Genomic DNA, 123,048 nt, shown 5'->3' with positions numbered 1-123,048 from the left:
AGCCCCAGCTGGGTGAAAGGTAATTCTGGCTGGGGCAGGTCATGACCAATGAGTCACAGACCACTGACCCAAGAAACCACCAACCCAAAAGAAGATAAATATTGGGCTAATTAAAATAAGAAATGAGAGAATCATTAATCAGTAGAAGATAGACCGCTAAATAAGAGAACGATGTAACTTGCAGCCAATGAACATCAATACCTTTATTTGCTAAAACGTATAAATAGTGAAAAGTCATGATCGTTGTGCTGGCTTTGTGGATTTGCCACCCAGCCTCCTTTCTGTGCAGAAATGTAAATTAATCAAATACCTTGACTCAGTGTTGGATCAGCATCTTACACTGGGTGAAAGAATCTATTCTGGGACAACACTGGGATTTAATGTATGCCCCAGTCAAGCTCTGTCCCTCTGTCCTCTCAGGCATCACTTCACACCAGCCCCTCAGCTCAGAGCAATAATGCCACTGTAAAAAGAGCTGAGAGGTAGAGGGGGAAACATAGTTTCTAATGTTACAACGTGTATGTGTTGCTGTAAAATGTTATTTAAGGGACAGAGAAGATTCTTATCTATACGTTATATTCTTATTTATATCTCTGTAATCTCCCCTTTATGTCTCTTGGCCTTTAAAAGTCAGTCCCTGGGCAGAATGGCTACACCTCTTTCCCTGGTCTGGAACAGGTGTACACAATCTTAGGAATTGATTTACCTGTACAGAAAGGTCCTTCACTAAAAGCAACCTTTACTGCTGCTTTTATATAACCTTTGTTGTTAGAGCTGTTGTGGTGGATCACTACAGCTCTTCTGGCATTTATTGTATAATGTTACAACCCCCCCAAACTAGTGATAATACTCTGTCATTTGCTTGTAAACAGCATGTTCTGGGAGTTTATAAAAATGGTGTAAATGATGCCTTGGAGGGCTAGCTGCTCTGTTGAATTTTTATTAACCAGAATGAAACCAAAGATCACTCTAAGTTGTACTTTGTGTTTATAGTTTACAGGTCTGATCTACTTGCCCTTTAATAATCCAAGTGCTGTAGTTGTGATAAAACAGCCCTATTTCAAATCCAAATAAACACAGAAGAAAGCAGTGCTTGGGAAAAGAGAGCTCATAGAAAGAAAAAAAAAAAAAAAGAAGAGAGTTCCACATTGTTATGGAAAAGTTCAAGTAATATTTAAGGTTGTAGGACTTATTCTTGTCTTTTTTTTCCCTTTTTCCTTCAGGATGGATGGAGTTTGGTAGTGAGAAGAAGAAATGCATTTCAGTGTGTACAGCAGAGAAATTTTAAGTCTTGCAACTTGTGCAATGACCAAGTGCAAAGGCCTGAGCTGAAATCCAGTTCCCAAACCAATGGGGAAACACAAGTGGCTGGTACAGGCCCCAGTAATGCTTCTGGCTGTTTTCCTCTCCCAGTGTTGCTGTTTTCACTGCAATCAGAGCCAAGGCTGTGCAGCTCTGCAACATCTGAGCTGATCTTGCACATGGGAGGGGAGCAGGTTGCAGAGCCTGTCTGCACTTCACCTTGGCAAAATGTTATGGATGGTCCAGTTTGTTCCTGCAGATTTGTGTGGTTCCCCAAGGGCTTGTGCAGGTTTCTGTCAGCCCTGCTGTTCTAAAGCTGTGCAGGGGCTGCCAGGCACTTTGTGCTTCCCTGGAAAGCAGCTGTGGGCTGTGGAACCACAGGACAAGGCGGCAGCTGTAGGGGGATAGAATATAAGAAAATAAAGATAGTGTAGAAAGTAATCTTACCCCTAAGGAGTTGCAGCTGGGCCAATTATCAAAGATTAGGAGCAGGCCTGGCTTTAACAGGCCACAGCTGTAAGCAATGAGAAGAAGATGCTATAAAAGAGTGGGGTGGCTGGGTGAGAAGGGAACTGGAGTCAGCTGGCTGCTTTGTGAAGAGGAAAGTGTCAGTGCTCTGGGAAGCTGCCTGTGAGAAACACCAAGAAGGTATGAAACCCTTGTGATAGGAGACAGCAGTATGGAACCCCTGCCATAAGGTGACTAACAGGCAGCTTTCTTTAGCCCTAGGGCTGCCAAAAGAAAAGAGATCTCACTGTTCCAGACCCCTCTGATTACTGCTCTTTTGACCACGCATTAGAGGATAATGGTCAGAAAATACACCCAGCACCAAGCTCTGGGAAAGGATCCTAAGACAGGAATAGCAAATCCTTAGAAACTCCAGTACTAGAATGACACATGTTAATGGATGTGAATGTTGTGCTTTTTCTTCTGAACCCCTCAGAAAGTGCCATAGTAGAAAAAAAAAGATTCCTGTTTCTTTCTGAGCTGGAGCAACACAAATATGTCAAGTCTCCTACAGCCCCCTGGGATCATCAGCTGGTTCAGGAAGTGCTCAATGATAAAAACAAGTGTTTTATTTATAGGAGCCTCTGCTTAATTTTTATTCCAGTATATCTGTGCTGCAAGGTACTCCAGAAGAAGCACCTTGATTTGCTCTAACCTTATTCACACAGAACAAAGATTCCTGGAAAATGCTTTTTTTGACAGCTGCACCCAGAGAGACTGGCAAAGGTGAGTGCGGTAATGTCCCAGGAGGAGTAAAGTATTTCTTTGGGAACCACCTCTGAGGAACATGGAAGGTCTTATCAGTTGTATTGGCAATGTGAATGGAGATTTGTGGTAAAGCCCATGGCCACAGTGCTGAGAGGGGCAGGAACTCTGAAAATTTACTGGTTCTTGTCATCAGCTGGTCTAAATTTCAGGCCTGAATTACACGTTGCTGCTGAAATGACAGCCTGGAGGGCCAGCTAAATCCAACAACTGTTTTCTGGTTTCCCTTGTACAGCTATGGCCTTCCCCCCCCCCCCCCCCCCCCCCCCTTAAAAATTATCTGGTGTAAAAAGAGCTGTTGAACCTTTGTAATCTTTGTCTGACCCCTTCATGTGTGGTAAAAGCCAATACTGGTAAACATTTGATGACAAAATAGTTTTCAAAGTCTCCTTTGGTTATCACACCCTTAGGAGTTATCCTCTGATAACTTTACATTTCTTTTCTGCACTGTCTCCAAAACTCTGCCTCCCAGAGCCTCAGTGAGCTGGAGTTTGGTGCCTCAGGGCTGGCACAGCTGGAGCAAGTGTGATAACTACAGCCACACAGTGAGGCACACTGTGGCCATGGAATATCCTCCTATTGAAGAGTTTGAATTTCTGCTGAAAAGCCTCAGCTTCTGTCAGCCATGAAGGTTATTTCAGCTTGGTGTGATACAGACATATTTAAAAACCTTTTTGTCCTAACTCGATACCCTTTGAGGAGTTGTTTTTGTGGGTTTTTTTGTTTGTTTTCTGTAGTAAAAAAGTTTTTAAATGTCATGGAATCTTTGCTTCCTGTTTTGTCTTGTAAAGTAAGTCTGGGCACAGTTAACTGCATAGTTAACTTTGCCCCTGTTACTATGTTTAATAACTTAAAACCTACTATGCAGGTGGAGAACAGTTGTATACCCAACTCTGCATTGCCCCTTAGAAACAAACAGCTCATATTTCTTTAAAATGTGTGTGTGCAGGTGTGGAGAGCAGAGACACAGCCCTGTGAGCATGACAGCTGTTAGCATGGAATCCCAGACTGGTCTGGGTTGAAAAGGACCTTGGAGCTCATCTCACTCCATGTCCTGCCATGGCCAGGGCACCTTCCACTATCTCAGGTTGCTCCAACCTGGCCTTGAAGGATTTTTGTCTTTCTGAGGCTGTACTCTTCTCCTTGGTTTCTTGAAAGTCAGGATTACCCCTCTGAAACCCCACTGCATCAAGCCTGGTCTGTATTTATGTATATTTTAGCATCCAGCCCTGCAAACACAAAGCCATGGACAACTTTGCACACATAAAGCTAGTTGACAAATATGTTAGCAGTGTACAAATTCACAGCATTTCCCACTGAGTGGGTTTTCCAGTATTTATCTCATTCTGTGCCACACTGGGCATTTAAGATCTAAATTATCTTAAATAAAAATTGCCATTTCAAAGGTATAACCTCGATTTTTCCCTGCCAGAACAAAGTATGTTTGTTATTTTTAATATTACAAGCCTGCCTCGTGACTTTTGAGCTCTGATTTTTGCGTGGTTGCAAAGCAACACCTCGTGGCAAGCCGTGGTATTGCTTGTGCAGGGAGAGACCTTCCTTGTGGGATGATACACGACAAAGCAGGGATGCTGTGGAGTGAGAGTCACAGAATGGTTTGAGCTGGAAGGAACTTCAAAGCCCATCTCATTCCAGCCCCCTGCCATGGGCAGGGACACCTTCCACTATCCCGGGTTGCTCCATGCCCCATCCAACCTGACCTTGGACCTTTCCAGGGCAACCACAGAAAACAGAAGCCTGAAGGGAAATTCAGAGCAGTTTCAGAAAAATTCCTCAGTGCTCCAAGGATCCCATTCCCTTAGTGCTAAATCAACGTGGGTTTCCTTAGGAGCAACCAAGAATACTATAGAAGACTTGGGGACACCACAGGACAAAGAACAAGGTGACAGTGCCCTCACTCACAGCATTTCACGCGCTTCAAGGTGCTGTTCTGCTGCACTGGCATCCCATGGAATAATGCAACACCCTGGAACAACACGAGGAGTTGGACTGAGTGACAGTAGGTGATGGCTGCAGAAGGCTGAGATGAGAAATAAATGTTCATGTGCTCACAACAAAACCGACACCAGTGGCTGTGGAGGGATATTTCTGGAAGGAGACAACAAGATACACGTAATCAATATGTTTTTCTGTTCTCCTTTCCAGATTCGTTGATGTAGCACTAAAGAAACTCTTGTGTCCAGCAGTAAACAACAGTGTTAAAAGTAGTCAAAGCTTGGCATCCTAATATCCAGTTTGGCCAGGCAAGGCTGTAACCGGCTGTTGAGAGAACTGACAGGTAATATTAGAAAACTGGGGCTGCTATCACCAAGTACTCGAAAACAGGGTAAACCTCAGACACCGAGTGGTTCTTTGGCCGCCCTTATCGCGCTCAGTACGGTGCTCGTCTGTCCGTCCCAGCCCACGCAGGTGATGCTGTCCCAGTTCTCGGCAGCTGGGATTCCTGCACACATCCCGCCCGGCTCAGGGCTCTTCGGGAGCGCCTGAGGACGGTCCGAGGTGCACGTCTCGACCAGCCAGCCCCTCACGGGTCCGCCCGGAGGCGCTGCGGGTCCGGCCGGCCGCTCACGGGCACAGCCCAAGGTCGCCTCACGCCTTCCCGCCCAAAACCCTCCCGCGCGCCGCCGCAGGCCACGCCCACGCATCAGGCCGCACCCACACAGTATTAGACCACGCCCATGCAGTACTAGACCACACCCACGTCTCATTAGACCACGCCCACACGCACAGACACCACCGGCCCGCAGACCCCGCCCACTCCCCCTCAAACCCCTCCGCCCGTACCCAAGACCCCGCCCACACCCCGACGTGCTCGCGCTCCATCAGGCCCCGCCCCCATGCCTTAAATCACGCCCGCGCCCCCTCAGACACGCCTGTGCTCCTGCAGCTCTCGGCCACGCCCCGTCACCCCACCCACACCGCTCAGGCCCCGCCCCCGTCTTAAAAGCCTCCCGCAGCCGGCGCGCTGCCGGAGGTGACGTTGCGGGTACGGCGCGGGGCGGAGCCGGCCGGGGACGCGGAGCTGCGGGAGAGGGCTGCGCAGGTAACGGGGAGCGCCTGGGTGCGGGCTGCGCAGGGAACGGGGAGCGCGGGGGTACGGGGGCCACCGGGAACGGAGGGCGCAGTGAGCGCGATGCTCAGGGAACGCCGTGTCCGAGTGACGGAGTGCTGAGGGAATGATGTGCCCCAGGAACGCGGTGCTCGGGGAATGGGGGTGCTGAGGGACATAGGATGTTTGGGGAATGGGAGTGCTGAGGGACACGGGATGTTCGGGGAATGGCGGTCCTGAGGGACATGAAGTGCTCAGGAATGGAGGTGCTGAGGGACACGGGGTGCTCAGGGAATTAGGGGTACTGAGGGGCACGAGATGCTCGGGGAATGGGGGTGCTCAGGGAATGGGGTGCTCAGGACACTGCGGTCCTGTTTGCAGGCGCGGAGCCCTCACGCTTGTATATTTGATATAAAAAAAGGGACTTTTTCCAGTTTAAGAGAGCGGTCAGAGCCGCCGCCGAGGTGCTGGCGGCGGCTCTTGGAGGCAGGTGGCAGTCCCCAGTGTTATCGCTGCTCTCCGGGCAGCAGGAAGCGTTTCAGTCGGTCGCCAGACAGCCCGGAGCAAATCCCGCCGGGGCTAAGCCTCTGGTGTCTGTCCTGATCGTGTCTGGGGGCTGCTGACAACAACAAAGACCAACAGGCTCCAATGGTTTTGTGCCCTCTCCAGTAAAAAAAAAAAGAAGTGAAAGAAGTGTAGGAGTTTTGATGCTTCTCTCAGCTGGCAGAAGTTTGGGAGAGTGGCTGGGATGAGTTCAGTGGATGCTTCACTTGGGCTATGTGGCTTAGCCCAGGGAAGTGCAGCTCTTAAGTTAATGAGGGAAGGCAGGAACTGTAGTGCCAGGACAAGGGGAATGGCTTTCCACTGCCAAAGGGCAGGGTGAGATGGGATATTGGGAAGGAATTCCTCCCCGTGAGGGTGCTGAGGCCCTGGCACAGGCTGTCCAGGGAAGCTGTGGCTACTCCAGCCCTGGAAGTGTCCGAGGCCAGGTTGGACAGGGCGTAGAGCAACCTGAGATAGTGGAAGGTGTCCCTGCCTATGGCAGGGGATGGAATGAGCTGAGCTTTAAAAACCCTTTCAATCCAAACCATTCCTCTTTTCTCCTTGTAGGGAAGGGCACTGCCCTGGGCACAATCTTGTACTGTGTCTCATTTGTGCTAAATGGATGGCAATTGGGTGTAACACCTGCAGCTGTAGTGCAATGGAAATAAAACCTTTAGATAAGCCAGACAGGAACCTGCTTCCTCTCTTGTTTGAGCTCTGTGGATATTTTGCTGCTGAAAAGTGCTGAGACCTTGCTGTGGCTTCACTTGCAGTTGTTCTTTCAACCTGTAGTTTTACTGCTTCAGAGGTAGGTTGCTCTTAGTATATTGGTCACATTTTCAAAGCAGAGCAGAAAAATAAAGGTAAATACTTTCTGCATTCTCTCCGAAATGGAGTGGAGTCATGATCTGATTGCTCCAAGGAGGCATTTGAACTGTGAAAACTTGCATTTTTGTGGTAACTCTGTGGATCTGGAAGCATGGAATTTCAGGAACAGGTTTGATATTATATTACTGCTGGAAAGGGGAGCCCTGTGCACCTTTTTTCCATCCCTCTGCTTGTCTGTTTTCCTTGCTCCTCAAGTGCAGGTGTCAGTGGTGGTGTGGTGGGCTAGATTCAGGTGCCAAACCCACTGGCAATGAGCACCATATGGAAATTGGATCCATGGAGCTGTGTCTGTGCATCCAGCAGGGAGAGGCAGGCCACCCATTAGGCAGTGAGAGCGATCAGAACCAGTTAAGCTGCTCCTGAAAGTGTTCCCCGAGGCTACACTTTGGACAGTCCTGGTGTTTGTGACTTGGCTTTTTGGTGGTGTTTGTTGTTTTGTTTTGGATCTTTTTGGTATGAAAGCTGTGCTTTCAACTACTCCTTATTTCCAGATGTTCCTGATATCCTCAGCCTCTTCCTTTCACTCTCCCAGCAGAAATATTTTTGTTTGCTGACAGAGTTTCATTTTGGGTGCTGACCAGACTGGTGCCTGTGAAGGGTTAGAAATACAGACCTGGGGCATTTTTGGAATGGTGTCTGGGGTGATTTTCACCCATAACTGCACAGGAATCATTGCTACAACAGATGTTCTGGTTTAGAGAACAAAACCAGCTTTTGCTAAATGTAAAGGTGGGAGTGCTAACAACAAATAAAGAAATCACAATAGAACAGGTGGATAAAGAGTTGAAACAGATGTAGGAAAGAAGGAATTACTCTCAGTTGCTCACTTTTGGCCTGATTTGTATGTTAACAGCTGTTTCTCACAGCAGAAAGCTCTCCAAAAAGATAAAAGGTGAGACTATTGGCAAAAATTTATATCAGGTGCATGCAGAGAATTTTTTTTAATACAAGCAGTTTTCTTACCCTCACTAAGACTAGGAACAATTAGCCTGGAAAAATCACTTTTGTTTATTGTGTTATTTTAAAGCCTGTGTTAGGACAGCAGGTCATAGTTAGTGGTAATTAGTGGAGAATAAATGCTTGTCCTTGTAATGTGCAAGACATATGCAAGTCTCTGTGACATAGATTAATGGCTTAATTGCAATGTTAAAATGCTACTTTTGGGCCAAATGCTGAATTTCCAGCATTTGTGTGTGGTTTGTTTTTAAATGCTTTTTGCTGTGTGGCTCTTGCCCCTGCCTTGAACCTGCTCTGCAGTGTACACCTCCCATTGTTTAGATCTCCTTTCCTGGAAGCATTTTCCTTTAGTTCCCTTATTAAAATTACTTATGCTGACTCTAACTGCTGTTCCTGTAGAATTTTTCTTCACGAGTTCTCATGAAGAAGATAATTTGCCTGTTTTTTTTTTTTTTTTTTTTTGTTAGAAATGGCAGCATAATCTTTATTAAATTACCATATCCAGTATTCCAGGTGGGTCTCAGCAGGGCAGAGCTGAAGTTAAATATTGACTTGTGTAGAACTTTGGTCTTGAGCAATCCCCACTGAAACTGCCGCCAGGAGAAAGGTGTTGTGGCAAAGATAATCACTTCAAACCACCCCCTGCCAAACTGAAGCCAATCTGGCTGTGGGGAGTGGTCCCAGAGGAGGCTCAGAAACCCCCCATAGTGTCTCCATGGCCAGAGCTGGGGGTCTGCATGATGTGAGGGGGACAACCATGTTTGTACCTGGCGGTGGTGACAGCCCCAGTGTGTCTCTGTGTAGTGAAATGATCACAGTTTGGGGTCTCCTGGTGGTTCCACATGTGGTGGTCTGTTCCAGTCTTGCTCTTATTTGTATTTCACCATCCCTGGAGCTGGAGGGAATTGTGTGTGCCAGGAGCCCAGCTGGTAGGAGGTCTCTGCTCTGGGACCATGGCTCCTACTACAGAAGGCTCTTTGTGCTTTATAGACACGTGATCCCTAGAAAAAATAAACATTTCTCATTCTTGCAGAGATTTGCTCTCAGATATGAACTAAGCAATAACTGTTTCAGCACTTTCACTGCTCCATCCATCTTTCCTTGTCTTGTGGGCTTTTTCACAAAAGTCTAAAATCTGCTTGCTGAACTTCATTGGAAATAGAATTCCTCTGGGACTAACAAGATAAATTTTGTTCTTGTTGATGTGGCATGTATCGTTCTTGACTGCTTTGCTGTGGGGAGCTCAAAAAGCAACACAGAGCTGTCTATTAAAGAAAACTAATTTTTCTCTAGCTAAGACGCTTTAGAAGAGGTGGTAGCCATCTTAGATTTTATTTGCTTGTGGGGAATAGGGATTTCAAACTAATCAAAAGGTTTTAGCAAAAAAAGAACATCCAGTCATTTATGGTGCTTTAGGTGAAAGAATTTTGCCATCCTTTAATAGTAAAATATTTTGAGCTGTCTATTCCTGGGGGAATAAGTTATTTTATATCTGTGGTAAGTCTGTTTTCTGTCAGAATCTGCTTCTAGGAAGATGTTCCTCCTGTGTTATTGGAAGAAGGTTGGGTATGTTGTGTGTCAGCTTTGTTTACTATAAACTGAGGTTTCGATGGAGGAAACATTTTGTTTTAGATGCAGGATTGGATTGATGACTCTTGCTTTTTAACTTTATATGCTTGAAACTATTTCCTTAAGTATGATGGGTGTGAACTGAAGAACCTGTAGAGCAAAAAGTGGCTCAAGATTTTAGCATTCCTGTCAAGTTGGTGCACTTAGTGAATGCAGGGCAGCAGTGTGACTCACTGTCAGGTGTGTGTCACGGATGTGTGCCTGTCTGCTGGGACTGAGGTCAAGGTTTAGGCTGAGCTCCAGATGGTGGCCAGAGGATTACTTTGAGAGCTAATTACAAGGCTTCTTTGTGTAAGTCTGAATAGTTACATCACAAAGATATCTTTAATGATTCATCAGGCGGTTTAGTGGGGGAAATATCCCACAAGTTTTTAGCTTTCTGATGAGGTGTGCTGTGCCCTTAGCCTGCCTGGCTCGTGTTGAGCTGTACCCCAGCACTTGCAGGCTGTTTTAATGGGCATTCATTGCTGACTCTGCCAGTGGGATCTCTGGCATCTCTGAACTCTGCATGTCTCTTTCTCTCTGCATGTGTGGCCTACATTTCTCCTCTCATCCACCTCCAGAGCAGGGAGCTGCAGTGGTGTGGGCTGTGAACAAAGGCCCTGCCTCTGGGTTATTCAGGCATGGTCTCCCTTGAGTGAGCAGAGGCTATTTTTGGAGTTTCCTTGGGGAGAAGATGGTCAGGAATCCAACCTTGGAGCTGAGCAGAGGGGAGTGCAGCAGTGTCAGCTTTGGTCACTGTGCTGGGTCAGCTGCTGCTGGTGGTGCTGTCACAGAGGATCCTGTCTCCTGCAGAAGGGTGCTAGCGAGGTCACCCGACAGCAAAGTGCTGAGAAAACATTCATTTTACTTTCATTTTACTCCATGGCTTGTTGCTGTTGCCAGGAAACACCTTGTCCACATTTCAGACACTTGTGAGTTTTGGTTGCTTCTATCTTAGCTCAACAGATCTACCCTAAAACTCATGGATAGAGGGCATTGTCCCCAGCATCCTCTGGATCTGTGTGCCAGCCTGTCTTGTGAGGTTCCATTGTCACTCCTAGCTGGTGCCACTACAGTTGTGACCTCTGGCCTGTGGCAGGATGGCTCAGTGCTAAGGGGGATGAAATTTCCTTGCAATGTTATCCTTCCCTGTGTCTGGGCTACTCAGGTATCCCTCAAAGAGGAGTGAGAGGAGTTTCCCACTGATGCTGTGTACCCAGTGCTGCTGCTGACACCTCCATGATGATGGAGGAAACAATGCTGGGCTCTCATGCTGGTGTTGCCATGGACCTCAGCAGGTGGCAGATGGATGGCTGAGTTTTCATAGAATCATTTGTTTTCTACCTGTTTTCCTTACAGCCTGGACACTAAAGCTCACCAGTGGGTGAAACACACTTTGGGAGTAAGAATGTTTAGTGGCTGGTGGAATGACTCCTGCCCCTGGGCACAGGTCAGTGTGTCATATAGCTGGCACAGAGCACTGTGGCCTCCCTGGTTCCTTTACAAACAGAGCTCTTCTTTAATGGGTTATTTACATTCCCCAAGGCACAGTGTCTTGTACTTTCAGTGTGTTTGTCTGTCTGTCCTGGGAGGAAATACTGCTGCTGGTTAACTGATTTAGTGTGTTCTCATGGCTAAAGGTTCCTCCTGCAGCCTGGTGGGCAGAGCAAGGGTGCTGCCTGTACGCTACAAGTATGGTTTTGTGTTCTGTCATCCATTGCATGTTCCTGCAGGCAGGAGCTCTCTGGGCAGAGATAATCCAAACTGTTGATGTGCTCTGTGTAGTGCAGTCAAGTTGAGGAGCTCAGTGGACTGACCAAGTGGGCAGCTGACACAGCACATACCTGTGTAGAAGCCTCCTAGTGCTCAGAGCCTTAGGGAATGTTTGCACAGTCATTTCTCCCTGTGTCTAGGGCCAAAATGTACTACCTGCAACAGAGAGTCATCATGATCTCTCTTGAGAGATAAAAGGATTTGTGTGGGTTTTCCTTTGCTATGTCAGGGAATAGCTGACCTTGGGGCCAGCTGTGAGCTGGCTGCTTTTCTGTCTTTCTGAACACACTGAAGCAGCAAAGATCAGTCCCCAGAATCCATATGAGATTTAGTCAGGACCCTTTTCAGAACCCAGACTACCTTGAAGTCCCTCTTTGTCTTAATTTCCCAAATAATTAAGTTCTCCTTTAAAAAATCTAAACCTAAGCCCTGCTTCCTGGTTCATGGAGTGGGAGGCTATTGTGTGCCTGACCTCAAACTGGCTGCTGCTCAAGGTTCTGCAACATGTGATGCCTGGTGTTGCATCAGGTGATGGATGGGGGATTTTGTTGATCCCTCTTGGCCAAGACATCCTTGAACCTTCTATTTTGAGAGGCCCATATGGTTGCAGGGCTGAAGGAAACACAAACTTCAGTGTTGCATCCCATGTGCTGGTTCTGGGAAGTTGTTGACGATTATAAGAGCCCTCACTTCTCCAGGCTGTGACTGGAACCAGGAAAGGTGGTGGTAAAGAACCTGCTCAGCCTCTTTGAGCTCAGTGTTTTCTTTAGAGGTCACTTCATACTCCTTAATTTTTCTTCTTCCCCTATAAATCATGCTTTTCCCAAGGTTGTTCCCCAAGATTTCATTTCCTTCTTTTTGCAGAAACCTCACATCTCCAAGAAGGTGGTGCCAGACCACACTTATTTTTCCATAATTAGAGGATTAAATCTTCCAGACATTCTTTGAAGCCACTGAGAGAGCAAGGCTATTGCCAGTCACCTGGAGGTGCATTAGGGATTCTTAGGGGCTTGTTTATTCTCTGTGTGATGAGTGATACTTCTTGTCCTCCTTTCTCTCAGGCTAACTCAGATTATACTGATAGCATTAGTGAAGAACCATTCCAAGTCTGATGTCACTCTACAGCAAAACCTTGGAGGTTTGTTGACACACCAGGCACTGGGACTTTGCAGAGTAACCCAGGAATGAAACTGCATTTTGTGGAGCAAAATGTGCTGAGAGTGGTGTGAGGGACTGATGCTTGTGTGGGAGAGAGCTGAGCTGAGAAAGAAGGAGCTCCAGGCAGAGCTCTGCACACACCTGCATGTGTGGAGTCACCTGAAGTTCAGCAGAGCAGCTTTTTAAGCACTCCTCTTTAATCCCTGTTGTCTGTATGATTCTGCTCTTCCCTTTGTAGTTCTTCCAGCAGCAAGTTGACAAGGACTGTGAGTTTGGGATATGTGTCAAACCTCTGTACCTGTGAGCTTGCAAAGAGCTGTGGGACTTGTCCTGCTGATGTTCCCAAAAGGAGAAAAACCCTGGGGGATATTTTACATCTCCAGCAGTGATGTGTGAAAGTGGAAATGGACAGTAGATACTGAGCTGTAATTATTGGGAAGCAGAAATCCTTTCTAGGCTAGGGGGAACATTCAGAGGGTGACCTGAGTAATCTGAAAGAGCTGAAGGGTTTCAGTGTCCTGAGCAACTTTGTGACTCTGACAGATGCTTCCAAAAGGAACAACATTGATAACGGGAACTGCGGGATGCGCCACGCTGAAATTTTATCTGCCTAAGTAGCTGCTAGTCCTATTCCATTAATGTTTGCATATTTAATAAACTTCTAACGTGGGATTTTAATGAGTTGGCAGTTATCTCTGAACACCCAGCAGCAGCAGCAGTCTCAGAGTTTAGGTGGCTCTCAAATGGAGATTTCTCTCACTTAGAAGGCATGTGGCCTTTCCTTGGGCAGTCAGCACTTGGCAGGCTCTGGAGTACTTTGATTTGGTTTGTACTGATATACATCAACAGTGAATTTTTAATTTGGATGGAGCCCTAGGGTTAAGTTTTTGGGGGAGGCATCTTTTTAGAAAGCTGGATGTAAGAGAAGTGACCTTGGTTAATCTCATAACACACCATTTAGCTACTTGGGATGTTTCTTGCTAGTGATCTAATTATTTTGGCTGTGAAATGGGACTGCCAGGGAAACTGCTTCTAACGTGACATTTACTCATTTACACTCCCAGTGCTTTTGCTTTGCCTTTTCAGCCTAATTTTGCAAACATATGTCCAACTCCTTCTAGTCCCAAGCAGGGTAAGGAATGCACTGCTTGTGCTGCGCAGTTATTCCCAAATGTCTCTGGTGAGGAGAAGGAAGGTAATCTGTTATTGAGGGAATTGTAGCAAAATTCAGCAGAACAGTTCAGTGTTTATGCTTTGGAGAAAAACCTGAGTGTAGTAAATATATGTCAGTATGTCAAATGTAGCAGGCAAGCTGAAAAGGGACTTCTGATAACACAGTGTAATTCTCAGTTCTGGCACCAGCATGACTTTAAATAAGTCCCTTGTCTGTTCCCAGTCTTCAGGATGAATTCTCAGCATGCTACTGTGGATGGTAGATGTGTAAGCTGTGAGGGTGGCAAGGGTGAGGAAATAATTCCTTGCAGCCTCCTTTAAGATAAGACAGCAGTAATTCAGTGACTGGATCATCAGATGGGTTTCAGGTGTCCTTTCAGTGGGCTTGGTAAAAAGCAGGAAAAATTTAGTGTTTATCTGAGCTGTATTTTAAGTTGAAGTTCTTTTTATATCTCCAGAACACCATTTTGGGAGGAACAGCAAAGAGAGTTAAGGACAAAAACTGATGGACCATTACATCTTCCAAAATGAGCCTTTTCACACTTTGCTACTGGAAAATAACATGTCCTGAAGGTGAGTAGGTTTTGTATGTGACAGATGAGCTGCTTGATGTCTTGGGCCTTGACCAAAGGCAGATCCACCCTCATTCCAGCTTGGCCTGACACTGCCTCTCTGGGCTGGCACAACCCATGGAAACTTGCTTGTGAAAATGTGTATTTTATCGCCTGGAGAAACAGGGAGGAAGCAGGGAATATTTTCCACTAATGAATTACCATTGATTCAGAAGCCTTTGAAAAAGCTGGAGTGCTTAGTGAAAGAAGTGAGCCACTGGGAACACAGATATTTTCTGGTGAGTGGAGAAAATGTAGGTGTTTTATTTGCAGTTTTATTTGCAGCATGAGAAAGTTAAGCTTGTAAGACAAACTTTGGTTTAGTTTGGCAAGGATATTAAATTACATAAGGCATTTTCAAGTCTTGTTCCAGTTATACCTCAAATGATATTTTCAGTGTTCAGAAGAGCTGAAGGAGAGTGTTTGCTATCAAAGATGATAAAGTAATTTCCTCAAAGTAAAGAACATAATGCTTGAATGAAATTAAATCAGAATTGTGTTTTGTAGAGTTTGTGATATCTTTTATGTTATTTTTGTACTCACCCCCTTTGGGCTGTAGGCAGTGACCATACAGTTTTGTTTTAAAATCCTTTAGTAACAGAAATCAAAATGGGAAATGTTACATAAGTCCTGCACTCAACATTGAAATAAAACCAGCATTTCTGAGACAGTTAAGGTTTAAAATATCTTGGTTTAGACTGTAGTCTCATTTTAATAAATAATGTTTAAAAAGAAGCCATGAGTTATGTAGGTCTAAGTTTGCCCACTTAGCAGCATTAATTTTTATTTTTTTAAATTAAGCTAATAAATTTGCCTTTCTGATGGCTGCTTTGTTAATATTTTTTTTTGTTTTTTGTCATGAGCCAACCAGCAGCTCGGAACTCAAAGACAACAGTGGAGTGTAAAGGGTGAGAAATACGTGGTTGTCAGTTGTCATTCTGCCTGGTCAGAAATTGCTTGAAAATGTTCAGCACTGGTGTCACAGGCCTTTTGTACATAAATGCTTTTCCATGTGAGGTAAAAATCCCAGTAGAAGTTCAGCCTAGAGTGAATTCTTCATGTGCTTTTGTAGATTTGAAGCTCATTAGCCATGTGAGTTCCTTGAACATTTGTATACTTGGTAGGAGCAGGAGAGCCTCTCAGGAATGTAGGACTTGACAGGTACAAGAGGATGCAGTGTCAGGGATTTTACTTGTTGAGGAAGAAAAGTCTTGTAGCTGGAGAGAAAAATACTGTTCACATTCATTGGTGCTCTTTGGTGTCTGGAATGATCTGCACAGTTCTGCATAAAAGGATGGAAACCTGAAAGCCCCAAAGCAAAAGGTGTGACTGAGCTCTGAAAGCTCTCTTGTCTTTCCAAAGTGCCTGTGTTTTCCAAGTGTCCTCTTCAGATGTTTTGCCAAAAACCCTGTAAAGCTGGGGGGATCTCACTGGGAAATACTTTTCTGGTGTAGTCTGTGTTTTGCTGTTGTGTGGAGGAGCAGAAATCCTTCCTCTGCCTCTTGCTTTCTCCTTTCCCAATCTGTAAAAGGTGCAACTTTACTCTGTGGAGAAAGATTGTGCAACAGAGTGAAGAGTGAAAAGAGGATATTTTTTGCTGTTCTAAGGCTTCTTTGTTCTCAGAGGTCAGGAGGAGCTGAGCTCCAGTGATTTCATACACTCTCCTATTACCTGTTCTCATGCTGGCCAGAAGCCTAAAGGGACAGATCCTCTGGATGAGTCACTAAGCAAATACCAGGCTGTGCTGGTATTCCTGCTCTGAGTACTTGTTCTTACTTCTTGTGTATTGTTTACTGGCTGTTTTCTTCGCTGCTATCACAACCCCAGCAGATTTTGTCAGCACAGGGACTTCTCACGGTGTGCAGCTGGGGAGAGGCACCTGCACTGGAGCCAGGAGCTGTTCCAGCCTTCTTCATGGAGGGATTTTCAACAGTAGCTGGGAAATACTTGGAGATATTTCCAGTAAAACAGTTCTGGTTCCTGGCTCTTGATCAGAGGCACCTTGCCAGGTGGCCTGTGGGCTGGATGTGGTGCCTGCTCCGGCTCCATCCCTCCTGCAGGACAGGGCATGGGAAGGAAGTGCATCCCAGGGGGGCACTGGAGCACACAGTGTTCAGAGCTGTCACTGGAGCCTTCAGCAGTTTGTTCCTGCTGGGCTGCTGCAGGGAGGGCTGCAGCTCTGGCAGCTGTGCTTCTCCAGCAGCTGCTGCAGGATGATTGTAGGATCCTAGAACCATGAAATGGTTTGTGTTGGAAGGGACCTTAAAGCTCAGTCACTAGATCAGGTTGCTCAGGGCCCTATCCAGCCTGACCTTGAGCAATTCCAGGGGTGTGGAAGCCACAGCCTCTCTGGGTAACATATGATGACATGGTGCATCTCCTGGAGGAGCTTTGTGGCTTCTGTGGGGACAGGGACAGGGTGCTTCAAGCGTTTGTGCTCACTGGGAAGCTCTACTAGCAAGGGACAAGGGCCTGTTATCCACTGGCCCATGCACCATGAGAGTGATTTGCAGTGTGCACACTTTCTGATATTGGATAACCCCTGGGTTTTGTCTGGAGCCTGGATTTGTGTCTGTTTTTCATGTGGAGATTTGACTGTATCAGGCTTCTATCCTAACTCTAAAACCTTGAATAGGTGTAGAGGTCCCTGGGAGGATCTCTCCTTGCCTGTCTGCCCCAGTATGTCATCACTAATGGCCTTATGGGATTTGAAAATGCCTTGGTGTTTGTGGATGAAATTCTTGTTTCATTAGGACAAAAATATGCCATCAATTTAACCTGCATCTTGACAGAAGATGGACAGTTTGAACCTGGGGCAAGAACTGGATGATGCTGCCCAGCCATAATCAGTTACCATCCTCATTTTCTCTGAGAGAGAGGATGTTTCCAGTGCTGCATGGCTGAGACTGTTCTGGGGGAGCTGACCAGGCCATTGGAGGTCAGAGCTGTGAGACAGAGCTGCATCAACTTCTATTTACATCTTTATTTTACTGATGCTTCCTTCAGGGCTTTGCTTATTCCCTTCTGCCAAGGGAAGCCCTCCCAGCCACCTCCAAAGACTCCTAAATAAATCCAACTCATGGTGTGGTTCCCTCTCTTTCCTGGGGATCCCAAGGGTGCCATGTTACAAACTGCAAGCCCAGTAGGTGCTGCTGAGCTGTGGCACAAGCAGTGTGAGCAGCCTGAGACACACCCAGCTTCCCATAGGAAGACCTATAAGATTCATCCCCACACTGAGTTTAGAGCCAGTGTTACAGCAGTGGATTTGACAGCCTGGCTGCTGGATCTACGTGGCCTTTCTGGGATGTTTCAGCTGCTGTGCTGGGAACCATTTGTTTGGCTTTAACTGGATGTGAAATATCACCACTGTGGCCTGATGGTTTCCCTTAATGGCACAGTGTACAGTCAGCATCAGCCTGGGGTGAGCTGTTTGCCCACTGCACTGTAATTAACTTGCCCTGAACAGAACTTCAGGAATTCCTGGTCTGGGACCTTTCTGTGCCAGGAGATGTCTGCAGCCCAGTTTAGTTTGAAAGTGTCAAGACTAAAACCACTGCACATCTTTCTTTTATTAAGATCTGCTGTTAAGAAAATAATTTTTGCTAAGCAGAGAACTTTAGTCTGGCATTTAATGGAGGGAATAAACTGTAAAAACCTGTAATCACATTGGAGGGAAAAGGAGCCATTGTTTCAGCTTCCCATGGTGGTTTTTCTAGCTGCCTGAGTAAAACAATTCTCTTTTCAAGATATATTTTTCCTACATTTAAATATTGTGTGGATGCATTTAAAATGTTGGATTATGTTCTGGTCATGTGTAACTTTTGGATACTGATTAATAGTTACAGGTGCAGCAATAAAGAAACTGTAAATTTGCCAGGTAGCATTGTTTGTCTGCAGGTTCCTTTATCAAATAAGATTATATTGTTTCTCAAGCACATTGCACTTGCCATCTTGAAGCAGAATTACATTTCTGTTAAAATAATGTTTGCTCAGTGCTTCCAAGTAAAGGAGAATTCAGCATTACTGATAAGGACCACAATCCACTTTTATTTAATTCATTAACAGCTGGGCTTGGTCTCCATTCTCTGGTTGCATATCCTGCTGTTTTGGAGTAGCTGTGTTTAGAAAGCTGCTCAGTTTTTTGTATTCTGATGTCTGTTACCACACTTTTTTTGCACTGAAATTCTAACCACTGTCTTTGAAGTGATGCATCTTTTTTAATTTCTTTAATCTCTGATTATCTCTCTTTTGGTTTACACAACGATGATAAAAGCAACCAGTTTATGCTGGGGTCAATTTGATTATAATAAATTCCTTCTCTCCTTCCTTAAGCTCCAGTGCAAATGAAGGAAGCTGAATTTGCTGTCTGTTCTTCATGCCTTTTTGTCCAGTGCAGAAGAAAATTAAGCTATTTTGACCTTTCTTTGACACTTGCAGTCAGCCAAGATGAGGGCAAAGGCTTTGTAAAAGTAAATGAAGTCAGTATTGTTTTCTTCTAGAATTGTTACTAATGCACTCTAGTGTGCTCCAGTTAAGGTCCCAGCCTATGAAGGCAAGTGCAGGCAATCTCAGCTGCTGTTCCATCCACCTTCAAGGCTTTGTGAAGTGCCCTGTGGCAGAGGTTTGAGGTGCTGGCTGTCAGTGGGTACCATACACCTCTGTCCTGCCTTTCTCCTGGCATTGCTGGTGCTGCCAGAGCATCCCTGGGTGGGGCTGGGCAGGGCTGGCTGAAATCAGGGGCTCTGCCACTGGTACATGACATGGAGCAGAAAAAGGACTCATAATAACTGGATGGTTTCATAGAATTCCACAATGGTTTGGGTTGGAAGGGACTTAGAAAATCATCTCAGTCCACCCCCTGGCATGGACAGGGACTCCTTCCACTATCTCAGGTTGCTCCCAGCCTTGTCCATCCTGGCCTTGGACACTTCCAGGGATGGGGCAACCTGGGCCAGGGCCTCCTCACCCTCACAGGGAAGGATTTCTTCCTAACATCCAATCTAAATCTCTCATCTTTGAGTTTAAAACCATTCCCCCTTGTCTCCTGGCATTCTCCATTACAGCTGTAACTTAGGAGGGGAAAGAGTGTGCATAGTTTACCACCCAAAACCTGATTGTGTGCTGCTGCTTTGTATTTTTCTGCTGTACTTGAAAAATGGAGCTGTGTTCTCTTAAATTGTTGTGCTCTGTCCTGAGAGGGAAGGTAAGAAGGGGAAAACTTAATGTTTGCTTGGCAGAATGTTGAAACAGTAGCAGAGGATGTTGTATCTCAGCCCAGGTAATTTCAGGTCTAACAGAGCTCCTGCTTACACTTTGTATTCCTGCCTCTCTGCTGTGTATTTTGTGGACAGCTGTGCTTGCACTGGCTGCCTTATCTCAGAGGTGATTACACTGGTATCTTTATTTGCTCTGCCCTGTGCTGATACCAGCTCTCAGCCAGCCCTCTCTGTTTCCAGCCTCAGCATGGGCAGAGTGGAGGCTGCACAATGAACTGGTGCTTAATGCCTTGCTCATGGATGGGAGAGTGTTCACTGGGAAACTGGACAGAGAACTTGGTGGTGAACTCAAACTGTGCTTGCTTCTCTCAGGCACAGACAGCAGGAAATGGAAATCAGCCCTGATGTTCTCCTGATAGAAGAGTTTCCAAACAGGTTATGTGTCTCCAAGGCTTTTCTGGATGCATGTCTCTAGAAAGTCATCCTACATTTATGTAGTGTGCTGTCTCTTGCAGTTAAAATGATTGGCAGTTTTTGGGAAGTGCCATCTCAAAAATGAAATGATTTGCTTTCTCCTAGTACAGTACAGAAAATTTCCCTTTGCTGTTTCTCCCCCAGAAATGGCACAGCTCTGTAGTGGAGTAAGGTGTAGGTCACTGCAGTTTGCATTTTGCTTTACTCTGAAAAGAGCTCATCCCTTCAGAGGTGCACTTGGTGTTGTTCAAAAACTGCTGCTGCCATCAGCCAAAGCAAGTTTGTAATTACATTGCTGTGAAAAGTGGGGTTGTGCAGAAGTGAATTTGCTTCCCTTAAGGAAATTAATGGTGCCAGTATTGGACATCAGGTGATACAGAGTAAAGGTCAGAGTTTGAGATGAGTGCACCTAAAAATTTCTCTTCTTTGGCTTGAGTGGCTGAATGTGATAGTTTAGATTGAAACAGGCCAAGGGGAGCCATTGTGTAGCCAGCTTTTAAAAGCCAGGCCTTTTAGCTCCATGCCTAAGCTAGTGGGTGCAATTATACATTTCATTTATGTGTAATATTTACTGAAGTTTCTGTTCTTAAGTGTGATAAATGCTTGGGCAAAAAATCCATCTTGCATAAGGAGTAGCTCTGTTGTAAGGTTGGATTGAAATTTAACTTATTGTGAGACCTTGGAATGAATGCTGTTAAATGAGTTTTTCTGAATTATCTTAGCACTGAAGGATTTTTATACAACAAGTTCATATATATGAATTTTTACATATATATGTGTGTGTGTGTATATGGCTAGAGATGTGTCCAGTAAAAATGGGCAATTTGATAAAAGCAGGAGTTTAAGGAAGCATTAGAATGCTTGCCTGGGGCTTCAGTATGATTTTGCAGTTCTCTGGATGGTTAATAGAGAATAGACTAACTGCTAGGACAGAGAAGCCCAGAATAATTTTCCTTGTCCCAGTTAAGTCAAGAACTATTAGAGCAGTGGAAATAAGGTTTCAACAAGAGGGGAAGAGAGGGTGAGGGACATGTCAGCTCTCAGTCTTGGTGGTTTGAGAGGAGAGTAACAGAATTTGGAATGGAAGAAGGGTGAGTAGCAGTTACCAGTGAAAATAGACTAATGTTGCATGTAAGTGCATTAGGAATGATTTTCATTCTTTTTGGTGCTTTTTAAAAAAAAAAATTCAGGCTAGATGAATATTTGCAGTGAGACATAGAGGTCAAAGGAATATGGGATTTTCTTTGACCTGCCTGTTTGTCAGGAGAGGCTTTTTCTCTGCTTTCAGACCTGATGTTTGAGCCATTTGGAGTAATTTCTCTCCAACCAAGTCCCACCAAACAGTGCTTTGCTTCCCTGGTGCTGGAAGCAGGGAGGGCACAGTAAACCACCTTCACTGTCTAGCTCATACTTAAATGTTTGGAGGAATGGCATCAAGTACTTTTTAAATGTACCTTTCCCACCTTTTCCTAAGGTGTGTTTTTCTCCTGTCATGTCTTGAGGTGTTGTACTGTGACTCTGCAGTAGAAGTAACATTTCTGAGCAGCATATTGAAGGACCAGGACCTTGACAGGGATTGTGTGAGAGGAATCTTTAACTTTCTCTGTGCAGCACCCCATGCTGGTTCACTGGAACTACTCAGGAAACAGAATTTCTAGTCTCTTTTGAAAGTGCAAGGGTAACAAGACAACTGGGAGGAATGAGAAGGTGTTGTGGTGTTAGCTAACAGTCCCATGTGCAGCTGTGCAGGCTGTGTGCCCAGGAGCCACAACCAGGAACATTTATATTTTTCTGGCTGATAGTCTTCTAGTCCAAGGGGACCATCAATAAGGGACCTATGAGAAAAAAATAGCTCCTTGCTAAAGGAGAAGATGTTCTGCTCTGCTCTTGCAAGGAGCTAACTCAGCATTGTGCTTGAGGATTGATCTTCAGGACTAATTTCTGATAGTGCTTTATCTTTATTCTCCTATCGGCAGTCTGGCTTCAGAACCCTCCATACCTCATTCCATTGTTCCCTTGGCCAAGGGAGTGTTGAATGCAATACTCCTGAGCAGTTCATTTGATTGTTCTGTCTCTGGGGTGACCACAAGAGGATGGACCAGTGTGTTCAGGCTTCCAGGAGGTACTGCAGGGCCTAGAGAACATACTTCTGCCCATGCTGAACTCCTGATGTGTCTGCAGCAGGAGAAACTCTTCTCTCACTTGGGTAAAAATACAGTCCCTTCTCTTAGTCTCCCTGGTTGGTATTTTGCAACACCAGGGTTAGTTTCTGTGGTTTTCAGGTTAAAATACATATGCTCCTGTGTAGCTGAGATTCATTATCTGTACAACACATTTACTTTTAAATTACTGAGAGCAACAAGTCTGTGTGTGCAGTGCCTCCCTCCCATGGAGCACATGGGAAGGAAAAAGTTTGATCAAGCTGTTTGTTACAGAGGAAAGGCAAACCCAGAGGGGAGGCAGAAGGGACCATTAGGTGTTCTCTTCTTCTCTGCAAGCTCCTCTCATGTGCTAAAGGAAATTGCTCTTCTTGTCTTCTCAGATGATTATATTCACAAAATCCAACCCCGAAATATCATCCCTGTATTAGACACTGACCAGCTACAGTCAGAATCTTATTTTGTGCCTTTATTTTGATTACCTTTGTTACCTCAGGCACTTGGCAGGAGCAAAAAGCCTCATCATTCTGATTGCTTCAGTTTCCCAAGATGTCTTTAGAGAGAAAATGTTTCCTGAGCTTTGTTGCAGCCTCTTAAGTAGAATTTGGTCTTTCTGGGAATCATGTGAGATCAAGTGATTGCCTGGAGCAGGAGAAGGTACTGAAGCTGCAATAGCAAAGACCTTGATATCAAAGGCCACCTGCTACTGCTCTCCACCTCTTCAGCCTTAAATTACCAGGTTATAAATTCATCCTGTGTTCCTACAGAATGGCTGGCAGATACTCAGCAGGTGAGCTGGGCTGTTTCTCAGGGAATAGTTCACATTTGTATCCCAGACAGAAATTTCCTCCTGCATAAACTTTTGTCTAGTCTTCACAAGACATACTGAGTTGTCTTTTGGCCTTCTTCCTGTGTGTTCCTCTTACTATTTTCTTGGTTTTCCTGTTGCCAGTCAACAAATCCATGTCAGCATGTAGCTTTGACCTTCAGGTTTGCAACCCAGCTTACAGAGACACCTGGTAGGAGTAGAAAATACTGTCCCATAGTAAAATTCTAATAGTTGTCTGTCTTTTCCCAAACCTTGGTTTATTGATCAGCTTGTGTAAAGAATTCCTTATGAAAAACTTTAATGAACTCTTCAACATTTTCTGGTTGAGGAAAATGGAGAAAAATTTCTTACAGTCTATATTGATGTGGCTGGACTACACATACACAGAGAGCATTGATTAACTTGGGTCTTCTGCTCACAGTGTGTATTTTCTTTTCTGTGCTCAGTCAAAAAAGCATTTCTAGCAAGCTGAGGAATGTATTGTATTTATGGAATGAACTGTGTTTTAATACTCATGGAAAAATCTCTGCTAGGACTACTGTCCATGTCCAGGCCTGCAGGCCTGTGATCCATCTCTGATGGTCTCATCACATACCCCTGTGACCTTTCCTCACCTTAGATCTACAGCATAAAGGACACAGCATCTTTTCAGTCATTTTGCTTATAAGCAGCTTTTGTAGTTTAGTTTAGTGTAGCTGTTCTAAAATGTTTTCATTTCAGCCTGAACACAGATGTAGTGGCCCCATCAGTGCTGTGTAGGCTCATGTATTGCAGTGTATGCATGTGGCATTATTTTTTCCTTTGGTTTGTTTTGTCTGCTGTTTGGCACAAGAGAGACTCCCCATGTCCCCCTGCTGCCAGCAATTACAGACAGGTGCCAGTCCCCAGTGGGAATGCACATTTCCAGCCAATATTTACAGCTGGTTCTGTCCTGGAGGGATGGAGCTGCTGCTGTCAGTGGAGGTGAGAGAAATTTCCTTTTGTCTCTCCAGTGAGAAGCAAGATGTAAAATGCAGCTCTGGTGATGGCTGGAAGAAGGTTTTGATGGTTTTTTTATGGTTATTTGATGTGTCTGTGCTTTGCTCTGAGGCAGAGGTCCTGGTTAGGGGGGTAGCTGTGTCACCTTGGTCCTGGAGCCTCCCTGGCACAAAGCATGCCTGGCTGAGTCTGCTGAGCTGTTCTGTGAGTCTGTCCTAGAGCTGCTTCCCTGGGGTGTTCTCCCTTCTGCAGCCTTGGTACCAAACCAGGGTGAGGTCAGCAGTGTTTGGTAAGAGATGGAGCTGCTTCCCCTACTCTGCCATCTACCTTGTATATTCAGAGTGAGTTTCTCAGAAGGAAAAATGACATGGTTGTGTCACAGGAGATTGCAGTTACAGTGGAATCATATCATAATGTGTAAGTGTAAGTGTTCAGTGCTTTCTGTCATTTGAGTAGCAGTGCACACCAGCATTTTCCTTGTCATCTGTATCTTTTTAGTGTTGGACTTAGCTTCTTTCTCCAGAGGCCTGCAAAGGTCATTGTTTTGCAAGGAGAAATGCCATGACATCAGCTTTTGGGAAGCTGAAAATCCAGAGCAGCCTGCAGTGACAATTGAAGCCCTGCTTTATCAGAGGTGATAACCTTCCTGTGTCAGGTGTGTGTGGAAGAGTCCAGGGTGCTGTCCTGGCATTGCAAGGTTTTCCCCAGCAGCTAAATGCAGTGAAAAAGAGACTTCTAATGTGTCTGTACCTGCAGTGAGTAGTTGTGTCCTTGGAGGTTGATCAGGTCTGTGCTGTGGGTTTCTGTTTCCTCCTATTTTTTTTCACAAGCAGAAAACTACTTGTTGGAGTCATATCTCACTGTCACTTCCTCCCAGTCTTGAGGTGAATGCAAAATATAAGAATTATAGTGTATATGTTTTTAAATCTGTTTGTGCTTTTAAAAGAGGAAATCTGTACTCCTGGATAACCTTCACTTGTAGTGTGGAGGTTTTCCAGAGGCTGGACAGATTTCAGCAGCATTTGTTGTGCACTGTTCCCTACCTTACCAGTCAGTGTGTGCAGCTGGATGAGCCTCTCCTACTGGGAGTGAGGAAGACTGAGCCAAAGGGTTTCCTGCTCTCATTCTGAGCTTTCCAGGCAGTTCTTGGGCATAGCTGGCTTTGGGATAAGTGACATAATTCCAATAAAACAGTTATGCTGCTGGGGTAAAATCTGAGTCTAACTGAACCTTTGTGCTTGATTTTAGTGAAGCCACATTTCTCTCTAGGATTGCAGACTGGAAGGAAGATTAGATATGCTGGTGGAGGCAGCAGAGGAGTTGTCTGAATTTCAGCAAGTGGATATAGATGCAGGGAAAAAAATGAAGTTTGAGATGAGAGAGATTTAAGTAGGGAAAGGAAATAGGCTTCTCTCTGATGGTGAAGGGGAAAGAAGCAGATAATGGTGACCAGGTGGCAAGCTAAGTGAATCAAAGAGCAGGAAAGGGGAAGAAGAATGGAGCTGGAGATCTCACAGGGGTCATGGAATGCATTAATTTCTTTTTCAGACTCTTCTTGCATTTTAGGCAGGAAAAAAACACTTATTAGCAACTTTTCTTCAGTGTTTATCTAACCAATTTGAGCTTACTGTTTTGAGTGGGATGGGAATAACTCAAGAAAGTGATGGGGAAAGAATGATCCTTACTGATAAATTTGTTAGGAAAGAGCACAGGGAGAAAGCCAGTCCTTGTGGGGATACTTTTGCAAGAGGAACAGTTCCAGGAGGGTCCTTTTTCTGCTCCTAGGGCTCTGGGGATCCATTTTCTTCTGTTTCCACATGCATCTTCCTTCTGTAGTTCTCCAGTTTCACAGTGTTCTTAGCAGGCAGCATGGTGCCTTTTATCAGTGATCTGCAGCCCCTGGCTGCCTCCTCAGGTGTGGTGCAGCAGCTCTTGTTATCCCCTGCACTGTGCTGGGCTGGCAGAGCTGTGAAATTGAGGGTTGGGAGCACTCCAGAGCTCCCTCTCTGTGTGCTGCTCACCCTGGTGCTGCTGCCCCAAGCAGAGAGAAGGAAGGGAGCTGAGTGTTACTGGCTTGTGCAGCTCTGGCTGTAGTGTCAGGTATGAGAATCTCCCTGGTGCTTTTCTTCTATTTTATTTTATACTTACGTTCTCACTGTGTGTTATTCTGAAATCAAAGCAGGAGTGTGCAGTTCAGCAACAGCAGCAAAACTGTGCTTACTACTTATCTGCTGCTTTGCTCAAATTAAACATTTATGGGGCCAGAGACTCCTCACTGCTCCATCTCAAATCTTTCAGCCTCCTACACTATGATGATTTTTCTCTTTGCATTTTGTCACAGCTCCTCTTAGAAATACAGTGAAATCAAATTATTCTCCACTTGTCTCTCTCCCCATCTTTCCTTTGTGTCCCCAGTTTGCTTTTTGCCCTTGACCCTGACATATGGGGAGCAGCTGTTGGTAGAATCAATGCTTTTATTGAGGTTGAGTTGAGGTTTCCCCCCTGTCTGATGGGCAGAGATGTGCCTTTAGTTACTGGTACCTGTTTCTGTTCCCTGGTCTGTTCCAAGGTGGTGTGATTGTGTAGAGCTCCTCACTGCTGGAAGCAGGGAATAACCCAGTGCTGCAGCACACTGCCTGTTGATGCTCCAAGCTGTGGTGCTGGCTTGGTCTCCATGAGAGCAGTGGGATCTTCCCAAGGCCTGCATCTCATCTGCCCCTGCTTTGTGGCCTGCAGTCAAACCTGGGCATAGTTTTGTTCCTTGGGCATGCTGGAGTGCAGATATCTTTTGTAAAAAAAGGGTTGTTCCTGAGCCTTGCCATAGCCTTTTACAGGATCCAGTGCTCAATTTTCCCTTCCAGAGCATGGTCTGCTTCTTTGATTTGAGTTTGCTAGCTTGAAGCAGTGCTGCATGGATGCTGAAAGCCCACGCTCCTAAAATAGATTGAGCAGAACGAGCACTTTAGTGCTGACTCCTCTTCAGGAGAGGAGAGGGAAGGTAACAATGAGCAGATGGCAGGTATTAGTCATATCACCTGATATATCTGAGCACCTCAGACCCCATGGCACGAAGGTGCTGGGGGAACCTAGAGAGAAGGAATCCTCCCAGCAAACCAGGCTGGCTGTTGGAGTGGCAGAGGGACCTGAGAAAATGAGGGGACTTGCAGCCAGATGCCAACCTGAGGGAGGGATGTTCACAGAGAGCCCTGGCCAGAGCCTGGGCCTGCATTTATCTGCACAGTTTTCCAAGACATTCCCTCATGTATTTGACAAGCCCTCAGAGCATCACTCCTTGGGGCTCCCATGCTTTGTTCCCTCTGCACAAGGGGTAGAACAAAGGTCCAGGTACCTCAGAAATAACTGAATTTCCCCAATTTCAGGATCAGCTGGAATGACATTATCCTAGCTTCTACACTAATAAATGCAGTGCAGAAGCTGCTTGCTCTTTTCCCGTAGTATCCAAATTGCCAGTGTGCACCTTGCAGGCGAGCTGGGCTGGCCCAGCATCCTCTCCCTTCTCCAGGTCCTTGGTATCCATGTGTTGGCCCTGGCCCAGCTGGCAGTGGGCTCCCAGGAGAGCCTGGAGATGCTCCCTCCTGCTGATGTGCTGGGAACACAGCATGGAAATGAAATGTAGAATCTGTGCAGTCCCTTATACAGCAGTGGCTCCTGGCAAACTTGACACCATGGAGCAAGTAGGGCACGGAGGTGCCTGCAGTGGGAGTGCTGCGCTTCCAGTTGCTTGCTCTGGCTGCTCTATTTGTATAATCATTTACTTCCAACCCAGTCTGGCCAAAAGGCACAGTAGAGGGAAAGGAGGTCCAAATTTGGGCTCTTTTGACTCCCCTGTACAGAGATGGGGTCGTCAGGAGTCACAGCATTGATATGCTCTCCCTGAAGAATGGCTTTATTTTTAGTTTTTTACCCTATTTGTTTTGGGGTTTTATTGTTCTAAGTTTTCAACAGCAGAAGCTGAATGTGTGGTCTCCTCCTTTTTCTCATCTTTTGTTTCAACTTTTTGGCAATAATTCCTAAAGAGTTGCTCTGCTGGAGTTAGTCCCATCATTTTTCACACTTGTGCTCAGCCCTCTGCAGAAGCCAAGCACCCTGTGGGCCTCTGAATTACAAATTCCATTTTGGTGGCACCGTGCATCCTTGGGCTTCAGCTTTTGCCAAGCACCTAATGAATGTAGGAAGGGAGTAAAACTTCTGCTGTGATACATAAGGGGTTAAACCAAGCTCTGTTTATTAGTGTTGACGCTTTAAATTGTGCCAGAGCATTTGAAAATGCAGCAGTGGACAGGGCAGCAGGCAGTAAACACCGTTAAATGACAATACTGTTCAATATTTGCTGTTAATTGAGAGAGGCAGCAGCTGCTGGTATGCAGCTTCAGCCAGGATGAATTAGTAATGAGTCTGTAACTGGTGCTTTTTTTTTCTGGTTTAAGGTTGCATCAGCCCTTTATAGTTCAGTAACATGATTGGGATAGAAATAAAAATCATAGCATGCCCTAAATTGAAGATTTTGTTTTGTTTTTGTTTTCCAGTGAGTTGTCATGGAGCTTGGTGTCAGTGATAAATTTGGCAGCAGTAATAAAACTGCCTTGTATTTAAGGACCAAATTTAAAGATTTTGGTTAGCTTTTCCCACACGGCAGCCAGTGGGAATGCAGCAGGCAAAGCAAGCTCCTCCTTTGAAAGAAGGCACTTTTGTTGGGTTCTCAGATGTTTTCAGTGCAAGCAGGAGTTTTGGTTCAAGTTTCTTTGCTGGCACTGCTGCAGGATGTGGGGTATGAGAGAGTTCTGTCCCTTGCTGCAGGAGGAGAGGGAGCACTAATTCAACATTTCCCTTGTCCTTTCCTTGCACTTTTGCCATGGTGTGTGTTGAGCTTAACCTTTGAAAACTTGCTGATAAGCTGTTATCAGCTAACAGTTAAAATAACAAACCTTTCCACCTTACTGGGTTGGGATAGGGACTTCCCAAGGCTTCAAAGCCGTGGTGTGGAACAGGAACATCATTAATCCAGAGCAGCCAGGCTGGGGGCAAAGTTTTCTCTCTGAAGGAAGCAGCCACAGCTGCTGCTTTCATGCTGTTTACGTAACCTGCCCTGCGAGTATTTATTTTGCACAAAACGCTTTATTTTGAGCTGTAGATGTTGTTGTGAAAGGTCAAAACTCTGTTCTAGTGGTTTTTAGCAGATCTGAAGTGGGGTACAGGAAATGAAATTCCAGCTCAGTGGAAAACAATGCCAACAGTCCTATTGATTTCAGCACAGCTTGGCTTTCATCACAAGTAGAAGAATTTCAAAGCAAATAATGTTGTGTTTGTTCAGTTTGTTAAACAAAAATCCATCTGCAGGGGTTTGCACTTGAATCCAAATACTTGGAATTCTGCTGGTATTTTGGTAGGATGAGAAATACTAGATTGAAAAAATTCTTTGGGTCCACAAGGATTATGTTAAAGGAGAAAAAGAAAATTTGATGTGTCTGGAGGTGTGTTTGTACCCCTGTTCCCAGCAGGGGTGGTTTCTGTATTGCACACCTTTGGCTTTTGGGTCTCTCCTGTTCACTTACTCACAGTTTTTACACAGTAAGTGCTTTTATGCATCCTTAAGAGCTTGAGGCTGCCACACACCATACTGCTTCTGGACTGGATTGTGGAGGCATGAAATCTTTCAGGTTGGATGTGGGAAGCAAGTGCTAAAAGCCAGTCCAAGGCTATAAAAGATGGTGGTAAATGGGACTGCAGGAAGAGCTGAACTTGTCTGGTGCTCAGAGTCCTCCAGCCCCACAAGTCCCTTCCCATTTAGGCACTGACCATTCCCACCTTGGCTGCCAATGATAAATGGTGGTTTCAAACCTGTCCTTAAAACCTGTATTTTTTTTCCATGTGAAATGCAGTAATTTATTCCAGTGGCATCTGGTGTCTCGTGTTTTTTATGAACATCTCTCCAATTTTCTCTGCTGTCTCCTATACATGTATATGATTTGTGTTTACAAGGATAAGGTATCCCAATGTATTTTTTCCTATTTTGTGTGATTTTGATTCTTTCAATCTTATTATTGTTTCATCTGTAGTATTGCTTACAGTATTTGTTTTCTTAAGCAAGAAAATAAACCTTGTACTTACATGTACCATTTCCTGTCTTAAAATGGTGGGGAAAATTATAATTACTGGCTTTTGAGGCTTTTTGCATTGATTTAGTAGAACCACATAATTTTCTTATGAATAAAGGCAAATATTTACATTTTTAATTCATAAAGTATAAGCTCTAAAGTTTATCTAATAAAACTGTTAAGATACATGTGTGCTTACTGTAGGTTTTATTTTTAAATTGTTCTGTAATTAAAATAGTTAATGCAGGCCTGGTATGGGGCACAGAGGCTGCAAATTATACTTTTCTGTGCAAGAATAATGTTATATCATCATCCTCCTGTGAATGTAGCCTAACCCAGACCTCACAAGCTTTTCCTTATTGGGAATATGGAATTACCTGTCCTGTTTTTTGTGGCAAACCAGCAAAGATAAGGAGAGATATAAAATGAAATGACAGCAGTGACAAAACTTAGTATTTTTCTCAAATATAATTGGCCTTTGCTCTTCAGAAAAAAATTAGAAATGTGCTGAACTTTCCAAACATTGGGGATGGCCTTGAGCAGCTGAATTGTGGTGCAGAACATGAGGCAGGTGGTGCCACATGGATTTTTTTTTTTTTTTTGTCTAAAGTCTTTTAATTCTGGCGGGAGACTGTGCTGGTATTTCTAACCCTCTTCCTCAGCGTTGTAGTAGCTTGGTTGTGTCTGAAGGTTGCTGAAGCATGTGAGGAAAGCCATATGTGTGGGTAGAGAGAAACTCTTTTAAGACCAGGTAGTTTCTTGTTTTCATTAGAGTTCTGTAATTTCAAGGTGTTGATTTATCTTCAATTTTAAGTAGAGCTGGGGTAAGTCTTGCAGCCTGCTAAATTTGGGGAGAGGGGTGTGGGGGTGGAAAAAGTGCAGTGGGCTCAGGACTGGGAGTCTCAGTAGTTGTTGTCTCTCTCCTTGCATGGTTCTGGTAGTAACAGGAATAATGATATTTTGAGTTGTATGTACGTAGGAGGACTGAAGTAAGTTATGCTTTTCCTGAAATTTGCTTAAAATTAGGAAAACAAATAGCTTGGAGTTTGAGTATAAAATTAGTGTAAAATATCCTTAATAGATTACCTTGATGTATGTTATTTTACAGGCTAATCCAATCCTGATGTAATTTTGTAACGTGGAAAGCTCTGAGCTCTTTTACTGGAGCTACTTGCTTAATTTAGATTAAAATTGTACCATAAAAGGATTATAGAGTGTGTGCCTGTGCTAAGAAAGGATGTACTAAATATGCTGAGGTATTTTTCTACTCCCAGCTCCTTTTTGAAAGCGCATACTTAATTTTGGATGTTCTCTGCTGCCTTCAAATGTGCCACGTAACATCACGATGTGCTGCGGGGATGTGTTGGCTTGGTCTTGGGAGCATTTTTTCAGTGCACTTCAGCAGGATTCTGAGCTTCCCTGTTCTTTCCAGAGAGAAGAGTTCAGTGCTGGACTGTGCTAAACACTACCCATGGTGCAGCTTCTGAGGACAGCTTGATTTCTGTGACTTGAAGAGGAGGCACATGTGCAGTGAGCCAAGAGGACATGGGCTTCCAGTGCATCTGGAGCAATGATCAGGTACCAGCAGCTGTTGATATTCAAATCATAGTAACCAGTCAGAAACTCAGAGATATCAAATGATAATGTGCTCACTCCTAAAATTCTAAATATTCTTGCCTTTCTAAGATAGGGATGAGCTGAGTTCACTTTCTTGTTTTATGTTGTGTCCAAAGCCATTTCCCTGCTGAACCTGCAGAGACCTGATGGGATCCAGCTCCCATGGGACTAGCAGCAAGGGATAAGTGCCAAAGGGGTGGGTGCATAGGTGGAGGTGAAGTTAGTGTTTACGTTTTTCTAATATAACTTGGAGTCTGAAAGCATTTGAATCTATTAATTCAGGTGTATTGATTTTGTGAGGGGACAGCTTTAGCACATTATTTTCCATTCTTATGAGTACTTTTTCATAGTATTTCCCTGGTGATTGACTGGAGAATGCAGATTCTCAGAGGAATCCAAGCTGTTGTAGCTGGAATAGAGACACCAGCAAAGTTCCAGAAAAGCAGAAATTCATGGTTTATTTTGGATATTGCCATTCCTAGGAATATATCAAATCTTGATTCTGTGTCATATATGCAATTTTTTAGTTTAACTGCATCTATTTTATATATTAAAAATTAAGTGGTAAAACTTGTATGTTAGCAAACCACATATATCTGTCTGTATGAAGAACTGAAAAGGAGCTAATTTTATAAAAACTCTGTAAGCTTTGGAGAATTAAGTTTAGAAGAATATGTAAAAAATAGTTGCTTGTTTCTTTGTAGATGCTGCTTGAAAAATAATTTTTTCTTGTCTATAAAATTATCTAGAGTTTTCTTCAGTTAGTGGCTGGGTATCTGTGTAATGCAAGAAAAAAGTAGTTGTTTCACTCGAGGAGACTGAAAATGGTTTGTTCTACACATCTTTACGTTTGTGTGATCTTTGTTGTATGGAGATGCTTCATGCAGAGAAAGCTACAGATACATCATTTTAGGATGTGCCTGAGCCACCTCTGAGTGGGATTGCAGGAAGATGTGAGGTGGAGCTACATTTTGGGATTTGTTTCTTAATATAAAAGCTGTCAATTTTTACCCATTCTGTGAGGAGTGGTGGGTGCTGTAGAGGCAGAGCATCCATATATTTAGATTCTGGCTGTCTCTTGTTACGAGCTATAATTAAGGTGAAGTATTTTGCTGGAGAATTGAATTCTCCCTTGATTTGAACCTGGTTCCATCTCTGTGAAAGCAAATTAGTTGCTTGAACCACTCTGTCCTTGCTTCATCAGTGACAATTCATCAGTTGCTTCTAATTGATCTGATTCTTTGTGGTTAATAGGCAAGGCACTCCATATGGGAGTGCTCTGTGTGGTGGTGCTGAGTAGAGGAGGCTTGAGGATGGAAGGTCTGGCCCTGAGGGGGACTGTGACATTTATGGAGGACTCGAGGTTATAGAACACACTGTGAAGCTCTGGAGGGTCCCAGGGTTAATGCTTCAGCTGATGTGCTTTTGAACATGGCTCTCAGTCGGCCTCTCTTAGCCATGACTTGAATTTACTGATGTGGTGCTGCTTTTTCCCAGGATGGGTAAATACAAAGCTGGTGGTTTGGGCAGGAGTATTAGCACAGCGGCAAAGTTTGATGTGCCCCTTGGGTGAAGTCTGTTTAACTTTTGCTTGTCCCTTAAGATCAGTTCTGTGATTTAATTCAGAAAATACTCAGGGCACTTTGCAGTGACCCCTTTGGGGTGCTTTCTCCATCAATACTGCAGTGTCCAATGTTGTGGTTGAAAACAAGGACCAAACCCCACTGCTGACAAGTTCAGAATTCTAATCTCCCATATTTGGCTATTTGAAGTGATGTCACAGCTCATGAACTGAGTAATTCTACATTGTGATACCTCACACAGATCAAGAGGACTCTTCTGGTCTGCAGTGAGCACTGGGGAGCAGAAGCCTCTTGGGAGGGAGATAAAAAAAGGCAAAACCTACTGAAAGCTTCGTGAGTGACATGGGTCTGGGAGGAAGATGCTGAGCAGGTTTTGTTTGCCTTGGGAATATTTACATAGAGCTGATCCACTCTTCTTGAAGAAACTTTATCACAGTACTACAGAGAAAACTTTTGGTACTAAATATAGAGCCTTATTGTGGCAGTCTCATGACTTGAGTTCTGCTTTCTTAATGGGCTTTCTGCAGTTTTTGTCGGTTTTTGGTAGAAAATCTGAATATTACTCCTCGAAGGGGTTGTGTAACAGTAGCAAGGACAAGAAAGATTAAATTTGGTGAGACCTTGCACTGCAAAAGATCAGAGGAATTTTTCAGCTTCTGCTGTTTCTGTAAAGCTTTCAGTGCCTGAGTATCTTCAGAGAAGATCCCTCAGAGGTTCCAATAGTTCATCTTGATCTTTTGCATCAAAGCAATATCACTATTGCTGGACAGCTTTTGTGAAATGATTTTTGTTTCCTTCCTAATAGAGGAAACAAGTTCCTTAGGCTGGGGCTGTTTACCATTTAGAAAAGTTCTTCTTACAACCTAAGTATTTTTTTCTTCCTGCACTTTGAGTCCATTGCTTTTCCTGGTCACTGTAGGTGTGGAGCAGGACTTCCCTGTTTCTTTGAAGAAACTATTTGTGCAGTTAGTAGAAACATATCATATCTCATTCTTATCTTCTCATTTCACCCTATCCAGACTGAGCCACCTCACTGAGTTACCTTCCCATCCCTCAGAGCTCACCTGGTGACCTGGCTGCCTTTGATTGTCATTCTCTTGGGGTGGTTTCTCACATTCCCAGCAAGCCTTTCCCAAAAGTGGACTTTCCCCAAGGCTTCATCAAATCTGAGAGGATCAGGAATTTGTATTCCTGTCAATGGATAGAAGTTGCCTTGTTTGTGACAACTGGATATTTATAATTTGTGCTCAGTCTGATCCTCTCCATCCCCAATCCTTATCTACAGTGCAGCTGCTCAGCAGTTGTTTCTATATTTATGCAGGTGATTTTTTTTCTCTGAACAACACTTGACCTTGGGGAATTGGACTGCATTTTTTAATCACTTCTTCAGTTTCATTAATTCCTCCCTGCAATAGCTTCCCATTTATGCATGTCTTTTTGTGGCAACAACATAAATTATAGGACTTTTCTTTCCACGTGACACTAATACTGAGGCTTCATTGTCAGCTCTCATTGCTCTTTGCAGGTTCCTCACCTGCCAGAGGAAAAGTGACAGAGGCTCAGCTGGCTTTACAAGTGTCCCTTATAACTGCTATTGATGAATACTTATTTTTAAAATTCTTTTCTTCAGTGTTTCTCACTGCTGGGAACCCTATTAGAGTTAATTATTATTATGGAAGACTTGATTTCAGCCTGTTCTGTGCGAGGGATGTTATTTTGTGCTTGTTTCCCTGAATAAAGAGATCTGGTTTTCTCTCATGGCCTCTGCTCAGCTGGCCACCACCACTGTCAATCTGGGGAGGCTGTTGCTCACTTGCTGCATTAGGGGCCCTTTCAGCAGCTGTAATGTCTCTTATGTAGCACCATTTTCCTTCCTGATAGAATTCCAGAGCTTCTCTTTATGTCCCAGGAGCTGGGCTGCCATCCTTCAAAAGAAGGTAGTTTGCAAATGTAGTGTTTTGAACTTTCCCAGCCTCAACAGTGCATGTTCTGAGCATTACAGTCTTGTGTCTCCTCCTAAAACTGCACAGGCAGGGAACTGGAGCTGCAAAGGCAGGGCTCACCTGGGAAGAGGAGAGAAAGCCACTCAGAAACTCCTTAAAAAAGGAATCCTTACTAACCCCATTCCTAAACACATAGTGCTTTTTGCCTTGTCATTTAGTACCTTTAGTGTCTTTATTTTACTTTACTCTTGGTATCTGGAGTGTTGCTGAAGGCAATACAAGGTCAGAGGAAGTCCTTGTAGTTGTTGTGTGCTCCTACCCATCCTGAGCTCACTCAAAACACACCAGGCAACAGTGTGGAAGGTGCTTTGTGTAAGTAACCTCACTCTTCAGTAACAGCAGTTGTAGTGCTTTGATCTGGAGACTGTGCAGTGGTGGTACGGGTGTCTCTGAGTTTTCTTGAGTAGCTTTTAGGGACACACTTATGAGAAGGGGTGCTTTCCCTGGGGGTATTGCACATCTGTGAGTCTGTGCCTGTTTCCAGCTCCCTGCCTTCGTGTTTAAGCAGACCCAGAGATTTCTTGGTGGTTCACTGAAGCTGCTCTTCATAGAGTTTCTGATCTCAGGTTTCTGATCTGAGAGGCTCTGAGCCATGTTCTGGGCACAGCCCTTTTGCCTGTGGAGGAGCAATTAGGCACCAAAACCTATCCCCAGCTTTGTTTCACCCCTTAATTTTGGACTCCTTTCCCAGCTATGGGCTCTGGACTGTAGTGACTCAGGAACAGGGTCTGAAATCACCAGGGCTGTCCTGTTGTAAACAGATTCCCTTTCCAAACAGGGCTCCTGGCTGGAAGTGCTGCTCACCTTTCTCTGGATGTTGCACATGTCCCATTGTGGAGCTTTTTCTCTTTTCCTCTGGTCAAGCTTCTCAGGTCTCAGTGCTGGTCTTGTCAAATTACAGTTTTGCTCACCTGCCTCTGCAGGGAGGACTTCTCAAGTCCCAGGTCTGGGCACATTCTGGATAAAATCCTAAGTGATAAATACATAAATTTCATTTCTGGTCTTAGTAAAGTGCCATTGATACAATTGTATTGTATTTGCCCTATTGAGTGTGTAAGAGAGATACAAAATTATAAAAAAAGGAAAAATAATAAAATAAACTGGCCTGTAGTACTGTGTGTTGCATGTTCAATTTTTCAATTTTTTCACAATATTCCAGTTTCATGTACTGATAGTTCTGGAATGCATGGGGCATCAGATAGGGTCCAGTCATAAATCTCTGTAAACAGCAAGTTTGGAAGGATGTGAAATAGAAGCTTTGCTCCTTACAAAATAGGAAGGTGAATTGCACCAGATCAGGTCTGGACATAATGAGAGCACAAACAAGAATCTGATTCTGTGATTCTGATTCCTTCCTTCCTGGACACTCAGAGAAGGGATGTGTGTCTAGGGCTGGGAAGAGTGGATTCAAGGTTTCACAGGTGTTTTGGACTTGACAATAAAATGCCACCTGATCTATGCAAATGTTCAACCCAATGTTTATCTCATAGAACATCATTTGCTGTCTCCATTCACTTCTTTATTCATCCAGGTATGAACTTTTCACAGAGCAGTCCCTCCTGTACCTCCAAGTGTGTGCTGAATAGGTTTATTAACAGCCTAAGTGCTGCATAATTGTGAAATTAACCTTTGAGTCACTCCCATCTCTTTTCTAATTTTCTGCTGCTGTCAGAGGAATATGCCACAGGAAGCACTGAGTGTTTGCTTTGGGTTTGCAGGATCCTGGGATAACTCAGCCCTTGGTCCAGGGCAGCAGAACCATCCTTCCTTGTCAAAGGCTGGCTTAGGATTTCTTCCCAACTTGCCAAGGCCTACAAATAACAACGTATGCTATTTTTGAGTATTGGCATAATATTGGTATTTCAGTCTTCTGCAATTTTAGTTGTTCACCAATTTATTAAAATTGAAGGTCACGGGATTGGAGAACTTGTTAAATGATTATTTTAGGACTGAGCTCAAATCAATAGGATGTGCCAACTAGAAATGTTATGCCTAGCAGATGCTGTATAACATTCCTATTAGTTATTAATTGGCTTGGAAATACTTAATTATCTTGTATTTTTCAAATATAGTGAACTAGTTAGTTTTTAGAAATACTTTTAGCTTTCTTTTTGCACCCATTGCCATCAGTTTAGCCTGTTATTTCTCCTCCTGGTCTAGTTACTTGGTTGCCCATAATTCCTTTCAGAAATCTTGTTGTCTGTCAGCTTTTCACTGGCACTCTTGTGGTCCCTTAAGAACTTTGGATTTTTAGTATCTTATACCCTTGTTGTATATAGTACATTTTTTTCCTCTTTTGACATCAATACTGAGCCAAATTATATTTGGCACCTGATACTTGAGTTCCCTGCATTTACCAATGATTTTGTCTGAGTGAGAGGAAGGAGAAGAATTTCTCTTTCTTAATATTGATCAACTAAGTTACTGATCAAAGGAGCTGTGTAATGTGTACTATGAAAATACTTACCTGGTTGCAACACAACATAATTGTGTAGCAGCCATCAATTTTAGGACAATGTGGGTTGGTTTTCTGTTTTACAATGATTTAAGGTATTACTTTGTATTAAGTTCAGGATCTTGTGTTTAAAAATTTTAACCTGAGCCCTTGAGGCATAAATGAAATCATGTGTTGGGATACTGAACCAAGCCACCATGGGCAAAAAAATATGAAATGCTATGCACAAGCTCTTTTCTTCTCCTGGAGTCCTCCTGGGGTTTTGTTCCCACTTATTTTCTCTGCTGCATTTTTTTTTTTTTTTTTGTAAATGTCACTGCAATTAACCCTTGGAAACCTCTGAAAATTATTTCCTTTTATTTTTATTCTGACTTTTCTTATTCTGTAGCAATATTTCTCTTTTTCTTCCACTTCTTGCATGTGCTACTCTACTCCCCCTTCTAGTTCCTGAATTGATCCCTTTAGGGTAAGAAAGTAAATGAATGTTTTTGTCTGTTTTGAAAATGCCAGGGAGATCTGGAAGCTGTCTCCATCTCTTGGTGGTGGAAAGCTGAGTGCTGGGCTCTGGAGGGCAAGGCAGGGAGGCACAGCAGGTGCAGTTGGGATTTGAAATGGAGCACAAAGTGATCCCTTTGGAGAAGAGATATCTCTCTCTCTGTCCCTCCACTCCTGCTTCCCCTTGGGCACACGAGTGCAGCAGTGATGTTGTCTGGGCAGAAATCTTGTGCTTTGGTGACTTTTAGCTCTTAAAGAAGAGATATTTCTAAAGCAAAACTGAATTTGTGATTTCTTTGATCTTGAAAGTAGGTAATAAGAAATTTGCATTCCTTTTCATTTTCCCTAGCCAGATTCATAAATCTTAATTTATAAGATCTATAAATCTTAATTCAGAAACCACAGTCCAAAATCCAAGCCCTCCTCCTCCCTCTGCAGAAGCGGATACCAGTATTGCTGTTCACATGAGATCAAGTAGGCACAAAATCCTTGGTTTTTCATCCCAGATCTGTGGTGTTGTTACATCCAGTCCTGATTAATTTTGGGATGTTACCCATTTTCCATAAGGAAAGGTAGGATTGTCTCAGACATTCTTGTCAGATGTGCTCCACCAGAGTAAGTTTTGGGACACCCTGTTTTGGCATAATGGCTTCCTACTGGCTAGGAAAAGGTGTGGTGAAAATATGGAAATTCTGTCTCTTAATAATTTTGAGGCTGCAAATTGTTCAGAAGGAGTTTGAGGCCAAATTGATGAATTCTGGTCAACCCTGAGATGGTATAATTGCAGAGCTTGCAGCCCAGGTTATCCTTCAAACTTTGATCTTCACTCCTTGTCATGCTCATTCCTCCATTCCTTCCCTCATGCTCCAAAGGTACAAAAAGAAGGCAGAACTTGTGCTCCATCCCTGTCCACATCCAGGTGAAGCACAGCTACTCTTGCAGGTGGTTACCAGGACTCTGCCAAAGATTTGGATGTTCTGCACAGTGAAGTGTATCCCCCTGGCTTGGGATTGGCAGAACTTGTGCTCCTTCCCTGTCCATATCCAGGTGAAGCACAGCTGCTCTTCCAGGTGGTTAGCAGGACTCTGCCAAAGATTTGGGTGTTCTCTGCTGATCTGGTCTGCACAGTGAATTGTATTCCACTGGCTTGGGATTGGCACTGGGATTGGCAGAATTTGTGCTCCTTCCCTGTCCACATCCAGGTGAAGCACAGCTGTTCTGGCAGGTGGTTAGCAGGACTCTGCCAAAGATTTGGGTGTTCTGCATCCATTGAAGTGTATCCCACTGGTTTGGGACTGGCACAGGGGTGGAAATGGTTGGGTGATGTGCCCACCGTGCCTTACATAGCCCGAGTGAAACTCTGCCTGCTCGGATCTTTGTTCCCGTACCTTACGGGGTTATGAGCTTGTCCTCCCGCTGCCGCCAATGTTTGGCTGGAGCCGAACGTGGGATTTTGTTAATACTCCTATTTTTATTTTACCGGTGCATTTGCATCGCTAATCAAACACAAGCCTCCTATTGTTCTCCCCGCTCCTTCCTCCCGGTCCGCGTTTATATTTAGTTGTTTTAACAATAATACGCGCGGTTTGTAATCCCGTAAGAAGCCGGGGCGGCGATGCGCTCCTTCCCCGCTGGCCGGGCGCGCTGTTCCCGCGGCAGCTGGCTGTTGCCGGAGCCGGCGCTGCTCCCGGGAGCGGCGGGCGCGGGCCCGGCGGCGCCGCTCGGGGGCTCTGGCGGCGGAGCCCGGGGCGGGCGGGGACTGGCGGCCGCGCAGCCCCGCCGGGCTCCATCCAGCCCCATTTCCATCCATTCATGAATCCGTGACGTCAGCACGCTCGGTGCTTCTTTGCAGCAGGCTGCAGGATTGTGTGGGTGGAATTTCCTTTTATTTTGCAACACTTCCTTTTTTTTTTTTTTTTTTCTTTTTTTTTTGCCTTTTTTTTTTTTTTTTTGCCTTCCATCTTTTTAAAACAAGAAAATGGAGCATCACGTAGGAAATCTTCATCCTTGTGAGTATTTAGGGGGAAGTGTGTTTCTGTGAGGGGTGTGTGTTTGTGTGTGGTGTTTCATGGTCAGCGTTCCCCTCTCGCCATTTATTTCGGAAGGACAGATGGATGTTGCATTTGTGATGGGAAAGGGATTAAAAAATGATGCTGAGAAAGGGAAGAGGAAACGTGAAACCTTAATTTATCCATCACTGCATATGAATCTGAGAGCTGGCCTGGCCTTTGCCTGTCGGTGTGCTGGACATTTTTCACTTGCAATTTTGCACGTTATCTTCTTGTGCCCCCCTTTTAAAGGGGAAGGGAATGGCAATGAAGAATGCCTGTATATTCCATTTATATCCAATGACTTAAGAATTACTAGATAGTGTAAAGAGGCAGAATTGTAATTTTTGCCTTTTTGGGAATTGTAATTTTTTTTTCCTTGTGGGCTAATCAGATAATTCCTCTTGTGTTTTACAGTGTTAAATAATTTAATTTTATTTCTGAGACGAAGGAGGTGTGTTTTTCTTTCAATCAGCTGGGTAGGAATTTGCTCCTGTATTATTGAAAATAGCAGTTTGAGCTGTCTCTGATGTGCTGAACACAATTTTCACCCCTCATTTTCCTAATAAATGAGGGAGCTGGGAGTACCTTTGCAGTTAACGATACTGTTCACTGGGGCAAGATTTGTCATATTCCTGCTCACCTGAATGGGCATGATGTCATGTTTTCTCCCAATGAAAAGAAGAGCTCCTCTTTATTTTTGTTTTGGGGGGTGGTTTAGGTGCTGCAGTAGCTTAATCATATCAAACCACATGTCTCCCTTAAGTAAATGAAAAATGGGATATTTTAAGTAGATCTGGAGAAAGATGACATCAGGCCCATGTGTTTGGATATACTGATTTTAGCAGTAGGCAATCTGTTCAGTAGAAGAAGATGAAGGAATGTATTTAGATCAATAATTTTGAGGGAGAAAACATGAAAATGTTTGAAAGGAGAGAGATGCAGTCAGTCTGGCTGGAAATGTGGGCACTTTCCACAGGACCTGCTGTGTGGGTAGCCACAGACACCTTGGGATACCCTAGAATGGGGAGGGTAGAGTTGTCATGGGTTTAAAAGTTTTTGTCACTACCCTTTTTGTTGTGCTCCTGAATGAATGTGTACGGTTTTGTTTCTAGAGAGAGGCAGCCCTTTGAACTTTCTGTCTGTGACAGCCTTCTGCTGAGAAACACAAATAAATCCAGATTTTGATGTAGTGGAGGTTTTGTTTGTTTGTTTGTTTTGCTCTAACACCAGTTTTGTTTTCTGTCTTTGGGGCCTCCTGTCTGAGTCTTTGATCTGGAATGGTCCTGTCATTCAGATTTGTCTTTGTCCCCTGCTGCCTGATAGTTAAATTTATAGCTGGCATTCATTTTGACCCTTGTGCCCGGAATTAGCAAGTAACTTCTAGCACAGAATAAATGGTAGAGACTCCCACTTTGCCCCAGCTATAGGTGAACTTGGGTTTAATCATGTTTGGGGGCTTTTTGGTTACATTTTCAACCTCCCTTTTTCATCTCCTATTGTAAAGACTAGGTGAGTTGCTTATCTCCAGTGGATCAGAAAATTGAGTAATGGTTTATTTGAAAATCTCTCCCGAGGTAAGACCTTTCACAATTAGGAGTTATTTAAGCATGGGTCTGCTCTAAGCAGTGGCAGAATAAGAAAAGTTTTAAGAATTTCCTGTTTTCTCAGGACTTTTTTTATAGCAAATGTGAGATGGCTGATTAGGATTGAGTTGTTCCTGCCTGGTACCTGTTCCAGGCTGTCTCTAGTTGAGATGTGGGGAGTGGATTTTCAAGAGTTGGGCTTCTCAAGATGGCAGAGTTGTAATTTTATTTTTTTTAAATAAAAATAAAAGAAATCTGGCATGGCATGTGTGAGCAGATTTTAAATCAGTGCTGGTTGCCCTTCAGCTCTGGTCCTTGGGGCCAGGGCAGGCAGGGGAAGGTGCATGGAGCCCTTTAGCCAAGCTCTGACCTGAGATCCCAGTGGAGGAAGGCAGCAGGAGGTTCACTCCTTGTACAACTTCCAGTGAGTTCTCAGCCAGAACTGAATCCAAATGAGTCAACTAAGGCAAGTGCTACCTCTGAAGCTCTCAGGAGTTTGGCACTTCACCAAGCCCTGTCCAGCTTATGGGACTTTGTCTTTTATCCCTCCTTGGCAAAAATACATCCCATGCAGAGGCCTTTGTAGGCTCCTGTTTTGTGTCATTGCAGCAAATCAGTCTCATCTCCTGGGTAGTGGGGGGTAAATATTTCACCCAAACACCGACCACTTAGGGCTGAATACCAGGCTGGCAGCTGTGGCTGGGCCAGGAGCAGCAGCTCTGTGTGTAGTTACTCCTACCCTTGTAAATAGTCAGTGTGTGCTTTGACCTTGGTGCTCTCTCCCTGCTGCAGCTTCAGCTGAGAAGTTGGTGGTTGGAGGGGGTTCAAAGGCTTTGGCAACAGTTGGGTGTAGGCCAGGAGGAAGAGCAGATTTGTCTGTGTAAAGTCTGTGATTTATAACCCTCTGGTGAAGTTGTGATTGTTGGTGCTGTTCCCTCTGGAGCTGTTGGTAACACAGCACCGAGGTGCTGGAAGGGAAGGAAGGAGAAAGTCCTGGCAGGGGTGAGAGGCTGGTGGGCTGAAGGAATGGAGGTCTCTGTGCAGACATTCTGTTCATTCCAGGGATGCTTGTCCTGTCCCCCATCTCTGTGTCTTCTGGAGGACACCCAAATCAGTAATGTGGCTGTACAGTTGTGACTCTCCTGCTGAAACACGGGAAGTTCAGCCTCACCATCCTGGGCCTGAGGAGGTCCTCAGGTGTTGAGCCATCAGCTGCAGCCCAAGAGTGGCCCAGCTGGGATGTCTGAGTGCTGGTCCCTGCGGGGCTGGGTGGCAGGAGCTGTGCCAGCCTCAGGAGCAGCCCCAGGTCAGTGTTTGTGTGTTACCAGCACACAGAGCTGTAGTGGAGCAGGCTCACACCTCTAACCCTGCGCTGTCACTAATACAGGCTTACCAGAGGCTCCTGAGCAGGGCATTGTGCTGCCTCTGTCGAGGAGTAATCCTCTTTGCTGTGTATGGTGCTTGCTAAATACAACTCAGTACTGCTGTCATTTCCCTTCCCAGATCTGCCAGCTGGATTTCAGGTGTCCTTCCCCTTCCCAGCAGGTACACCCACACATGGACCTGGTGTGGGGTGACAGGGCCAGAGCACTGCACCTACCCCAGGAATTGTTGTACTTTCATGGAGAGCTGTTGAGTTTAGGGTGTGAAGCACATAAGCTCTTAGTACTGAGAAGTTTGTGTGAGTAGCATTTACATGTTGAATGTGCTTTACAAATGCTGAATAATTCATATCTACTATAAAAATAAAAACAAGCGTGGGAGTGAGCGAGTTTACCTGAGACCAGTCTGACACCTCACGTGAATTAAAGTGAGACTTTGATTCATTCACTGGATTCCTGAAAGCACTGTGATATTGATCTTCATCCTCAAAGATCTTTCAGACATTAATTAATTTTAATGCTACTCTTTGAAGGAAAATAGGGTGTTTCAGTTCTGTAAGGGGGGGAAATTCCAAGATATTGTGTGTTGGTAAGGCTGGAACATCTAGTGCCTTAACATGGAAATGTGGGGCTGTAAGGCCTCTGTGAACTAAACTGGAAATTTTACTGGTGTTTGCTGCTGTAAAATATTTCAGTTTGAATCCTTAAATCTGTTGTTGTTGCATAGTAATAGTAGTATAATAACATATAGTAATGATATAGTAGTATGACAACATATAGTAATTATATAGTAATATAATAATGTATGGATCAATAATAGCATGGGGATTTTCAGTGAGGTAAAAGTACAGAACTGGGAAGGATGAGGAGCCTGAAGAACAGAGCCTGAAGCCTGTCACTGGGTTTGAAAAGTTTCCTACTGTGGAGACAGCTAGAAAGGTGAAAGAGAAGAGTGTAACTTAAGGTCATTTCTACATTTTAGTCTGAGACAGGTTTCAGTAGTAATTCCATAGTATAAAAGGCCGATCAGCATTTATTCTGTCTTTATCCCAGCTGAATGTTTTCCAGTGTTTTTGATGGGCCTGTGGTGGATTGTGTCTGTGTGGGGCTGGTGGTGTTCCCTGTGTGCACACAGCTCACAACATGTAGCAGCCACGGGGAGGGGAGCAAAGAGCAATTGGGGGAGTTAGTTACCCTGATTTTTGTGAGGTAACTGCAAGGTCCTTGCTGTGCTCCCCTGCTCCCCAGGGGCAGGTGGCTGTGGGTTCCCCTTTCTCCCCAAGCACCTGGGCTCAGAGCAGGGCTGCTCTCCAGCAGGAACGGGCAGTCCCTGGTCCCTGCAGCCAATACCAGAGTCATTATGCAACACCACTTATTTCCTATGGCATCAGATTATGCAATTTCTGAGCAGAAGAATGCAAAGCCCTGGAAGAACACAGTAGCATTTTAGCAGATCCAAAAATACCTTCTGCAGGGTAGAGGCAGCATTTCTGTGTGTAGTGCTGAAAATACGCCGTTACGTAAGGTGCTTATTTCCCAGCCGGCGCTGGCAGCGCTGCCAGGTGGAGCAGGACGTGCTCTCCCTGCCCCTGAGAGCTCTCCCTGCACTCACAAGAGCCTGGATGGGCTCTTTGGGTCTCTCCCTCACCAAGATGAATTTTTATTGCTTCTTTTTTTTTTAATTCCTTGTGAAAAAATAAAATAAATGGATGCTTGATTTCTCTTTCCAAATCAAGCACTGCTTCAGCACCCCCCACAAATTTGCGACCTTATGCTGAAGGAGGTTCTAGTGAAACATTTGTTGCCTGGTGCTGGAGGTAGAAATTAATTCCTATGCTGAGAGCCAGGGCAGATGCACACATTGCATGTGGGGATAAGAGTCACCAGTTCTTTTAAGGTGAAGTCTGCTTTGGAAATCTATTAAATATCTTTGGAGGAGACAGGAGCATGGTGGGAAGGGGGATCTGGTTGATACAATCTGTTGGGATTTTGGCAGGAATACTTAGCAGAGGCTCTTAAAGAGGCTAAACAGCTATTAAATAACTGAGACACCAGGCTGGCAGACAGATTACTGGTTAAATGATAGGGAATAAGAGTAGGGATAAAAGGATGGTAATGTTGAAACATTTTTCTCTGCTTTGGAGATGGAACTACTCATACTCTTCCCACCTTTTCTTCCCTTATCCAGATATTTTAGGAATATTCTGTTTAGGCTGTGAGACTTCACAAGGAAGGTGTTGAGGGTAATAACTATGGAGGCCACCTGCAGGCAGTAGTGGAAGGCTCCAGTGAACTTTGGTGGTAAAATACCAGTTCAATTTAGTGTTGATTAAACACAATTCAGTCTTAACAGTCAGAATTAGGCTCTGACATAGTTTTTTCTGCTCAATAATGAGATCTGAGTAGTAAGAGACTCATGGAAGTTAGCTCAGCATCCTGAGAAGCCAAAATGATCATTGTGCCTTTGTGCATTTCTGTGGCATTCTGTCCTTTTTGGGAATCCTGGCTGTGGTCTGACTTCCTCAACTCCCCAGAGAAGCTGCCCCATCGCTGGAAATGTTCAAGGCCAGATTGGATGGGGCTTGGAACAACCTGGGTTAGCGGAAGGTGTCCCTGCCCATGAATTTTAAGGTTTTGTGGCTTTTTTCAACCCAAACTATTCTGTGATTCTACATTCTATAACTTCAAGGTGATACAGGAGAAATGGAAAAGAGGTGATCAAAGACTCAGAGCAAGTTTCACATGGAGAGTGAGAAGGTCAAGTGAGAATTGTTAGACTTGAGAAAGGATGTTGTAGTGGAGGATGGGATAATTTGTAAAATCACAGCTGGAATTAAAGAGATAATATGTTCAGGTGCCACTGAAGCAGTGAACAACTGGCTGTTCCAAGAAAGAAAGAATTAAAGGCATGCAAAATGAAGAGCAGTTGGTTTTACCTTCTACAACACAGAGTTAAGTACAAAACTCCCTGCCACAGCCCAGTGTGTGCTGAGGTGCTCTGGTTAAACAATTCCTTGGCCCATTTGCACAGACAGGCCCAGTCCTTTGTGTGCAGAGGCACAGACCCAGCCCAGTGTGCTGTGAGCAGGGCACTGCTGGGGCAGCTCTGCCTGCCTGCACACCCTTCCCTTGGCTCTGCAGCAGGAGAGGGGCATGGATGGACCTCCTGAGCTGCTGTGCCTTCATCCCATTGCTGCAGCCCAGGTGCCTCTTCTTCCTCCTCAGCCAGGCCTGCTTGGGCTGTGCAAGGTGCCAAGCAAACCTGCAGCTGGCTCTGCACAGAGCAGGGCTTCAGCCATTAGGGGTGTTCCTTGGCTGGTACATCTTGCTATTTTTGTCCTTGTCAGAAAGGGTTCTGGCCACTGAGCTAGACAGGGTTCTCTTTCTCACTGGTACAGCCACAGACAAAAGGACAGCACAACTAAAATCACTTTTCCAAAAATGATATATCTCTGGTTTTGGATAGATGGAATATATTGAATAAAGGCTAAATTAAATCATCACAAAGTCAGGTTTTTGTTGTGATAACACAGACTACACACAACATGTCTGTGGTCTCACGTGCTTAATGCCCATGGCTATGTTAATGTTCTATTAATGTTTTTAAATGATGATGATTATGATAGTTGTGAGCCCTCAGCAGTTGCTACCACATCACTCAGGTGGGGATTATGGTGTCTGCAGAAGAAAGTTGTTTTATGTTGAGGTAGCATCCAAATATTTATTGGAGAGAGGAAGTAAAAGTATGTGTTCAAGTCAGGAGGTGCAGAAGTACTGACAACCTGAAGGAGCAGTGTAAAGCACAAAAAAAGCCAGTGTGACAAGACTTGACTTTCCCAGGTAAACATGCTTGTTGTAGAGATACGTTTATATAGACAGAGCTATTGCAGTGACAGGAAATCCCAGCTGGGTCAGATGAAGAATTTTCACTTGTTTTATCTGCAATTGATGATGTTTTGGCTATGTAATTGTACTATTTAAAGATAAGGCTGGGTTGTGGCTGGGCATTCATGTGGGTGTAAGATGGGAAGAAATGTTCTTCCCTGAAGGAGTGGTGTCTTGAGAAGGAGATTGATGGCTTAAAAGCACCCAAGCTTTTGCCTTGGGCTACTCTGTAGTTGGCTTAAAGGTTTGCCTGTAGCCTGGGCTGGATTATACCAGGTTAATGTGGGCAAGCTTCATAGTGTGATTTCTTTTTTACAACCTAACAAAACAGATAATTACTTATCTCTTATCAACTTATAAAAATGTAATGTAATTAATTAATGTAATAATGTAACTTTAAAAAAAATTCAACCCTCCTGAAAACAAGTTTGCCTTTTGGTGATGTGTAATTCATTCTCTACTAATAAATCTGCTTTTACTTTTTGTTTTCAAAGCAACCACGCAAAACACAAGCCTATATTCCAAGTAAGGTAAAAAGTGTGGCAGAAGAGGAGTATCTGATCCATTCATGTAATATTTTCTTCATCAGGAGACCAAGAAAGAAAGTCTGTTGAAATCCTTTGTAGTGAAACCATACAGTTCAAACCCCAAAGGTCAGAAGGGACAACAAAAGCTCTGGGACTTGCCAATTCAGCAACTCTCAGTTGTTCCTGTGCTGGAGTTGTACAGCAATGGCAGAGGACTGTGCATCAATGTGTTGTAAAAATTCCCTGTAGAATCTGAGAGAGAGTCACAAGGGGCAGGAGAACATGATGTCTGTGCCTTATAGATATGCTTTCTGTGGTTTTGTTTGGATTTTAGAGCATTTTTAAAGCTTTGTCACAAGCCACTAGTTGAGATGATGCACCCATAAATTCCAGTTGTGTTATCAGTGAGGAGATGAGCACTGCAGCCAGGAGGAAATCACACTGAGTACCAGGAAAAAGCAAGGACACCAGAGGGCTTGGCTGTAGGTAGTGATCTGGGCAGGAATCTCCTCTGTCTGTGGTAGTTCCATGTCCCAGCTGGATAATTTCTGCCAGCAGCTCTGCTTCAGCCCTAAACATGGGTCAGACAATTGCTTTTATTCCCTTTGCATGTTGGAAGTGCAAGCAGAGATTGTGCTTCACTGGCTGAGATAGAAATAGTGTTAAAGGAAGCAAACTTAGTGTTACTGGAGACTTTGACTGTCACAAGACTTGAGTGGTGGCCTCTGTGCTTACATCACCTTTCCAGCACTGAGTTTTTGTTTGGTTTGTGTGCTGTGTCTGCAATGCTGTGTCTGATTTGCCACTCAATTTTTAGCTTAGATCTTTAAAGGAGAAACTTTAAAGGAGGAACTTCAGTCATGGTTCACACAAGGCATTGGCTTAACTCAGCTGCAAACCTGACCATTGTGTTGACACTCTTAGGAATATTGAACTTGTATAGGCAGCCATGTGCTTTGGTGGCTCTGGGGGAGTGTGGGGACACTCCTGGATGGCTCTTTCCAGGGACAGGCACAATATCAGGCAAGGTGTGCCTTGGTAGCTCATTCACTCACTTGGTGATTCAGGTAAACTCTCACTTATCTGTAGTTTCAAACTGAATTTTGGGCTGTCTGACATGTTGAGGAGCAGCCTCAATCTTTCAAGAAGAGGTGATTTCATGCTCCTCTTGTCTGAGGGTGGTGGGATTTTGCCTGGAAAAATACTTTGCATGGAAATGGAGTAATTTATGAGAAGTTGTGATTGTACAAAATTACATTGAGCCTTGAATCTCCTTCCAGACAGAAAAGAAGTTTGTTAGTGCAGAGTGCATGAACTCATCAAAACAGTTAAAATCCAAGGGTCTGCCTTCAAGTCTGTGTGTGCAGCAGCACTTTGTGAAATCTCAATCTCTTAAATATGCACAGTCCTCCCACACATGGAGCTTCCAGCTTTTGACTGGGAGGCTGCTGCAGCAGGAGCATCACTCAGATAGAAATAGCACAGCCTTGGCCAGGCCTTTCCCTGGGAAAGCTCATGATGCACATACAGATCACAGACATGGGATCCCAGGCTGCTTTGTGTTGGAAGGGACTTGAAAAATCATCCAGTTCCACCCCTGCTATGGGCAGGGACACTTTTCACTATCCCAGGTTGCTCCAAGCCTTGTCCAGCCTGGCCTTGGACATTGCCTGTGCCAGGGCCTCCCCACCCTCACAGGGAACAATTTCTTCCTAATATCTAAACTAAACCTGCCCTCCTTCAGCTGAAGGCCATTCCACCCTGTCCTATCACTACATGTTCTTTTAAGTACATCCTGAATGGCACTCTGGATATAATGAAACCTAAAACTCCCAAGAAAATGTTTTTATTTGCCTTTTCTTTTATTGGGAAGAGGTCAACCTGAAAAATCTCAGCCTTTTGGTGCTATGACTGAAAGAATAGCAGCAGCTATGACAATAAAACTTGGGAAATGCTTTTCTTCTCTTGTTTCAAGAGATCGAAACCAGCCTACTTTCATTGGATTAAATCACATTTTGCTAAAGCAAGAGGTCGCACATTGCAGAATTTACTACAATAGAAGAGAATTAAAAGAATTAACTTCTTCCAACAAATCAGCACTGATGTGGTGTGGCAGAAACCACTTTCTTCCCTTCCCAGGGTTTCTGCACCACTTTGCTTCAAGTTGGCTTGAGAGGAAGTTGTTTTAAAAGAAATGCTGCTGTTTCATGCTCTCCAAACAATGAGTTTGCTACACCTCTGAAAATTAGGCTGCTTATGTAAGGGCCTAAATAAGGCTGTATCATGCTAGTTTGAAAATAATTTCATAACTTTTATATGCCTTCTCTCCCCATGAAGCACATAAAGGGGCATGTAAAGTGGCAGGACACAGTGCCTGAAGGCTTTTTTTATTTGGAGCATCTCAGTGTTGGAGAAAGCAATTTGATCTGGGAAAACAGACCTGATATCCCTGAGTCTGGGGCTTTGTTCTTGCCTGAGCTGTGTAGTGAAAAGCTCTTCATTCCCTGTTAAACCTCCACAATCAAACATTCCAGAGGCAGAAAACTGTAAAAATGTAAAAGCAAAAGCTTACACTGTAGTAGTGTACTCTTGAGAGTCACATAATAACAAAGTTATTTTATCCTCCAAGTCTGATTTAATCCTTAATGCACTTCCCAAGGCTTAAATTTCATGTATTTTGGGACACTTTTACTTCAAATTCGAGCCTTTACATTGGAGTTTCTTGCAGGATACCTGGCTGATGTTTTATTTGCATTGCTTAATATTCTATGCTACAAAAAGCAGATTTATCCGTAGGAGCAGTGGTAGCACTTTGCTCTTGTTTAAACAATCACTTGTTTAAGTGACCTTAGGTGATGAGCTGGGGCTGTGCCCAGGAGCACTGAGTTGGGCCTGGCCTGGTGTTTTTCTGAAATTCTGTTCAGGTCTGAAGCATCTTCTTATCAATAACAAAATCTGTGATAATAGAACAACTGCTGCTAGTAGTAATTGTATTCTGAGGTCACACTGCAGCTTCCCACACTGCTGAATTGGTCATTGTAGTGCTGGTCACCAGCAGGTCAGGAATAACCAACTCTCCAGCTTCCCATATGGGTCTGATTCAGCTCCTCTACTGGTTTGGGTTGTGCTGCAACCTCTGCCTCACTTGCTGTTTTGCTTTCTTTTAAAGAACAAAGTTTACAACCTAAATAAAGCTTTTATGCAAGCCCCATGTGATCAGGCAGGATACAGGAAGGTAATCCAGGTTCCTGGCTGTTCCTGTTTGCTGCTGGAGAGGGGCTGAAGCCCAGGGCTTTTGCATCCTGTGGGCTGAAGGGCTTATCTCTCCTCTCTGCAGTGACCTCATGCTGAGGAGTCATGGCTCTGAGCTGTTCCCTTGCCATTGGCTGTGTCCTACCTGGCCACCTCCTTCTCCCTTCCAATGGCCGTTTGCAGAGTCTGGGAATTTGCACCCACTGTAACTGATCTTACTTTTTAACAAAGTACTTTCTGTTAAGGCCATTTTTTTTTACCCCACTCTCAGGTTCTCATGGAATTTAAAACTGGACTTTGTTCCATGTTGCAGGCTGAATTCACTTAATTGCTTGTGGCCCAGTGTTAGAGCCTCTTGTTCCAGCATGGACTATCCCAAAACTGTGTTTGTGGTGGGCAGCTCTGGCAGCATGACCCCTAGCCACCAACCTGGCCCTGTGGGAAGGTGGCACACCATGAGTTGTGGAAAAAAGACCTCTCAGTGGAGCATGGAGCAAAAGATAGGAGCACTTCTTAAAAGGGATCCCAGCTCTTGTTTTATGTGCACCCTCCCAGAAGCTTCATGCAGAAGAGAAGTGGAGAGCAGTGCTGGGAGAACAGCAAGGAAGGTCTGCTGTTCTGTGAAACTCAAAATTTTACTTGCTTATGAGGGTGGCATGGATGTGGCTAGAGAACTGAACATACCTTGCCACAATGGGCATGGAGGGTCAATCAGAGGTCCAGGATGGCAATAACTAGGTGGAGCTCAGAGGGAGCAGCCACAAACCATCCCTTGGTGGAATCAAGGCACCTGTATCACCGGGCTTTGTTTCTCTAACACCTTGTCTCAAGGGTTTGCAGAGGGCTCCTGAGCTTGAGGGCTGTGCCAGGCCCAGGAACAGTGGTGGGACTCAAACCGCAGCTGAGCTGGGCCAGCTTCAGTCTGGGAATGCTATGGGAGCTCTCTGCAAAGAATCTTTCACGATTTTGACCTTTAGGCTCTTGTTTAAAATTGTGGTGTTTGTTTCCTGGTCAATTCCTGCAGTATGTTACCGAGAGTATTGCCTGAGTGGAGTTTCTGTTGGAACCATTTATTTGTTTCTTTTAGGGCAGTAATTATTTACCAAGTATCAGCAGCTGTCTGGAAAGTCTAGTTAATTATCAGCTCGCCTCAGTGAAACCGCACGTAGTGAAAATACTTCAATAAAAAAATTGAAAGTTTTTCTTTTTCCTCTCATTTCAGGTACTGGGCCCACATGTCACATGTGAGTTGTGTCCTACAGATGCTCTGAGCACCCTCTCGGGCCGTCTCCTTGATGCACACTCACGGCATCATGGCCAGCACCCAGGAGCGCCTGAGCCTGTCTTCCTCTCCCAGCTCCATCGGCAAAGCGTTCTGTGAGGACAAGGACTCGGGGAGGTTCCCCGAGGAGCCCCCGGCCGCCGGGAGCCGCCCGTCCCCGGAGCTGCTGGAGGACGTGCGGGAGCGGGGCTCGCTGCCGGCAGAGCTGCTGGAGGGTGTCAGCAGCCCGGGCACGGCGGCCGTGCTGAGCAGCGTCAGCGAGGACGCCCGCGACCACTTCGAGAACAGCGTGCTGCAGCTGCGGGAGCACGACGAGCCCGAGCCGGGGCTCCCGCAGGGCACCCGCAGCCCCGGCGACGGCGACACCAACGGGGCCGGCGACGATGTGAAGGTGCAGTTCAACAGGACGGGCAGCGGCAGCGGCGGCTTCCTCGAGGGGCTCTTCGGGTGCCTGCGGCCCGTGTGGAACATCATAGGCAAGGCCTACTCCACGGACTACAAACTGCAGCAGCAAGGTGAGAGAGAGGGAGCCACCGGCTCCTGGCTCCCTCTGCTTTGGTGTGAGGTCAGGCAAGTGAGCCAGGGCTCTTCCCCAGCTCTCCGCATTTTTGGCCGTTTTTGTCTTGTCCAGCCCTGTCACGGGTTTCCAGGGATAAATCCTGCACTATGGAGCCAACAGCCGTCATGGGTGGCAGAGGCAGCTCGTGAGGTGTCGGGATCTATAGCTTATCAGAGTGACCCTGAGAAAAGTTCCAAAGTCTCTTTTCCCAGCCCAGTGCTTGAAGAAGGAGTCAGGGCTCTTCATTTCTCGCTCTCAAGGTTGCTTATTGTATCTTATCTATAAAATTCTTTCTCCTGCTCTGCCAAGGTCCATCCAGCAGGACAGTTCCAGGCACGCTGCCTGCCCCCAGGGCTGTGTTATGTCTTTATACTAAAAACTACGTGTACAATCTTTACAATTACTTTCCAATACCTATCACCTATGTTAGACAGTGAGCTTCTACTCTAAACCAATCTGTAAGTGCCGACATCACAGCAGAAGATGGAGGCCAAGAAGAAGAAGGAGAAAGGCTGGACACGTCCAGATCCCTCCATCTTGCCTCCTGAACCCCCATACTAGAAACCCTAAAATCTACTTTTCCACGCCATGATAACTTCACTATTCTACCTAAACTGTTGTGGCTTGCTAATCTTCATATAAGGTTGGTAATTTGCTCCACAGGTCATAATCAAACCCACAGGTGTTTTGGGCTCAGTGCCAGGGCCTCTGAGCCCCCTGGCAGGGGTCTTGGCAGTCCAGGACAGCCAGAGGGATGTTCTGGGTTCCCACAGTGAGGGAGTCAAAACCTGTTCAGTCCCATAGCTTGGGCAATTGTGACAAGACCGGAATCTGAGCTTGGGAATCAGAAGGAATTGTGTTTAAATACTTGGTACAATCTCTGTGTTAATTTCTAATCCCTGTGTTAATTTTTATGCCAGATGGAAAATGCTGACATAGGCACTTGCACTTCATAACCTCCAGGTGAAGGCTGACCCCAGTTGACCACCAAATAGCAGGAGTATTGCTTCTCTTTTAAAAAGGCTTTTATTTCTTTCTATTGAGGAGTAATTTTCCTCTTTAAAATATCATTTAGTATTTGTCTTTCCAGAAATATGTTCTTCAATATTTATACCTTTTCCATTTAGATGTGTAAGCGTAAATGTGTATGTGAGTATAAATACATATAAAATCTGTAGCTTGTGAATAAGTGATGTCCCAGTTGACTGCATATATATCTATATATCTATCTCTATATATGTTTTAGGGGATACTGAAAACCAAAGAGCAGAGTATGCTCTGCTGTTGGTGTCTGATTTCTCCCCTAGCACAGGGGGAGGGAGGTGGCAGATGGGAAAGGAACAAGCTGTCATTAGAATTAAGGAGCTGAAATGGTTGAGGCTTATGGAAAATGGGAACAGCCTGGCCACTGCAGTACCATGGGGCAAAGTCTCCTTTGAGCATCACTCAGTAATAATCAAATGGCTTTTTGGCACTGACAAATTATAAGATACAAGGTCAGAAACCTGTCTGAGTGGTTCAAATCTAAACCCCAGAGGGATGGGGCACAGCTCCTAATATGAGGGAACAGAGCTGTTAAATAACGTGTTGTATGAATTTGCCTTGAAATCAGCTTCCTAGAGTCAGTTGTTTCCAGTTCATAAGCAAGCAGAAAATGCATCTCTACATTCCAGGTGTCTCCTGAACAGCAGCTCTCTGTGCAAGGGTTTGCTTGCTTTGTAATTCTCTGGCACGGTTGGTTGTGTTTTGTTTGCATGTTGTAAATTCAGTGTGGCACTTGTGGTTCAGACTATAAATAAAAACAGTGACAGAAAGTTCCCTGGGGAATTAAGGCTGCTGGGGTGATTGCACAAAGGGTGAACAGTTTTGGAAGGGCTGTCTGGGTGGGGAGTCTCCCTTGGGAAGGAAAAGGAGGTTCTGAGCAGTCAGATGGCATTCAGAGCAGGCATTGGGCAGTGTCTGTGTGACAGTGCTTTGGGTTGGATGCTCAGTGTTTGTAAGGGAAGATGAAAATGTCTAAGGAAAGGCCACAGGTGCAGAGTGGCAGTGGCCACTCCCAGCAATTCTCTGTGTGTCCCACACCTGTCCCCACTGCTGTCTCTGAACCCTCCTGTGCTGGTGTGTCCCTGTCACCTCAGAGTGGTGGCTTTGGGAGAGCTGCCCGTGGGACAGAGAGACAGAGAGATCCCATTTCCACAGAGCAGGGCCAGCAGCTGCACTGGAGCCCACAGTGCAGTCTGTGCTCTGGTGACCCACAGGAGACACTCACACACCAAACTAAAAGATGGAAGCACTAATGAATGAAAAGGAGCAGCTGGGAGCAGTGCTGGGGCTGGAGGGTGCACACAGAGCTCGTTCCTGTGCACAGGGGGTCTTGCTGCTCCCTGTGGTGGGGGCATGTTCAGAGCCACACACCCAGGGACACTGCTGTTTGCTGCTGGCATCAGGCCCCTCTAAAAGGGCAGATTTGAACTGGCTACAGATGTGGTAAGGCTGAGGATTAATTGGGATCAGCTATATGTAGCTGTGTAGTTGAGCTGCATTTTCAGTGTCTTCATTGTTAGAAAGGGGAGTGAAAAGAAGATTTAAAAAAAAATTATTTTTCTTCTGGAGCTCCTCTATTGTCTTGTTTTGATGACATCTGTTACCCTGATGGCAGTACTACACTTCTGTTACCCAAGGATAAACCTTTTCAAACTGCTTCTGTGCTGAAACTTGAGGATTTTGTGAGAATATTCATGTTCTCTTTTCCAGATGATCTCATTCTTGCTTCTTGCCACCAGAAAATCATCTTTGTGTGCATTTCATCAGCTACATACAAGCCAGCAGTTCACTAACTGATGTATGTGATTATTTTTATTTTTGCTGTCTTTTAGCAAGAGCACAGAGGATGCATGGATTGTGTTTGTGCAAGTGCTGTGTGGCTGAGGAAATGTCTGGGGCTCTTTCAGCAGCAGGGAGAGGATTGTGGTGGCTTTTCATTTCCCTGGGAGCTGCTTTACAGCTTTGGGCTGCTGCCATGGATCTGTGCAGATGATTTTTTCCCCCCTTCTTTATGAGACAACTACTTAAAGCCTCATCCAGGAGTAATCCTTTTTGTTGGGCTGAATCAACAGCAGGGGTAGGAGCCCAGTTTGGATCTGCAGCCATGTGGCTCTCCAGGGCTTATAAAGAAGAGAGGGAATGACTTTTTACAGGGGGAAGTAGTGATAGGGCAAGGGGGAGTGGTTTTTAACTAATGGAAGAGAGATTAAGATTAGGTTAGGAATAAATCCTTCCCTGTGAGGGTGCTGAGGCCCTGGCACAGGGTGCCCAGAGAAGCTGTGTCTGCCCCTGCATCCCTGGAAGTGTCCAAGGCCAGGCTGGATGGGGCTTGGAGCAACCTGGGATAGTGGGAGATGTCTCTGCCTGTGGCAGGGGGAGGAAGAGAATGGGCTTTAAGATTCCTTCCAACCCAAACCATTTTATGTTGCCTGCAGGTGCTTCGTGGTACTTTCTGCTGCTCCCTGGTGTCCCTGCCCACCTGCTTTGGCTGCCCTGCAGGCCATGCTTTGGGACATGGTGGTTGTGTTGTGGTTGCAAGTAGTAAAAGACAAATAGGTTTCATGTCCTTGAGCCCATATTGCCTGTGAAGCTTTGGCTGTGACTTGGTGAAAGAGGGAAAAGATAAGAACAGCTTTTGAATGATTCTGCATTATCTTCTTGTAGAAATTATTGCTTGAGTGTCCTTCCTGACACCCAAATGGTCAAAAAGAGGGGTGTGCCTGTCCTTTCCTGCTGGACACAGGCTGGGCAGAGCCTTGGTCAGCTGGGAGCTGCCACAGGCTCTGTGCTGGTTGACCAAGTGATGCCAATCACTGCTTGGTGAGGAGTCATTCCTGTTGGGAATATTTGCTTTTGTATTGTTCAGTGCCAGCTGATTATCTGGGGTTTAAGTACTTGGGGTTTGACCCATAAAATCCCTCCTTCCTATGTTTTTCCAGTTGTTTACCCTGATTTCTAAAGGCTGTTGGGGAGTGCTTTCAGGGAGACACACTCAGTTCTTTAATTTGCATCTGCCAGTTATTTAATTTGGATTGTGGGGACTCCAGCACTTTAAAGCAAGACTTGTTTGTGTTTCCTAGAGACTCCTTAGACTTGCCAGCCATTTCCTTTTTATTAAGAAACTGTCTCCAGGAGCTGCTTTCACCTTCCCTTTCACAATTTGTGTGTTTACCATCATTGTGAGAGTTTTAGAGTTTTTGTGTCTACCTGGAGAGCAAGGTGCCTGTCAGAGGGGGTCTGTGTAAACCAGAGATGCTTCTTGTCACAGTGCCAGCGCTGGAGAGCAGCCAGTGCTGGGAAAGGCTTCCTCCAAAGAGATTGGTTCAATGGCTCAGGCTGCTCCTGCGTTTCTTCCCCATGGGAAATAGATTCTCATCATTCTACTCAAATGGTTCTTAATCACCTCAGAAACACAAGTTCTCGTGCAATTCCTGCTACTATTACATTGTAATTTATTTAGGGGAAGTATCCCACTGGTTTCTTAAGGCCCAGAAGAGTCTGACTACTGCACTGTGTGTTACCTGTGGTTTGGCTCTTTGTTCTTCTTGATATTCCCCAAGACGTGGGATATTTCACTGTCACTACACTGAAACCTCTTTCCTGAATTGTGCCCCTGACAGTCAGGATGCAGATGGGACATGGGAGAGCATCTGTGTTCCGAAATAAACACGAGATGACTTTGCAGAAAGAACCACATGAACTTTTGCTTACTTTGTTTACAGCCTCTCTCAGCCTTTGCCATTGTAGAGGGAATATTAGAGGAAGGTAATATTACCTGATAGGGAATACTGAGAGCAAACTAGGGTTCCAAGGGGATACAGTTATCCATTAGTGCTCACAAACTCTAAATGCCTCATGGAAATGTGTGTCAGTGTTCTGTCTGTGTCAGAAAGACAGACTTCCCACAGGTAAGGATGGAAAGAGACTCTGGACAATGGGGAATGGCTTCCCACTGCCAGAGGACAGGGATAGAAAGAAAGATAGAAGAAAATAAAGAAAGAAAAGAAAGGAAGGAAGGAAGTGGTGGAAGGAAGGAAGGAAGTGGCGGAAGGAAGGATGGATGGATGGATGGATGGATGGATGGATGGATGGATGGATGGATGGATGGATTTCTCACTTGGGAGAAATTCTTCCCTGTGAGGGTGTGGAGCCCTGGCACAGGTTGCCCAGAGCAGCTGTGGCTGCCCCTGGATCCCTGGGAGTGTTCAAGGCCAGGTTGGACAGGGCTTGGAGCAACCTGGGATAGTGGAAGGTGTCCCTGCCTGTGGCAGGGGTTGGGACTGGATGGGCTTTTAGATCCCTTCCCCCCAGTCCGTTCCACGATTCTGTGAAAGAAACAGCTATTTTAGTATGACAGAATAGTTGCCCATATAAAAATGCTGTTCATCAACATGCACAAAAATCACCTCTATTTGCCACCTCCTTTTAGAAGTGATACATGTGTGAATTAAATAGAAATACAGATCTTCTTGATTTAATAATGAATTAATGAATTTTATTAATGATCTAATTATTTTCTTTATTTAAAATCTTTTAGTGTTTAAATGTCCAAAGATTTAAATGCCAGTTTATGTTCAGAGCTGCAAACAGATCCATGAGTATGGAAAATAGCCTTGTGTCTGGGAAGGAACATGTGCTGGGGGTTGAACTCTGCCCTGCCGGGGGGGGGAGGGAATTTCTGCTGGAAATGAGCAATGTTTTTGTTTTTAGTTCAGTGAGCAGGAGGAGTGCTGGGGTCTGGCTCTGGGGGAGAGCAGCTTTTCCATGGCCGTGCCTGGGGAGCACTCACTCAACAGGAGGCAGCAGCCCCTGCCTGTCTGCCCCAGCAATGATCCCAGGGAAAGATTTGAACTGGGAACAGCCCACAGACAGCTGGGATATACAAGTTTCCCTTCAGTGATAACAGTATCTAGAATGGACACTTTGGCATAATCCCAACTGCAGCCCTGGGAGCATCCCAAAGGCTCAGAGTCTGGATGAGACAGCTTTTGTAGTCATCTGAAACAGAGATCTGTACAGGTGTGACTTCCTTTTATTTCAGAAATCAATGAGTTACTTGTTGGGTTTGCTGCTAAATTATTTATTCTCCAAATGTAGATCTTTATTGAATTACAGTAAATAAACAGTTGCCTGCCTTTTATCCTGCTGTTTGTGAGATTTAAAGTAATTTCAAGGTGACTGACAGGGAACAGGGCTTTCTGTTCTGATGGGTGCAGCTCTATTGAAGCAGTTTATACAGTGCCACTGGACCTCTGCAGCACTGTCCCTACAAATGTGTGTGGGTACCAAAGAGGAGGAATTGGCTAAGGTTGTTTTGCCTGTTTGACACTGATATACACGATGTTGTTGTGGGAAGGGCCTATTTCTGTGCCTGCTGCTGGTGCTTGATATGCTTTGTGTTGGCTATCTTGGTGGCTGCTGCCCTGTGTTTTACAGCCTGCCACCTCTGACTTTCATTTCCTATTTTTATTTATTTCAGGGAATGAAAAAGACCCTCAATATTTTTATATCACTTGTGAATATTAAGTGTTTCTTCTAATCTGTGCTTTTCAATGGAGTCACTCACTTTGTTCAGTGTTGGGGTAGAGGATCTCCTCCCAAAATTGCCAGTCCAGGGTCCCTGGTATGGTAAATTGCTGCCTGCCAAGCTGGAGTGGCTCACACAAGTGGTTAGCAGGGTGGTGAAAAAGCTGGAAGGATGGGAGTGAGCAGGCTGGAGGTGGCTAACAGGGTTGTTGGGGCTGAGCACATGCAGTGTGAGCCAGAAGATGTCACCTACTCCCTCCAGAAGAGCCCACGGTGTGGTGCAGGAGGTGGCAGGTGCTGCCCTGGTGTGCTCTGACAGTTTCCATGTTCTTGACCTTTTCCATTCCCGTTGTTTCCCAGACACGTGGGAGGTGCCCTTTGAGGAGATCTCGGAGCTGCAGTGGCTGGGCAGCGGGGCTCAGGGCGCCGTGTTCCTGGGCAAGTTCCGCGCAGAGGAGGTGGCCATCAAGAAAGTGAGGGACCAGAACGAGACGGACATCAAGCACCTGCGGAAGCTCAAGCACCCCAACATCATCGCCTTCAAGTAGGTTGTGACGCTTGTGGTGGCCACCCTTCCTGTCCAGTTGTCTGTCTGCTGCTGCTCACTGTGTGTTGTCTTTACCAGGGGAGTTTGCACCCAGGCCCCGTGCTACTGCATCATCATGGAGTACTGTGCCCACGGGCAGCTCTACGAGGTGCTGCGGGCCGGCAGGAAGGTCACCCCACGCCTGCTGGTGGACTGGTCCACGGGGATTGCCAGCGGCATGAACTACCTGCACCTCCACAAAATCATCCATCGAGACCTCAAGTCACCAAAGTGAGTCTCAGCTGCTTAAACATCCCTTAGTTTGGGTTCTTCAAGTCACCAGAGTTAAACATCCCCCAGTTGTGGTTCTTCAGGTCATCAAAGCGAGTCTCAGCTGCTTAAACATCCCTTAGTTTGGGTTCCTCAGGTCACCAAAGTTAAACATCCCCCAGTTGTGGTTCTTCAGGTCACCAAAGTGAGTCTCAGATGCTTAAACATCCCTTGGTTGAGGCTATTTTATCCTTTTCTTGAGAAATAGTTTAATGTTTGTCCAAAAGGCTCTATTATTTTTTGCTCCATGTTGACCCAAAACCAATGAGAATGAAACTATTGCAACTTGTTGGCACTTAACAAGAGTGGAAATTTTACTGCTGTCTTCCATGATAAATAGCAATCAGGAAATATTTAATGATCTGACAATATCTAGTCTTTTTGGAAAGTGGGGTATTCCGTTGCCTCCTGACTTTTTGGTTTTCCTTCTATTCTCCTATTATTTCCCTGGTTTTCTGGAATGTGTCTTCCTCATTTCTCTGTTGCTTTCTGACTAAAATGTTCTGGCTTCCTTATATTCTTATTCCCTAGATGTTTATTACTTCTTTAGTCTGTGACAGTGCATTAAGATAATGCTTTTAGATGATTTGCAGCACAGTTTAAGGTACAGCTTTGCCTCTGGATCCTCAGTTACTTGTTAATTTACAGTTTTATTGAGATTGATTTTTGACTCGTAGCATTAAGAAATGCATTTAAGGCACAAAACACAACGACCCAAAAGAGAGTGAGAGCTTTTATTGGGGAAAATACAAAATATTTTCTTGTGTACTGCACTTGTGAGCAGTGTGGCCTCATCAACAGGCTGTGTTGATTAAGAGGGGATTTACTCCAGTGGCTGTTGTGGTGCAAGAAAAATTACAAAATAGTGACAACTTCTTTTTTTTCCCTTTTTCCAGTGTTTTGGTTACACACACAGATGCAGTAAAGATTTCAGATTTTGGTACATCTAAAGAGCTCAGTGACAAGAGTACCAAAATGTCCTTTGCGGGGACGGTGGCGTGGATGGCCCCGGAGGTGATACGGAACGAGCCTGTCTCTGAGAAAGTGGACATCTGGTGAGTCCTTTTCATGGTCAAGCACCTTCATCTTCTCTTCAGTCCCTTGGTTTCCCAGCACTTTCCATGTCCTTTCCTCATCCTGTACCTGAGCATGGTTTGCTCTGTGTTGGGCTGTTCATTTCTCCTTCTGCCTGTGCCCTGAGCTTTGGTGGGCTCTGATGGAAAGGGAATGACACAGGTTCCAGCTAAGGCTCAGTGCATTCTGTGTCTTGCAGGAAGCAAATGCAGAAATTCTTCCCTTTGTTATCCAGCCCAGAGCTCTCTCCCAGTGCTGTGCTCAGGCCCCCTCAGCAGCCTCCACAGCCAGGGTGGTTTTTCCATCACTTCTGGCTCTCTTCAGGGCCACTCTGGAGCTGTGGGGAGGCCCCTGCTCTGCTCCCCACCCCTTGTGCTTCCTGCACACCAGGCTGGTTGTTGTGTGGGTACCCACAGGACTCCAGTCCAGTGAATCCAATCCCAGGTCTAAGAGGGAGGAAACCAGGACAGGTTGTAAGGGTTTTGGAGCCTATTTCCATCGATGTGGAACGTGCTCTGTGTCCAAATGAACACAAAGAACCGTTCAGTCTCTGTGCTATTAAAAATGCTTGAGAGGGCTCGGCCTTAGAGTTCCTTTGGGAAGCCTCTCCACAGGTTTCAGAGCCCTCAAGGGATTTGCATCTCTGTTTCTGCCTCATTATTTCTACATATTAAATGTCAGCAGCCAGGACAAATGCCCTTCTCCCTGCTTTACAGCCAGGAGGGATTTTGCTTCCTGTGGTTTTTCAGCTTCAGTTGCTGTCCCTTCCCTGGCAGGGCAGGGGGCTGCTGGACAGAGCTATGGGTGGTCCAGGGTGCAGTGGAGTCAGGAGCTGCTGCTGAGGTTCTAGCTCAGGCTGGGCTTGACCTGAAGGGCAAGATTTCCTGCAGGGAAGGTGATGTTACCTGTGGTGTGCAGCTGCTCTTGTGCCCACGGTGTTCTGTGTGTTTATTTTGGATGTCCAGGTCACAGCACAGCCAGCTCCTCTGGGAGAACACTTGGGTTGTTCTGGAAAGAAAATACACCCAGCATTTGTCTGCTGAACCCCTCCCTTGAATCACAGGATTGTGAGGACAAGTGGTGCTGGATTTCCACCCTCAGCTTTCTGTCCTTTAGAGTGGTTTATGTTCAAGACTATTTCACTTTGCTCCTTCCCTCAGTGACATGGAGGTGTTGCTCTTTGGTGCCAGTTCCTCTGGAGTTCACAACAGTGGTGATTGCTCAGACTCTCCCTTGCCATCCATTCCTCCTTCAAGATGAATAAAAACGATGCTCATGAATGCTGCCAGCAAATGAGAACAGTTCCTGAGCTGCTTATATGTCTGCTCTCTCTCATCTCAAACAGCATGCAGAAAAACAAATCTATAATCTTATCAGGAGTCTTGGAAATCCTTTGTCAGTTCTTAGTCATAACAAATATGAAACCAGATGAGCTTTCTCTGGTAGTTTGTCCAACCTCCTGGAGCCCTGCTTTCTTGCAGAAAAGGATTTTGAGGCCAGAAATATTCAAAATCTGCTTGTTTGTTGCCTTTTTTTTTTTTTTTTTACACATGATTTCAAACCAATGGGCTTTGAAAGTGCACTGTTTTTCACATGAAGTTATTTCCTGACTGATGGTTGTTCAGACCTGGTAGTTTGTCCTTTAGAAGTTTTTCTGTACTTAATTTAGCACTGGATATTGGTACAAGTCAGAAACAACATTCTCACCTTTCACCTGGCTGTGGTCTGCAGCTTGGCAGGGTTGGTGTCCCACAGAGGAGTGGGACACAGTGAGGTGGCACATCTGGCTTGGAAATAGGGATGATGGTGCCTCAGCTGTGTCACAGCCCAGTTGTTGATGTGCAGTGACAGTGGTGGTGGTTCTCAGCAGCATTTTGTTTATCTCTGTATTGACTGGTTTGGTGTTTCTTTGGCGTTTTATTGGGTGATGATTGTATACAAAACAAATATTTGCTGTTAAAAATTAAGGTTTTGGTTCTTTCTGGTAACTTCACTAAGGAAGAGAAGCAAAGTGAGCTTTCATGTTTCAGTTCTTGTGGGAGATTCTTTCCCTGAGTTCTCTTAAGTTTTTTTTTTTTTGCTTTATCCCTCCTTTCTTCAGAACAAAAGGGATATCAAATGAGACCTCATGTGCTTTTGGTACTGAAAGTTATACAAGTAGCATTTGTTTCCTAATTTCTGTGTTGCAGTAGTTGTAGTGCTGAATCTCAGACCTTGAAACTTTTACCTGGGTCTACAGGTAGCAGCAGAGGGAGCCTTTGGTTAGGGAAAAGAAAACAAAACCAGTTAAATGAAATGTAAAAAAGCCACAAAACCTTTGTTGTGTTGTCTCTGTAAGACACTTGTCAGTCTGTGCAGTAGTCAATCATCTGTTCTTAACAGCAAGAACAGTCCAAAGTCTATCTGAGAGTAGACTTTGGAGTCTTTTCATTTAAGAGGAACAAGACTTAATCTGTACAGAAAATGTGCTTTCAGGGTCTTTAAAATCTCACAAAGAAGCAGGAAAGGATGGGTGGAAACCAGTGTGCTTTTGTGCTGGAGCAGAGGAGTTACGTGGTGTGCTAAAGGCCACTGTTGCACCGTCTTGCAGTTTTGGACCAGACATCCCTATTTCCCTGTTTTGCCCCCATACTGTGTTTTTTTTCAAGCTCCAGATGTTTCTGTTAACAGCTTCTGTGTGAACTCAATTTATGCTGGTTTATTTCTTCCTCAGGTCATTTGGGGTGGTTTTGTGGGAGCTGCTCACAGGAGAGATTCCCTACAAGGACGTGGACTCTTCAGCCATCATTTGGGGAGTGGGCAGTAACAGCCTCCACCTTCCTGTCCCTTCCACCTGCCCAGATGGCTTCAAAATCCTCATGAAGCAAACCTGGTAAGAGCCTGAACCCCACACAACACAGACCTCCCAGCAAAACCCATGAAAGTCAGGGTGGGAACATGGAGCCCAGAGCAGAGGGCTCTGAGATATTCTTACACTTGTCCTGAGAGCAGTAAGTTTTAACATTCTGGATTCTGCTTCCTTGTGGCAGCAGGACATCTTCAGGAGCCTTCCCAGAAGGTGTTGCTTTGTTGTAGAAAGTGGGGGATAAAAGGTGGCTCTGTGGGAAGACAAAAGGAGCTGGAAGGAAAGTAGGGGTAAAATTCCTTGAGGTCACATCCAGAGTGAAGGGAACTGATTTTTTTACTCAGAAAACCCCTTGTGAGCAATTGGATTTTGGACTGGACAAAGAGAAATAAAAGCTTTTTGTCTGGAGCACAGATTTTCCAGGTTCAGATATGGAAAATGCTTTCAGTTTCCTCCATGTACCAGATTAGAGCTGAAATACTTTGTCCTGGGTTTCACACTGAGGCTTTGTCATTACATCTTGACTCAGTGTAAAGGGTCTTCCAGCATTTTCCCACTCCATAGGTTTTACCAGCCCTCCTCTCCGTGCCACAAAGGGGACAACAGGCCAGAGCACGTGTGCATCTCTCCCAGTGGCTGTTTGCCCTGAGCTGCAGCAGTGGGGCTGTGGCAGCTTGTGCAGCTCGGTACTACAGAGAGCCTACAAACACTTGTATCCCCACCTAGTGGAAGGAGGTGGTTGGTGGGCAGGGGAGGCTTGAGAAGCTGCTCTTGCCCTGTGCAAGGTGGATTTGGTCCTGAAACTCAAGTGATGGTGCTTTTTCTCAAAAAATCCAAACATTTTTGTACTTTTCTGTGATCTTTCACTTTGTAGTCTCATTTTCTGGTCTTAAACACTTGCACCTCGTTTGTTTCTTCAGAATGGTTCATCACAAACCACCTCTAGCACAATGAAATTGTATTCAGCAAAAGAGAAAACCAGAAAAGCTCCTTTGCTCTAACCTGTCAGCTGCTTGGGTCAGAGAATAGGATCTAGTGAGACTCTTTCAGAAGGGCAGGAGAGGCTGGCAGTGCCCATCCCTCACCCCAGAAGGGCAGGAGAGGCTGGCAGTGCCCATCCCTCCCCCAGAAGGGCAGGAGGGGCTGGCAGTGCCCATCCCTCCCCCCAGAAGGGCAGGAGGGGCTGGCAGTGCCCATCCCTCCCCCCAGAAGGGCAGGAGGGGCTGGCAGTGCCCATCCCTCCCCCCAGAAGGGCAGGAGGGGCTGGCAGTGCCCATCCTCACCTCACCCTGGCTGTTTCTGTTTTGTCTCAGGCAGAGCAAGCCCCGGAACCGTCCGTCCTTCCGGCAGACACTGATGCACCTGGACATCGCCTCTGCTGATGTGCTGGCTACTCCTCAGGAAACCTACTTCAAATCCCAGGTAACTGGGGAAGGCTGTAGCCTGTGAGTGCTGGAATTAGCTCCAAGGATCTGATTCTGGAGGATGCACTGAGTAGAGAAAGTCTGGATCCATGATTTCAGTTTGATTCTTGGGGAGGAGCAACCTGATGGGCATTTAGAAATCTTGTACCCAAACTTTCCCAAGCTGAGACTTCTGTTGCAGGAACCAGAGCTTCAAGGGGCAAATAGACTATCACTATAGACAGGCATCATCATGGAGCTTTCAAAATCATGAACCTTTCTACTTTTTTTCACCGCCAAAAGTAAAGAAAATGTTCTCTTAGGACAAAAAGAACTCTAGGAATTAAAAAAAATATTTCTTAGAAAATGCAGATATGTTGTAAATTCTATGTTTGAAGCACAAAATTGTAAATACCATTTGAAAATGCTGGCACTAAATGCGCTGTGGTGTTGTTACCCAAAATAATTCAGCTAACAAAAATACATTCTCAACCCAAAGCTGTAATTTTCTGCAGACACAAACAACATCGCCCAAGAGTTTTTTGTGGTGCACCTACAGATCCCAATTCTTTGTAAATAGCTAAAAGTAAATTGCTTTCCTAGGCTGAATGGAGAGAAGAAGTGAAGAAACATTTTGAGAAAATTAAAAGTGAAGGAACTTGTATCCACCGGCTGGATGAAGAATTGATTCGCCGTCGGAGAGAAGAGCTGAGGTCTGTTCAGTCTTTTGTGTATACAGTCTTTTGCTTTTCCTATCCAGCCTTCCCTTCCCAGCTAAATGAGCCCTCAGCTTGTTCTCACAGGGCCTCCTGCTCCAGCCCTGACTCTTTTTATTCTTCTCTTGTACTGAGGTTCCCAAAACAGGCCCCAGTATTCCTGGTGGTATAAATTTGGGCAGCCTAAATTCCTTGTGAACCTGGAAACCAAAATTGCCATGGGCCTGGCCTAGGACATGAGCATAGCTCAGCTGATGGGAGCTGGAGAGTAGCAGTGGGAGCTGTCACTGCTCTTGGGCAGTCTCAACAGTTTGCTCCATAGAGGGTGGCAAAGGCTTGTGTGTTTCCCAGGGAATATTTCTGCCTGAGAATTGGTGTTTGTGATAACAGCACTGAAACAGAGACATCCATCTCAGTGGGAAATCCATCCTGAGGTTGGCTATGAGCTTTCTCTACCCTGATACTTTCTTTGGGTTAGTTATTACAGAGAAATGAACATACTTCATATAAACAACCCACTGAAATGCATTTTGATTATACCAGCTTAAAAATGAAAGCAGAGGGTTTATTTAAAGAAGGGAAATTGTATCCTGTGATACAATTTTGCGAATACAATAGACAGAGAAACATAAAACTCTAAGAAGCAGTTCTGTGTCAAACCTGAGGAGCCAAAGGGGCCCTTGGTCAGGGAATTTGATGCAGTGGTTGTTCAGTGTTCCCTGTCCCCAGGGAGCTTTGGGTGGCCACATCTTTCAGCTGTACTGGAGCTCTGTGGACACCCTGCTGTTAATGAAATGCAGACACATGACTCCTTTCCTGTTTCTGTAGAGGCTGGTTTAGCCCCTTCTCTGTGCAAACAAGCTGATCAGGGCTTGGCCAGAGGGCTCCTGAGTGTGTGTGTGATGCATTTGCAGCTCTTCTAGGGAGAAGTGTTGCCACACTTTCAAGGCTGTTAAACACTTTCTAAACCATACCATGATTTATTGCTGTGTCAGGCTCTTAATCAGTCATCATTCACTGTTAGCTGTATCTGGAATTCAGTGTGGTACAGCTGGCAAATTTGCCTTTTAAAAGGCCTTTTCCTAAAGCACCTGTACTTTTCCTCATTCTCTTCTCTTGGTCCATGGAAGTCAGGCTGGACTAAAGCCTTTTGTGCCTTTCAGACATGCGTTGGATATCCGTGAGCACTATGAGAGGAAGCTGGAGCGGGCCAATAACCTGTACATGGAGCTCAGTGCTATCATGCTGCAGCTGGAGGTGCGGGAGAAGGAGCTCATCAAGTACGTGTCTGGGATGGTGATGTGATCAGTCTGCACACAGCAGAGCACAAACAGCACTTCATTTCTAAACTGGATAGTGGCACTTGTAGGTTTAGTGTCTCCTGACTAACTACAAAGGTTAGGGAATTGCTGGTGAGCAAGGAGAGGTCCCTTTGGAGTGAATTCCTGCAGACCACTCTCAGTGGTTAGACTTGGAGAAAGGCACTTTCCCATTTGGGGCTGGCATCCTTTGGCCCATGCATGAGGGGAATGGCAGTGCTGCTCCTGGACTGTGTGCCAGGGCCTTGTGCCTGCTGTCTGATTTAGAAGGAATTTAGAAGGAGTTTAGAAGTGTCTGTGTGCTTTCCCAGCAGAGCAATCGGGCATGCAGCATGTTCCCTGCAGTCAGTTCCTGTCCAGGGGGAGCAGCAGGTGGGGAGAGACACAACTGATGTGGTTTTGTTTTCTTTGTTTCCCTGATGTTTCAGGAGGGAGCAAGCAGTGGAAAAGAAGTACCCTGGGACTTACAAACGCCACCCAGTCAGACCAATCATCCACCCCAATACAGTGGAGAAGTTAATGAAGAGGAAAGGGGTCTCCCATAAACCAGGCAGCCAGACCAAACGGTGAGAAGTAACAACCCAGTCCTGTGGCAGAGCCAGTGGTAGATCCCCACTGGGCAGTTCCTTCCCTTTGAGGCTGATGAAATGCAGGGTGGGACAAAGGGGTTTCACACTTGAGCCTGGTCTGATCCTCAGAACCATAATTGTTTAATGATCTTAAGGTGAAAGGGATGAATCCTGCCATCCCTGCCACCTGGGCAGCTCTCTGGAACCATGGAATCACAGGATGTGTTGGTTGAATGAATTGTTAATTAATTAATTGAATTAATTAATTAATTAATTCAATTTAATTAATTAAAAAATCGATGTGATTTTTGAGCAGATGATGATGCTTGGACAGGAGCTATCTCTTGTGTTTTCTCAAATTCCTAACTGTCCAAGATCATCCTTGACTTGGATGGAAATAAGCAGGGCAAGGGATTGTGGAAATCAGTCAGGCCTCAGGAAGGATGGATTCATTGTTGAGGAATTAATTTGGGATTTGTGATTTGGGAATTCATGCTGTCCTTTCAGTTATTTCTCTTCTACATGACTTTTAGATAGGGAGATTATTTTTTTCTGCAAGAGTTGTCTTAGTCTTTACTTTTTAGGGATTTCCAGGAGTTAGTCCTGATTACAAGTGAATAATCACTTCTGAATTAATGTCCCCACATGGCTCTTAGATGAGCAGCCTGATCAACACCATTGTACATGCACAGAGTGAGAGCCATGCTCTACCCCAAGGTCCTGAGAGGGAGCTATTTTGGGAGAGAACATCAAAATAAGAGCGGAAAAGGAGAGTGTGACAGCTATTGGAAAAACAGCAAGACAAGAGTGTAGAGCAGGATGGGCTGAATGGAGAGGATGTTGAGTGGAGAGGATCACAGGGACCAAAATGCAGGAGTCAAGCAGCTGAAGGGGAGGGCAGCCTGTAGATTTTAGGAAGCAGAGAGTGCTTTTGGCTCCAGCTGCCTCTTCTTCCTGGCTCTGGGCCGGTGTCACTTCTTTGTTTGTGGCTTGACATGTAACTTCTTCTCCTTGTCTCCCAGGCCAGATCTACTGAAGTCAGAGGGCATACCCAGCACAGAAGCAGCATCAAATGGCTCCCCAGTCTCAGGAAGTCCCAAGATGTCAACGCTGAGTGGCAAAAGCCGGTACCGCAGCAAGCCCCGGCACCGCCGGGGGAACAGCAAAGGCAGCTACAATGAATTTGCAGGGATCTTGAAAAACCAGCCAGCGCAGGATGACGCCCCCCAGCCCGGCCCTCCCCACGCCCCCACGGCACCGCAGCCGCCCGGGCACAGTCCCCACGGGCAGCACTCGCGGCTGCACGCCCACGGGCAGGACATCGCCACCTGCGCCAACAACCTGCGCTACTTCGGCCCCGCGGCCGCGCTGCGCAGCCCCCTCAGCAACCACGCGCAGCGCCGCGTCTCGGGCTCCAGCCCCGACCTCATCTCCACCGCCATGGAGGCCGACTGCCGCCGCGGCCTGGACAGCAGGGACAGCACGGCCGAGCGCTGGGAGTGCTGCCAGGCGGATCCCTACGACCCCTGCCTGCAGTGCAGGGATGAGGACAGTGGCCAGGCGCAGATGGCGTCTGTGGAACCGGGCGGGAGCCGCCCCCAGTCCCCCGCGTCCCTCTACGACAGCGCGCAGTTCATGGAGAAGCTGGAGGAGCAGGGCACGGCGGTGTCTGCCCTGGGCACTCCCCAGCACTTGGCTTCCTCAGGGCTGCCCTGCAAAGCGAGATCCCTCCAAAAGGTGAGGACAGAGCACTGGGGCTTGAAGATGTGGTTTTGGTAGGGCCTGGTTCTGTTACGTGCGCTTTCGCCAATTGGTTTGAGTTGCAGCTTGTTCTACTCAGTTTTTGATGTTGAAGCAGTCTCAAAAAGCTTTCAAGCCTTTCTCCAAATGAAGGGACAAATGCATTCTTTAAATTGTTCTGTAATATCACATGTGAGTTTGTTTGAGAATCTGTGGTGCTGCTGTGTCTCAAGGCAAAGATTCAACATTTGCCATGGTCTTGAGGACATCCCTGTTGCTGCACCTGCCAGAAATTGTCCCCCTACACCAGAAGTTACAGTTCTCCTGTATTTTGTGAAGATTTTGCAAGAGTAAAAAGGACATTATGACACAGTTGTACAGAAGCAGCTCTTTGGTCCTCCTGCTTCCATCCAAGTGGTGAGAGAAGTAAGAACCAGTTTGAGTCCAAAGAGCAGGAAACTGAGCCTGGCTGGAAAAGTCAAGAAAAATAATGTAATTACTAGATCAAGAGTGTGGTTTGGCCTCAGCATAATGGGACTAGGATCTTGTAAGACAAGGGGATGGGATGAGATAAAGGCTTAATCTGAATGAGGGGCTGACAGGCTGGATAGGATAGAAGGAGGCTGTAAAAAAACAACAGTGTGGGGGTAGATTTGGATGGGAGAAGGAGAATAAAAGGCTCTGTGCTCACTGAGGTATGAAACAAATCCCAGGTTCTCCTAGTTGGAGGAACCCATTGGCAAAGGCTGTGTCATCCTCCATCCTGCTCTGTTGATGGGCTAGAAGAGGGTAAAGCCAAGAGTGCCCAATCAGCTCCCTAATCTGTGAGTTTCCATGTGATACTCGTTATTTGATTTGCTTCAGTGAGAATCTGGAATGCTCTGTACTCCATACCTGCTGAAATACTTCAGTGTATTTCCCAGTCAGTCACTCCAGATTTGGGAATGGCAGCCTTGAGACTGTCTGAAACAACCTCCTGGTTGGCAATGTCTGAGTCAGTGTTGCTGACACACAGGCTGTTTTCTGGTCTAGATTCTTGCAGCCTGTAGATTTTTTTGCACTGTTTTGCAGTGACTGTGCCCTGAAGGACCAAGGGGTCAGCTATGTTTGAACTTCCCCAAATGTGACACCCTTTTTGTCCTTGTTTTCTGCCAGAGTGGGGATGAATCGTCAGAAGAGGAGGAGGGTGAAGTTGACAGCGAAGTGGAGTTTCCTCGTAGACAAAGGTAAAAGGTGAATTCACTCTAATCTCTCTTTGGTGGGACAAAACTGAGGAGAACTCTCAAAGCACCTGCACACCAGCACTGAAACTGGTGAAGGTGCTGGCAGAAGACCAGAATCCCATTCAGTGTGTCTCATCCACCCTCAGCTGATCTCTCATGTCCACTCACTGTTCCAGCCCATTGAGATGTTCTCTCTGGCCCAGCTTTCCTGCTGGCTTTCCTGCAGGTTGTTTGCAGCACAACTCGATCACACTTGATAATGTTATTCTGCCTCTGTAAATGAGCTGCTGCATCTGTTTCACCAGGATCAGACTGAGTGGATGTGGGAACCCTTTGTGGGCTACTCCCAGTGTTGTTTATGAATTGTTGTTGCAGTGGGTCAGACTCCAGCCCGGCACCTTTGTATCTGAATTCAGATAAGATTGCAGACCTAAATGACAATAGCAGATCAGACTTGATGGTGTTGCCTGTAAAATAAGACTTAGGGGGAGTGTTCCTACATAAGCCTTGGGACCAGCAGGGACCAGTACTGTGCTCAAGGAAGACATCATGGACTTGGTGCTGCAGCTTCATGAAAGCAGCTGCTTCAAGTGCAGGAGTGATCCAGTAGGCAAACAGGCTAAAGGTTTGATTCAGAGGAGTAGAGAAGAAAATAAAATCTTGTCTCCTGTTGCGTGCATCCACAGCACACCTGAAGCTTAAATCCTAATGCTCCCTTCATTGCCCCAGCTCAATAACCACAGTAAAGTTTGGAAAGGTACTGAGAAGTGTGACAGGAGTGGTTAGGGATTGTTTCCATCGGAGAGGAGATTAAACCCATGTGAAATGTTTCTCTAGCAAGAGGAAAGGCAACACCAGGGGTGCATGAAATTGTAATTTATGTGGAGAAAATAGACAAGGAATGATTCTTCACATTCATGTTAGGGGCAGCCAGTGAAGCAAACAGGGTAAAATGAACAAAAGGAAGCGCTTTTTCCATCCAGAACATTTTCAGATGTGCAGCTCGTTGTCAAGGTGTGCTGTGGAAATCAGAGCATGAAGAGCTGTAAATGCAGAATTTCTGGAGTATGGATCCATCAGTGACTGTTAGCATTGTCACCTGGGTTTGCGCTTCTGCTAGGAACTCAGATCTGCTGAATGGCACAGGCCAGGAAGAGATGTCAGGAGAAAGCAGGCTCTGTCTGCATACCCTGTTCTCATACTTCTCTCAGATTATTCCTTCCTGCCTGGGGTTGAAGGCAGAATGCTGGGCTGAATGAGTTATGTGACTCGTACAGTTCCTGTGGGATGCTGTTTCCTCTGTGATTTACGAACTTGGAAGATTAGGAGGACAAGTTGCCCATTCCATGTGATGCCCAGTTGTGGGTTTCCAGGCATGTTCCCTCAACTGATGTATTGTCCCATTGCTGTTGAATCCTGGCACAAGGCCATTTCTGTGGTCAAGTAACTGTGAGTTTATTTCTTGAGTGGATGGTCCTAAATCCTGCCTGGCTTTTGGGATGGCTGCCAGGTATTCCCAGGTGAGTTAGCTTGAACTCACAGAGTCACTGGATTGGAAGAGACCTTTAAGATCATCAAGTCCAACTCATGCCCTAACACCTCAATGAAACCATGGCACCCAGTGCCGCACCCAATATTTTTTAAAATCCATCCAGTGATGGTGACTCCACCACCTCCCTAGACAGACAATTCCAGTACTTTATCACGCTTTCCATTAAATACTTTTGCCTAACATCCAACCTCAATTTCCCAGTTGACCAGTATCCCCAGGTCCCTTTCTGCCTGGGCACTGTCCAGCCACACCGTCCCCAGCCTATAGCATTGCAGGGGGTTATTGCAGCCAAAATGCAGGACTGGGCACTTGGATTTATTAAACTTCATCTTACTGGACTCTGCCCATCCATCCAACCATTCCAGGTCTCCCTGCAGAGCCCTCCTACCTTCCAACAGATCCACACATGATCCCATCTTAGTGTCGTCTGCAAATTTACTGATGAAAGACTCAATACCCTCATCCATATCATCAATAAAAATACTAAACAGAACTCCACAGTATAGCCTAGCACTTTAGGAAAATGCACTGTCCAAGAAAAATATGCTCCAGGGCAGATCAGCTAACATGGATGTATCAGACAGGGTAGAACAGATGAATTTAAAGATGCAGGTCTTGAACTATATCATTCAGAAGGGGTAGAATCCTGTAGCTCCAGGATGTGGAAGGCACTCCACAAAGCCTGGTGTAGCAGAGCAGTGAACACAGCACCCAGGAAGTTCCCTGTGGCTGCTGTCCAAGGTGAGCACTGAACTTCTCCCTGTTTGCAGACCCCACCGCTGCATCAGTAGCTGCCAGTCCTACTCGACCTTCAGCTCTGAGAACTTCTCTGTGTCGGATGGAGAGGAGGGGAACACAAGCGACCACTCGAACAGCCCGGATGAGCTGGCCAACAAGCTGGAGGATGAGCTGGCTGAGAAGCTGGAGGACATGTTGTCCCAGACTCCAGAGATCCCCATTGAAATCTCCACGCAGTCGGATGGGCTTTCGGACAAAGAGTGTGCTGTGCGGAGGGTCAAGACTCAGATGTCTCTGGGCAAACTTTGTGCAGATGAACACAGCTGTGAGGTGAGTTGGTTATCCCCTCATCCTTCTACTCAGTGGAAAAAAACTGCATAAATGTTATGGAAAGGAATCCAGGGACCAGAAAGTTGGAACACTGCCTAGAAAATGCTGTGGTAGGTGTACTATGGCAAAGCAAGTGCTGCAATATCCAATCTTCCTCCTGCTTGGCAGAAGAGTGGGTGGGGGAAAGTAGCAAAAACAAAGCTGAACATAATGTGCTGGTCAAGATGAGTGTGATCTTGGGAGCCCATCAGATTTGCAGTTGCGTTATGTGGGATAAAAATACATAATGAAATGGAGTGGATATAAACTGCCTCAGACGTATCCATTGGCAGCCTTGCTGACAAAGCTGGGATGACTTTCTTCCTTTCTCTGTCTTTCAAGTGTTTGGGGGGGTAGTGCAGAGCCTGCTGCATGATCTCCTCATAACCCTGTGTTTGGGAGTGCTGTGACCAGGTATTTCTGTGCTGTCCCCTCTCTTAGGGGAGACAAGTGACCTTTGGTGGGGCAGTCGTGTGCTATGCCCTCTCAATGTGCCACTCTCCTCCTCTGCAGGTGGTGACCTTTGCCTGGCTGCTGTGGCAGACTGGGATGTGTGGGTGATGTGCAGTACAGGAATGGTGCTCAAGTCTCCCCCTTTCCTTTTGTCTTGCAGAACCCACCACAGTTTGGAGAATCAGACTGTGACTCTTCTGAAGGGGAGTGTTCTGATGCCACGGTCAGGACCAATAAGCCCTGCAGCTCTGCTACTTGGTAACACAGATCTCCCCCAAAGCTTCCTGGTACTGGCATTTTGATTTCCCTGAGATTCCACTTCATTCCCCTTCATCACACTTTACAGGAAGAGAAGATGCTTCTCCTTCCCACCCCAGGAGTGATTTGCAATAACCCGAATCTCTGGAAAATGTCCAAATGAAATTAATTCTCTTTGAGCATTTCAATCAAGAATGGCAGGGATGTATTTTATTGAATAATCTAGTTACTGTAACATGGATATTTATTTTTTTGACATTTTAACACTTTTTACTGTAAAGAGTGGATTGTATTTATAGACACACAGACTTGTTGCAAAAAAAAAAGTTCAGAAAGCAAGCACACTACAGAGAAACATCCTGGGAGTCCTGCCTGGACAGCTTTGTGTACAGACGCGGAGGATTCTCTTGCTGCTTGCACAGGGGACCAGGCCTCGTGGCCCTGAAGATTGGAGAACAGATCAAGAATACGAAACCACTCAGTCTTATCAAATGAGGAAAAGCAGAAAAAGACCTGACTGTAGGGTCACCTGTGAACAAAGTGTTTTCAGTATAACCAGCTGGGTCATTTTTAATCAGAAGGTGGACATGTTCCTGGAGAAAACTGGTACTGAGGTGCTAACAACCAGGGTCTTCTGAGTCGATACATCCCCAGGAATGTAATGATGGGTTTTATTTTAAGGATTTTTAGTTTCTTTTTTTAATCAGCATTTTGTTGTGAGATCCTGCAAATGTATTCTAACCTCATCCTCTTGAGAATTGGTATCAGAGCACTTCTTACCACTGTCCTTGCTTCACTCTGGGAGTGTCAACCTCCAGCTGAGCAGGGAAACCTCTCTCAGATGCAGTGTGCCATTTCCCAGTTTACTTCCTCCTCTTACCTCCTGTCTGTTTCAGTCAGTCAGAGAAATCAATCAACTCAGTGTTGGCCAAGCAAGGACTTGCAAAGCATGGAAAGCACATTCCGCAGAGCCCGAGCACTTCTGGGGAGGACGCTGGAGACGCCTGGAGTGGACTGGGAGAAGCAGCCTCTCACCTACAGCAGCATCGAGAACCAGCAGAGGGCTGTGTGTTGAGGGGGAAGACTGGGAATCGTGGCCTGGCTGAGAGCATCAGCCCTGCCCTGTCTCCTTATTCACTGTACATTCTTGGAAGCATTAGCAGCTGCCTGCCCTTCATGGCAGGCCTTGTGCAGGGAATCCTGACATGGCTGTGGCACTGCTGCGTCTCGGGTGTGCCCCGAGGCCTCTGTTTCTCCTCCAAGCTGAAACTCTGCAGGTGCAAGTGAGGATAGTACTGGTATGTGACAGGCCGAAGCATTGGCAGATGAGAAAAATTTGTTTTCTGATAGAACTCATAGTGCCTTCCCTTCAAACACTACTCTTCTAAAACAATATTGAAAGAGAACAAGACGATAGAGCACGTTCCCCTCCCCTTCCTTAGTTGATGTCCCCCTGCAAGAGCTCTCCCTCTGCCCTTCCCAGTGTGCTGGCACAGCCAGCCAGAGGTGAACGGCAGGAATGGACCATGGACAGGTACTTCTGTTGCTTTGTTTGTTTACATTTTATGTTAAAATATTAGTTTGAACTTAACTGTGGTAATTTATAGCCTCATGGCAAAGTGAAGGAAAATGTCTTACTTATACAGAGAGCAGTATTGTATGAGTTAAATTATCCCATATTTTAAAATTTTTGTAGCTGGACTACAGACAGATCTTAAGTTATGATGTTATTTTATTATTTATTATAATTTCTGTAGATCAGAAGGTTGGCTTCACCGCTAGCACAATTGTAATCTCTGTGTGTGATGTTACCTTCTCCCTGCTCGCCAGAGGGGTGGGAGCAGAGCTGGGCTCAGTGGCTGTCAGGAGTTGCTGCCTCGTGATTTCCAGGGATGCTGTTACTCCAGGGCAGAGAACAGAGAGGGCTGGATGCTGCAGTCAGGTTCCTCGTGGGCAGAGCTGCAGTTTGCTCCTGTTGCTGATGGTTGGCAGCCACTGAACTGTGGGAATGTGGGAAGGGTGGTCAGGGAGTGAGGGGCTTTTGAATTGATTACAAAGTGAATAACTGTGACAAGTGTTCCCTGGCCAGAGCATCCAAAACACCGTCAGGGAGGAGGGCAGTTGCCCTGGGCACTGGGTCCATGTAGTGGATCACCTGGGTAGGACCAAACAGGCTCCTGGAGAGGGAGTGACTTGCTCACCCTGCTCTGGGCAGAGGCAGAACCCTGTGAGGAGTGAAGCTCTTTCCTGGCTCCTTCTCTCTCTCTTCCCACCCTCTGTTTCTCCTCCCCCAATATTCTTTGTCTCTCAGCCAGTGGCAGGAGGAGCCGGCAGGGCCAGAGATGGCTTTGCTGTTGTGGTGTGAGAGGGGGTTTGGTGGTGCAGATGGTTACTCAGGAGGCTGGAGGCCAAGGTGTGGGAATTTAGCAGTGGAGAACTGTGTGCATGTAACACCTTGTGGTGTAAAGAGAGTTGGAGAACTGCCATCAGGTGTCCCCACCAGAGATTGCCAAGCCCTGTGCCCCTGGATAGACTGTGCTCAGACCTGGCAGGCTCTGGGAGACCCATGGGCAGCACTGGTATCCTTGGGCAGTCCCACAAACAGCCCCAAAGCAGAGCTGCCTCCAGCTGAGGCCTGTCACTGTCCCCAGGGCCTCTGGCCTGTGATGATCCAGTCCCTGAGGGATTTGAGCACCTGTGGTCTCTTCGTAGGCTCCACCATGGTCTGAAGCTCCACTGGGCTCGCAGAGCTTTGGTGTTTGGGATTTTGAGACCCTTCTGGGCCAGCTGTCCTGGATGCAGCTGATCCCTCCCCATCCTTGCCTGGGCAAGCAGAGCTGCCCCCTCCAGCCTGCCACACTTAGCCCTATTCTTACACCCCCGGGTCATTGCAGTGTTCCAGTCCAGTGTCGCTGCTCCTCCTGCTGCTCCTGCCCCTGCATCCCTCTGGGAATGCCACTAGGGCAGCCCCTTGCCCTGCCCATGGAGGTGCCACCCCAGCCTCCCCCGCACACCTCCCATGGCCTTGCTGTGTGTGGGCAGAGCTGGCTCAGCACCCCCACATTCCCGGGGTGGTTGCTGTCAGTTCTGGGGGGGTTGTGTAGGATTTTCCTTAGTGACACCTCCCTGGGATTGCACAGACAGTCCCCACACTGCTGTATGGGCACCTCTGCTGTGGTTCCTTGCACTTGCTCTCCTGGCAGGGTCTGGGTTGAGAGGTGCAGGTGAGCCTGCTTACTCCTTGTAGTAACAGCGCATTCCAGGGCCGGAGTAAACTGTGGGTTTCCTTTCCAGCATCCCGAGTACCCGATCCCGTTCTCGTGGCTGCTGACAGCTCCTGAACACTAGCCTAGATTTTCTCCCAGAGCTGAATGTTGCCCTCCCCACTGTCGTGTTAAGTACCCATTTCATCTTGGCCCTGTCCAGTAGTGTTCATCCCCTCCTCCCTGCTCTGTGGATTCCTGAGACAAACTTGATTTTTTTTTTGTATTGACCAGTGTACAGTGATGGAAACAAGAATGACTATCAAAGCAAACAATGCATGGAATAAAAAGCCAGTGTACTTCAATGCTGCAGGCTGGTCTGGTGATCTGGGAATGGGTTCCCATGGACTTTGGGATGATGTCATGAAGCTCTGGGGTCTCCCACCTGCCCCTTTTCATACCAGGAAGGTTACTTTGTCCTCCAAGTGGATCTCCTCATGGAGAGCAAATACCTAAACCCCAAGAGCAGAGTACCATCCCAGTGGGAGGAGGGGGGTGAGGCCCTGGCACAAGTTGTTCAGAGAAGCTGAAAGTGTCCCAGGCCAGGATGGATGGGGCTTGGAGCAACCTGGGATACTGGAAGTGTCCCTGCCCATGACAGGGGGTGAAACAAGATAGGCTTTAGGATCCCTTCCAACCCAAACCAATTCTGGGATCTTAAGTTCTCCACATCTGGGAGAGGGCCCACCTCTTTATTTGGAATCCTCCTAGTTATACAGGAGCAAACGTGTGGGTTTCAAGGTGCTTTTCAAGGACAAATCTCTGCCAGTCAGGCACATCCATTCCTGTTCTTTACCCCTTTATTCTCTATGGGGAGTAGCAGCCACTGGCAGACCAGAGAAGCTGTCTCAAGTGTTTTGACGTGACTGATTCAGACAGCTCAAATCCCCAGCATTTTGCTGCAGAGTGTGCTGGTTTAACATGGGAATCAAAGAAGAATCTTCTACAGCTGCACCCTGAAACACCATTATTTTTTCAACTTGGTGCTTGTACAGCTGCACAGGAGCACATGGCTCATCATTTCAGGCCAAAAATGCTAAATCTGTCTGCAGTTGGAGGGAGCAGAGCCTGCCTGCTGCCTGCAGGGTTGTGCTTGGCCAGTGATGCACAGCTGGGTTCTGGTTTGCCTTCCTCACAGGATGCCAGTACTCCTCCTTTTATTCCCCACAGCCTCAGGCACACAGGAGACTGATTTAAATGAAACAGGCAAATTAACTGAGTGTTCACAAAACCCCTGTATATCTCTCTCCGTGCAGATACACGCACAGATAAACATTCATTAAAAATAAGAACGGACACCTCCTCTGAGATGAGAGAAGGATGATTAAAAATTGCCACTGTCCTTGGTGGCACAGAGCATGCAGAATATAACCCCTGGGAAGAGAGTCCTGCAGCTTTTACCCCAAAACTGGGGCACCTAAACCATCACAAGCTCTTTCTGCCATTTAGTGTCTGAGCTTGCTTGTCTCCATCCAGCTTCAGGTGTTTCTTGCTGTATCTCTTGATGAGGGTTCCTGGAATCAGCGCTGCCACAGCCATGGCCAGCAGCTTGAGCAGTGTGTCCCAGGAGAAGATGGCATCCAGAGAGGTGATTTGGGACAGAATGGCCCCTGTCTGCACACAGATGAAATTGTATGGTGTAAGGCCTGAAGGAATCAGAGCAGAAAAAAGCTGTTAGTTCCCCCCTAGAGAGAAAAAACACAGAACTTGAGGGTTGGAAGGACCTCTGGATCCAGTCCCCTTGCTAAGGAAGGGTTACTCAGAGCAGGTAACACAGGAATGTGTTCAGGGGAATCTGGAATGTTTCCAGAGAAGGAGACTCCACACCCTCCCTGGGCAGCTGTTCCAGTGCTCTGCCACCCTCCTCATGTTAGAAAAGTTCTTCCCCATGTTGAGGTGGAACTCAGTGTTTTAATGTACAGCCATTACACAGACACTGGGGTTTGTGCTTTAACAGAAAGAACCAGGTGTAAAGCAAAATTTGCAGCATTGGTGACACCTCCAGAATGCTCAAGGGCAGCAGAGAGGAAACAGACCAAGGGTCAGAGTCCCAGCTCTGCCCTCCCTGGCTCAGTGATACCAAGAGCAGCAGTGTCACACTGTCCCCTCAGGCTGTGTCCCCAGGCCTTACCAATGAGAACGGAGAGGAAGAACTGGGACAGGGGGATGTTTAAAATGGGAGCCGAGAGGTTCAGAAACCAGTTTGGTGTCATGGGGAACAGCCTCAGGAACAACAAGAAGAAAAATAGGCAGCTCCTGTTCTCTTCTACCTGCCAAAAGAAATGTTCCATATCATTCCTGCTCCTCCAACAGCAGTAACATTCAAATGGCCACAATACTGGAGTGAGTTTTTCTTCTAACATGCCACAGTGTGCCATCAGTTCAGAACTGAGGGAAAGCAGCAATACCGTGTCTGTATGGAGCCTAATGGTGAGCCAGCCCTCTTCAAAGAGGGGTGGAAATGAGATCTCACCAGAATGAAAGATCAGGAAGTCAAGAGCAGAACCAGCTCCAGTGTACAATACAGCATGGGATGGATGGAGGCAGTTCTGGAGCACGGAGCCTTCCCAAACCCTCCTTTTTTTTCATATCTGCTTTTGCTTAGGATCAGCCTCTCTGCCAACAGGTCTGCTCCAAGAGAGCAGCCTGCTCCTAGACTGTGCCCTCAGCAGGCCTGGTGCATCCCCTGCACACACTGGCTTTCACTGTCACCCCAAGAGCAGCCTGGCCCAGGGCCATTGCAGGTGCCAGCAGAACTGCCAGCTCTTACCTTCCCTTGCAGCAGAGCCACCTTCTCAGGGAAGAAGTGCACTATGAGCTGCTTGCCAAAAGCTGCAGAGAGCAGGTAGCAGAAAGTGGCTCCCACAGATGTGAGCACTGAGCACAGCACCAGCCCCATCCATGGTCCAAAGAGTGCTCCAGCCAGGACATTCTGTGGGGACAACATGGAGTGAGGCCTGGGGGACACAGTGTGTCACAGAACCACAGAATTGTTAGGGATGGAAAGGGCCTCTGGAAATCATCCAGTCCAAATGCCCCGCCAAGGCTGGGTCACCCAGAGCAGGTGACACAGGAACAGGTGAGTTTGGGATGTCTCCAGAAAAGACTTTGCCCTCCCTTGGACAGCTGTTCACAGTGCTCTCCCACCCTCCATGGAAAGAAGTTCTTCCTCATATTGAGGTGAAACTTCTTGTGTTTTAGTTTATGGCCATTGCTCCTTGTTCTGTTGCTGGGCACCACTGAACAGAGTCTGGCACTATCCTTTGGGGATATTTATATGCATTAATGAGATCCCCTCTCAGTATTCTCCAGACTAACCATCTCTCATCAGAGATGCTCCAGCTGCACCTCTTTGTGGCCTCTGCTGGACCCTCTTCTTGTCTTTTCCTGAGGAGCCCAGATCTGGACCTGGCACTCCAGCTGTGCCTCGCAGGGCTGAGCAGAGGGCCAGGATCACGCCCTGACCTGCTGGCAATGCTCTTCCTGGATCTCACAGACCTTCCTGGCCCTCCAGGATCCCACTGCCCTTCCTGGCCTTCAGGTGACATTATCCACCAACACTCCCCGATCCTTCCCAGCAGAGCTGCTCTCCAGCAGCTCAGCCCCGACCCGTACTGCTCCTAAGGGTTCTCCTGCCCAGCTGCGGGCCCGCTCGGTCCCTGCAGCTCCTCCTGCCCCATCCGTGGGTCCCCGGCCCCTCGCCCCGCGCCGCCCGCCCCGTACCAGGAGGCTGGAGCCGGGAATGGCGAAACTCTGCTTGTACAGGTACGCGCCGCAGAACAGGGCCAGCGCCGCGCCCCGGTGCTGTCGCTCGTAGTCCCGCAGCGCCTCGGCCAGCTCCCGCAGCTCCTCCAGGTCCGCCGGGAACCGCAGCGCCCTGCGAGGGGAGAGACGCACGGGCAGCGCCGGGGGAAGGGAGGGACGCACGGGCAGCGCCGGCCGCCCACACCCACCTGCGCGTCTGCCCCGCGCTCAGCCGCACCGACAGCAGCCACAGCGCGGCCGTGGCGGTCACGAAGACGAGCAGGAGCCCAGCCGGGCGCCGCCACATCCCGGGTCGGGGCCGCCGCTGCCAGCACCGCCGGACGGAGCCGAGCCGAGCCGAGCCGAGCGAACCCGGCCCCTCCCGGCCCGGCCGTGCCGCCCTCAGCGCCCCGAGCGGGTGCGCAGGCGCGGGGCGGGGCCTCCCTAAGGGGCGGGGCCGGGGCAGTGATGGTGGGCGTGGGCGTGAGGGGGCTGCGGGGCGTTAGTGGGCTTGCTGCGCTCGCTGCACCTGCTGCTTATGAGGGCTCTAAGCTGCGGACACACGCTTTAAATTCTCGTTTGAAACCCTCACTTTAAGCCCCCGCTTTTAAAACCATGCTTTAAAGCCGTGTACCGCCATGGTTTTATTGTGACTCCCCCAGCCCGTTTGTACACTGCGTGGAGAGCGGTCCCGCGGCTCGGCCCCCTCAGAAGGCGCCCGGGGCCCGCAAGGTGAGTCCCCACACGGCGGGGAAATGTCTGCCCCGACCGGGCACAGCGTCCTCGGGACTCGGCTCCTGCTTCAGCATGGAATGGGCTTGAAGGTTCTCTGGGTGTTCTCAGTCAGGACCAGGTCGTATCGGCACAGCTGGGGTCTGTGTGAAAACACGGCCAAAAGTGAAAAAAAGTGCTGTTTTCTGTCATCTCCCCACCTGCTGAAGGCTTACATAAAGTAAGTTATCTTCTCAAGAGAACTGGCTCCAAGTCCACCTGAAGGGAGGTTGGCTTTAAGCCAGGGATACCTTGAGCATTTTACCATTCTATTCTATATTATCTTTTGCTTTTGAAAAAAAAGGATCACAAAAAATTCAGCAAGCAAACAGGCACTGGCTGCAGAGTCCATGGTTCCCTTTAATTCAGTCCACAAAACAAGGAGGTCCTTCCAGCCCACCTGCCTGTTCCTGCCCCTTCCCTGCTCCACGCATGAGAAATTCTGCCACCAAACTCTGACCTGGGTCCAAACACAGATCTGGTCTGGAACTAGTTCAGCCCAAAAAACCTGAGGAAATACTTGGGCTTTCACTGGGGAGGTGTGAACATTAGCCCTGTGTAGTGGGTTGAGCAACAGGGAAGGGGAGAGGGCAGGACATCCCTCCCTGTGGCAATGACTGATTAGGTGATGTGTTGAAAGTCCTGAACTGTGTTTATGGCCTCTGGCAGCCCCTCACTAGGGAGAGACAGCATCTTGTGATAAAATATTGGGGCATTTGTGCCTGCTTTTTAACAGACCAAATGTGTATCTGGGCTGGAAGTGACTGTGGAGGTGTGGGACAGGAGGCAGGGAGTGGCAGCAAGGGGAGAGCTGCAGGACCTTGTTTAGTAGATGTACACAATCTTTTCTTTGTTCCAAGGCTAGGATAAGGGTAGCAGACCTCATGAAATGCAAAGAAGCATGCTCTGCTGCTCTATGTGTCTGTTTGCTTCACCCTCCTGACCTTGTGATCTTCCAGCCTTGTTTTAAGCCAAACTCAGAGCATGGTGTGGTGTCCACAGTGCAGGGTAAGAGATTCTGTGCTTGCTGAGCTCAGGCAGAGCTCCCAAACTCCAGAGGTGGGAAGCTTAGGGGTAGGACAGCAGAACAGACAGAGGCGAACGAGGTGATAGAAATCTCATCAGCAATGCTTGAGAGGCACTCCTGATGTTGTGGGTACCAGCCAGGGCTTTGGGGCAAAGCAGCCAGCAGCTCCCACGTGCTGGAATTCCAGGAGTAAATTAATCTCCCTGCTTCACTAGCCATACAAATTGACTGGGATATAAAATGTGTGTTTGGGGCTGAATATCTGTTCTTCCCAGAGTGCTGCATTTCCCTCCATCCTAGAGCTCAGGCCTGGGCAGCTTTCCAAAGGTAATTTTCCTGACCAAAGGTTATGGTGTCAGGCCACGTCAGTCACATCACATGTGACGTGCTCCCTGCGCAATAAGACAGCCCCTGTGTTCAGGAAAGTGGGATTCCATTAAAGAGGAATTTATTCCCCAGATATGTGTATGTGAATTACTAAATGTAAAATAAATCTAATTCTTCTGCACATAACCAAGCCAGGAATCTGGGAGATTTCTTTACTTCTGTCCAGCCTGCACCAACAGAAATGGTTTGTTTGTAAACATCTGCTCACCTTTCTGGGTTTGTCAGTGAGTGGAACTTCATCTGGAGAATCCTGAGTTTGAATTTTGGGCCAATGACAGATCCTGTGGAAAATGTCAAGGAAATTCTTTCCACATTTTCAAGATCCTGGTCAAACCCAATGAGCAAAGTGATTTGTTTGTACTTCTGGAAGGTGGCAGCTTCTCTAAAGGTAAAACAGACAAGAGAGAGTGTCAGAGAGTCACCAAGGGAATAGCACTGGGTTTAATGTAGTCACTGTAATATTAGAAACAGGCTGCTGGGGAGGGGTCCTGAATTTGTGATGAGTTTCTGATTTACAGGAAATGGGTTTGGATTCAGTCTCCTGGTGTCAACCTGCTCAGCCACTTCTGCCCTCAGGTTTTTGGGGTGGAAGTGGGAACACAGAGGTTGGATGCTGTTTGGTCCCAATTTTCACTGTGATTCTGCTTTGATCCCAAGTGGACTGGACCCATGTGATATTTGTGCCTGGCTGTCTGTGCAGGCCTGAGCACTGAGTCACTTTGAGATATGCATGAAATCTGCTCTGGCCTTGGTGTGGGATCAATGCTGATTGCTCCAGTGCAAGCAGATATCAGATATGCCTGAGGGAATGTGCACTTAGAGAAACTTGGGGAAACGAGTTGTGCAGGTCTGTTTGGCTGAAGTGTGGTTCTGATCACTCAGGAATTTGTATGTCACATAAACACCATTAATTTGTCTCTCTGAGTGGAATGAATTGATTTTGGATATGACATATTCAGGTCCAGGTTAATCCCCAGATGTCTTGGGCACTGGGAACTAGAATAGAACACTCCCTGTGAGAGGAAGGAAAGAGGGAAGATGTTTTCCTTCTGCTTTAGTGGCAGCCTAGGGCAGCTGTGCTGCTGGCTGAGATTGTCCACTTCAGTCCTTAAGATGACAGAGAAGGGCCAGAACCAAAAGTCTGGGCTGTCAGGGCTGTGTGCTGGGGAGGCTGTGGAAATCCCTTAGGGCCAATAAATCCCATAGGACCAGGAAATCCCATGTGCACTAGCAAGTATCAGCAGAGAAATTGGGGGAGGGTGTGTCACCTCCTGCCAGCTGCAGTTGTACCAAGGGATGCACTAACACTGAGAAAAGCTCAGACTAGTAGAACTTACGGATTAACTTTTGATTCTGCCTTCCTCCCATCTTCATCAGCTAGCACGATGCTGAAGGTGCCTCTCCTGGTGTCTCTGTTCCATGTGATAATATCCACCAGGTAGTGATACACTGAGGGGAGAGAGGGTGAGTGGGGTTAGACCCTGTGGGCTCAGTCTGCTGTCCAGGCTGTGCACTGGCTGTGGGCAGAGCATGGACACGGCCTCTACAGTTTATCTGGAAAATCCCTCTCTCCTCCCTGCTCTCCATCTCCCTTTGCAGAGATTTCAACCAGAAACACTAGGAGTGTCAGGAGAGCACTGTAGCAAGGGTTATCCATGCAGGATGGCCTCTCTGTGTGGTTGCCAGCACACTGCCTTTCACTGCCTGCCTCCCCCTTCACTTCCAGACTGTATTTCTTTCTTTGGTCCCCCTCTGAACCCCTCCATTTCTGTTGTTTGTACCTGTCATCTCTGTCGTGGAGCAGAATTTTCTGTTCTTTGATCTGTCAGTCTGCATTCACTTGCTGACCAGCACTGGAGCTGAGGCCATAATCCCAGCCCATGCCCTGCTATGTTGGTAATCACAGGGATGAGATGAAACTTTTCACCTTGGTGAAACCTTTTTTCCACAGATTCTCTTCCTCTCCCTGCACCTCTCACTTTTCTCCAGGGTAGCTTTTTCACCTGTACAGCCTGTCTTTCTCTCTTATTGTTCCCACACACCTCTTACTTTCACAAAAGAATGGTGTGTTGCTTTGAAACATGATTTGGGAACTTTTATGCTTAATTTGAAAGTTCTCAGCCAATTTCCTAGAACTGTAAGCAAGTTGGCTTTCCCAGCACTGGACAGGTTGGCAGATAAAAGAAGGTTATGGCAAACCACAGATGGACACAATTCCATCCAGCAGCAACTGAAGTTTCTAAAATGCTGGCTATAACATCACCAGCAAATAGCTATCTCTGCTACTGACAGAGGCAATGCACAAAGAAAATAATCTCAGAAATCTCAGTCACTTACTGCAAAACGGCCCTTTGTCCGCTGTGTCAAAAAACATAGTTGTCACTGGATGGCTCTGTTGTGTTAAATAGCTTTTCCACTCATAGGCATAATAACCTGCAGGTGACAGTTTGAAAATGAAACCAAGTTACTGCACAGGTAGATGAGCCACTAAGTGGCTGAAAATAAGCAAGTATTTAAGAAATAGTGCATTGTGTGCCAGCTGCCAAGTAGCACTGACACACATCCTCCTGTACTCCAAAGGCTTAGCACTGAATATGCCTGGTTACTGTTCAGCACTTTCTTCAAGCTGATATTTTTCCACATCTGCTATCTATGGTCAAGGGTTTCATTTTGCAGTGCAGAATGAAAATCATCCCCTTGGCTTTGCCAGTTCCTTTCTGGAAGTGTCAAGTGTTTCAGCATCAACATTTCAGAGCTGCCAGCCTGAGGTTGGGCTGTCACAACCAGGCTGGGGCAGACAAGTCCAGAAATTCCCTTTGTTCACCCATTTGCCATTTATTTTAGAGCACAGAGGGATTTGTGGTGCTGGGAATTTACTTGTAAATCTTGTTTTAGCAAGAACAGGCCCTTGTCCCTCAAACTCTGCAACTGAGGGAGTTAAATTCACTGTTTCTCTGACTTTGGTGTAAAGATCCCAAGTCTAGTTTTGGCTTTCTAGTTCTGGACCCTTTGCCTGTGGATTTCTGTTCTAGATCATAACATGTTGTAATATTACAAGGAGCAGGCCTGAGACACCTCAAACACCTCAGTGCAAATAACTTTGGTGCTTTTGCAAAGCTCTATATTATGTTAGTCCTCCAACAAAACATCACCCTCCGAGTTCCAGTGCCAACAGGCAGCTCAGTATGGAGGATGGATGGAGATTCCCTGGATCCTTACCTAGGATGGGGCATGGCATGGGCCAGAAGGGTTCACAGCTGGTGCATTTGCCATTCCTGTAGTTCCTGTACGAGTTGCAGGGGTATGTGGTGATGTTGCAGTTCTGTGTCAGGGAGGACAGGAACAGGAAAACAGACCTCTGGTGGTCACATTTAAAATACTGCAACCCTTCATCATGTACAGGGAAGAAATATTTCATTAGCAATCCTCATGCCTCAGGACACACCACTGGGCAGTCTGAACCCAACAAATTGCACTGGGGAGCACTGGGCTGTGGCAGAACAGTAGGTGGGCAGCAGCCTCTCCCTTTGAGTGCATTTAGCTCTGCCTGTGTCTGCTTTGCTTTTCTTTTTGTCCTTTTGGTTTTAAAACATTTGTTTGTGTGGTTGCTGCATTTCCAGAGGATCCAAGTATGGATCAATTTGTGTCTCTGGTGTTCTCTCCTCTCTGAGCTCAGGCCTGACAGCTGGATATTGCTTTTAGCTTTGCATGTGACTTTCCATTTTGGTATAAAAAACTCTTTAGAAAGACATAACTAATAAAATGAGTTGTTGCATGAGCAGAAAAATCAGTGAAGCCTCATTTCCTAGGGATTTTTGGCTCAGGCTGCTCTCCTATGTAGATTGTCTTTGGTCTGATAAGGGTTGAATTCACAATACTGCATTTCCTTCTGTAAGGTATCTTTTTTACCCAGCTTTCATCAAACCAGTTCTGCTGCCAGGCTGAAAGGAAAAAAAGCTTTCTTTTATTTAGGACTAGGGCTGTGCCTTCCAGACTGCACCTTCTGTCACTGCCAAGGAAGGTGTCTTTGATTTGGGATAACTGCCTGCTCCACCTTCATCTTGAACTTTTATTTTTTTTAACAGGTCCTCACCACTGCTAGTCCCTGGGCTTTCATTGTTACAAGTAATTAGAAACAAAAAAAATCCCACAGATATTCTGGACATAGCCACAAAACAAAGACACACATCTACCTGATAACTTTTTGCACAGAGGATTACTCCCTCTTGCACTGTGACAGGGGCACAGAGAGGTCACCCTGACTCTCATCTCTGCCTGCTGCACATCACCTAAACCCCTGTCATGCCAGTGCTGAGAAGTTGTTCCTGCCATGGATTTCATGTATTTTCTAAGCAGTGATGATTATTCTCTGGCTTTCCCTTCTTTTTCTGATTGGAAACATGTTTGTGAGGGTTTGTGCAATTCAGGGCAGGATTAATTACCAGAAAATATTGTCAGTGGGCAGCCTGGCTGGTCGGTGCCGCCGTTGGGGTAGAAGTCGATATGGCCCAGTGCTTCTCCATAACCCAGTCCTGGCAAAAGGGAATAGCAGGGCTCAGGGAGGGAACGTTAAAGTGTAAAATGCACAAGAAGGAAATACAGCAACCTAACTGGAAAATATAGTAGTTATTTAGCTCTAAGATGCCCGGTTGTACAGGAATACAAATGTCATCCTTCTGTATAGGCAGCAGGCCAAACAGTTGTGTCCCAGCTGGGTCATTTTAACAATGGTATCAACTACCTAAAATAAGTCTGTGCATGCAACAGTACAAAATGTGGGGGTTTGTGTCCCTTGTGTGCAGGAGAGGAAAAGGGATGTGAAATCTGCATGTTGCTGTGCTGCTGAAATCTGACTTCCTGGAAGGGCTTGGAGAAGAGAGGCAGCAATTAGGTGGGAAAGCCAAGTGTTAGAGGTAGGGTGCCATGGGAGCAGCATGGAGGGCTTGGCATCACACTGCTGGCCTGGCTGGTGGGTCTGGAAAAGGGGAGGGCTGAGGGAGAGTCCAGATTTGCCCTAGAGGAAAGTTTAGCTCTTAAGAGGTGAGACTGGAAGCATCATGCAGGGAACCATGGTTGGGGATAACTGATTTGCTGTGCGTGTCACTGAGCTGTGGGACCAGCTCTGGAAGTGCTGCGTGCTCGGATGCAGCCTGATCCCCTGGTGGGGTGTTGGTGTGTCCTGCTCTGGCAGGACTGTGCGGCAGGACCTCCTCCACCGGTTCCTAAGGAAGTCCTTGGAAGTGATGGGCCAGGTGATAATGCTGTGTCAGCAGCATGAATCGGAATGCAAATAAACCAGCAGCTCCTGAGGGAGTGCTGGGACGGCGTGGGCAGCACAGCGCCCCGGAGGCTCAGTGAGGGAGCCTGCAGTGCTCCTGGGCCAAAGGAGCAGGACCCCAGCCCTGCTGCCCCCCAGCAGCGCCCCTTCCCCTCCTCCCAGTCGCTCTCTGGGTGGCCGTGTGCAGGAGGGAGCTGGAATGGCACCTACCGTCGGTGTCGGAGTGAATGACATCCACAAACTGTGCGTCCGAGGGGTCCAGCCTCTCGCTCGGCGCCGTGCCCCGGTACAGGGGGCCCGCGGGGTCCAGGCCTGCAGCACAAAGCCATGGGCGTGGCATCACCTCGCTGCCCTTCCCTGGGGCGGGAGGGCTGCTGGAGGAGCTTACCTGTGATTCTTCCCAGTGTGCCATCAAACATCTGTCCCACAAAGCCAGAGATGTGTGCTCCCAGGCTCACTCCTATCATGTGCATGGAGTCAAGGGACGCTCCGTTAATCTGAGATATAAGAGTACTCATGGTCATGTGGTTTTGGAAAATTTTAAAAAATGAGGAGGAGGAATGGAACATCTCTCAGTGTTCCACTCTGTGTAGATATTTCCCCTTTGACTGTCCCACAGAGCAGCCAGCATTGCTGTTTAAGGCCTGTACCTCAGAGAGCTGTGATGAGAACAGTTCAGGCAATGGTTGTATTTTCCTGGGGCAATGACTACAGTGTGGACAGGAACCACTGATGGGCCCCAGGATTAAAATCCTGGTTGCCCCACATGTGGTTCCTGCAAGGAATTAGCAGACACTATGATCCTGCAGGATCCGGCATCATCATTACTGCCTGTGCAACACCCTAGAGGAGCTGTGAAATGTAGCTGATCCCCTTAAGCTGCCTTTGGATATACAGAAAGTGGAAGTAGAGTTTCTATGTATGGGAAAGCATGTCTGGAGAGCTTTGTACCCAGAAATGTAGAGACTTCGAGTGTAAACTGAATATTACACCAAAATACCATTGTACCAAGTCCAAGGGTAGGATTTGGCACTGCAGTACGCATGCACTTCCAAAAATTAATGTATTCCTTTTTTAGGAGTTTCTATTCCCAGACTTCCTGCTGGTTTAAGCACTTCCTTTGGGCCCTTTACATACTGTGCCTTAATGACTGTATTATAGCATGAGCGTCCAGCTTACCAACATTTCATCTATGAGTTTCTTCAGAATCTCAGCAACTCTTTTGCACTTCCTGGCAGCATAGTTGTAGATGAGAGTGGTTGCCCCCTGGTTCCAGTCCACAACAATGACATTCATGTCCTCTACAGAAAGCAGGAGATGCACCAGGTCAGAGATCCAGACAGGGGCAGAGCCTGTGAATCTGTACCCATGGACAATGAAGGTAATTTTCTTGGTCACATTGAGGTACTTGGAGGCTGTTGAGTGCAGCTCCTCAGCACAGCTTGGGTTCTGCCGGGTGTAGAGCAGCAGCTTCACTTTCAGATCTGTCCCTATCAAAGCATTCCCGAAGCCGAGGGCTGTGAATGCAGGACATGTCTCCTGAGGATCTGAAAGGAGCAGAGTGGCAATTGGAGTTTGGCACCAAGGGGTTTTCTTTAGTCTCTTGTACCTGCCAACCCTGCACAGGGCAGGGAAGTGTGTTGTGAGTTGTCTGAGCACAGGGGCTGCTCCTGTCTCCTCTCTCCCTCTCCACTCTCTCATGCTCATGACTGAAGTTACCTTGGAACTTAGGTTTTCTTGCTGTGTTGGAGCAAAGAGAGCAGTCACACCTTTTTGGAGCAGCATTCCCTGAAACACCACAGCCCTGCTTCCTGTGGCAGCTGAAGGTTGGCAGGGATTCTGTCCAAAAATCTCATTGGTGTGAGGAAGGTATTAAGAGACCAACAGGTGGGATGGTTGCTGTACTGGATTGTGAGCACGCCCAGGTGCCCTGGACAGGTTCTCTGTGGTGTTCACATACTCTCTAAGCAGAGAGAGACAGAATTCTCTCTCCCAGGATTTTTCCTGGGGAAGGCAGTGAGAACCTCAGAGAAGAAGAGAAAACAATTCTTATCTCTCCTTGCTGCTCCTGTTGTTTGGCACATGTGAATGTGTTATGGGGAGTGTTTACTAAGGAAGGGATTTGTTAATTGGACTCTGGTGAAGGTTGTTTGGATTGATTGGCCAATTAGGTCAAAGCTGTGTTGTGACTGTCTGTAAGGGGTCAGGGTTTTTTCTTTAGTATAGTATGTGATATAGTGTAGCTTAATAAAGCAGTTGAACAGCCTTCTGAATCATTGGAGTCACTGCATGCTATTCCCTGGCTGGGGGTTGTCCTGCATCAATAGGTTCTCAGCCAAACCGGTGTCCTTGGGGTTGGTTTGGAGCTGCCAAGCTGCAGTTTTGCCATGGTGAGGGGCAGCTCAAGGCTTCATTTGTAGGTGCAGATGTGGCCTGGCATTCCAGACTGCAAAATGGGGCACTCTTGGGTCTGTGAGTTGGTAACTGTGCTTTATACACAGCTGTAACTGAATTTTATGTAGGTACTGCTCAATGGGATGGCCTGTGCCATTGCAAAGCCTGTCTTTGTTCTTTGCTTTTCCAGCAGAACACCAGCTGAGCCTTCAGAGCCCCATACAGCCTCCAACAGGGCACTGGCAGGGAATGCAACAACTGTCTCCAGACAGACATTACCTATGAAGGCCCTCTCAGGTTTAGTAGCCTCTTCCTGGCTCACAATCCTTTCCCTCAAATCCTCATAATCTTATTGAAGAACCTTGTGGGGGAGAGTGTCTCTCTCACATGTATGTCCTGAGCTGCAGTAATTGTTCAGGCTACAGTTCCTAGAGGAATTTCCCTGATCTTTGTTGCTTAAAGGACTGTTCAGTAGGTAGCAGGGTTTAGAAAACCTCCAGCTGTAAGTTAATTATGCTCTAGCAAATCTCTAATGCTCTGTGCATTTTAATTTGTGAATGATGAAACTCTCACAGTTTCTATGAGCAACTTTCCCTTTTCTCCTCCTCAGGAAATCAGGAGCATGAGAGTGATATAAATGCTATGTGCCCAGCACATAAAACAATCTGCTCAGTTGCCACAGCTCTGCTAATTACTTTGTAGAAGCCCCAGGAGCTCTAGAAATAAAAGTTAATAGGCTAAAAGGATGTTGCAGTTAAGTCCAACTGAATATTTTTAATTGCTACCATAAATTCAGAAATAAATTTTAACATCTGAAATCCATGGAGTCCTTCCTGTTTAAAGCCTATGGTAACATATGAATGGTGTGATAGGAGTGGTGGGAAATGAGCTCCCAGCCAGGTCCAGTGAAATCAGAAGCCTTTGAATGCAGGGTGTCCTGGCTCTGCAATGCTTCACTGAGAGCTCCCAGGAGCAGTGTGACTCTGGGCCCTGCTTCCAAGAGGAAAGGTGACCTAGGTGGCTCCCTCCTGGCCAGCTCATTCTTGCAGTGCCAGGATGCTCTAGGAAAACAGCAGCAAGAGTTCTGTGACACTGCTCTTGTGGACACCCCAAAGTAACTAGCAGAGAAAAATTAACACTTTTTGCTCATGCACACCGGCTCACACAGTGAGACTCAGTGACTGTCCTCTAGGTGCTACTGCAGCATAAAAAAATACAACTGTGTATTTTACTAATAACTAGGCATTGTTTCAGTTATTGTATAGTAGCACTATATAGTGTTGTTAATTATCTTTACTGCCACTGAAGCTGTAGCAATACAGGCAGAAATGCCAGGCAAGAATTACTTCTATATGGTGCAAGGTTGCACTGATTGCTTCATTTGTTTCTGTATCTCCTGCATTGTGCTGAGGCTTGCCCAGAGGAGCACTATGTTTGTCATCAGAACAGCCCAAACCTTCTGGTACAGAAGTGCTTTCAAAGAGCTAGTCAGCATTTGCTGATACCTAACACAGGGACTGTATAAAGAGCCTTGTTACATCTGCACCAGGTCTGTTAGATTGGTTCTGTTTTGATTAACAAAATCAAATCAGTGCTAATAAGGGGAGGAAACCTGCCAGCTTCTCTTCTGGCAAGCTGGTGCCAATCCCAGCCTCATCCACCATGTGTTCAAAAACTGACACACAAGGAGGGCCAGTTCACCTGGCTTTGCTCTTCCTTCTGCTGAGCACAGTGACTTCTCCCCAAATGGCTGGAAGTGTCTTTGAAACTCAGGATGACTGGGGCAGGTGGCTTAGTGAGATTTACTCTGCAAGCAAATAAATGAGGTAGAAACTTATCCCCTGGCACTGTACTTAACCCATGCCCAACAGGTCACTTCCCTCCAGTAAAGGGGAATGAACATGGCCATTAACCCAGCAGCCCTGCCTTAGCTTGTTAGACAGCCTCTGGCAATCCCCATTCTCCTTCTGCTCTGTTTTCTGATATGTAAAATAGGAGGCAAACACTGGTTTGCTGGGCAAGATGCTCTGATCTCTCAGAACTCGTAGCAGGAAGCATAAAAATGTGTTAAATCCATGTACCTGCCAGGGAGCTGGACATGTTTGGTCTCAAGCCTGAGATCAGCCTCCAAGGTGCTATTGCAGAGTGGAGGTATCTTCAGAATAACTTGGTTCTGAGGTTATATATATATATATATATATTCTGAAGTCATAAACTCACAGGTGGGAGCATTGCAGGGAGTGGAACAGTCCCAGGCAGACTCCTGGCATTTACTGCAGTCAGTGCTCTTCAGGACTGCCTTCCCCTGGTGTGTCTCATTCCTTTCTAGGAGATGGTGTTTGGAGACTTTCTCTTTGATGTTGATCCTGTGGACAGGCAGGGTTTGCCATGGTGGCATTTTGGGGCTGTGGTACCCAGCTGTCTGCATGAATAAAGCAGCAGCTGAGGTTTTTACCAGCCTGTCCTCTTGCAAACAGATATTCCAACAGATCACCTCAGTGGGTCAGTGGTCACTTGGCTGGATGTGTGGCTGTCCCAGCTGTGGTCCTTGGGACACAGAGCTGCTTGTTCCACTGAATGGAGCTCAGGTGAGTGTGTCACTGCTTCTCTGTCTGCAGGAGCTCTGGTCCTGCAGCCCCTGCCACCTTGCCTGGGTTTGTACAGTGAGTGTCATCAGACTGGCCTTAACCATCAACAATATCTTTATCCCCCTTTAGGCACACTTGACTACCACACCACGAATCTCAAGAGCTTTAGTGGTGCAGATTTCCATCACTTTTCCCCAGAGAGGATGTGCTCTCCGCTCCTAAACTGGTCCTCAATAGCTCACTGCATTTCACTGTTCCTTTTCACACTGTTCTCTTTTCCCACTTCTCCTGACTGCATTTCTTACAGAGTCTTAACCAAACAAACCAAGCAAAAGGCGACCCTGAGATTACTCCAGAGGACCCAATGAAACACAAGTTAGTATTTATAAGAACATTGTTTTTTTAACTCTGTTTGTTTTCCCTACAAAGCAGAGAGCTGTAACTTACCTTGCTCCCGTGTGGATGCTAACACAAGGCAGTACATTTGTTTATTGTTACATGGGTTTGTTCTGGTAGGGCTGTGAGGCTATCAAATGGAGCTTACTGTTCATAAATGGTAATTCATCCTTTGCCTCTGCCATACATGACACCCCTGAGAAGAAATCGTTATTCTCTGAAGATTTCAAATGACATTTTCAGTGTCGATGGGTAGTACTTATATAAGAGAAATGTTTGCAAAGGGAGGAAAAGAAAATAAAAAATAGTTCTGGTTTTCCATTTGAAAGTCTTAGAACTGACTACATTCATGTAACCAGTATAATTTGCTTTGCCAAAATAAATAATGCTAGTGAGAAACCCTGTGCAGTACCTGTAAATGTAGAGGGCAGGTACATTCATGTTGCTCTAAAGCACAGAAAACGTGTTATATTTGACAAAAATATGCAAAACAAATGGTTGAGTTCTTACCTGTTTTCACCCCATACAAAAGGCAGATGAACACAACACACAGCCTCAGCATATGGACTTCCACATGGAACTTCTATGGGTAGGAGATTTGGAGGATCCCACAATTTCTCTGGCATGTGTCTGCTGGCTCTGACAGCAGTTTGCTTGCTTTTTTTTCTGCCAGTAACAGTAGGTGTGGTGAAAGGAGGAAGTTACCAGCCAAGAAATGAAGACCAGTGAAATGAAGCTTCTTCTTAAGAAGGTGGGGCACCTTCTATTCTAGCAGGTTTCATTAATTTAAATATAGTTTGCCTTGGGGGATGACTAATCAAACACACAAATGGGTTGGTAGCTGTAAGCAGCAATTTGACTGCACCTGTTGAAACTAAGGAAATTATTGCCTATTTGTCTTTTGCAAAGAGTGTCAGGAAGATTGCAGATGTCACTGCAAGTCTGATAAGCATCTGGGTGGGGCTGGTGCTTGGTTTCACAGGGCCCTGCCTTTGGAGATGTCATGATGATCCCTAATATCTCCCACATCCTTCCTGCTCTCCTGAGTGCCATGGCCCAGAGTCCTCTACAAACCCTGTCACCACCTCAGGCAGGAGACAGGTGCACAGCACTGTGTTGTGACAAAGGGACAGTACCACTTCAAGGGGTCTGGCTCTCCACTGGGCTCCCAAGCAACTGCTGTCTTGGATAACACTCATACAACTGACATTCCCACATTTTCTCAGACTGCTGGTACCTCAGAAATTCAGCTCTAATTCAAGTAAGGAAGGCTTTTTTTTGCTGGATGGGAGGAAGGAGATTGCCAAGGAAAGACAACTATCAGGGGCAGGAAAGGAAGTCTGATATTGGAGCTGGAAGGTATAATGGCAAAATTGGGAAAACGAGGGTGGTGGGGAGTTTGTAAAGGGATGAGAAGGGAGGGAGCAGGGATGGCTGCTGGGTAGAAGTAGGGTGGTTGTTTTGCTTGGTGTTTCCTTAGCAAATTCTTATAACATAGGCCAGGGAAAGGGAACGTGGGGTGGATTAGAAATACCTCATTAAGCCCAGGCTCTGCTTTCTTTCCCTTGGTGATGATCCAATGAGGAGCTGAACTATAGGAGCTCCCAGTGGCATAGCTGGTTCTTTGGTCCATGCTGTACTTATTAAGCTTTCTGACTTTGCTAATTCTCAGGTTAATCCTTAACTCTTCCTGCTGTCTGCAGCTCCTTTTCCTTCAGACAAGTGTGTGCTGCTCCTCTGATGCAAGCATGAATCACACTTGAGGCAGAGCATGTGTCTAGCACGATTCTTTCACAAGCACCTTGAGCTCTTCAGCCTCAAGCAGCCCAGCAATCTGAGTCTCACTGAACATGTACCATGCTGTGATCCCATTTGATAATCACCCAGGCAAAAGTTGGGGCTTGTTATTTTGAAGATGATGATAAACTCTGAAAAAAGACACCAAATAACATTTGTGGATCTGGAAGCTCCAGGACAGTGCTTCTTCTGCTGCACTGACAAAAGAATAACATTTAAGCATTGTTTTCCTTCCAGCTCCTTTCTCACCTCTACCAATAATCCTAAACTCTGTCAAAATATTTTCCCTTAGCAAGAAGTTCTGCCAATGGTGAGATGGAATTGGTCCAACAGTGAAACATGAAGAACAGAAGGCTTTTACCTGTTGCAAAAGGCATCTGAGAATCAGAGATAAAATAAGGTCCTTGAGGGCTTTGCCTTTATCTCAACACAAAAAGAGGTAACAATTTGTTGCCTGAAGCTAAGCCCTCCTCATTTCTTTTCCCCATCACTTTTTTAATATTTTAATTTCCCATCTGAGGTTGCTCATCCGAGTGGCTCACACATCAAGAGGCCCTGCAGTGGGACAGGCAGGTTCTTCCTTGGAACTCTCAACCATCCCTTGGAACATCATGATTTTGAGTAACCACCATTTCAGCATAGATTAGACTGTCTGTTCACTGTACACATTGGCAAACATTCCCAGGATTGTCAGCACTGGAAATGCTGTCCACCACCACCATCAGATCCTGAGAGCAGGAATTCAAGTGCTTACAGGTTACTCTCTGCTCTTGATTCTGCTGCCCAACCTTTCACATCTGCTCCACACATCCTGCCTCAGCCACACACTTATTAAAGATGGCAGCAACTCACAGCTATTTGGGTTTTGTGCACTGAACTCTAGACAATAATCCCACTGTGAGCTTTGAAATCAATTGCAATTTGAGACAGTAAAAACTTTTTAATCATATGTCGAAAACATTTAAGATTGGAATTGGCACCAACTTAAGAACAAGTTAACAGAAAACATGAAATAATCTTATAAGCATGGAACATTTTGCACTTGGCTCTGAGATGTCAGAGCCTCTGCTATTTCACATTCAAGAAAGAAGCATTTTAAACTCTTCATTGTGAGCAGAACCACTGTTGGAATCTGAAAGTTTCCAGAATGTTGTTTCTTCCTTAGGGCAGCTTATGACAGCAATGGTCAGTCAAAAAGTATTTTTATGTTGCATTTATGCATCCACTGTGTGAAATCCCTCTGATTCACTAATTTCCCGTGGGTGGAACGTTTTCATGGAGATACTGGAGAGCCAAATCTGTCCACTTCATTTCTTGCTCTTTCACAGACTCAGTGGTGCCACCGTTGTCTTGCTCTGGTTCAGGGAGCTCATTCTGAGAACAAAGCACAGGTAGAATGCATTCCAGATGTAATACCCTTCCTGCAAGCAGCAGGTTGTTATGATTTGTATGGAAAGATACAAAACCCCACAAACGAGACCAGAGGGTGCATCTGAACAATAAATATCATACATACTGATCCACTTAAAAATATTGCTGAGCCCCATCATGAACAGTATTCTTTTCATTTGAATGTGGTGCTTAATCTGAAAGGTAAATTGTTTTCCAGGACCCTGGAGCCTTGCTATACACTCAGACTGCACACACAGTGAGGGAGAATATACAACAAATGCAAAGTAAGTAAATAACAGTACAATGCAATTATTCCATTGTTTGTTTGCAATGTGCTGCTTCTGCTGTTGCCAAGAATACAAATACTGCAGACAACTGGCTCTGTAAAATGTTACTTTCCTATGGCAGGTGAGAAGTCCTTCCTGTCTGCATGCTGGACTCAGGTGTATCTGTGCTGGATCAACAGTAGAAGCCAGAATCTCCTGCCAGGTGTGCCACAGAGCTGCTCACAGCACAGTAAGGGGAAGGAAAGTTTAACTGAGATTTCATTTTCCTTCCTTTTATTATTTGTTCTCTGTCTTGCTGTATTGGTGTAGTCACACTGAGTGTGTGCTATTCTACCAGATACCATTTGGGCAGGAATTCAGAGTTCTAGATCTCTGGAAATGCCAGCATGAGCTAAATAAAATGTTTCAGCTTTGAAAACAATGAATGATTCAAACCCATTTGAGTTCCCAGAAATGTCTTGAGTGAGCACTGGAGCAGACTCTCAGGACAAGCTCAAATACCACTTTCACAGCTATTCTGGTTGCTCCTTTGCAATGTCCTTGAGTAAGTCCCCTGTGAATCCATGCTGGTTTTCCTATGTGATCAGAACCAATCCCATCTCTGGGGATCTTTATATCCACAGCCAGGCCTTTCTTTCTATGGGTAGTTGGTGAGGCTTGCTTTTCTGAGGCTGTTGTCTGTATGTGACTGTAAGCCATCACAAGATGGCTCTAAGGGAACAAACAGTAATGTTTGAGGTAAGGTAATTGTCAACAAGGAACCTGTTTATGATACTCAGCTTGCCTAATAAAGGTTATCCCAAGCAAAGGAGGATTTGAGCTGTTTTAGCTGAGAATTATGCTTCTGCAAGATGCTTCCCTCAAGCCCAAATCTTGGCAGGAAAATGTGTGCTGGACATATGGATTTTGAGTTGGGCAGCTGCTCCTTGCTCTCTCTGAAAAGCCAGTGGTGGCAGGGCTAAAGCTTGAACCATGTCACAAATTTGGAAATATCTCTCTGCTGAAAGAAACCAGCACCCCACAATCTCCATGGCTCCTTTATCTGTGCTAGCTGGGGCAAAGCTTGTGTACCAGAGAGAAAAAGGGAAGAGAAAGTGCTCAGCTATGTCTAACTTCCCTGGAAATTTCAAAATAGCCAAGGAAAGTGTCATTGTGGGAGATCTGCAGCTTCAGCTCTGGGCTCTGTAGGATCAGCAGTAGCTTTTCCCCTGCTGCTCCTCTCCAGCCTTGTAGCTGGATGAAAAGAGAGGTGCAATGCCTTGGGCACAGCATTGCAGGAAAGAGTCCTGCTGCACCTGCCAGTCCTTCACTGCTGTCCTGGAACTGCCAACAGCAACACTGTATCAGGAAAGACTGCTTTGAAACATGTATGAAAATGTCTCAGCTTCTTTTAATGGCATTGCAGGAAGTGGAAATAAAGTATAACCAAGACTGGAACTGTCAATGTGAGACTGATCCTCTGCTCTCCAAACCAACCAGGAAAGTACCTCAAACACCAAGAACAAAAAAGGGATGCAGAGAGAAAGGATGATTCTAGTTCTCCCTGATGCTAAACCCAGGACAGTGCAATGGGAAGGGCACTACAGTTCTGAGAAGATTCAGCAACTGCTCAGGGGACAAGGGACAGAAGCATCCATGTCCTCATGCACTCAGGAATGACTGGCATAAAGGGCAAGGAAGGAATCAGACCCAGGAGCCTTTTGTACAGATTAGCTGCACCACGAGCAACACTGTGTGCCTTTTCTTGGAAGGGACTGTGATGAAAGCAGCAGCCTTAACTCAGATTGATAAGTAGCAATTCACCTACCAGAGGGATGGCCACGTCCTCGTAGGGCAATTTATCTTCCCTCCACGCATCATCGATCAGATCCAGGATCCTGCCATCCCTCTGCACCTCGCTGTCCATCGTCACAGCATGGGGGGGAGAGCAGCTAAATCTGTGACACAAAGCAGATGCTGTTTTAACAATATCCCCAGCCAAGGAGCTGCAGTCTGGACTATGCTAAGTTTTGATGCAATCCATATGAAGTTTAAACTTAAAAGGAATACTTTGATTTCCCTAATCCACTCAAAAAGGGGTTATAACCACAGAGAACAACTTCATCTGAAAAGAACTCTATCAGAGTGAATTGCAGATTGATATGCATCAGAGATGAATTTATAAAACCGTGTGGTTATTATTGATTATATTTACACGTGTTTATATCTACTTGACTGACTTTTAGACGTCTAATTTGAGTGAATCTGAGCACCTAGAACTGCTCAGGACCCTTTGCTGACTGCTGGCTTACAGCCCGTGACCAGTGCCGTGCCTTACCGACTCCTTCACGTCTGGGAGAGTCTCAACAAAGGACTTGAAGGTACCCAGAATTCTGCCTCAACCTGAAGTCCGGGAAACCGGTGAAACAGAAGCAAAACGAGACCTATCTTTCACCCCCAGCTCCTACAATTACTCCAAAGTGTTTCATTGTACTCCGCCCTCCTGGAAGGGCCACCCCAGGCCCTCGCCCCGGTGTGATCCTGCGGGGCAGCAGCAGCAGGCGGCTCGATCCTGGCGGGCGTGATGGGAGAACTGACACTCGCCAGGCCTGGCACTCGCCGGCTGCCGGAGCCGCGATGGGGGCGGCGATGGGTACGGGGCTGAGCGCATCCCAGCCGCGGCGCGCTGCGATCCCTGCCTCTCCCGGCCACCGCGGCTCCGTGCCCGCCCGTGTCCCCCCGGTGTCCCCGCGCTCCCCTGCCCGCCCTACCATGCCCATCTCCGGGGCCGGCGCTGCGCAGGCGCTGCCCCAGCGCATGCTCAACGCTGCCGCCGCGGGGCCGGGCCGTGCCCGCTGCCTGGGTGGGAAAGGCGGGAAGGAGGAAGGGAAGGAAGCAAGGAGGTCAAGCAGGAAGGAAGGAAACAAGCAAGGAAGGGAGGAGGGCGGTCGGCCAGCCAGCCGTAGCTGGGGTGTCAGGCAGCCCGGAGCGGAGCTCGGCCCGGGGCCTCGGGGCTGCTCTCGGGGGCGGCGCTGGAAGGGCCCCGGGCAGGTGCGGGGCGGGCGCTGTAAGGGCTCGGCCGGGAGCGGCTCGGCGCGGCGGGAGTGGGGAACGCCTGCCGGAGGCAGCTCCGGGGGCTGGGGCGGGGAGCACTGCCCGGGCACGCTGACCCCGGCCCCTTCACAGACGTAAGCTGCACAGGGCAGGCTTGGGTCGGACATCAGGAGGAATTCCTTCACAGAAGGGGTGATCTGGTATTGGACGCGGCACTCATTGCGCTGGGCTGGGTGACAAAGTGGGGATCGGTCACAGATTGGACCTGATGGTCTCAGAGCACTTATCCAAGCTCAGTGACTCTGGGATTCTTGCCCTGCGAGGGGCGGTTCGCTCCGGGCTCCTGCCGCAGGTGCCATTCCTGCCGCTGGCAAGTGGAGCTCGCCTGTGGTATTGCCTGTGGGAGGTTCCTGCTCCTGTTGTGTTCATTGGAAGCATGCTTCCAGCAGCGCTTGGAGATGGCATCTTTCTGTGTTTTTGAATACGAGCTAATCCCAGTCGTGTCTCATGGGCACTATTCTTAAGTCCTCCTGCGTATTGTAAAGTTCTCTCCACTTAACTCTGCTACAATTCTGCCTTGAGCTGGGATGTTAAACCTTGTTTATTTTTAAATGTGTTGTCTTGTTTTGGGCTTTTTTTTTTTTTTTGCAAATACTTCAATTTTTTTCACTTTCAGAAGTGACCAGCTAGCTCTTCTTGCTTCAGCTCTAGTTAATGAAGGAGATTGTTTCATCTTGTGGGTCTTTACTCACGTGCCTGTAACTTGCACATTGCAACTTGCAAACAGGAGAGGCCAAAATTTAATACTAAGTCAGCAAACCTTACGTAGCATAAAACTGGCTAGAGGTGTCTGAATTTAAGGCTTTTCCCCAAAATCTGGGTATTCCAGCAAAGTTAGCAAAGCTGGCAGGCTGTGAGGGTGGTAAGGCAGGGGCACAGAGCTGCCCCTTCCATGGAAGTGTCCAAGGCCAGGTGGGACAGGGCTTGGAGCAATCTGGGCTAGTGAAAGGTGCCCCTGCCCATGGCAGGGGTTTGGCATGACATAGCTTTAAGGTCCCTTCCAGCCCAAACTGTTCTGGAATTCTATGCTGTTGTCTCCTCATCTCTCTGCCCAGTGAAAATTGATTCTGTGTAGGTGTGATTAGAATGAAAGAGGAGAGCTGCTACTGTCTAATGTCTGCTGTTGCCACCTGGAGAGCTCTTGGAATGCTGTCAGCAGCTCAGGGGATCTGCTCATCTGCTCTTCTCAGCACCCTGCCCTCAGCAGAACCACGAGGTTGTTCTGCATACTGATTGAGTTTTGCTAAGCACAAACAGGACTAAAGACAGACAAAACACTGTCAGAATAGGGATAGGATTTTCTTCTGTGCATTTTTTATATGCTTGTGGTTTAAAACACAGCTCCCAAGGACAGCTTTTAATCCCTACATTGTGTTTTAAAGTGCTGTAGGAGCACGATAGAAGATTCTTTGGGAAGGAGAGCAAAGCTGACCCTGCATTTGTGAAAGTCACCCTTGCTGTGACCTGCTCCCCTTTTGCTGATTGCTTAATAATGCCATATTAATCTTAGAGGAAAGATGGTGGAAGGATCCATCTTCAGTACTTGGAAAGTGTGTAGATTTTGGAAACAGAAGTTTGTGTTAATAGCTCTGGACAAGTTTAAACATTTTTGTGTTAGATGCAGTTTCATGAAGGAGGCATTGAAGTAAATTCCTGCTTCATGGCAACTTCTAATTCCCCATTTTTGATTTTAATGTAAACCCATCTCACTTTCACCAAGATGTGAAATTTATTTGAGTATGCATGTGTTTGTTACTTAAATGGTATAATTTATAACTGAAGCAATGTACTGCTACTGTAAAGCTGTCCAACTTATTTTCATAATTTAAGGCATAATTTAAGAGGAAATTTTAAGGAGTTTGTGTTTTCTTAACACAACCGTATGAACAACCAGTGTGTTCTTAGGCTGGTGGTAACCTGGCATGGTCTCTTTAACTTAGTCTATAACAGAGGCCTGGAAAATATGTAATTTATGGATGAATTCTTACTGCTGCTCTCTGGTGTTTTCCAAGAGGTGGATCTCAGTCTGGCCCCTTTGGAGCCTGAATGTTCCTGTTCTCCACAGGCTGGTGCTCCCAGGAGATCCACCAGTTCCTCTGTGTTGAGTTCACACGAGTGCAGATTCTCATTGCTCCTCTCTGAATTTATTATATCACAAGTTATATCACTGCAATTTGGTAGTGCTGGATGATAGCATTGACTATACTTTTTTGGTAGAAAAATCTGTTTTCCTCTATTTGGCTGTAAGTTCATGAAGGTGCCATTGTTTTCCTCACCTATAATTACATGCTCCTTGTATGTTTTTTGACTTCTCTGCTTTGTGTGCTTCCACTTTTCCTGCAGCTGGATGGAGAAGCAGCCTGGTTTGAGCATTGCCATGGGTGACCACTGCTTTCCTGTACTTCCCTAGTACTGAAGCCACCAGGATTCAGTGATGGAGGCTTTGCTGGAAGGAATGCAAAGAGGTGGGCGGGGAAGGTATGTATGCGACTGTACACAGCAGTCATTCCAAATTATTTAGGTATTAACCTTGCCTTTTACTCAGAATAAATCCTCTGGTGTAAGTGTGCAGTGGTCTTCAGCTGCTGCAGAAGTGAAGTCACTGGGGGAGCTGGCTCTGCACTAATCCCTGCTTATAGTCTTAATTGTCAGAATTTAGTTGTACATCTTCCTGAAACCTCAGCCTCTTTTTTCTCAGTTGTTATTATAAACTGTTCTTACTGTCCAACATCAGGAGCAGTAGTAAATAGAGTTGAGAATAAATATTTATTTTGTAACAGCCTTGCAAGGTTAATGAGATGTGACTTTGTTATCTGATTTCACTGAAAACATCTGATTATTTCCTGCTTGTGTTGAAACTGCAGAGTCCCACTCAGCTCTGAGTGAATCCATAATGCTCTGTCTGAGGTGAGAGTCTCTAGACTTTTCAATCCCCAAGAGAGACTGTAGTGACAATAACAGAACAAAATGCTTTATGTGTTAAACAACCGTGAAGCAAAAGTCACTGGTGCCATTTTCCTAGTCATCCTTGAGAATGTGACACAAATTTATTTGATACTGTATCTTCTGTAGAGAGCTGGTTGCAGAAATCGAGTTTAGAATTTGCTACATATTAGCAGATGCTGTGAAGGAAATGTTCCTGCTCTGCATAATAGCTGCTAATTTTTGGTTAACTCACAGGACAGGGTGAACTTCAAATGTGACTGATTTTGGCTCCTTTAAGAAGTATTTCTTTTCCTATAGAAAAAGTGCCAAGTAATGAAGTGTGCATATGCCCCGGGGGAACAGAGAAATTTCCATCCCTTAACCTATTGATTTCCATTTCTTTTCAGTTCTTCCCTTTGACAGGCAAATTAAAGGGGTAGAGATCATTATGGAGTTCACTGCCCTCTAGGGCTATGTCTGGCAAACCTTAATATTGTCCCTGTCTTGGCAGCTGGGAAGTTTTAGAGGAGTTACTTGAATTGGCTTCAATAATTACTGCACCAAATTAGAAATCTGGGCATCGCTAGGGAGCTTGTGCTCCCCAATGGATTGTGAGGGTTTGATTCTTCATTATCATGTTGTCATCCAGCCCCCTCTGCTACAGGGTTTGTCTGCATTTGTGATAAACTTCTGTTTTTGGGAGCTCATAGCTTGGCTGTAAGATTCCTCTGGTGACTGAAACCTGCTATAAAATGCCACTGCCTGGAGAGCAGTTAAGGCAATACAAAATATGAATTAAACACGCTTTGGTTTACTTACATCATGCCCAGTACCCAAGGCAAAAGGCTGAATGCCCAAGTGTGAAGTGATGTGGTTTAGTGAGAATGGATGTTATTGGGTAAAATGTTGGACTTGATGATCTTGAAGGTCTTTTCTGACCTTAATGATTCTGTGATTCTTTTCTGTGTGAGCTCATTTGAAGAGAGTTCAAAGCACTGTGTGTGCACAGTTGGTGCCTTGGTGCCAGTCAGTTCTGCTGCCTTTGTTGGTTTGGGACACTGGATGTGTTGGGTGGGACCTGCTTTAACTCCAGGCTCTCTCCCCTCCAGTGGTGGGTTCCTGACCTCCTGTGAGGCCGAGCTGCAGGAGCTGATGAAGCAGATCGACATCATGGTGGCTCACAAGAAATGCGAATGGGAAGGGCAGACACAGGCTTTGGAAGCTTGTCTCAGTGCTCGAGAGCAGGAACTTTCCTCTGCCAAGGCAGCTCTGCAGGAAAAACAAAAGGAGGTACCTTGGTTTCATTACTATTTTTTTGTTGGAGTCAGCAGTGTGTTTTACCTGTTAGAATCAGGAAATCAGGAATAGAATTTTTAAAGGACCTGTTGGAACAAGGTGTCTAGTTCATAACTCAATCCAAGGCAAGTGATCCACTCCCCTAGGGTTGGTGGAAGTCCACATATTGAACTGTTAGAGTTATTAGAGAGAGCCCAGGGGCACTGGTTCTGGCTACAGCTGTAATGGACAGCCCAGCAACCTGCAGTCATTGGTAGACAAAACCCATTTCCTACTATATAAACTACACCAAGAAAACCATTTCCTACTATGAACTACACCAAGATATTGCTGGGAAACTCTCCATGGGCTTTTTTACAGAGCTCTGGTTTTGTGATCTTTAAATGAAAGCCTGAGGGAAGTGCAAAAAAAAAAAATCTGTATTGGTGGAAAATTATTAGTAAGTGAAGTTTTTGTGCAGGATGTGGACCATAAGGTGCAGTTGAGCCACAGGATTTAATTTGCAAGAATGATGATTTTTATCATGTAGGTTATTGTTGTTATTATCAATTTTGTTTTCTCAAGACACTTGAAATGTCTCTTACCACCAAAAGCAAACATGGATTTCAAACTGAACTGTAAAGTATGTTTGAAATCACTGCTGGAGTATATTCATGCTTTTGGTTTAGTCATATGAATTTTCTGTGGGTTTTCTTTTAATTTTAATTTGTTGGCTTGTGACCACTCAGGTTGTGGTTGGGAGAAAAAAAAGGGAGAAAAATGAGTCTCAGGAGCAGCTGAATCAATGTCAGGGGAGTCTTTTCTATGAGCTTCAAAACCCTTTTCTTACTTTCTTCTTGCTATTAGGATTCTCTCCTTTCTCTGAGCATAGTAATATAATGACATGGCCAAATTTTCTCTTGGTAGATAGCTTGAAATCATAATGCATATTTGTGATGAGTTCATGAAAATACTGGATAGAAGTAGGCACAAGCCAAATACGTCAGCTTTGTCCCCAGGAGTGAAATCCAGGAACTGGCTCAAAACAAGAGACCACAACAGAAACAGTTGTGGCCCCAGCCTGCCAAAGATTTAGGCACAGCTTTCATCTATTTCATAATGATGGGTCCCACTGAACTATCCATGTATCTACTGGCAATAAAGCCTACTTCTGTTGTGTTTATTTGCTTTTTATCCCTTTGTTCAGGTTGGCATGCTGCGTCGCCAGGTTGAGGACGTGGAAAAATCCAAGCAGGACATGGTTAGAGAGTATGAACAACAGCTGAAGAAGTTCCAGGAAGAGGTGAGTTGCAAAAAGAGAAGTTTGGTTTCTAGTTCCCAGTTGATGATGGATCAATTACTTTGTGTCATTGTTTTTGTTTCAATGCTTTAGTTTTAAAACTGCTCACTCTGTTAGTGTTTGTGTGCTTAGCAAAAAGAGCATTGAGCATAGATAAAGTGACATTTGTATGGCTCAATTGGCCTGTTTTTTGGGATTTGGAGGAACTTGGTGACAGACAGAGAACTGTTGGAGTAGAAATGTTTTTATATGTTGGACATCTGCAGAAGTTCACTGCAAGAATGTCCTGTGTTTGCCCATCCCAGTCACCACAGTGCTGGTTCTGGAGCTGTCAGAGGTACAGGCAGCAGCAGTTTGCTCTTTCAGCATTTCTGAAATTCAAAAAGGGTGGAGATGTAACCGGCCTGGCTTGTGTGAGATCAGGAAATAACGGTGGTGTGTGGTCTCATCTTTTTGCCTTTGTTAACACTGATGACTTAAGCAGGGATTTTGTACTCTCAAGGAATATTAGTCTTAATACCTTTTATAAAAACCAAGTGTATGTAGAAAATGCTGTTTGACAGTAATATCAGAGCTTCCATCTCAAAGCCTCTTGCTCAGTGCAAGGTGATACCTGTCCTGCAGGTGGTACAACAGCATTCCAGATTTATGCCTGAACTCCTTGCCTGTCTGCACTTGCCAGTAGCAGGGAGTGAACTGGCATGAGCAGCTCATAGAGCACTGACCTGTTTTCTCTGGAGGGCTGGGCCTAGCTCCTGCTCACTGTAAGCCATAAGTGAAATTAATTTGGTAGTCTCTGCTCTGATGACAGAAGGCATCTTTTCTCATTTAAAAACACCTCACTATTCCATATGACTAACAGGCTTCATTCGCTGGCTGTTCTCACTGGAATTGTGGATAAGCTCAGAGCAAAGCTGAGGTACATTGGCAGATCAGCCTAAATTGCTGTGGCTGAAATACAGCCTGTGTGTTTTGGCCTAAATTGCATTTTGTGGGTATTTTACCTACACAGTATTAATGCTGATGACATTGAGCTCCAATATTCCTCAGTCTTCTGTTCTTAGTGCTGTTTGGGGAAATTATTTCTGTCTCTGTTTACCACCATTTCCAGTGCAATTACAGGTACAGTGTCTAACTTACTGAGACTGTGGAAAGAATAAACCTCTTATCTCCTGATATGTTTGGCAAAATATGTTGGTATTAACTCTAAGCCTGAACATCTGTCTGTTCCCACTGAACACACCAAACTACTGAATGCATCAGGTCTTGAATCAGATATTTTTTCTTCTCATGGTCCTTTTGTTCATCCATGGGCTTAGCTTTGTCAATCAGTAAAACAGCAGTAATGGCTTTTCAAATTCATGTGGCTATTTGGAAGCCTTTTATTTAATAGTTAAGTAGGGGGGAGCTCATCATATGAAAAATTCTCTGCAAGTTGCAAGTGATTATTTGCACGGAGGGTCATTTAAATGTCAAGAGTTTTTTCCTCATTCCTGCTTCTGATACAACTTCAGCATCCTAGCAGCAGGCGTAGGAGTGATATTTTCTGTTGGCATTCTCCACTCATTGTAAAATACACAGTGTATCTAAGCAGAAAATGACAGATGAAGTGGTGTTGATATTATGGGTAATGGCAATTCTCAAACCTTCCTAAGCAGGAGAGTTCCAGTTCCCACCTGAGCTGCACAAATGTGTTTTGATCACACAAGATTTATCCGTGTGTGGTGTGGGGGGTGTGCTCTTGTGGGTGAGCAGATCAGCCACAGGTGCTGCTGGCTCTTCCTGGGGCTGGGAACCACCTGTAGAGAGGGGGATGCTGAGTTCTTGCTGCATTGACAGCTGCCTGTGAACCTCCATCTGATCAATATTTCAGTCATGCTTTAATTATGGTTAGAGCTTTTGTTAAAGCTGCTGATGTCATGACTTCAGTGGCATCTTGCTACTCTCATACAACTCGTGTGTTTTGCTGTGCTGTTGGAATAAAAGACTCATTATCCAAATAGAAGCCTTCACTTGGGAGCTGTGTGGCCTTGATGAGGGCATTGTTTGTGTGAACCACTTTCAAAGGGCTGTTTAATTCTTGCCTTGGGGCCTTGAGCAAAGCTCTCTCTTTCACTGTATCCTGCAGTTGTCCCGGCTGAGGAGGAGCTATGAGAAGCTGCAGAAGAAAAAAACAAGGAGCAGAGGAGAAGCTAACAAAGGACAAGAGGAGGACAAATTTGAATTGAGCCGACTGACCAGGAAGCTGGAGGTATGTGGTGAAAAAGCAAGTGCTGACCAGCTGATAAGTATTAACTGCCTTACTGGGCTTCACTGGTGACTGAACTGTCCACTAGGAAGTGCACAGTGACTCCTGCTTAAGGAGCACTGCCCATCCACTCTCCAGGTGCAGCTCTTCTCAACTGCATGTGTGATAAAGGCAGTTTCATGTGCTGGGGCCTCTGACTGCACTGCATAAACCTTAATGCTGTTCTTACCCTTAGACTAAATAAAAAGAAGGAGGTACCGGAAGAGTGACTAATTATGTGAATGGAATGAATCCCAGTGTGGGGAGGTTGTATTCTCACTTCTTTGAGGAGGAGGGAGCTACATGTCAAACTTCTTCTCAACCCTGTCTCACCTTCTAATCTTTCTGCTCTGCTGAGCTCAACCCCACTCAGTTTTCTCCTCCTGAGAGATGTGGTAACAACACACATCTGACTGATGTAGTGCCCAATTTCTGGAGCAGAGATTAGCAGTCAAATTCTGTATTTAATTCTTGTCATCTTGGTGATTTCAATAGCAGCATGTTTTGGAAGCTAAAGCCAGTCTGAATTGTTAAATCCCTGACAGCAAAGCCATGAAATCAGCCATGAATGTTTTGGCACTTAACATTTGTGAGCTTTACCTCGGGTGGGGAGGGAGTGCAGCGAGCCCGGTGTGTGAGGGCTCTGCACTGCTGAGCTGCTGCATCAGGTGAGTGGCTAATGGTTTCCCTGCTGGGGAAGGGTGTGAGGATATGGTGGGGAGAGAAGGCAAACATGGATGTGAACTGGAGGGGGATGTACTGCTCCAAGCCACCCCTGCTGTCCTTGCAGGAGTTCCGTCAGAAATCACTTGACTGGGAGAAGCAGCGCCTGCAGTACCAGCAGCAGGTGGCATCGCTGGAGGCGCAGCGCAAGGCTCTGGCAGAGCACTCCGAGCTCATGCAGGTACAATTAACATGTGCTGGAAGTTTCTGCTTTGTTTGTGGCAGGGAGGGAGAGGCTAATGAAATCTCTAGGCTCCCATCCAGTTCAGAGTGCCATTGAAGTGACTTTTAATGTTCTGGCGGAATAAGGTTTGCTTGTACGAGTGCTGTATGGAAAAAAGATCTGGAGTCTGTCATCAGAGATTAGATAAACCTTGTGCAGCTCTCCCTGCCATCACTCTAGTTAGCAGAGAAGAGAGTAGGATGCAGATTTCCTTGAGAGGCAGAGACCACAGCATATGACACTTTAAAATATGTTACATCATGTTGTCTTCTTGAAAGCTGTGTACTTGCCAGCAGATAGATACTTACCTTGTGGATCCAGCTCAGAGGGTACTGTTGGAACACAGTCTTCCCCTACAGCAGAGACTTCCATAAAATACTGAAGCAACAGCAGTTTTCAGCCCCCCACCCCTTTTTTTAGGTCTCTCAAAGGCAAGAAGTAGTGGGGCTGCTGTTCTGCAAAGCTGATGGCTCAGTGAATTAGTGGTGCTGCAGCAGAGCAAGATGAATTGACCTAGAGCACAGCTGTGAAGTCACACAGACACAATCACAGCAGACACTAATAAGAAGCTCTTGCTGGGGACTTTGCCTTAATGGGCTCCTGAGTTGCTCTTGAGTGGAAGCTCCTGCAAGGAGGGAGACTGTGATGACAGGATTGAAGCTGGCTCTGACAGGGGCTTTGTGAGAGGCTGACACCAGGAGATCTACAAATGCAGAGAGAGTCCTTGAGCAGAAGGTCTTGCTGCTCTGCTGTCTGTGTGTCATTGATAGCTCAGTTGTTTGGGAACAGATGTGTCCTTGGAGCTCAGGCTGGGACACTGGGGCACAGAGGAACTTGTCTTACTGTGCAGCAGAAAACCAGGAGGCTGGGGAGGTTTTCCCAGAGCTGCATAGGTGCCTTAGGTGCACAGATAATGTGAAAAGACTGCCTGAATCCTCAATTGCTTTGAAAAGCCCAGCCTGGAAGTGCTAAATTTTTTGCCTTGGATGTTTTTGTGCATTTTATGTGCTTAGTTGTCTTTCTAGCACAAGATCAAGCTGAGATCCATGACCATGGAGTACTTCCCCTCTCTCTCCTTTCATCTGGCTTCCCCTCAGCTCTTCCAGAGCAGCTTAGGGAAGCCTGGAATTTTCCCCAGTACAGACCACCTTCTGGAACACCTGCAGCTTTTAAAGTCAGCTTTTCCTCAAACCTGGAATTCTCTGCTGGCCTGGGTATTGTGTGGCTGGAAATAAGAGACAGCTTAAATGTTTTCTTAATGCAGAAATAAATGTTCAGGCAGTCTGATACTCTGGCTTCTTGGGTGAAGAAAGGCTCTGCTTTAAACTCTTGGCCCTCTTGATTACCTTTTCTGTCATGACTGTTTTAATAATAATAATAAGGCTATACCATAGCCATGCAAATGAGCAGTTCTTACAGTTTGTGTAAATCAAGGCATATGATGTTTCTGAAGCTGGCAGGCATTGCTACTCTTTGAAACTGGGAGGATAGGACTGCTCAAATATTTTGTTTGAACCTTTAAAAATTCAAAGATTTTGTACAATAAGGGACTACATGAAGTGAATGTTCCTAGAAGTTTATGTGAGAGCTGGCTTGTTAAATTTCACCAGCTAGCTGTGTGGAAAGAAATGCTATGAAATAAAGTACTGTGCCTATAAATTATAGAGCAGATATTGTCTGCTACTCATACATTCCTTGTAACTTTTTTGTCTGCCATTAGAACACTGAAAAATTCAAAATGAGCACTCCCCCAAGCTGCTGGAACCAGGTATTTACTGCAGAGAGCAAAGCAAATTGGCTGTTACAACTGATTTGTTTTGGGGCTATTTGGTGGTTGTGGCTTTGCAATTGTGCACCCTGAGCTGCTTTCTGTCCTGGTGTGGAATTAATGGTTGGGTAATCTCTGCCCTGTTTGGTTTACAAACTTTCTTACCTGCAGCCATTAGTCCTGGTCTAGCCTTGAGCTCATGAGCAAAAAATAGCAGGAGGCTTTGTGCTTAGACAAATCATACTTGGGCAGCTGGAGTGATTTCAGATTCTCATTTTCCAGATTCTCTCTGAACTGCTTTTGGAACCAAATGTCTCTCTTTTTTCATTTTATTTTTTACTTCTTCTGTTTGCCTTGGGAAGTTTTATCCATCGTGTAACCCTGGAACAATACTCTCCCTAATTCCCTGGGAGGTATCGTTGAGAATGAGAATGTGGCTCATTACACAAGAAATCAGTAGCTGTGTTGACTTAGCTTTGGTAGAGTTTTGGTGTTTTGCAGTTTAGCTCTGGCAGGTGCTTGCTGTTGCAGACACAGCTGGCCAGTCGGAAGCAGATGTTGGACTCGGTGGAGCTGGCGAGCCGCTCAGAAATCCAGCACTTGAGCAGCCGGCTGGAGAGGGCCAGGGACACCATCAGTGCCAACGAGCGCGAGGTGGAGAGGCTCAGCATGAGGGTGGATGGCCTCAGTGAGGACAACCGCATCATTCTGGAAGATCAGCACAGAGTTGAAGAGGAATTAAGGGAGTCCAAGACAATGTTAGAGGTCAGTGGAGAAGCTCTTGAGAAATGGGGTCTGAAGTGGTGGGTTCCTGGTTGGCATCAAAATTGGCTTTGTAGGCATGTGCTGCTCTGCAGTATTTCAAAGGGTCCTAAAATATCCGATCTACCTCTCGTCACATTGCAACTACCTGGTTTGGTCCATCTTGCAGCAGTCATTCCTTCTGCCTCCTGTGCAGGTGCTGCAGGATGAGAAGATGGAACTGAAAGCCACCTTGCAGTCTCAAGAAGATTTCATTAACAGCTCGAAACTGCACCAGGAACAGTTACAGAAACAGCTGGACAGGATGACTGAAACTCTTCACACAAAAGAACTCCTCATCAGGTAGCATCTGTGCCTTGCTGGTACTTTGTCTCTTCAATCCAGATCCATGTTCCAGGTTCTCTCACTGAAGACAGTAGCAGCATTTTCATGCAGCTGGATCTGTATTGGTTGTATTTAACATAGTGCACTGCAGTTTATCACAAGCACTGTGCTGCCTTGCAGCATTTTTCAATTTGCATTGCTTTGGGAATTAGCAGATAATCAGTGAAGAGCGTGGAGGGAGTCCACTTTCCTCAGCTGGGTTTCTGGAGGCAGTGCAGGGTTTTTGAGGGTGTCTCTCCCAGGCATTTTCAGCCAAGTGCTGGAGGCCTTTCAGGGTTTGATAACATGCTTATTAACCTAGGTGAAAGTTCTCACTGGTTGGAGCTTGGTGAGGTAACTACATCTGTGACAAAATCATGTTGACCTTCTGCCCTGGCAATGTGCAGAGGCTGTTGGGTTCCGGTGTGTCAGGAGGTTTGGATGTTGGTCACCTACCAGGGAGGCCAACATCAATATAAAATGTAGTCTTTTTCAGTCAGCCTTAACTCAAGCAGGGGCTGTCATCCAGCTGCTGTGTTTGCTTACTCACACTGCACACAGTGGTCACCTGCTTTTAGGTGCTGTGTATTTTTCAGAGAACTCCAGGAAAACAGCAGTTATGTTCCCTGTACCAGTGAACTCAGACATGTTTCTGTGCTGGATTAAAGCTGCTGTTTCTGTGCAGGGCCTTGGAGGAGCGCTTGCAAGGGAAGCCATTGTCCTCTGCAGGGCTGGAGCTGGAGCAGGTGCTGCTGCAGCTGGATGTTGCCCAGAAGAAGGAACAGGACTTGCAGTCAGAGGTGTCTCGTCTTGAGAACAGGTAACCCTCTGCTTGCTCCCTCTGCAAGGGCAAGTAGTCCTGGAAAATAACACAGCACCTAATTGTGTTCATCAAGTTAGCCAGTGATTTTTATAGGCTTGTTTTAAATATCAAAGGGCCAAAGAAACCAAGTGCTATTCATTTTGCAGGGTAATAGTGACTGCTTTGCTAATTGGTTGGCTGCCTTTCTCTGCACATGGTGGGTGTTCTCAGGGCTCCAGCTTGCTTAGGCTGAGCACCTTCACTCACAATAGGCTAAGGAGTCTTTGTTTGGCAGCTGGTAAGAAACAGATTTTGACCTTCCTGTGAAGTGAGGGTTATAAACAAATCTGGCCAGAGAGACTGGGGACTCCCTGTCTCTAGAGGTGTTCAAGACCAGGCTGGATGGTCTAGTTGAAGGCGTCCCTGCCCATGGCAGGAGGTGGAATGAGTTGAGCTTAGGGTCCCTCCCAAGCCAAAGCATTTTGTGATTCTATGATTCCTCTCCAAGTCTGTGGTTTTCAGACTTGTGTTTACACATAAATTTTGTAATCTTAGTTTGTAAATAAACAAGTAAGAAACAGCTGTTATCTGTTAGATGAACTTCCTGATCTCTTGTGCAATGATTTTGGAAAACAAACCCAGGGGATTGGTAAGGAACTTGTAGGCTGAGTTTAGTTTCTGTTGTAATGGACATAAAGGACTGCCTGGAAGATCAAAGTTTCTCTGACCATTTCCTCCTCCTTGGGTTATTCTAATCTATACTTTTGCATTTGGCACCCAGCCTGGTGTCTTCAAATGCCAGGTGTGTGCAGCTGAGCGAGGAGCTGGGGGAGAATATCAAAGAGCTGCAGTCCCTGGAAGAAGACCAGACTGAGTCAAGGGCAGAGATTAAAAAGGTGACTTGGCTTTGTTCGTGGGGAGTGGGATGGCACTGGTGGGGTGAGCTGATCCCTGTGTGCCAGTGCCTCAGCAGTGGCACCAGGGCAGGGCTGCTGGCAGGCAGGGATCTGCTGCAGGTAAGGAGCACTCCTGGCAGAGGAAGGGTTGAGAGGACACCTGTCTGCAGGTGTCTGAAGCTGGCTCTGTGAGCATCTCCTGGGCCTCCCCCAGTACACCTGTACACTGTGGAGATACTTGAATTACTGCTGAAGGGGCAAATAGGCAAAATTATTAAGGTCTGGAATCATGAGTTTAAGCCTAATACAGGCGCCCAACAGGGTGAAGAGCAGAGAAGGAGTGAGTTTGCTGTAATATGTCCTGTCACACTTGAGGCAGGACTTCAAATGTGTCCTGGTTCCTTTATGTGTTTCAGGCTGGATATCTGGAAATGTGGGCAGGGGCTGGGAGGAATGGAGCAGCTCACCTGCCACGAGGGGCTCACCCCAGAGCTCTGAGCACCCAAGGGGGGCAAGCCTTCCACTAGCTTGGCTCTTCATAATGGTCTGCATCAGCTCGTGAGAGCTTTCACTGGAGCCTGGTAGAGTGGAAGCCTCATTGAACCTGAGTGAAAAACCTCACTTGTGTGGAAATCCTTCATCCTTTATTCTGAACATACAGAGGTGCAGATCTTGCCAGAGATGTGTGCTTGGTTACACATCTAAACAGGCACACGGTAAATGAATCTCCCACAGGCTGCTGGGGAGGAGGGAGAGATTTATGAAGGCTGTTTCTGTTTTATATACTTGGGAGGCATTGAGGTGACATAGAGATAAATCACCATGTGAACAGTATTTACATGGGTAGGCAGAGATCATCTGGTTCAATTTTCTAAAATACTTGTAATTCTCAGAAAAATCCTGTGTGTTTGGGTGGTTTATATTTCTGACTAATGGAATGGAGTCCTGGGGAAGGAATTATGCTGCTGTTGGTCTGTCGTGCCACTGAATAAATATAAAGTGTGCCTACCAGCATATTGTATGTGGTGCAGGTCTGCCACCTCAAAAAGCATTGAATAAACCAAGATAAGGTATGGAAAAAGATGGCCATAAAGGATGGAGTGGTTTTTATACAAGCAACAGCTGAATGGAATAGGACTTAGCAAACTGGAAAAGAGATAAATGAGATTGAATGGACTGAAAATAAAATCATGCCTGACATGTGGAAAGTAAATAGGGAATGATAATTCTTTCATCATGCAGGGCCTAGTGGTCATCACACAGAGTTATGAAAACAAAGAGATGTATTTTTACCCTGTGCATAGCTGGCTGGTGGAAACTTGTCATGGGAAGCTTTAGTTGCTATGAGCTAACATTGATTCAACTCTAATATTGATTCAAAAGACTTAGGGCAAATTAATTCCTGGAAGAAAAAGACAGCTTGAGCTATTTAAAGTTACCATCTTTAAATTGTATCTTCAAATACCTCAGGAAGGCAGAGTGGCAAATTGCAGGGTTATATTTTCCGAGAGTTAGTGTGCTTCCCCAGTCATGGTGAACCTTTGACTCTCTGGCTTTGGCTACAGAAGTTGAATGATGAGCTGAAGAGGCTGTTGGTTTGATAAATTGTGGGTTTTCTCAAGTACCTCATGGCATGAAACTTCTTTCCAGTTGGCAGTGTGTGGTGTGGGAAGGGATTAGGATGAGGTGGCTCTCAATCAGGAAGGACAAGCACGTGCAGAGGGTTTGTTACATGGAGCTTTTTTGTTTTCCAGGACTGGGATTTCACATTCCCATGTGCAGTACTTTTGCTTTTTTAGCTGAAACATGTTTTAAAAGCTCATGGGTGATGTGTGCATCTCTTCCTCCAGCTGAAAGACCAGCTCTCTCAGGCTGAACAAATGCACAGCAGTGAGCTGGAGAGGATGAAAAGGGAGATCTCCAGGCTGACCCAGGAGCTGCAGCAGCGAGACATCACCATTGCATCAGCAAGTGGCTCCACCTCAGACCTGGAGCAGCAGCTCAGAGCAGAGATTGAAAGGGCAGAGAGGAAAGCAGTGGAGCACAGGGTAAAAAAGGCACAAGACTCTTATGCTGTCTGTTTAAGGGCTCTGAAGGCCTGGAACACCATCCTGGTTTTTAGCTACATTAGTAGTTTCTTTCTATCTTTAGCCTCTGTACAAAAGCTGAGGGTGTTGTGGGCCTGCATTGTGTTCTTTTTCTGAGCTTGTTGTTTGCCTTTGTCTCTTCAGGTACTTCTGGTCCAGCTGGAAACCTTGAGGCTGGAAAACCGTCATCTCTCAGAGATTCTGGAAAAAACAGAGTGTGGTAAGCTGAAGGTATGAAGGTATTGAGGACCAGGAGCTGGAAAGGGGCTAGCCTTGTGTACCTGCCTGGGAATAGTCTGAGGCTTTGCCTAGGCCTCTCAATGGGGGACAGAGCGTAGTGAACTTTAAACCCAAGCAAAAGAGGCAGTTTGAGAGGAAATAAGGAGCAGAAATATCAAGCATCTGCTCAGTCAGAGACTGGTAAGGAGAACTGCAGAAGCAGCCATAATTTCCATGTCTTCTCCACGGGCTTTGGCCCATGTTTTTTAGTACATTTCATTACACTTCCATTTTAAGCCACCTTGCCTCAAACCTTTGACTCTCACCCTGTGATGTCCTTTTGACCTGTCTGAGAGCTGTAACTGCTCTGGTCCTTGAAATGCTTGGGGTGAGAGGGTGTTCTCCCCTGGTGAGGAGCCTTTCAGCAGAGGGGAGCCTTTCACTGCTCCTTTCCATGAGTAGGATGCAGACTGGGAATATGGGCTGTATCTGTTGGGCAGTGTTCTTGGAAAGAGCCCTGTGGTGGGCTCCTGCAGCTGAACAAAACCTTCAAAGCTCCTGAGGCAGAGGGGAGAAGAGGAGCCTGAATGGCAGAGGTGCAGCTTTGGCAGAAATAATTAGTTGACTCATTTGTGAAGGAAGAAGTGGCTGGTTTGCAAGTTCTGTCTCAACTTGAGCAGAATGGCTGCTTCCCTGTAGGGGGCAAGGGCTGGATTCAGACAGCTGAGAACCTCATGAGAATATGTCAGAGCTTTTATCGTGTTAGATGTGTGGGACGCAAATACCTTTTAGTATTAGTTTGGGGTGATTGTCAAATGTGCCAAGTTCCTGGGAAAGTGCTGAACAGAAGCTTGTGGCTGGTGAGATGGATTAAAAACACAGCTTTCTGGAGGGCTGGTTTGAAACTGAAATAACCTAAGGCCCATTACTTTCTGCTTGAAAAGTGCCTGGTGGCTTTTGCCTGTGTGAATTCCCAAAAATGTGGCAGCAGTGTGAAAAGCAGGAAATCTTCCTTAAAAAAAAGCCCCACAGCCCCAAGGCACAGGAGCTGGATCTTGGCTGGCAGTCCTAATGCACATTTGGAAAGGCCTTAGATACTGAGCTGATGAGAATTAATTAAGCGTCTAAATTTAATAGAATTGGCAAAAAGCAAGTGGGAATGTCACAGGGGTAGAAGCAGTGGAAATTATACCCACCTAGCCTAGTAAACAGAAGATGATGGGAAGAAGCAAGTCGTTCAGAGTTTCAGAAAGGTCAGAGGCAGGTATATCTGAACTATCCTAGGTCCATGTTTTCCTGTTTTAAAAGGTATCCAGTGGTGAGAGACACTGACCATCCCAGGCAGATCAGCACAGAGAGTCTGGATGCAGGCCCAATAAGGCATATCTATAATTAATTTTCTCCTAGGAAAGTCTTGAAGGTTTTGCCAGTCAAAATGAAGTTAGGGGATATGCCTTAAGGAATCTCTTGCTGGCCTTTGCTCTGGATGTGACTGTGGTGTCTTGCAAACCAGATTTTCTGACTTCTGCCCTTGTCTGTCTGTTAGGGGGCTGATGGCAGCCTGAGAGCACTCAGGGAGGACTACACTGCTGAGCTCCAGAAATTGATAGCTGAGAACCAGCAGCTGCGAAAGGACCTGGCAGAGACCAGGGCAAAACTGGGGGTCACTGCACAGGTGTGCCCAGGTGAACCTGAGGGCAGGGCTCAGCAGGGGCAAGGCAGAGAACCCAGGGATGTACAGCACAGGTGAGTGACCCCAGGGATGCTGCTTCCTCAGGATGAGGGAGAGCAGGGGGTGTGTGGGGTTTAGTGGCATGCTGGGTGTCTCTCCAGTGCACTGTGTTTCTGGGAGAACACAAGGACTGGTTGGGAGTCTGCCTTTATGCCTTAAGCAGTGCAGTAGCTTTGAGTCCCAGCTGGTTTGTGTTCTGCAAAGCCAGCAGTGTTTGTCTTTTGTCTGCCTTTGCCTCTCTCTGGAGCAGCAGTCTGTGCTGTTTTTGGTGACAGGATTAGATGTGGCCCAGGCAGCTATGTTCCTTTCTGTTGCTGTGCTAGGATGTGCAGGCTGTGGGTTTTGGTATCTACAGTAGCAGAAGAGAGAGAGAGAATTCCACAGGGACTGAATGTGTGTCTGGAAGTGCTATGGAAACAAGTCTGGATTGCCAGGGCTGTTAGTAACATCTATGTTAATTGTTGCCTCTGTGTGAGTTTTTGCTGGAGTTCAGCTGCTAAGAGACAAACTCAGTTCTGTGCTCAAACCTGCCTTCCAGGGAAACACAGCACAAGCAGGATGAACACACAGGGAGGACACATCTCCAGCCTGACAGGACTGCTCAGCATCATCACAGGGACTCCCAAAGGTTTGGGGCTGCTGAAACAGGAACTGTGACCCCTGAGATGGGTGAGCCACCCTCCCAGAGCAGCAGCAAGAACTGCAGGGAGCCACGTGCCTGGCTGGGAATGGAGTCTGTGCTTCTTAGGGTGCATGAAAACAAAGATCTTGCAGATGAAGCATCTAAGCAGCCTGCCTTAAATCATCACAGAGAATCTCTGTTTTTGGTAAGCAGTGTACAGGGGCTACTTGCTGCTCAACAGCTGAAAATAGAGCTGGGTTCTTATCTGGCAAAGGGGATGGGCATTTGAATGCATGACCTAACTGCATATTGTGTGTGATCCTCTAAGTAAATCAAATGTTAAACAGGGAAGGAAAGCCACTGCTGGATGGGTAAGACTTGGCCAGGAGCATCCATGTAGAGGCTCTTCAGAACCCCTTGGAGAAGAGCTTTGTGTTTGTGTGCTTGCTAAGTTAATTCCAGGAGCTCATGGTGCTGTACCTCAGTGTGTAGCAGGATCTGCTCCTGTCCCCTCAGAACTCTGCTTGAGCTTTTGGCTTGGGCCTGTAGTAGAGGCTCAGAGTGGATCTGGAGTGCTGAGTATGTCAGTATTTTACAGGCTCTGGGTGGCTGGTTGCTGCACATCTGTAAAGCACAGGGTGAGTTTTACCCTTTTTCAAACAGGCTGCAGCAGTCAGCACACTGAACTTAAAGCTGCTTATGCTTGCAGATGACAAAGCCTGAAATCCCTGCTTCACTGCACAAGGGGAGCCTGCTCTTTTTCCCACTTGCTGATGGTACTTTTTTCATCAGGAGCAGTGTTAGCACTTTCTCTGTCCTACCTCAGCTCAGTTGCTGAAGCACTTGACCAAGATATAGAAAATTTGCACTGAATCACTTCTTCCTGTCATGTTTAGGGAGGGGAGAATGCTGAGCACTGGTCCTTGCTCCAGATGTGTTGCCCTAGCAGTGCTCAGAGCAGTTTCTCCTCTGTTTTTGCTTTGGTAGCAGTGACAACTATTAAACTATTGGCAATCTTTTTGTAGTCCAGAGAAGAGGCTCAAAGGCTAATGCACAGATAAGTGGAGGCTTGTCAGGTCTTTGATGAAGTTTATGACCAAGAACAGGTCTTGATTTTTCAAGACTAAAATAGCTTGTGCACATACCCAGAAAACAGTGTTGGGAACTTAGGGAACTGCAGTATTGTAAATGGAAACTCTTCAGGTTGCAAGATTGGACCCAAAGTGTGAAAAGTTCCACTTCAGGGGTCTGAGAAGCTCTAGGGCTTTATGTTTAATAGAAGAGAATGGGCTGCTTTTTATTCTGAGAGGTAGAATTATGATTTTTAAGGAAATGCAGATATTTTTCCTGGTGTTGACTGGGTTAGGCTCCAGTGTCTTTAAATCAATTCCTTTAGCACTAAGAGAGCAGAACTCTTATCAGTAGGCAGTAGTGAGGTGGGAGAGATTTGCCTGTTGTCTGTAGCCTTTTCTGTTTCCCTTTGTTCCTGGCTGTTGACAAGACCTGAAAACCACGAGACTCCAGGATTTGGAAATAACCAGTTCTTTTCTCTTGCCAAGACAGAGACAACTTGTCTGTAATGGAAAGCAGCCCCTTAGTAACCTTAATAGTTCATGTGCCAGCCCCTGTGCATGAGGCTTCTCTTCGTCAACTTGTACATTAAGCCTGGTTTACAGTGTTGTTTTTGTAAGTTAATAACTTGTGGGTAAGTGATGTGAGGAGCAGGAATAGTTGTTGACTGTAAAGGAAAGAATCTGGAGTAGTTTGTTGACCATTGCTGGCTGGACTGAAGTGCTGTTCTGTGAGCTGCAATGGGAGTTTGGCCTGTACTTGCCTGTGGGATTTTACCAGGAGCCTATTACTTTGGGGAAGAAGAGGATGTGTATGAAAGAAAGCAGAGATATTCCCAGTGGGGAATATGTGGTAAAAAAACCCAGTCTGTCTGGCAGTGCTTTCCCTTCCCTGGACCCAAACTCTGAGGGGCTCCCATTGGGATTTTTATGGAGACAAGGAGCAGAATGATATTGCACCAGCACCCAGGGCAAACTCCTTGATATTCTGTAGTGATCTTCTCTAGCTCTGATTTTTTAGTAGTGATTTTTTGGCAGTGTTGGCCTCGTGCAGCAATCATTGCTGGCTGTTGGGAGGGACGTGACCTGTGATACAAATGGGAGATCTGAGTGCTTAGTCTGCCCACTAAGATGGAAATGAGCCTCTAGGAGCATGTTCAGTGGTGTGCTTTGCAGATCAGTGGTGTTTCTAGCCAAAACTTGGAATGAAGGAATGCCTGATAATCCCTTTGTTTCCCTTTAGTGCCCCTTGCCTACAGCTTCTGTGGGATCCATTGCTGCACGATACCTGGAAGATGAAGAAGTGAGATCCCAGCACATCCTGGAGTGCCTAAATGCTCACATTGAGGAACTGAAAAAAGAGAGTGCAAAGATAGTGAGACGATTTGAACACCATGAATAATGTTCCTTGTGGAGTTGGAATGCTGGTTTCCTTATGTGCTTCCAAACTGTGAATGGGAAGGTGCCTGTATCCAGCTGGGATTGGAGCTTGAGTGAGAGGCCGTGTGTCCCACTTGGAGCTGAATCAGCAGGATGGGAGTTGAGGAAAAGGAACTCCTGTCTCCATGCTTGCTCTGATGAGGGGTGTTACACCACAAACATTTGAGTTAGCTTGCCATAGGTCAGAGACCTGCATCACAGCTATGTGCTCATTCACAAAGTTGATGGTATTTTTTAAAAGCAAAACATTTCCTAGTTTTTATGTATTTAAAGTATATTTTCTACGTGTAAAAGCATTGAAATAAATCAGAATGGCAAACACCTGTTTTCCTGTTTATACAAATACACAAAGTGACTCTTGTGCTTTATATTCCCTTCTCATCAGGAACTTGGATCAACACCTTTTCCATCACAGCATAGCTATGTTCTTCAAAGAACAGGGAATAAAATTCCTCTTTCCTTTAGGCTATCTGCATTTTTTCCAGTTAATTTGCCCTTAGTGGAATTTCTTAATATTTCCTGGTTCGTGTAGCTTCTGCCCTTTCCAATTTGTGTAGCATCTGGTGTCTTTATCTTGCTGTACAGGGTGCTCGAAGTACTGCAGAATAGCTGAGGAATGAGTGGCTGAATTCTGGATGTGGCTCTTGGAAAAGAGAAATAGGAATGAGAAATGACACTGGACAGGAGGAGAACCCACAAGCAGGTGAGGTTCATCCACATGTCATTGCAGCTGCTATGTGAGCTGGTGCCAGCCTGGGTTGAATCTGGACAGTCCAGTGGAACTGCTGCATCAAAATACATCTGTGACCTCCTTTGGGGAAAATATTCAGTCTTTCCTCAAGGGAAGTAAGTTGTCAGTGAGTGAACAGGACTTCTTTCCTATGAACTTGTTTTCTGTTGGGGTCTCTCTAGTTCTCCTGTGGCTGAGTCTTTATGGTCTTTGTGCAGGCAAACCTTGGGATGAGGACATTCCATGTCCATAAGTTTCCTGTTCCTTTCCATCAGCTTCACCTTGTCTTAGAGCAGCTTAACACTGTCAAGGAACAGGAATTCAAAAGCCACATGTACCCAGAGCCCAGCAATTGTGTCAGACAGGTGAGTTCAGCCAGGGGGTGCCTGGCTGCAGACTGGGGCTGCACTTGGGCATGCACCTCTGCATCCCAGAGTTTAGAAATGTTCCAATCCAAAAGTCCTTGTGTTTTGGCTTTCTTTTGGAGTTCCTTGCATGAGGATAAAATCTTCAATTGCATTCTGGATTGTCGTTGTGCAGCCTTGGTAATGAGGTGCTGAACTGCTCCCAGCTGGAGCAGGACTGTGATCATCCAGCACTGGCCTTGGATCCTCTGCAGAGCTGTCCATGGGTGTTTTTGGAACATCTTCCCTGTCTGACCAGATCTCAAGTAAGGACTTGTTGGGTGTGGGGCATTTTGATAAAATCTGAACAGCAGAATGCACCAAACTGTTTTCTCTTTGTAGATGAACCTATAGATGCACTGAGTGGAAGATATGCCAGAACCCTTAGGGATCCCTCACAGCCTTCAGTGAGGCCACTAATTTCATTTTTAAATTATACCTTGCAAGTAGTATTGTATTTCCTGATGGTTTGTCAAATTAGTTACTGAGTGTTGCATCATGCTGTTGGTGTTTT

The 123,048-nt window shown here is 46.1% G+C and overlaps 5 protein-coding genes across 7 annotated transcripts; 2 read left to right on the top strand and 3 right to left on the bottom strand.

The window, feature by feature from the left end:
- The first annotated feature begins 1,885 nt into the window (after positions 1 to 1,885).
- MAP3K13 (mitogen-activated protein kinase kinase kinase 13) lies at positions 1,886 to 74,818 on the top strand. Its single transcript, XM_058812221.1, has 18 exons — positions 1,886 to 1,950; positions 2,414 to 2,535; positions 4,741 to 4,873; positions 14,206 to 14,320; positions 31,563 to 31,708; positions 52,186 to 52,760; positions 59,735 to 59,918; positions 60,000 to 60,191; positions 61,127 to 61,285; positions 64,018 to 64,176; positions 65,463 to 65,571; positions 66,156 to 66,265; positions 67,432 to 67,548; positions 68,016 to 68,153; positions 69,179 to 69,893; positions 71,052 to 71,122; positions 73,442 to 73,739; positions 74,392 to 74,818. Exons 6-18 carry the CDS (start codon positions 52,259 to 52,261, stop codon positions 74,491 to 74,493), a joined length of 2,856 nt encoding a protein of 951 aa, XP_058668204.1. The 5' UTR covers positions 1,886 to 1,950; positions 2,414 to 2,535; positions 4,741 to 4,873; positions 14,206 to 14,320; positions 31,563 to 31,708; positions 52,186 to 52,258; the 3' UTR covers positions 74,494 to 74,818.
- A 3,236-nt stretch (positions 74,819 to 78,054) lies between these two features.
- Positions 78,055 to 81,923, bottom strand: TMEM41A (transmembrane protein 41A). The gene is made up of 5 exons (XM_058812222.1): positions 81,706 to 81,923; positions 81,476 to 81,629; positions 80,523 to 80,684; positions 79,884 to 80,022; positions 78,055 to 79,398 (listed from the first exon to the last, which is right to left on the bottom strand). The coding sequence occupies exons 1-5, from the start codon at positions 81,801 to 81,803 to the stop codon at positions 79,178 to 79,180; spliced, it is 774 nt and encodes a 257-aa protein (XP_058668205.1). The 5' UTR covers positions 81,804 to 81,923; the 3' UTR covers positions 78,055 to 79,177.
- A 228-nt stretch (positions 81,924 to 82,151) lies between these two features.
- Positions 82,152 to 94,949, bottom strand: LIPH (lipase H). Its single transcript, XM_058811970.1, has 10 exons — positions 94,848 to 94,949; positions 90,139 to 90,506; positions 89,348 to 89,456; positions 89,170 to 89,271; positions 88,124 to 88,213; positions 86,901 to 87,068; positions 86,019 to 86,114; positions 85,019 to 85,130; positions 83,890 to 84,063; positions 82,152 to 82,371 (listed from the first exon to the last, which is right to left on the bottom strand). The coding sequence occupies exons 1-10, from the start codon at positions 94,897 to 94,899 to the stop codon at positions 82,299 to 82,301; spliced, it is 1,344 nt and encodes a 447-aa protein (XP_058667953.1). The 5' UTR covers positions 94,900 to 94,949; the 3' UTR covers positions 82,152 to 82,298.
- On the top strand, positions 82,178 to 121,710 carry CEP63 (centrosomal protein 63). Of its 2 annotated transcripts, XM_058811968.1 has the most exons (19): positions 82,178 to 82,228; positions 96,427 to 96,573; positions 97,744 to 97,810; positions 97,935 to 98,015; positions 103,250 to 103,384; positions 104,941 to 105,121; positions 106,314 to 106,409; positions 108,535 to 108,657; positions 109,484 to 109,597; positions 111,360 to 111,407; positions 111,939 to 112,172; positions 112,366 to 112,511; positions 113,218 to 113,352; positions 114,116 to 114,230; positions 116,081 to 116,278; positions 116,462 to 116,548; positions 118,083 to 118,282; positions 118,807 to 119,095; positions 121,204 to 121,710. In XM_058811968.1, the coding sequence occupies exons 5-19, from the start codon at positions 103,341 to 103,343 to the stop codon at positions 121,360 to 121,362; spliced, it is 2,169 nt and encodes a 722-aa protein (XP_058667951.1). In that variant the 5' UTR covers positions 82,178 to 82,228; positions 96,427 to 96,573; positions 97,744 to 97,810; positions 97,935 to 98,015; positions 103,250 to 103,340; the 3' UTR covers positions 121,363 to 121,710. The 2 variants fall into 2 exon arrangements, with proteins under 2 accessions (XP_058667951.1, XP_058667952.1); XM_058811969.1 differs by lacking the exon at positions 111,360 to 111,407.
- Positions 97,064 to 100,602, bottom strand: ANAPC13 (anaphase promoting complex subunit 13). 2 transcript variants are annotated; one of them, XM_058811971.1, is made up of 3 exons: positions 100,564 to 100,602; positions 99,621 to 99,750; positions 97,064 to 97,508 (listed from the first exon to the last, which is right to left on the bottom strand). In XM_058811971.1, exons 2-3 carry the CDS (start codon positions 99,717 to 99,719, stop codon positions 97,383 to 97,385), a joined length of 225 nt encoding a protein of 74 aa, XP_058667954.1. In that variant the 5' UTR covers positions 99,720 to 99,750; positions 100,564 to 100,602; the 3' UTR covers positions 97,064 to 97,382. The 2 variants fall into 2 exon arrangements, with proteins under 2 accessions (XP_058667954.1, XP_058667956.1); XM_058811973.1 differs by lacking the exon at positions 100,564 to 100,602 and adding an exon at positions 100,131 to 100,196.
- Positions 121,711 to 123,048: the final 1,338 nt, after the last annotated feature.

The sequence above is a fragment of the Ammospiza caudacuta genome, chromosome 11, assembly GCF_027887145.1.
Source record: "Ammospiza caudacuta isolate bAmmCau1 chromosome 11, bAmmCau1.pri, whole genome shotgun sequence".
Lineage (NCBI taxonomy): Eukaryota > Metazoa > Chordata > Aves > Passeriformes > Passerellidae > Ammospiza > Ammospiza caudacuta.
This window is presented reverse-complemented; position numbering and strand designations above follow the sequence as displayed.

What these genes read in the sequence shown, in the direction of transcription:
- MAP3K13 (XM_058812221.1), top strand. Translation starts at nt 52,259, where the DNA reads ATGCACACTCACGGCATCATGGCCAGCACCCAGGAGCGCCTGAGCCTG. An exon ending in CCAGGCAGCCAGACCAAACG is followed by an intron (nt 68,154 to 69,178) that starts GTGAGAAGTAAC and finishes CTTGTCTCCCAG; the next exon opens with GCCAGATCTACTGAAGTCAG. An exon ending in CAGATGAACACAGCTGTGAG is followed by an intron (nt 73,740 to 74,391) that starts GTGAGTTGGTTA and finishes TTTGTCTTGCAG; the next exon opens with AACCCACCACAGTTTGGAGA.
- TMEM41A (XM_058812222.1), bottom strand. Translation starts at nt 81,803, where the DNA reads ATGTGGCGGCGCCCGGCTGGGCTCCTGCTCGTCTTCGTGACCGCCACG. An exon ending in TGGCTCTGCTGCAAGGGAAG is followed by an intron (nt 80,023 to 80,522) that starts GTAAGAGCTGGC and finishes TTCTTTTGGCAG; the next exon opens with GTAGAAGAGAACAGGAGCTG. An exon ending in CTTCCTCTCCGTTCTCATTG is followed by an intron (nt 79,399 to 79,883) that starts GTAAGGCCTGGG and finishes TGATTCCTTCAG; the next exon opens with GCCTTACACCATACAATTTC.
- LIPH (XM_058811970.1), bottom strand. Translation starts at nt 94,899, where the DNA reads ATGCTGAGGCTGTGTGTTGTGTTCATCTGCCTTTTGTATGGGGTGAAA. An exon ending in AACTCATAGATGAAATGTTG is followed by an intron (nt 89,457 to 90,138) that starts GTAAGCTGGACG and finishes CTTATATCTCAG; the next exon opens with ATTAACGGAGCGTCCCTTGA. An exon ending in CACACTGGGAAGAATCACAG is followed by an intron (nt 89,272 to 89,347) that starts GTAAGCTCCTCC and finishes TTTGTGCTGCAG; the next exon opens with GCCTGGACCCCGCGGGCCCC.
- ANAPC13 (XM_058811971.1), bottom strand. Translation starts at nt 99,719, where the DNA reads ATGGACAGCGAGGTGCAGAGGGATGGCAGGATCCTGGATCTGATCGAT. An exon ending in AGGACGTGGCCATCCCTCTG is followed by an intron (nt 97,509 to 99,620) that starts GTAGGTGAATTG and finishes CTTTGTTCTCAG; the next exon opens with AATGAGCTCCCTGAACCAGA.
- CEP63 (XM_058811968.1), top strand. Translation starts at nt 103,341, where the DNA reads ATGGAGGCTTTGCTGGAAGGAATGCAAAGAGGTGGGCGGGGAAG. An exon ending in CAAAGAGGTGGGCGGGGAAG is followed by an intron (nt 103,385 to 104,940) that starts GTATGTATGCGA and finishes TCTCCCCTCCAG; the next exon opens with TGGTGGGTTCCTGACCTCCT. An exon ending in AGCACTCCGAGCTCATGCAG is followed by an intron (nt 109,598 to 111,359) that starts GTACAATTAACA and finishes GTCTGCCATTAG; the next exon opens with AACACTGAAAAATTCAAAAT.